The following is a 117,803-nucleotide window of genomic DNA, read 5'->3' on the forward strand; positions in this document are numbered from 1 at the left end:
GCTTCAAGGACGTAGTCAAGCATCGCTCATTTGTGGGAAGTAGAGAGTAATTTCTTTCCTCTGCGCTTCCACATAGCCTTTACTTTTTTGTTGTTGTTGTTGTTTTGTTTGTTTGCTTGTTTGTTTTTTGTTTTGTTTTCTTTCCCCCTCCCTTTTCCCCTTACCTTTTTTTTTTTTCCTTTAGTTAAATTGTTTAATTAATAATAAACTTTCCTTAATAATTATTTTTTAAATTATCCTTATCTCAGCCCGTGAGTTGTTCTTTCCTTTACCTCTTCCCCTCCTCTTCTAAAGAGGGGGAGTGAGAGAGCAGTTGTGGTGTTCAGCTGCCGAGCGTGGTAAAACCACCACACCTAACACAATGCTCGCACCCTCCTTCTGTGACTCAAATGCTCCAGAGACCCCCAGCGTTGGCAGGGCAATGGGACACCTCAGTAGCCCAAAAAGCATGGTACTGGCAGGGCAGCACTGCTGAGTAAAGGGCAAACTTCAAGTCTTCAGTGTTCTTAATAAGGATGGGGATAGTGTTCACGAGCAGTTATTTTAATGCACTGTGGTGTAAATCATGGTATAACTACCAGAAGCTATTGGTTTCTGCTTGTCTGATTCCTTGCTTTGGTCTCACCTAGAGCTAGGAGAAATTCAGTGGTAAATTTGTTCGTCATAAAGAATAGCTCAGAGGACTAACGTTGGTGGATCTCATTCAGTGCATATAATAACTCTGGCTTGGAGGAAGGGATATGGGGAATTTTTTTTTTTTTTTTTTTTTTTTTTTTTGAAGGAGGTCAAAACCTTCAAGATTTTCATTATCAAAATCACATTGTTTTGCAGTCTCGAGTTGTGTCAGGGGAAGTTTACATTGGACATGAGGAAGAAATTTATTACGGAGAGGTGGTCAAGCATCGGACTGGCCTGCCCAGGGAAGTGGGGGAGTCCCCAACCCTCAAAGTATTTCAGAGACGGGTACATGGCACTAAGGGACGAAGTTTAATGATGGGGCTCAGAAAGTCAGGTTGATGGTTGGACTTGGCGGTCTTGAAGGTCTGTTCCAACCCAGATAATTCTTTGATTCTACAGAAAACTGTCCCTCTTACTTTTCAGAAAGACCAAAGAAAGCAATATCAACTTATCTCTTTAACCCTGTGGAAATAGAATCACAGAATTGTCTAGGTTGGAAGAGACCTCAAGATCATCGAGTCCAACCTCTGACCTAAATCACAGAATCACAGAATTTCTAGGTGATTCTGTGAAATACCTCAGGTCATTCTGTTCTTCATCCTCCAAAGCCCTCTGCAGGTCTGAGCTCCACAGCGATGTTTCCCTGCCTCACCCCCATTTTCACCCTGGGGGCCCCCCTCAGGGCCGGGACAACCTCAAAACATCAAAGCAGCTCCGCAAGCTGGCTCCTTGTCCCCGCAAGGCGTCTGTGCTGCCATGCTCTGCTGGGAGATGGCTGGCAGGCACAATTAAACCGGGCTTCCCAGGAAATCTTTGCCAGTGCTGCCCAGGCTGCTCCCAGGCCTCATGCATTAATTATTCCTCTTTCCATGCTCTTCAGCGGGCCTGTTACAAAAAGATGCAAAATTAAAAGCACATTTCCCTGATGAAATCCCTGGTTTAGTCTGATTTGTGGCAGTTGTTCTGTGGAGTTTTCCACTGAGGCCCAGGCTGGGTGGGGAAGGCCAGGCTGTGCCGCAGCGGGGCCTGCACGTGTGGGTCCCTGCAGGGATATATGGGATGTTCCAGCACCTTCCAGAGAAATACTTGGGCACATGGGGTGTTTGCTGGCTGCACAGGGGAAATCTGCTGTGAGGAAACAGTTTTGGAAATGTTTGTGCAAAGTTACACGCTTTTTATTGGGCAAGCTTTTACGCGTTGCCACCTACAAGTCTCAGGGAGCAGCGAATTCCTGGTTATGAGCCCATGAAAATTTCATCTGGTTTTGGTTGATGATGAAATATGAGATTTGATAATGATGACATTGCATGACAGCTGTTTGTGGAACTTCTCTGGTCTTTAATATTAATCTGCATCTTTTGTCCGTGCCTTAATCAGCAGAGTTTGTTGCAATGCCCTCGCCTTCTAGGAGAAATGATGAGAGAAATAGCCCTAAACTCCTAAACTCAGCAAAACATTTCTAAGAGATTTAGGATAGCTGGCTGCAAATTATCATTTTTTTTTATTATTTTTTATTTTTTGAAAAGCTTGGTTTTTTTTTTTGAAGATAAACTTCCAAAGATTTCAAATTTTCCATTTGAAAACCTGCACAGAAGAATGTCTCCATTTTCTAGTTTGTTATAACTAACACAGTGCTATGGAGCTGAGATATTCATCCAATGCCTTAGTATCTGCGTATCAAATATCTAGTTTCAAATGTAGAAATTACTCTTTTAAAACTTTGGTTTTCAATAGGAACATGTCATTCCTGGTAAATGAGAATAAAGTCCATTATTTTCCTTTAGCTGTACATGTGGTGTAAAACATTAAAAGCATTTTTAAAATGTTATCGATTTCTCCATAAACGTGACAATTCCAATAAATGGCACTTTCCGAATATACAATGTATCATTACAGCCTTTTCCGGGTACTGACCCTATTAAAGGTATCTGCTGCCAGAATGCACATAAAGCACCATCAAGCCAATATTCCCCCCTGCAAATACTCTACAGGCCAGGGATACACATTTGCTGAGCCAGAAAGTCCCTGGCCTCATTAACAAAGTGACAGGAACACCACAGCATTATCTGCTGCTGCAAGTGCTGGTCTGCAGCACCCAGGAGCTCTCACACCTTCTAGTAACCATGCCCCAGGGCTGCCCCTGTTCCCTTAGACAGGCCTGTCCATCTGAAGCCACCAGCTTGTTAAAAATTGCCACATGGCTGCATGAAGCTGTGTGGCAGATGTCTTCTAGTTGTCCGCCCCAGCTCTTCTGTTATCCTCAGGATGTTCTGGTGAGGATTAATGCACAGCAGGAGCAGCTGGAAAGCCTCGGATGAAGCAGATTGTAGTAACTGGATTGCTTTTGCAAGTGATAGCAAAAATGCTATTTTGTCCCTCACTTTGCCCACACTGGCCAAGTGCAAGGGTCGCTTTTGTTCCAGATTTTTTGGGGCTTTCCGAGGACACCCCTGCAGACGTGTCCTGTCCTCTGGCCTTCTGCCTGGAGATCCTTGGACACAAAACAGTGGAGCCATCTATTTTCTCCACCTTCTTCCCCCTGCACTGTTTTCCTGCAATTCCTTGGGCTGCAGCTGGGCACATAGAGCAGGTGGTCTGGGAGAGTACAGATAAAGGATGTGTTTTATATTCAGGTTTTGGGCAAGGGTGATAGCTCTGTGCACTTCAAAGGTTGTCTACCAAGACATTGGCCTGTTATACGAGTTTAATTAATTTGAAAAATGGGCTTTTGCTTTTCTGTGTTATTATTCTCTTAAAACCATTCTGCTTTTTCCCAGTGAAATATATTTCAAGAGCTGCAGCTATTTGCTTGGAGCAAAAAACCTGTTTCCTTCCCTGTTTCTGTTCTTGTTCTCTGTACAACATTAAGACTGTAAGAACACAAAGATACAGCTCTGTGACAGTGTTTTCTCTCTACATGCTAATAGACCTAAGCATATGTACATATGTATACACACACACACATATGTATATATACACATGCATGCAGTGCTCTGACATTGGAGAAGGGTGGTTTTTTACCACAGACACTCCAGAGACCTTCTGCAGCTCTCAGAGGGATGCTTCCCAATTCCTGTACAAGGAAGCCAGCAGTCTCCAAGCAGAGGGAAGAAAGAAGCCAGAAACAGCTGGTGACATAATTTTTCTCCACCAGAGCCTCCTTTTTTTTTTGGTACTGCAAACTGTGCACAAGAGGTTGGATTCCCACCAGAGAAGCTTGCCACTGCCACATCCTGAGCCAGGTCTCAGAACACCGTAAGCCTCATCCCTCTTCTTCCAACAGCCTCGTGAGTGTGCGTCCTCTCTTGAGTGCTCAAAATAATGCACGCATCTGGTCTTCCTGGTATCATTTACATTTTACCTTCATCAATGTCATCCAGAATTTAAAATGAATAAAATCGTAAATCAATCCTTTCTTTTCATCAGTAAACCAACATTTTCCTTTACTTTACACCTCCACAGTCCACTGCCTTGATACTTGGTACTTATCCCACAGAGTACTCTCAGTTGCAGCCTGATGCAGCCTATTTGTATTACCTGCACCATACAAATGAGAGCTAAGGTGCAGCAGAAGATTTCTAACGGCACAAACACTGTTTCTGTGGGTACACCAGGGATGGCAAAGACTGCCAGGATGCAAAACCGTGTGTTTTGCTCTAAATACGGGCTAGAGACACATTGTTCTCTAGTCTCATAATAGGGAAGAGCAACAATTACAGGAAGAATGTGTGTATATATATATGTGTGTGTGTGTATATATATATAGATATATAAATATGCACACAGAACAATGAAGAATGTTTTTATCAAGCAGTACGTTTGACATGAAATTGCAGATGAGGGATCCTCCACTCAGGAGATGTGTGTAATAGTGGCACCCTCTGCGCTGCCCTGCCCAGTGCCTTGGGAATGTGCCAGGCCTGGAGAAATCCAGAGAGTACTGCTCAGAGATAGGATGTCAGTTTGCAATTTTTCCTGTTTCTTTCTGCTACGAGTTTACTACATAGGAAATCGTCCTCCAAATCATAGCAAAAATCACTGATCTGACTGTCAAAATGTCTTCATTGCCATCGTAACATGGGAAACCAGGAAAGGCACTAACATGATAATGACTCATTTATATCCCCACTGACGAGGTGAGGGACTGATGACTTTATCACTGGGAATTTCCTTCTCTTCTCCTCTTCTTCCCACTCCTGCCCCATGCCCAGCTCTGGGACGTTGCTCGCCCACCTCCCCAGGGGCTAAGGCAACATATTTCCTGTTCTTCTATAGCACCTGCTGGTAAATGCAACATGGCAGCAATATATTGTAAAGCTTATAATAAATCATTGAGAGTTTTTGGATCATGAGGCAGTTCTAAAGCTCACTGTTGGTTTACACAGGCATAGGAGAAAGAAATTAAGATTTTTTTAACTGATTGTTGCTATTAAGACACGCTGAAAAAAAAGAGAAACAGAGGGTGTACAGAATTCCAGCAGCTAATGCGAAGTCAAACATGTGATGAACCATCGTACTGTTATATGTCAAATGAACTTACTTTCAAAAAGAGGTGAAAATTCTCTTAAAAGCTAAAAAATATATGGGTGGCATTCATCCTCAGTGCGCTCCTATGAAAAGAATGGGCTCTGTGTCTGCTTGTCTTTTGACTTCACATCCACTGAAACATTTCCTCAAACTGATCTCTGAGAATTGTTAGCAATGCATACTCGTTATGGATTATTTTCCAACGTGTTTTAAAGTCAATGGGCAGAATATTTTCCTTGAGGGTTGAAAGCCTTCAACGTGCCACTGAAAGAAGAGCTGCACCTTGGAAAAAGAGAACTTGACCTGTGGGCATGAGACAGCACTTCTTTGCCAGCAGCATCCGAACTTCAGGCTTGTTTTCTCCTTCTCCACCCCCTGAGCTGCAGAGAAACCTTCTGCCTGGTCTGAGGCTAGGAAAATTCCAGGCTGAGGAATTATTCACCGGTGTGTTCCTGGCTCAGTTTAAGTGGCTCTGCAGCAGGGCCGACACAGGGAGGGTAAATGCTCTTGGCAGGGGTCGGCAGGACCCTGCAGCTTGCCCAGGCTTATCCCAGGACAGGGAGCACTTGGTTTCAGCAGACGTTTGCTGAGGCACCGAGGACTGCAAGAAGCACTGTGAGCAGACACCGAGCTCCTCCCTGGCTGAAGCAGCCTCAGCAGGGCAGAGCTGCAGCTGCTTCCCCACTGCTGCCCTGGACCCTGTAACAGGAGCACTGCAATTAGCAAACGGAATGAATTCATTCTTGATTCAGCCTTTAATTTCAGTGTCCTCCAAGGGGAAACTTTCTGAGATTTAAGACTTGAAAGCAGAGCACAATGCAAGAAAACGAAAACATGTTCAGGATAACTAACGACACAGACGACTTCCTCCCGCAGAAATTATATTATATACAGGAGCTCATTTCATCTTTTGCTCTGAGGGAACGTATTATAAATTCTGTTTACTAGAGCAGCCTGACACAAAGTGCTCGCCTCTCCTGATGTGGAGGAGCCCGACGGGTTCCCGTGTGCTGCTCGCAGCCTTCGCTGTGCCCGCTCACCCCCTGCTTCACCGCTGGAAGCGCCGCGAGAGCGAGACATGCCGAAGGAAAAGCAAAGCTGGAAGCTCAAATGGATTGGTTAATTATCATTAATAACTAATTTATTGGCACAAGAAAAACATGCCTTTCAAGGGCTCCCTGGATAGTATCATCTAAGAGGTGGAAAACACACCGGAGAATTGCGTGTAGTGGTTGAGTGAGAAAAATTGTCTCTAAATGTTAACCTTGATTTGGGCCAGGAGGGGTCTTTGCAGCTACTTTCAGGCTTTGAGAAACAGAGCAGGGTTTTGCGTTTGCTAACTGTTCAGGCATGGTGGATTGACAGCACTGGAGCAATTTCTGTATCACAACAAGTTCAGTGCTCGAGGATTAGGGTGAATCACCTCCCATGGACCTCTGCACTGTGACTCTCAACGGTACTGAAAACGCTCCTTGAGCAGCAGCTGTGTCCTGGACCACTGCAGAGATCTGGAGGCCATCAAGTGCTTTTGGTGCTCTGGGAGAGGAGCTTGGGTCTGCACAAGATGGTTAAAGCTGTCTTCTGCTTCTTCCCCAGAACTAGCTCCAGAAAAAAACAAAAACCCAGTCTAATTACTTTGTCTGCCGTGGGCAAATTGGCTGAAACTGCGTTTGTCTGGGACATGGTGAAAGCCCTGCACATGTTCCCCATGTTGGGCAGGAAAACAACCCAAAATTTCCCAAAGAGTCCTGGAGGGCCTATTCCCACCCAGCCTTCAGGGAGCACCGCCACGCTGTCCTCTGCTTGGGCACAACGCTGAGCCTCTCCCCTGGCACGGAGGAGTCTGGGAAGTGTTTAAAGCCCTGGCTGCCTCTAATTGTATTTTCAGCTTAAATTGGTTTTGTACCACATGAGGTATGAGAGTCTGTGCTGGTAGGGAAGGCTGGTGCTACTCCGCAGGAAGAGTCTCATCGCCATACATCCCTCATGCTCATCTTTCAGTCTGGTGACTGCAGAGTCAGACCCCACAGAGAATACATCTTCAGAGAAAACGGCTGCAGCAGCAGCTTTATGAAGGCTTTCTGCACAGATTGAGGCAAACAGAGGGAAATAAGTCACGGGGAGAAGGGAGATGGGGAGGTGGGCTCTCCCCGAGGCTCACCAGCAGCAGGATTTCAACTGCTCCCTGCACAGCTGTGTTTTGTTTTCTTTTTTTTTTTTTTTTTTTTTTTGATATAACATTATTTTCACTTGGGTTGGTGGAACTGGTTGTGCTGTACACACGAGATGTGTTTGCTGGGGCTGTGTGTCCAGCTGGCGTGCGTCGCTGTGGGTCCTATGGCAGAACCACGTGCTCACCGGTGCAGAGACACTTCTCCATCACACCTGGGACTGCAGAAAAGAGAGCCCAGCTACTGTGTGCACACAGGCATAGTGTGTTCTAAATACATGCTATAAGCAACACACATCTGATCCGTAAAACACGCCAGGGCAGGCACAACGTGGTGCCTCGCAAAGGTCCAGCTTGCTAAGGGCTCATCCCGCCTCTGCCATCCCAAAGCTCTTCAGCTGCAGGCGGGCACTGTGAAACAGGAATAATGACTTCTAGCCCCAATATATGAGGCCGTAAGAGTTTGGTTTTCATGGCACAGATGCCTGAGGTGTCTGAAGGTGCTGTGCTGTTTGTTTTCTCCAAGCTTGGTGCCCCAGGGTGTGCTCAGCTGGGTTTGCTCCTCGGGGAGCTCTCCGGCAGACACACAGGGTTGCGCCATCTCCCGGGTTATCGGAGCGGCTGTGTCAATACTGGTCAAACTATACTAAACTGTCTCCTTGTTTCCATAGTGACATTTCTGCCTATATGAGTAATTTTGGGCTCTTCCTTGTCACACTCGAAAACACGGAGCAAAAAGGAGAAAAAAACAGGCAACGTTGCTAGCGTGCATCATGCGGATGGCCCAGCTGGGACCGACAGCTCCATCCGTAGGGGACCACACCGTGCAGACCCCTTCCTGGGGCAGTGCAACCACACAGATTTCTGCTCCCTGCTTCCTGGTGTATAAATACCCCAAGGAAACAACGCTCTTCTGCTTTTCATGCCAGCAGATAATGGGATCCGCCCAAAGGACTGGCAGTGTCCTATGTTGAGAGCACCGATACTGAAAATGTGACTCCCAGGTCCCACATTGATAGAAGACCTTCTAGTACCATACAGCTTTTTGGAGAAAACCAAGCCTCTCACCAACTACAGCTCTTCTGAGCTCTGATTTCTCTGCTTTTGGGGTTAAGTCCTTACTACTACGCTTATCCACGAGCTTACTGCTACTGGTGGTTCAGCCCCAGCTCTGCTCCATGCAGTGCCTTGTATCTATGGTGTGGTCAACGCTTCGCTCCTCTCCTCTTCCCAGCTCAGTGAGATCTGTAGCTATACCCTGCAGCCTTGCTTTATCCTTGAGTAAGTGAAAAACCAGCACCTTGTGGTTAGCTGTGTGCTGCCAAATCCACGTCCTCTAATTGCAAAAGAGACCGCAGCGTACAGAGCGAAAGATCAGGGGCTGGTGAGCAACATGATAAATTTGGCCATGTGTGCTCTGTTTGCTCAGTAGAGTACAGTTGTCAAATAATATGCTTCTAGCCTGTGTGAAGCAAATTAATTTTGTATCCTTTAATAAAAAAAAACTTATATTTTTCAAAACAATACCCTCTTTTCCTTCCCTGAGGGCCCTGCAGAGCATAAAGCAATGCACAGAAAGGAAAGAAATAGATGGAGAAAATAAACATAGTGACAACATGACAAATCTTTATAATCTGGTAGGATTTTTATTTTATTTTTTTATTTTTTTATTGCTGCATGAATCTGAGTCTGGAGTTCTGTTATCTGCTGTGGTAAATAAGGATGAATTAATGTGGAAAAAAAAAAAAGTGTATTTATAGCATAAATATACTGCTGAGTAATATACTGGGTTTTGCTGCTTGGGAACACAGAGACCAAGTCTTATGCCACTGAAACACTTCTGTAACCCTGCCAGCTGCATCCTGCTGGCACGTCCTAAGTCCACGAACAACCAGGGCCATAGGATTTCCTATGGGGGAGTCAAGCAATGAACTAGGAAGGGATAGCAGGTAGATCTCTCTCATCTCTCTCATCTGGAGACCTTGGAGAAAGCCTGGACCCAGCACCTCAGTGTTTAACACAGGATGAGCCCAGCTTTTACCAAGCCCATCTTTCCCCAGAGTTTTTCATGCGAGCTGTACTGTAGGTGGTTTTTTTTTTTATTTATTCTCTGTGATGAAGCTTTCCTAAGGCTCAGCCAGGTACAATTTTATTGTTAATAGTCTTGCTGCCTCAGCAGTCTCATCTGGATGAAAAAGAAGACGGAACACATCTCTCCTTTTCTCTTATCTCATCCTGGAGTGTCAGGAGGGAATGGAAATGAGCTGAATTGCCTTTCTACCTATTCCAAACAAATTGCTGTTTTCTCAGGTAAGCGTGGTTGAAAGGAGCTCTTGTTCAGGCTCCCAAGGAACTGCTTAACAGGTAGAGCAAGGGGAAGTGAGCAAAAACGATTACAAACTGTCATTTTCACATTGCTGGCTTTGTATGTTGCCAGTGCATAAAAGGGGCTGGCAAATCTCCCTCTAACCCCAAGGGGAGCAGAATCATCGCTGGGTTACACTGCTGCCTGTGTCATTACTCATCCCAACCACTCATCTCATGGCTAAGTAAAGAGAGGGCACGTCTGCACAGGGGAATCACAGCAACGTTTTGGCTTCACTGTTTCCACAGACCTTAAATCTGATCCAGGTTAGGGGATGCACTTCGGTAAATACCCAGTTGTCTGCAACTGAGGTGGCTCCAGCGGTACTTTCCGTGTGCTGAGGATCAGGCACGCACCTCAAGGTCTGCACTTTTTTCTTTCTGAAGCAAACACATGCACAGCGATGAAACGCATGCTGCTGACAAAGCTTTGAATTAGTGATCAGCATCTTCAGCTATCTCTGCACACGACCTGAAAGGAATATATTTGGCAGCAGAATTTGTAAACCTAGATCTCAAGTGCTGCACAAACATGCGAGGTACTCCAAGGCTTTTTAACACCTCATCTGTTGCCACCAAGGAGCATTTAATAAAAAGCAGCGCGAATGATTCTTGCAGAAGCATGGGCGCTGATGAGAAATGCTTGGAGGTGCCTCCCTGGGCCCTTGCCAAAGGTTGGACGGGTGCTGGCTGAGACACCTCAGGTCTGCCACCCCCCAGCATCACGGGGGGAAGGACCAGGTATTACTCGCTGCAAACACATTCATGCTCAAAATTACGGATTAAAACCTATCCACGAAGTCCACAAAAAATCATGGATAAATTCTGTCTATGCACCGCTTCATTTTTTTTTCAGATGGTTGTTTCTTTTTATACTAAGCATATGGCGCACTAGATTTCAAGTCCCATTGATAAAGACTCTAATCTCCGTAGTGTCTTTATTATATTTTTCCCATTTCTGCTGAGTTGGAAAAAGGCATTGCATGCCATCTGTCAGCCTGATCACAGTGCAATTTGCAGAAGTTTCAGCCCAGCACAGCGTCGGCAGCAGCTCGCAGTTCTCCTCCAGACTTGGGTTCTCGTGAAGCAACATAGCCCCATTAAACACTTACTTCACAAACAAAAACTCATTTGTGCAGCATGCTAATGACAATAATGCAAATGAATCTGTCATGTTCGTAGCTACTATCCCTAACCGCCGTATTCATGAATATATGGTAATTAAGCTATTACTGCTAATGTAACTGTGTCAGCACTACTAAATTAAGGGCTGTACTGTAAATAAAAATGGGGTCATAAAAAGAAAAGAAGGCAGTAAAAGATAATGGGTAGAAATGCTAAGGGGAGGTAGGACAGGCTTTGCACAAGCAAAGGAATTTATTTTAAAGGCTCCTGCTAAAGGATCTATTTTGATGTCATGGCTTGAAATTGCAACTACAAGCTGATACATGAAACAAGCGGTTCCTTTTGTCCTCAATGCCATACTAAATCCTATGACACTGGCAGGTTTGGGATAAAACTGTCATAAGAGATCATCAATTTATTACCCCTCCATCGTGGCTCCATCTCTGAGCTCATTAATAAGTGTGCAAGGTATGGAAAGATGGCATAACAGATCCCCTCCATAAAAGCTCACAAAAGAAGTATGAGAGGTTCCTATTCCCAAGGAATATTTTGTAGTCTTAAGTGTGCAAAATTGGGATTTTTTTCTTATTTGGCTAATTCCCTCTCACTGTATACTTTCTGCTCTCTTGTGCTGTCCCCAGTGCAGCTAGTTTTAGCAGCAGAACAAAATTACTCCCATTTGAAGAGCCCTATTTCCATTAAACAAGAGATGAAAGATTGGATATTTGTAGCACAAGCAATTTTGTTACACAAATGAAAATCTCGAGAAACACCAATGAAATCAATATTTTGCTTAGGCTCAGCCTGAATGTAAATGAAATTAGAGTCTGGCTGCAGGTGAGCAAGCCCTGGCATACTGGTGGGCCCTGGGCCACCACTGTCTTGCTTCAGCTCAAAAGGCTGAAGGTTTGAAGATTTGGAAAGAAAACGTCCTGAATTAAAACACATGTCCTTGCTGGGACAGGGAGAGGGGAAGGGTAGGGAGGGTTCAGTTTGGGTGGGAAACACGCAGACCAAGAGATGGGAAGAGGGATTCACGAGCCGTGTACTTCATGTTCTGTATTTGCAGCTTTTCCTGATTTTGTGATTTAGCAGAACACAAAGCACAATGATCAAAACTGCAAGACACTGCCCTTAAGACAGACAAAGGCAGGCAAAGAAAGCCACTGTCCGTAACTGGTCTGAGATCACAGCAGATAGGTGGCCCTGAAGATGGCACGCAGTGAGATTTATCTGTTAAGTGAGAGTTTCCTCCTCTGTATCAGGTAGACGCAGTCTGTATTTTTCTGGGGGGTATAATCCCTTGTGCTTCAGCGCAGAAGCCGATTGCAAGCAGGGACTGGAAGATGCCTCCTCTCCAGGCTGTTTATTCCATTTGCATCCACAATGTGGCTTCCTGCCTTTTTCTCTAACTCAGCTCGAGCAGAGCGCTGACAAGGAGAGGGCACTGGATTCGGTGTCCCCAGTATGCAGTTCCTAATTAAACACGGACAGGGATATGCTGCGTCAATTTGCTGGTAGGCTCCCCGGAGATTGATTTATATAGGGCCAGGCACAGTACACAGCTATGCGGTTCAGCAGCATTTTGAGGTATTGTCTGGGAAGATGCGAGCTGGCTGAACCCTTAAATCCACATCAGCTGGCAGCCACCCCCCGTAGCTGATCCCCTTCACAAACTCTCTGCTGTGACATGCCGAGTGTCTGAACTGGAGCCAAGCGTGGATTTTGCAAATGGGCCCTCTATTTCTAAAGCGATGCACATAAAGTGTCCGGTGCCGAACAGGTCACCTTCCAGCTTCATAGCTCACCCCAAATCCTGGCTCCTTTCTCACCTCTGGGGTCCCCCCAGGGCTCTCCCTGAGGCTGTGGACGGGGAGCTGCAGGTCGAGCTGCCGGCAAACCTTCCTGCTGCCCTCTCAATCAGGCATTTGACAGTGCTCTCTTTTGCCCAGCTGGCATGGGATGAAAAAAATGACTTTGCCAATTAGTTTCCAATTCTATCTAGAGATTCAGTGTCTTTCTTGAAATGCAGGGTCGCTCAGGGCAGCTGGAGAAAGGAAGCTTGTGAGCCAAGGACAAAACGTAATGATAATAATGTGAGGCAGTGTGGGAATGTAAAATAGTTCCAGCCACTTAATCCAAAGTAAACTGTGACTGGCTTAGGAGTAATCATTTATTTTTAAAACTTTCTTTCTAAAAAATTAAGAATGACATACTAAAGAAAGGAGCAGGTTCAAAGGCAAATATCTAGACCAGAGCAAGACCAGGCAGATTTTCATCCTAAAGGCTAATATCAGTGGGGTGCAAAACCTGCCAGGGGGTGCAGGGAAGCTGTGCCAGAGCTGACATGCCCTGCAGAGCTGTGTGTGCATGGCGAGGGGCAGGAGAGCTCAGCAAACACCTTGCACCCTGTGCCTGTGGCAAGAACACACACATAAGCAAGGAGCAAATTAAGCTAATGAGCAGCGATCTGTGAAACGGTGGTGTGTCTGCAGCTCATGGTCATCTGGCTCCTGCTGGCTCCTGCAGCAAGCAGCACTTGTGCAGTGATGCAAGGAGATGGGTGTAAAGGAATTAAAGATGGCATGGCTTTTGCTGAAGGGTTGGAGAAAAAGTTAAAGCAGCAATGACTTCTTTTAAAAGCTGGCTTTCTAAGGGGTAATTTTGGTCATTTCACCCTCTGTACAGCTCAGTGTCAGCACTGCCAGCAAATAAGTGCTCTGATGGGAGCAGCCAAACAGTGTGGTGTGTCTGTGTGCAAGCAGCAACCCAAAATGCATATTCTTATGTTTAAAAAACGTGAAGTATAGAAAAATGTATTAGAAAAAGGGAACAAAGGGCCATGCGTTTTACAAGTGCTCTCAGATGAAGTGCCCTTGGCAAACACATCCACTGCAGGATGGAAGCAATATTACAACAACAAGATGTAAACTTGTGTTTCTGTGCAGATTGGTGGGGGCAGCAGGTGTACGTCCTGGGGTGTGATCTTCCCCTCTGTTCTGCTGATAAAATGAACCAAGCTGTCCCAGCCGCACACCAGCCTGGAGTTCTTGCTCTGCGTGCATTCCCTGGAGTGAAAAAGGTGGAGTCCAAAATAATAAAAATAATAAAGGTAATCCAGAGGAAAAACTAAAAGTGCTGGAGAGAAGGCAAAGAAATCTCCTGCTCACATCTGTATCACCAGCTGTAGCCCTCAGCATCATGCCAATCTGTATTTCATCACTTCTTGTGAACACAAGTAAAAATGGCAGCCCCGTAGGGATTACCCAGAACCCAGTTAACAGCAAAAAGATTTTGAAGTGCAGAAAGTTAAAAAGGTTTCCAGTTTCCTAGTTTAATTTCCATGTTCTGATGACCTGAAGTCATCTAAGGCAGTGATATTAAAAAAAAAAAAAAATCTATGGCATTTTCTTAAGGGACAAATTATTTTTAGCCGTGGAGATTTAAAGCTCTCTCCAGGTTCCTGAACTTTGAGAACTTGTCTTCACTAAGAAGCTTGACAGCTAAGCAGGTTCTCTTTTCTCCCAACTTTTCAACTGATCTAATTAAAATATGTAAAATCTCTCTTTCTGCACGATGAAGGAATATGCATTTTTTTTTTTTTCCCAGAGAGATAAAAGGCAATTTCTAGAGACTCTATTTCTAAGAATAACTGCTTCCCTCTTTGTTTTGAGTGCTCAGCCACTTGTCCCATTTCAATTAATGGGAGAAAAATGGGAAATAAACAAGCTCACCCACTTTCCTTGTTTTTGGCCTTGAGATTACTGGCACCATACAGCTTTTGTAAGCTAGAAAATTGGTTGTAAATAAGTGACCAGGCCTGACTGACCACTGCACACTGCCAGAGGAGAATGCTGGAGTCGGGCATACGTTGACACCTGGCTCTGTGTGTTTTAACTTGGTTCAGGTGCCTCCAGAGGAATGACTTCCCAAGCAGAATATAGTTACAGTTTTTTAATTAATTTTGTGTTAGCATCACTTTTCAAAAATTACACTGCTTTTTAGTCACCCACATTTATTTATGATACACAGTCCAAATGTTGCTGGAGAAGGCTTGATGAACAGACTACCCAAAAGGCATGAAAAAGCCAACAAACCTCCCCAACATCTGGGACACCGGGATTTTGGGGGCTGTATTGCACTACTATTTCAAGTGAAGCTGCCCTCCGCCCAGCAGGGCACCAGCTGCAGCCTTGTCCTGCTTGCCAGTGACCTCAGTTGCCAGTGTCTGGAGCATGCAGAGCTCCATCAGCTTCTCCTATTGTCCCCCAGGCAGCATCGCACCCTTTCTGCCATGCACAGACCAACCCTTCCTCCCTCCAGGCGCTGCTTGCCTTGTACTGGGCCCTGACTGGGCGGGACCCAGGGGCTGCTGTGAGATGCAGGCCAAAAAAATCCTAAGGATCATATACAAAGGGGAATTAGTTAAACAAATCAGAAGGTATGGCTAGAAGAGCCCTTACTGCCACTCTACAGCGGCCTGAGGCTTTTGCTTCATAATTACAACTATATTTTTTCCTTTCACACCAAGCTATCCTCTGTCCATAATCTTGGAACCTAATCTTGGCGGCTAGAGGGCCTCTCTCCTTGGGCTCAGGGCCATTCCCTGGCAGTGAATTCAGTTCATCCTGCTAGAAGAGACACTCCAATGTTATTTACAAAGCCCGTGCACCCACTCAATTAGCACATACACACATATACGGTACAGCGAAACCTGCTCAGCAACGCATTGCACGTCCGAGGCCTGGGATTTAAAACCAAACTCTTAAGCACGGGTTGACTGAATCCGAGCAGGAAGAAAATCGTTTTGTGTTCTTGGACTGACAGAAGATGTAGGCTGAAGTTTTGAATAAATGATTTGCTCTGAATCATTTACTCAGCACTACTCGGTACCTCAGAGGACAAGAATGGTTCCTAAACATTTTCTGTGATAAAATATTGAACTGACACTAATACTGCTTTGCGGGGGAAGCGGTGTGAGGCCGATGCCCACGGTAACATCGCCTGCATGCCCTTGGCATGGCTGCTGGCAGGCTCAGGAGCCCGGTGCTGCCTGGTGGCGTGGCTGCGTCCTCAGCACCGGTGCTGCACCTCAGCTCATGGGTGGGTGCCTCTGACAGCCAAAGTGGTCCCTCTGCACAGGCTGCTGCTGGCAGAGTGCTTTCCTGTGAAAAAGCATTGAGTTGGAGTGTTAGTGTGCATTATTTATCTTTTAATAATGCCGTGGCAAAGTTTAGAGGAGTATGGCAATAACTGTAATCACTGAAAGGCACAGGATGTGGGCTTGACAGGCCTACAAGGCCAGTTAAAAACTCTTCTTGAGCATCAAGCCCTGGTTTCAAGCACGAGGTAAAAAAGACTCCTCGTAACTGTGACTAAGCACAAAAGCCAGGAACTTGTGCCTGTGACAGACCTGTGGTGGATTCATGTCAGAGATCAGTGGAATGACATCAACATGCTCCCGTTAGCATGCCACCAGGATGACGTGAGGAAAGCATTTCTGGACATGGAAATGGTGAAAACTGGATTTCACTGGACTCAGTCTGTCAGTCAGTGAGCAGTGAGATTTTCCCCATTGTCTGGTAGAATTAGACACTTGTATGTCACAATATCTGGGAAACAAGGAGGAGGTATGTGCCCCCAGCCCTGGGTGGCTGGGAAGGTCAAGTTGACAGCTGGTGATACCTGGGTGTCATGCTGGTGAGGGGCCTGGAACACAAGTCCTGTGAGGAGCAGCTGCGGGAACTGGGGCTGGAGAAGAGGAGGCTCAGTGCAGACCTTACTGCTCTTTACAACTACCTGAAAGGAAGCTGTTGGGAAGCTAGGGGTTGGCCTCTTTTCACAGTGATAGGACTAGAGGGAACGGCCTCAAGTTGCACCAGGGGAGGTTTAGGTTGGAAATGATGAGACATTTCTCCTCAGAAAGGGCAGTCAAGTATTGGAATGGGTTGCCCAGGGAAGTGGTAGCATCACTGTTCCTGGGGGTGTTCAAGGAAAGGTTGGATGTGGTGTGTAGGGACATGGTTTAGTGGGTGACATTGGTGGTAGAGGCATGGTTGGACCAGATGATCTTGGAGGGCTTTTCCAGCCTTAACAATTCTATAACATGATGGTGCACCGCAATGTGACAGCACATTTGGCAACCCCTCTCCCCTCATGGCAGGGGCGTGGAACCGGTGATCCTTGAGGTCCCTTCCCACCCAAGCCACTCTGTACATTTTGGCTGGATGAGGCCGGGCCGGACGACCACCTTCATCTGTGCCAGCGGCGATCGGGCCTGATTCTGGAGGGACGAGGCCGGTCGCGGGGCCGGGTCGGGGCCCCAGCCTCCGCCATCTCCCTGCGAGGGGCGCCTGAGGAGCCGGCCGCGAGGGGATGGCGGCGGGCGGGTGTGCCCGCGTGTGCGTGTGTGAGGGGCGGGTGTCTCGGCGTGCGAGGGGCGGCGTGTGCCCGCCGGCGAGTGCGAGGGGCGCTGCGTGTGCCCGGGCTCGCTCCTGCTGCCGGCTCCGGCCCGCCGAGAGGGAGCACCGCGGGCAGCCGGGGCTCTCATCCCGGGGAGGAGGGTCGCAGCCCTGCCCGGCGCCTCCCTCCTCCCCGCCGCCGGGGCGATGCCGCGCCCTCCGTGCCCTGCCTGCCGGCGGCCCCGCGGCTCCGCGCCGCGCCCGGCGGCGTAGCGAGCCCGGCTGGGCAGGGGGGCGGCCATGGGGGCTGCCGCCCCCGCGGCTCTCGGCGCCGAGCGGATTACGAAGGAGCGGCTCGGGGCGGCCCAAGGGCGGCCCGGCATGTAGAGCCTGGCGGAGCGGCGCGGAGGTGAGCGGCACCCCGGGGTGCGGGCGGAGGAGGAGGTGAGGGTGGGGGGGGGGGGGGTGGCTGGGTGCCCCCTGCGGGGGCTGCTCCGCCCGGACTTGCGGAGCCACCTGCCCGGGTCCCCCCCCTTGGGGTTTTGGCCGCCCTGCAGCAGCCGGCACGGCGGGGACCCTGCGAGTTGGTTGATTAATTAAATTAATTCTGTCGTTGGGGCGTGCTCCGTCTTCATGGCGAGACATCGGGCTGACCTGCCGGCCTGAAACCCCGGGGGTCGTGAGGCGGCTGTGCCCTGCTGCCATGAAATATTTACCTCGTTTGCTGCCCTCAGTCCGCAGCCCGTCGGGTGTCTGGTATAGTTGATGTTAAATTCCCTATCCTTAAAGAAAAAAAAAAAAAAAAACAACACAGATTTTCAGACTCCTCCTAAGTTCATTTGTTTACTATGGAGCTGTGACTTCAGCGGTCGCTTTGGTATCAAAACATTCTGCTGGTGTGATATTTTTGGTGGCTCTGACACCGGGTTGGTTAGTCATGGTTATGAATATGGTAATACGCCGCGCTGCCATCAAACTCCGCGTCCTTTCGGTAACATGGTTGAACGGGCACGTAGGAAGCCTCGCGGTTCCTCGCCGCCAACTTCCAGCACATCTCCTCCTCGCAACTTTCCTGTGCTACGGTAAAAATGCTGCTCCCGACGGCTGGCCGGGCGGAGGCGAGCCCTAAGTTTGGCGTGAGGTGCGCCTCCTCGCACGCAGGCTTATGCAACGCGGTGCCCGGTGCGGGGAGAAGGAGGGAGATGGCAGGGAAGGTTTGGGGAAAGAGGGTGGCCAGGCAGTGACGGTGCCTGCCTGTGCCTGAAAACCCGAGGAGCGTTGTTCTCCGGTTCTGTGGGCATCCTGGCTGGTCCCGGGCAAGTCTCCGGAGCCTCTTGGTGTTGCTTGCTTTCTCTGTAAAATAATGGCTTGTCCGGTGTTGCTGCTTCTCAGGGCTGTGAAGCTGCTCGGAAGCCCTTGGAAACACTTTTCAGCCAGGAGGTACTGTGTAAATGCAAATTACTACAGCAGTACTATTTCAAAAACGCTTTTCAGAAGTTAGATCAGGATCCTTAGGCAGTTTATTGAACCTATGTGGCCAAATACATTTTTGGACAGCTCCAAAGCAGACTAAAGTATTAATCCCCTGTAAAGAGATCTAGGATCCTTTCTCAAGAAAAAAAAATAAATATCACCCTTAGGTGTCACCAGAGGTGTCACTCCGTGAATATTTGCCCCCCGGTTTCTCTGCATGTAACTTGGTGGTCATTATCAGCTGAAGCAACGCTTTGGTTTTAGGCTGCTGTAGCTGCAGGTGGTGGCTGAAGACATGAAAGAGCTCACCCTGACCACGACATCAGCTGGCCCAGCGTGAGCCTCTGGTCCCCGTGGTTGGGCTTTGCTCATGCACGGGGCTGTGCTTTTATCCTGAGAGATAGCAATGATCTCTATGCTGTCAGCTAAGAGCAAGTCTTCCTAGGCAAGAACTGTGTCTCAGGTTCTACAACGGGGCACATTTCTAGCATTTAAACAAAACAAAACAAAAAAAGGTCAGGTACTGGCTTTTTTTTTTTTTTTAACTGCGAAAAGAAACTAGATGGAGAAGGACTTGAGTCTAAAACTGACCTCTGATCAGTTTTAATTTGTCTTGCAAGCATATAGAGCATTAACAGAATTTCTTGTTACTGGGATTTTGAGAGAATTCCTTATCGTTTGAGGTGCATTGTTTTCACTTCAGCATGCTGAAATCTCATTGTTTTTGTAACATGTTTTTTAAAAGGCATTCTTATTTTTCTTAACCACCTTCTGCTTTTATAGGATCCCTGAGTAGCTTCTAATTGGAATTGCGTTTGAGGTAATGCAGAATTCTTTGACTAGTTTGCTTTTTGCAAAGATTTATTTTCAGGCAACCTTAAAAAATTCTTAGAATGTCGATTCTGAGGTCTTTTCATGTTGTGGTTTTAATAGACAAGGCACTGTCGGCTGAGTTATGAGTCTTCCTAATAATACGATTAGTCTGTTTTTTTGAGGGATGTTGTTCTTGAAAACATATCTCAGAGGAAAAAAAATTGCAAAAGCTATGCGCAAATAATTTTTTCCTACAACAGATGGAAGAGCTTGATAATCACCGCTTAAGGGTGACTAAAATTAGTTTGAAACAGAAAAGATTATTCCTACAAGTACAGTAGTATAATTTGTATGAAATGAGCCAAATTCTACTAATTGTTCCACTGGTGTAAATATAGAGTAATATCTTCGCCTGGAGTTTCTCCTTTTTTATAAAGTAACGTAGAACACAGGGGACTGTAGTCTGTTGACTTTTTACGTGTTTGTCACAAAGGTGAGTTGTTCCTGAAGCCTGGTGGCAGAACACGACCCAGGGTTTAGCCCCCTGTTCTCGTATTTGGAGCAGCGTAATGTTCTCTGACAGAGCCTCCAATTCAAAATTTGCTGTAATACGATTGTGGGGAGAGGGTTGCTGAATGACTCAGATGAATGTAGCTCGGAGTAAACAAACATGTAAATCATTTCTGGCTACAGAGAGAGAGAAAAGGAAACATGGAAGAGCAGAGAAAAGCCAGCCTCAAGGATGAGACATTTATCGAGACGTGCTCGGCAAGGACCACCAAGTTCAGCAGGATTCAGCTGTCAAAAATTCAGGACTGGATGTGCAGCAGTCTTATTTATTTTATTTATTTTTGACCTTCGGTAATGAGAGGAACCTGTAGGAAGTGAGCGCAACTGTTAGAGGCACTCAGAGGTTTCCAGCTGTTTGGTTGGGCTGGTAAGTCTGGCACAAAGCTGAGCAGTGGGCATGCTTATGTGGCCCTCACGAGAGCAGGGAACCGTGAACACTGCCTCTTGGAGGGGGAGGATGCCACCACTCACAGACCGGCAGGCTCCACAGCATCCAGTTTGGGAAAAACACAAGCTAGCGAGTGGTTCCTGGAAGTTTCTGAACCCCAACCTAATAACCTTGTTGTGGGTAACCACAGAAGGATGTGGACGCAGCTTGTGGTTCAGATTAAGAAGTACCAGCTTTAAATCAACTTTAGGTTTCTTTGTAACTAGGTGAGTCCCCAGAACAAAGTCGGAGCGTGGCAAGGACTATTCTCATTTGTCTTCCCTGCCGAGGGAGATGACCCGCAGGCACAAATCAATTTGACAGAGCATCTGGCCAGCCAGGTCCTCCTCTGAATGCCCAGGGGAGAGCGGTACCACAGGTAGGAGTTGCGGGCAGAGGGAGCTGTCGCTGGGGGAGAAAACTGTAGGCACTGGAAAGCTGGGGTGGGATTTTTATCCCTCTCAGCTGCCTGAGCTGTTACGCTTCAGTGTGTTTTCAGGGTAAGTCAGGTTAATGCTCGTGGGGAAGCGAGAAATGTGCTGGCATCCGGGGGTGAAATGAGGAGAGCCGGGGCTGGTCCCCTTCTGAGCGAGGATCAGTGCCCCAGAGCTCTGCCTCCTGCTTCGGGCACTTCTGGCATCGTCTCATGGGGAGGATGCTGCGTTGCTGTGTTGCTCCAGGTGAAACCTGTGCTGTTCCCGAGGTACAGGCCTGCCTCCAAGAGCAGTGAGGAGTCCTCGGGGTGAAGCGTGGCTGGAGGAACGGCATCTCCTGCAGTGTTTGCTGAAAGATGATGGCTGTGAAGGGGAGGAGCTGGAAGCACAAGGTGTATTTCTGTGTCTGCATAGCAGACCTCCGTCCTCCTTTCTCCATCCTCTCGTTTTCTTTAGAGTCCATCTGGCTGTACACGGCGCTGGTCACAGTGGCCACACTGGGAAACTTGACTTTAGGCAGCAGGACCGAGTGACAAGGCTCCCAGATCAAATGGTTGCTGGTAGGAATGATGGGTGTTCCTGTTAGATCGCTGGACGTGTATTATTATTTATTCTCGGCGCAGTCTCTGGATCCAAGCCAAGAAGCTATTTTGTCCTGATTCCCTTCTCCCTCCACTCAGTCTCTCCCTCTCTTTGTGCGCAGTGAACATGTTCCAGTCAGAACCGAAGCCATTTCCTGGCCCCTTTCGTGTGTCCTGCAGCCCGTTTGCATCCGTAAGCGATGAAATCCGACCCAGTGTTTGGGAAGCGCTGACTTCAGCACCCGGACAGGGTGGGTGATGTTTCCCGTCATGCCCGCTAATTAAATTGTAGCGCGCATTAGTGCAGGGTGCTGCGGGGAGAGAAAGCGTCAGCAGGTTGGAAAAGATGAGACGAGTTCACAAGGAGCAGGGGGTGGACGGGGGAGGCACGGCGGGCTGGGGGCAACCTCTGGCTGCCGGCACTGCCACTCGTCGGAGGCACGGAGGGAAGAGCTACGGGGGACACAGCGGGCACAGGCTGCTTCCCACCACCAGAGAGAGCATCCAGGGATGAAAGGCCCATGGGGCCGATGCGTGCCCCTGCTCTCCTGGCGCTGACAGGCGTAGCTCGCTAAAACCCAGCAATGCACTTCCTTCCTTCTCAGTAAAACAGGGAGGAAACGGAGCAGATGACATAGCGTTTATTGGGCATTTTGGTAGCAGAAGGATGGCCGGAGTGGAGATTTCAGCTTGCTCTCACAGGTATTAATGGATTAACGTAGGAAGCTGCTAGAATTTCATTGCGAAGCCTTCCTGGCAGAGTACAAAGCCACTTGGGGCTCGGGGCTCTGTTTGGGACGAGAGGATGAAATAATTCTATTTTCTCATTCAGTCTCTGTGTCCTGCTCAGTCTGGCTTGTTGTGTGCTGTGAAATGGAGGTGCTGATCTCTTCCTTAGCCTGGAGCTGCAGCTAATGGAAGTAGCCGTAATGTGTACTGGAGTACTTCAAAGTTTCCAGGTGGGGAGACCTCCAGGTTTGTAAAATTTCCCTAATGCCCTAAAATCATTATTCGTAGTGGGAACGAGAGGAATAAAGGTTGCCAGGACATCAGCTCCTCCTCGCGGACCCTTCACGCCGTTCCCCTAGGAGATCAGGTCAGCTGCAGGGATGTGGGCACGGCACGAACGGGGCTGTGAGGCAGGTCCCCATGGCACAGGCTGCTTCAATGAGAAGCCTCTGCTGCAGCAGAGGGGTTTTTTAAAAGGAGAGGAACAATGACATCGGTGAGGGAAGTAGGGCCTGATCTGGGGAGGAGGAAGAAGGCAGGAGAGCCCAGAGAATCTGTGAACACAAGGTGCGAAGTCCCTGCAGTGTATTTAAAGCTACGGTGAAAATCCTTTACCCAGGTCTTTCTTTCCTGTGTGAGACCATCAGGGAATCCTCGTTTGGGAAGAGTAGATGGAGACTCTGAAGAATCCTAAAAATCTTCCCAAGTCTGCTTCTCCTGCAAGACCTTTTCTCTTCATCAAGAAGGCAAAGACTCACCTCCCTCTTGAGAATGTCCCGAGGGCCAAACTGGGAGCTCGCCGTGCCCAGCTGCCCTGCAAGAGAGAACAGGGCTGCCCCATTCCCCAGCGGGTTCCTCGGCGGGGAGAGCAGCTCCCGTGAGGCCCCAGCCCACTGCCAGCTCCTGCTCTCAGCAGGATGCACAGCGGGAGATGGACACAACGGGGCCATGTCGCTGTCCTGAGGGGCACCGAGTCCCTGCTCTGTGCTGGAGATAGCGGGGCACAGCACGGGCCCGGAGCAGAGGATGGCTGCATGGCTGGGAAAAGGGCTTCAGGCTGCTCCGCCTCGAGGTCTGAAACAAGTGTTTGCCTTCAAGTGCACATCGTTGTTGAAAGGCAGAGTGGCATTCCAGCCTGGAGCTGTGTGTTTATAGTGTTAGGGCAAATGTTCTGACACGTCTGTGGGTTTCTGTCGATCCTGAAGGCAAATTTGAGCTGATGGCTCTGCAGCTCTCCTTGTTCCTCCACCGTGGGCAGGGACCGATGCCGGTGCGCGTGCTGCTAAGGTCACCCGAAGGCTCGATGGCAGGAGCGAGGTGTTGTGGTTTTGCATGCCCAAAATGGCTTCGTTTCCACAGCATCTCCTGCAGCTTTCCCTGCACCCTGTCGGTAACCTAATCAACCAGGCTGAGCAGCTGGTGAGTGGGCGCCTTGCCTGTCAGAGACATGGGTATGAATATCAGCAGTCAACAAGCCATCACGGCAGCTATTGGCACAAAATGGAAGGAGGGAGGGTGGGCACCCCTCCTAAAAATAAACCCATTGCTGTCCACAGAAGCCGCATCAACCCCTGGGCATCTGAAATAGTTTTGGAGGAGAGAGAGAAGTCAGAGAGTGGCTTGGCTGAAGGTCACGCAGGTAGGGTGCTCCAAGGGAGGAGAGGAAGCCGTGTTTTGGAAAGTCTTCCAGCTCCCCTTGCAAGGCTTTGTGCCTGGTCTCCAGGCAAAAATAGTTCACCTGCACTGACCAGAGCTGCGTGGAGTGGGTCAGGTAGTAGGTGTACTGGCAGATCTTTCTGGGTTGTCTTCTGATGCTGCCAGGGGTTTGCACGTGCTCGCGAATGGAACAAATTGGGGGGTTGCTTCCTTCAAAAACAGAGTCCAAAAATCTCACTCCTGTTCAGCCTGCAAACGTAACAGACATCAAGCCCGGAAAGTATGTAATTATCTGTATAGAACTGAATGTGTAGAGAAGCCAAGACCCTGGTATTTAAATCCCTCATCAGAGAGCTGGGGAAAGAAAAGGAGAGGCTGGGATTCAGGCCACCGAGACAAGGGTGGGCCTGGCCTGAAGTCTGCTAGGTTGTATATGAAAGAAAGATCAGATTTGTCAGAGCTATTAACTCGGTTTGGTCCCTGCTCAGACAATGTTTTATTTCAGATGTCCTCTGGACGGCTTGTTTTCGTTCTTTTTTAAGATAGCTGATGGCACCACAGTTCAGCGTGAAGTATTTGGGATGTAAAGCAGCAGTAGGGCTGCTGTGACCTTCCCATCCGCGCTCGGATTCATCTTTTTCTCTTACAAAAATCACCTGGAAACAAAGCTCCCTCCCCTGTGACACTGACCTGCTCAGAGCGGGCCAGTTTGGGGCTGTTCTGTTTGCTTTTTCGGGATCAGAGCCTTTCTTCTTGTCCTTGCTTTTGCATTCAGAGCTTCCCCTCTGTGACCAGAGGCGCGTATGCGGAGCAGGGACATCTGCCTTCAGCAGCGTGGCAGGCAGCCGGGGAAGGTGACCTCTTCAGAGCATCTTCTGTCCCTCCCAGACGGGGGGTGACACAGCACGAGGGTCCAGGCTGGTCCCTGGCTCTGCCCTCAGGGGCTGTGGAGTTGCAGGTGGCTGGGTAAAAGCTTGGCTTTGCCCTGAGACAGGCTGGCGTGGAGGGATCCGAGCTGTTCCTCCAGACATTGTCACAGCCGTGCGGTTCATGCAGTCCTGCGACATTGCCCCTCTCGTGGCAGTGCTCCTGTGGAGCCCTTCCTCTGGTTATTCTGCTCGGCTGCAGTCCTTTAGCCCTCAGAGCCGCAGGGCTGTGGTGCTGTCAGAGGATCCTGAGCCTGATGGTTCCTACATCTGAACCAGGGTACGGCCACAGACACCTCCCAGATCTCCGCTGCCATCAGGCGGTTCACGGCAAGTAGGTTATTAGCTGGGTTTGGTGGTTGTCTTTTATGGATAGTTCAGGATCTGATCCCGTCTCCACAAAAGGGTCCTGTGCTGCTGGGCTGTAGCATGCTCCTGTGCTTAAACGTCGATGAGTTACGAAGGGAATGCAGAATTCAATGGAAATGAAATTAGGCTTTTAGTTTTTGTTTGTTCCTTTAAAACCTCAAGCGTGTTAAATTACCTTAACGCTGTGCCCGCATCGCAGTTGCTGTTTAAATCTAAATCTGCTTTCTGGGTTGAGCCTCTTGGCACGGGGCTGGGGGCGATCAGCAGCAGTGTCAGCACAGCCACAGAAACTGAAGCTCAGCAGCACCCATGGTCATGCAAGATCCAGAAGCAGAAGCTGCATCTTGTTGGTTTCTTGATGCCACGCTGCACAAAGCTGTCACTGAGCTTGGTTTAGTAATTCAGAAGCAAAAGCACAGTTTGCTACCACTGGTGTGGTTACACGAGGGAAAAACCAACACGCTGCTTAGATTTTGTAATGGGTAGATTCCCATTTTAATCATCTTTTATAGCCCCAACATATCCAGCACGCCTTTGAGTGCTGAGTGGGGACTCAAGCCATATAGAAGCACAAAGCTCAGCCCGCTTCCCTCGGCAGCCGTGCAGTTGTATGTGCCCGCATCGTGGTGACACCAACAGCTTAAACTCAATATTCAACGTGTGTCTGGAGCTAAAACGGGACTGGCAGCTGGGAAGGTAGGAACACGCAGTAGGATGTTAATGAGATGGTTACAGAGCCCTCTGAGATGGAGAATTCGAGCAAGAGAGTTTGGAGAAGAAGCTCTCCACCTCTGTCTCTCTGGCTGGTGTGGAACGGATGGAGCTGGGGTCCAGGCTTTTCTCCCCATTACATAGATCTCGGTCTTATCGCTGCTAAGGTCAGCCCAAAGCAGGGGTAAATGGCTCTGAATTCTAATCTGTAAGTATGAAAAGCGAAAATAATACCAGCAGGGCTTCTCTTCAGTGGAAGTAAAGCCTTTTATAGGAAAGATCATTTATAAATATCATGGGAAACTGCTGATATTCAAAAGTACTGGTTTGTTTCCAAATTAACCAACACATAAGTAGAGCTACTCTTTTCTCATTTAAATTCATTCATTTTTTATCTTGGTTTGGATCCAGAGGCCTCATCTACTGTTCCTCATCCAACACTTCTGCTGAATCCATATGGATCAATTATCATTAGCAAGACATCAGGTGGGTCCTAAGCAGAACCTCTTGTGCCTGAAAAATGAACCTGGAAGCAGCCTCCGCGGGCTGCAAAGTGCTTCCCGCCTGCACGGGCTGCCTCTGGGCACCAGGGATGCTGGAGGCACCGGGAGGGGTTTGAAACCCAAAGGATTTTTAATTTGACCATCTCCGTTCTCACAAAGGTCTGGAGAAGGACTGCACTTTGCATGAGTCCATGGGAAGTGGTGAGCTCCACAAAGACAGGGACTGTTCTGGTGGGAACCCCGTCCCCTATTCGTGTTATCCCAGCCCAGTGGGTTTTTGTAGCACTGCTCGCAGGGCCTTTCATGCCTGGGCAGCTGCTCAAACCTTATGAGACAGAGCAGCGTCGACGTAGCCCACAGGAGATGCTAGAACGCGATGCCAGCAGGTTGCTTACAGAACCCTGCTTGTATTTATTACAGCCAGGGATATGCAGCATGGCCTGAACAGCCTTCTTCACCCTCCTGGGCAGGGTCAGTGTTGGCAGAGCCCCCTCCAGTGCTGCCTGGCACCAGCTCACCCTATTTCTGCATACAGGTATGTGACGTGCCAGGAGACTGCTGCAGCCTTGTGCCTTTTGTGGTCCTAAAGCTGCACGCATCCAAGCCCAGTGACATATGCATAGGGACGTACTCCTCAGCTGGCGCTTGTTCTCCTCTCTTGCTTTTTTTTCGGGGGTTTCTGAGCCCAGAAGTGAGAGTGACAATAGGGTGACTCAAAGCGTAGCAGGTTTGGGGCTGGGAGCTGCAGAAGTTATATAACAGCATGTGACAGACGACGCCGGTGGTACATGAAACAAGAAGCAAAGTGTGGAGATCCTTTGATGTGCTACCAAAGCTTTGCAGCACCTTCCCTGCTGAGTTAGAGGAGAGCTTTAATTTGGTGAGTCTAGTCAGTGGCATCGGCCCAGTGTTACGGAGCAGGAAGGAGGCCAGAACAGTGGCTTTTCTTCTCGGTTTGACTTGTGCGATTAGGAATTATGGCACCGAAATCAGCAAGGCAAGTGAATCTGCATAAGCAGAATGAGATCCTGAGTGCGTAAGAGGCATTTGAAACAATTTAGCCCTGCGTTGGCTGAAGTAATGTGAAGAAAAAGCATAGTAAATGAATAACTAACACCAGAAAGGGGAAAAGAAAAGGAAGTTAAAAGACGGGAGAGCTCTAAGTGTGTCGCTGCTCTAGGATGATATATATATGTGTACGCAGACTGTTAGTTAGGAGATGGTTACTTGAAATCTCAAAGTCAGCTTCTCACTTTCTGGCCGTACTTTGTTAGAGCCCAATATCAAAAAGGCACTCTTAAAACACATTTATTCAGCCAGTCACGCAGGAGCTACACCGCAACGCTGTTTCCAGAACCTGGGTCTTTTTGTTCAACTTAATGAAAAGTAATAACGTAGGAGATGCCGTTTCTGTGGTACTAACGATCTATATTCATCTCCTGTACCTTAACGCTGGTTTGTTGTCTTTGCAGTGCTCCCAGCAGGCTGCCAGCAGGCCGTGAGGTTTTGTCCCGCATTTTATGTGTGATTTTTCCCAAGGGCAGTATTTTCACCGGGACGTTTTCGGTTGCAGTGCTGCAGTTGCTTACATTGCTTGCTTAGACTTCCCCGTGCACCCTAAGGATTTGCAGTCCTGTGCTAATGTAATACATAAAGCAGAGTCACCTTGACTTCACATTTATCAGCTTATGCAAGTGCTAACCTTTTACTGCACTGCAACAGAAATGTCATTGCCGTTCAGCCTCGAGATGACAAACAAACAGCTTCCTTGGCAGTAATGGATTTAGGAGGCTGCCTGGCTCGCTGCTGGTGCGGTGGGTTTGGGAGCATAGCTCGTGTCAAATACTACACAAACCAGAGTGTGTGATCTTGGCGTTTCCCTAGGGGGAGATGGTGTTTGTTTGTTTGAGTGCTTTCACCTTTTCCAGGCTTTAAGGAGGGTGTATTTGAAGTATGCTGAACGTTTCGTGCCAGCTTTCAACTCACTGCCTGCGCGTGGCGTTGTCTGGTGCAGCGCTGGAGCTTGGTTTGGGGCAGCTTGAACTGTAGCATCCCCGGCAGGGAGGCAGCATCCTGAGGGCTGTCGTCGCCCTGCCTTTGCTCTTAGGGAAAGTTGAAGTCCGGAGCGTGAGTGGAGAAACACATGGATAGCGATTGACTTTTTCAACCTGAAATGTCAGCCAAGCAGCATTTTTGGAAGCAGTACAGCCAGCGATAGGCACTGGGTAGCCTGGGCCATCCTGCACAGGATCTGTGAGGAGTCTCAGCAGCTTAGCCTGCCTGAGATGCAGGGGAATTACCAGAGGAATCCAGCTTCTTCCACCCAGACCACTCGCTGCTGTACCTCCTCCTGATGGCAGTGCAAGGTATCTGGATAAAATCAGCAGGGATTGGAGCTGGGGTGAGTGTTAGCATGACATTTGGGGCAGGTTTGGGGGCTTCAGACGGTGTTGCACTAGCTGATTGGGACACTGGGGGTGTTATCTGAGCGCAGTCAGAGCGAGCTGGGTGCTGCTGCCACTGAAAGCACCATGGCAAACTCAAAGCACAGGTAAAGGGAAACTGGGCAATAATCCTCACAGAAAACAACAACAACAAAAAAAAAACCAACACACAACCTCAAGGCCCAGATATGCCCTTAGTAAAACATTTGATTTTGCCCAGGAAAATAAGTCATCTGTGACTGAGTGAGGGTGGACTGTTCTGTGACACCTCGGGGATGAAAGAAAATCCAGCGGGCTAGAAGGAAAAAGAAGGGGTAGAAAATCATCTGCAACTTGGAATCCCTCCAAATTACAGGCTCCATTAAAAAAACAAACAAGCAAACAAACAAAAAAAAAGGAGTCTCAAGGCCTGGCCTTGGGGAAAGGTGCAGGAGTGTACGGGCAGGAGGCAAGTAGGGATCGTGGGGGCAAAGGGAGCGATGTGTGACTTTGTGCTGGGGACAGCAACGAGCAGTGCTTTGAATTATTTTACTTTTGGAGCACGAGCAGGGCAGAGGGAGGAGCTGCAGTCACCGTGGTGGTTGAGTAGAGCCCAGGGCTCACAACCCCTTCGTCCTTTGTCCTTTCTGTGGAAATGTGGGGGCAACCAGAAGGGAAGAAACAGTCGGTGTATGCGGGTAGCTCATTTCTGAGAAGCCCAGGAGGGCTTGTTTTCATAGGAGGGGACGCTTACTGAGCCGACGTGGGGTGTGTTAACCCCAGAAGAATCCGAGCATGTCTTTCAAAGGACAGGAGAATCCCTGAGTGGACGGGATCAAGCTGACGTTTAAGAGATGCACCAGTTCTCCCTCCAGCTGAAACATCCCCCTCGCAAGGAGAAAAGCTCACCAAGAAGCGTTCTTGCCCTCGGAGCTGTACGAGGACCGTTTTCTGTGCTTGGAAGGCCGTTTGGCTCGGTTTCTGCAGGCATCTGTTCTGTCTGGAGACACTGGCTGCGGTTCTCGGAGGTGCTTGCTTGCTGGTGGTAAGGTCTGCGCTATGGTGTTCTCAGCAGAATTCTTCTGAGCTCGGAAAATAAGCCTGGAAAGAAGGAACCAGACCTGCTGGGCCAAAGGTACACAAACAGGAAAGCAAATAGCAAGTAATCAGCCTCGAGCACTTCAGACAAAATTGGAAAGAACTCCTCACTGACAGCCAAATCCAGCTAAAAAAAGAGAACGCGAGGGCTCCTCGGAGTGCTGGAGGGCACAGGAAAATCAGCACCGAGTCTGGCTTCCCACCTGAGAGCTGTGCTTTGCAAACGGATTCAGTGGGCAGGGGATGAAAATCTCAGGAACAGGGACTGAAGAAGCTGAGGAAGGATGCCCAGGCTAGACGTACCGTAATGTTAAACAAAATGATTCTGGTCTGGCGTGGCATCTCAGGACACAGGGCTTAGGAAACGTGTCACCTTGGTATGCTGCAAAGAATTTGGCATTGGTTTATCGGTGTAAAAATTGCATGCTTTTATTTATTTTTGTGTGCCTGCGCTGGCTGAAACTAGCTCCTAAACACAAAATCGTCCCTCTACGGTAGTTATAAAAGTGGACCTGAATAATGAAGAAGTTACTGAGAATATTGTGGACCTGAATACGTTTGGTGAAGCGGTGTTAAGTTATGTGTGTAACGAAGCCAAGAGGGATGCACAGTCGTTCTGAAGAGTAGATTAAGATTGAGATTCTTGTCATTGTCATCAAGCAAATACCAATCAGGCAGTCCATCCAGGAACAATTCAGAATTTGAGGAAGGTCTGAACTTTCCCAGAATGATTCATGTAACATATCATGTCTTGCATAGATACTCCTTTTTTCGGTCATTTTTGCTCTACTGTTACAAGAATTTGGTTGTGGGTGATAAAATTTAATGGATGGTGTTCAAGAATGCTAACAGCCAGTAGATGAACAAAAAAAAAAAGTGCAAAATAGGATTGTTACTAACCATAAAGCTTGAAATTAGAGGACTGTATGTGGTCATTAGGCCCATGCCCTTTGAAAATGCAAGTGAAAAATTCCCCAGGTCTTCATTTAATATCTTTGCCGGGTGTTTGTTAGACAAGCTGGGTTTAGCCTTTTGGATCTGTTTTTTAATCAGACGCTTTATCTGCTTTATGTGTCTGGGAAGAACAGTGCTGACGGTATCTCGAAAATGAGAGCAGTGCAGTGAGAAAGTTACTGAAGGTGGGAGGAAGGGGAAAAAAGATGAATTTTAGAAACCAAATGCATTCCTGTTACAGCAAATGAGACCAGGGCCTCGTAGTGTCCTTGTTTGTAGCCCCCAGTGACGCCGTTTGCTCTAAAACCAAATGAGAGAAGCAGACAGAAGCGCAGATCTGAAAAATTATTTGCCCAAAGGTGCCAGCAAGGCAGTGGAAAAATCCCCAGCTTCTCATGTCACCGGGATGTGGCTGTCTGACAGATCAAATTCTGCAGCTAAAACTCCCTGCTAGAATCCTGATTGTGTTTCAGCCCTGAGAAACTGTCACCTCAAGGATTTTCCCCGTGCCTTTTGTTGCCACACTCGATGGAGTAGGCTTTGTGACAGCCAGACCTGATTGTGGTGGAAACTGCCAGACCCGCCGCACAACTGACAGGAGAAGTAAAAGTCGGAGCAGGGCCGGGGACTGATCTCATTGCCCATGCCGTAATTCTGCTTGTTTTGCCTTAGACCTGGCGAGGAGCTCGGCTGGCGCGGTCGTGCTGATGCTGCAGATCCCAGAGGTCGTCCCCAGCCCTCCTGACAGCTTTGAAGGTTTGCAGAAAGCCACGGCGCAGGTAGCGAGGCAGTGGGGATCTCGGCCTGATGCTCGCTCTCCAGTCAGTGTCAGAAGAGCAGCTCCTCTGGAAATAGCTCTCCGAGGTGAGGACTGCGTTTTGAGTGCTGGGTTCCCAGCTGAGTGCTGGGTTCAGCGTCCTGGGCTGGGGTCAGGCTGAGCAAGCAGGAGGTGGAAGTGCCTCACAGGTCTCTGTTCGTAAAACTAACACGTTACACCAAATGGCATCTGAGTGACACCCGACTGCTGCAGCGTGTGCATCTCCAGCAGTTTTAAGTGTTTCCTAAATTCCCTGGCCATGGGTTTTCTCTGTTTCGGGGAGCACCCTGGGCCTGGTGCCCTTTCTGTATGCTTTGTGTATGCCTGAGGCTCGGTGATGCAGCCTCATCTCGGTGGGGCAAAATACTTGAGGGTGTCTTCAAACACCACCCTGGCACAGAAATGGAAAGGGCAAAGAATAAAAAGCTGGGGCTTTCCGTCCTGTCTCTTGTATCAGGAGAGAAACTGCACCTTTCTGCAAAGTTTTCTCTTCTTCCCTTTCCAAAGAAGGGAAGAAGGCAAGAGGAAGCCAAAAGAAAGTGAGGACTCGAGAGAACAGTGCCTGAGCATGGGGGTGATGTGATGATCATTTCTGTTCTGCAGGGAGCCCCAGCCAGAACCGCGGGTCAGCGAGGATTTGCAGGGTGAGGGCCCTTATGCTGAGGGCTGTAAAGAAAAGGGGAAAAATTTTGAAAACAGTGCAGGCTGCTAATATGGGTACTGTTTGCATTTCTGTCTGTAGCTGAAGTTATGGCTGTGCAGAAATGAAGTTGTGTAGGGTGTAACACACTTGTCCAGCTGATTTGAGGCTCTGAGTGGCAGTAAGAGAGGTGTCTGGAGGTAGAGAAGCTTCAGCAGGCCTTGGTTCGAAGTGGGCCTGTATGGAAATCTCTCCTCTGCCAGAAGTGGTGTTAAACTGGGAGTTTTATTTGCTCCAGTCAAAGGGATCCTCTCAGGCTACGTGTGAACAAGGGTGTATGGGATCTAGCATGATTTGATGGACTTACAGAGCCGTTTTCATGGAGAGCACCCAGTAATTGCTTCTGCGCTCTGTTGACTGAGTGATAACACCCCGGTAGGTTTATAAATAGCAGAGCAGGCGATCCCTGAAGCGTGGGGGTGTGAGGGGGGTGTGAGCCAGTGTGCAGAGCGCCACCGCTGCCCTGCCCTGCCCGGTGCCACAGCACAGCACAGCGACGTCCCGTGCTGCACAGGCCGTGCTGGTTGCTTCCAGCTAGGAAAGGGCTCGCAGGAAAGGTGGTGCCGTGGCCTGCAGAGGAGGTCTGTCCTGCCTAAATCAAGCAGCCCATGAGCTCCAAAGCCCCAGGTCTCCCCTCTCTGCCCCACACCTCAGATCTAATGGTAATGAGATTTTTAAACCTGGAATTTGGGACAATTTCTGTCTGGTTTCTGCATCAATGAAGTTCACTCTGTGACTCACACTCTTTATTTCACACCCTAGAGGCTAGAAACTTTTTTTCTTCTTTTTTATTTTTTTTAAAGACGACATTCTCTTGTAATTATTGAACTCCCAAAGCTCAGGGCTGAAAATAAACCCCAGAAAATGTGGCTAGACTCCCAAGGAAGTGCCAAGCACGGCATGACTGTGATCTAGCGTAGTCTACTCGCGTAGACTGCGAACAGTTCGGAAGATCCCGCAACCCTGGGGAAACCTGCTCTCTTGGGGTGGAATAACTCCTTGATATGCTGGTAGGAGTGATGCTGTTTACATGGCCTTCTCGAGGCCTGCTTGGCCCTGACTGCATGCTCTGGTTTATCCTCAATCTGAGTCTTAATGCCAAAACACTTCCTTTCAGAGTCAGTTTACAGAAAGTGCGTTGCTGCTCCATTGGCAGAGATCAGTATCTTGAAAGCCATCTGTACTGCAAGAAACAATACTATCTTGTCAGGGAGATGGTGAGAACGATAGCCTACGTGTTGTATGTCTGTGATTTAGCAGCTCTGTGTAGACATCCAGGAAAGGCAGGCACATGAAAAGCACAGTAAAAGGTGCATCGGGAACGCACATACAGGAAGATAAACCAGGAAGCCACAAACAAAGGTATTCTGCAACCAGATGTCGCTTGGGTAAATTAAGCAATTAGTCACCTTTCTTCTTTGCAGGTTCAGTGCTCGCTGTTCCTTTCGTGTACAATAAATCACAATTTTGATGTATGTCTACCATGACTCTGACCTACATTTTATGTGGAAGCCAGGAAAACAAACCAGTTCTGCAAAGCAGTGTTCAGAGAAAGTAGAGGAGCAGTGCATCGAAATCATAGATGCATGGGGAGGAGAGACCGCAGCTACTGCCTCGTAGGGCCCATGCAGTGTTTATTCTCCAGAGGCAGACCTCTCTTTGCCAGTATGACCTGGGAGGGTGACCTGAGAAGTAGGTGCCCAAAGGATGGGAAGGGGACAGAGGACTGCGGTACCCCAGTAACTCGCCGGTTACAAGCAGTAGCTGCAAGAGAGTGGGAGCAAGGAGCCTGTACAGAGCCTTGGAGGGGAGAGGAGATCAATATCGAGAGAGGAAAAGAAAACTGGTAGAGGCAGTTGTGGTAATTACCACTACAGGGATGATTTTCATTAACCTCCAAGATCTTCCTCTCCGTGGAGATCAGACAGAAAAGGGGGAAGTGAAGCCGTGTCAGATGGGATGCAGGAGGGAGGGGGAAGAAGAGAGAGGACAGGACATCCTCTCAAGAGCCTGGGAGAAAAAAAGTAACACCCTGGACCAGTCTGTAAATCCAACAGTGAAGACAGACCCAGGGGCAAGGTATTTGTTCACTGTTTTCTTTTTTAAGTTTGCAAAACATTAATATTTTAAATACTTTATTCTTCATTAGCATAATTAAGAATACACAAGCCTAAACTCACTGAAAACAGAATTAACAAATTAGCAGGTGCAGGGATTTGGAAGCAAGAGGTTTGGGAAAACAGAGCTTGCAAATGTCGGCATTAAGTAGAGCAGTGAAATCGTGCCAAGCCTTATTTATGGATTTGTGCATTTCCTTTGCATAGCCCCACTCCTGCAGCCAGAGGAATACAGCTCAATTTAAACATGAACCCCCTGCAGTTATACTGTAGCTGAGCCTAAAACTGAGAGCATACAAAATAAATCTCTTCTGAAGAAAAACTGACGAGCCTCACCTCAGATGTCTTTTGAAAGCCGAGATATCTTGGATGAACACTTAACTGAAAAGGGAAGCAAACTGCAAAATGAAATCCAAAAGAAAATGGGAGAAAATTTCAGAAGAGTATCTCGAAGAAAGAAAATACAAAAGGAGCAGCAACAGCCTTAAGTTACACTGCAGACGAGAACCTGGGGAGGAAGCAAAAGACATCCTGTGCCCGTATGAGAAGTTCCCCTTAGGAAGACCAGGGGCTGATTTCCAAGCTAATGCCCGACAGATTTTGCAGCATGTGACACAGCCACCCTGTGGAATATTTAAAATCCGGTATTTCTCCAGCAAGGTGAGACGTTCCCAGTTTTTATCATTGCCTCCTCTGCAGCCTTTCAGGGGGACAGAACTGTCCCCAGGAGGGCATGAGCCACGGGAGTGAGAAGTCCCTGCCGTTGGGCTTCTGAGTGACTGGACAGAGACTGGAAAAGGCTGCGAGAAGCCTTCCAGCTGCGAGACCATGGGTCAGGAGTCATCTGCACCTCAGGCTTGTGCCCAAGGAAGGGAGACTGCAGTATTCCTGTTAAGCAGAGCCTCTGCCTGTCAGGTGAGGAGCAGGTGTGGGCAGAGGGCAACAACAGGGCACGGGGAGAGCATTTCACATCGCCCTAAAGGGGCTCGGTGACTCAGCTCTCCTGGAGGCATTCAGACTCCAGGTTGCTCTGACATTGTGCTGTGTCTCGGTAGATGCTGAAGGATCTGTTGCACATCTAAAGCTACACATGTGCGTGTGTGTCCGTGTATTTCTGGGCAGTTCTGGCCAATTGTATCTTGTTTTCATGGATGGTGCAAGTCCCTTGATTTCATTTTTCTGCAGATTTCTCATCCGTACAATGAGAGGATGAGGTCTTTCTGTCCTTCAGAAAGTACTTTCAGATCTGTGCCTGAAAAGCCCTGTAAGAACTGGGTGTTGTTATTGTTGGTAGCCAAAGGGCACAGTGTCAGTAGGCAAAGATTAAGAAATAACGTGGTTACTGCTGCAAATCCCTGACCCAAATCTCTGACTTTACAAGAATGGTCTGGCGGTTGAATAGGCAAGTTTTATGCTGGTGATGTTATTCAGGGACTTTATTAGGGCATTAATAGAAGCAAATCTGTGTCCTATGCATTTCTTTACTTAGAAGCAGTGTAGCAGTGTTACTCCTCTTCCGTGCTGGTTTACGTCTGTGCAGCATTTATTTGTGTCTTTTAAATTCTCCTGCTTGATTCTCTTGAGAACAACATTTCTCCATTTCCCTTTCCTTGGAACTGGGCAACACTGATGTGAGAAAGGAGCGTGTGATGCTTCTGTGGAAGCCTCTTCCTTCCGAGAAGCTCCGGTCTGCTTTGAACAGCAAAATTGGGAACAAAACTGAGCCAGAACCAGAGCCAGTTACCACTGCCCGGTGAGGCAGGAGACTGTCAGCAGAGGGGGCTGCAGGGGGCGGCTGAATTTATACACGGGTGCCAATGCAAACGCTTCCAGCAGGGCTTCTTGAGAAATGGTAGCTGATAACTGCTAATAAATCCACCCATTACTGAGACGAGAAACAGAGCCTACCCAGCTGTCACTGTTAGTTGTTTATAGCTCGCTGCAACTGCCCTTTCCTCGTCCCGACAACTGTGCCGTAATCTTGTATTTCCCTTCAGCGGGTGGGCGGTTTACTTGCACTTTCAGCTAGGCTGAGGCAGGTCTAACAGTCCCTGCTGCCACCAGCTCTCCTAGAGACGATGCTCAGAGATTATCGTGTTGATTGAAGAAATGATTACAATGCTCATTGAGCACGAGTGTGAACGGGGTGGGGGGAATCTCTTCCCCAATAGCTGCAGCAGCTAGAGATTACAAGCAGCAGGCGCAGAAACGGTGGACACAGAGCACGGAGCTGATAATGATGCCATGCCACATTAGTGCTGCATTAGCAGATAAGACAAGGGGGCGGCTTGCTTGACAGTGTTTCTCAGTTCACTTGACATCTCTTTTCTGTTTTTAGATGGTGGAAAATGGCCGATCTCAAAAGAGTAGGGGAGAGAGCAGTGACGTCAGGCAAAATAAGCTTTGCATTTTGTCTGCCTTTGCAAAGATACACACTGAATATATTCCAGGGCATTTGTTTTGTAGTGCCTCACAGTACACGTGTATGTATTCGCACCCGTGTCGTGGCTGTGTGGAAAGAAGTGGGAGAACTACAGATTGTAAGTACTTCATTGCTATAGTAGCTGAAAGCACATACAGGAGCCATCCCATCCCCAGGGTGTTGTTTTAGTAGCCCAGACTGATTTTTGTTTAGGAAACACTGAAATACTGCAGGGATGGGTCAGCACTCTCCCACTTCCCCTGCCTCACAGATAGGAGCTTTGCAGCTGGGCTTCACACAAGGGTTTTTCTGACATCCTTTCCATTACACTGCGCTGGAAGCTGTGTCTTGCTTTCAGGATGGATGTAACCAAGTCTGGGCTACCAAGACCCTGCAAAGATCTTGCTGGTGGAGCAGGAGGTGGGTGGGATTGTGGCATCCCCTGAGCCTGGGGATGACTGCTGCTCCTTGTTCTACATAGCTACTTAGGCTATGTGCTGACCAGCCGGGCAAGGAGGAGATGTCCTGTTTATTATCATCCTGAGACCACTGGAAGTGGCTTGCTCCCATGCTGTGATGGATCCCGGTCAAGCGAACATACCTAGGGCTTGTCCAGGTTGATGTGAAATGCTGCAACAATTGGGTGCAACTAGACTGAGACAGGCATGAATGTGGGCACTAATATAGCTACTGGAAGCTGTAATGCCAGCTGGGGGCTTCCCAATAGCATTTCTCTGGAGACTTTCACCCTTGAATGACACCAGTATCTCCTGCTTGTGTGAGAGGCCTTCAGAGTCATGTGCAAACAGAGGAGTAGGAACAGAAATACGCCGAGCTGAGCCAGGCAAGTGCAAAGCATTTTCCTCCATGGCAAAGCAGAGAGAAGTGTTTTTCTCAGGCACTGTTAAAACTCAGAGCGTTACTCATTTGGATGAATTAAGCAGCCTGCCCACAAAACGTAGGGAGTGTGTATGTTCTGAATCGTTGTTACTCCATGTAGTTTAAAATGCAGTTAAAGTACACGGAAATACACATTTAAGAAGCTTCCTGTTGAGGAAATACAAGCTTTTTTTAAGTCACCGAGGTACAAAACTTAAGTCTCTGAGCGGTGCTGCTTTGAAATAGGGTTCTGCTGAAGAGAACATCCAGCTCAGCAGGCAGCGTGGAGAACAGGGAACCTTTGGGGCCAGGGGGAGAAGAGCAGCTCTTCTGGGTTGCTGCAGGTGATCATCGCTAGCGGTGAATCAGTGGTGGCCTGCTGCAGCACCCCAGAAAAAAGCTTTGTGTTCTTGTCTCCAGCATTATGAAGTACTGAAGCAGTAGGTTCAGCAGAGGAGCCTAGCAAGAACAGCAAAATGTGTAATTGTTTTGAAGAGAAAGGCAAGGAGAATCAGAACCTTTGGCTTTCCAAATGTGCGGGTTTATCATGAACTTCTCTGCAGTCAGGTGAATTCGGATGTGAAAAAGGGCTATCACGCTGGCAAACCTGTCAGTTTTGTTTCCAGCCAGAGCAGTTAGAACAAATGCAAAAGTCTTTTCCTACACATTTTCCATATGTACTTCTGCAGACATGTAAAGCAATGGCACTCTTCCTTGTCTCAAAAATTAAATCTTCCTTCTCCGCCCTGTTACATGCTGGGATTAGGATTTAGGGCTTAAGCACGTGTGGTAGGGTGCCTTGGGTTGTTGTTTTCCTTTGAAATACATACATAGAGCTGTGCTCCTCTGCTTGAGAAGGCAAAGTCAAACCAAGTGCTTTGCACATGGAAGAGTTAGCAATGCTCCTTACTTTCTGGGCTAGTTTGCCTTGAAGGGTTGTGCTGGCTCTCAGAAAGGCTGCGTACAGCAGGGAGAGCTTTTCATCCAGGAGAGGATTCAGCCATGCCAAGATTCCCATCCTCCAGCAGGAGGTAGCTGTGTAGATGTCATGGACTGACCGGATTTAGCACCCTATTGCCAGAAGATTGAGAATTGAGTTTGATTTCTAAGTTTTAGTTAAGACCACTGACTGCTTAAAGAAGAGCAGGTGCTTTCATGAGCCCAGCGGTATCTCCAGGCGTACTACGTGCACGGTATCTTTTGTGCTGGTATTTTTGTGCATACACATATATATATACACGTATCTACACATACCCATATGCGGTTGGTTGTGACTCATTGATTGATTATGCAGCGGAAGAGAATTATACCAAGGAGTTGGCCTTTCCAAATCAAACATATATATCTGATAATTGTCACCCTCCCCAGGAAGATCAGAATCGCAGCTGGGACTTGAGTCAAATTACGACATTTTGAGTTACTGGCAAAGAATTTTCTTTTGGCTTCTGTAAATCTATAATCTGAAATTTGAGGTTCTCTTCTACAAACGCTTCTCAGATTAGAAGGTTACATGCAGTACCCCAGTGACTGAATTTATTCTTAACTACGCCTTAAGTGATGATGAGCGAAAGATGTTCTACGAAGGATTTTTCTACTCATCTTCTAAGGACACAGCCACCTATGTGAATCATGAACAACTGCAGCCTTGCATTTTTATCACTCACTCTATTAGTGCTCTCCCTTTCACTCAGCTTGGGCAGTGAAACTAGATTACTCATCTTGAATTTTATTAGCTGTCAGTTTCTCATTTTCATGTTGTACTGCAATGCTGCAAGATTTGGAAAGCACTTATTCCAGGAGAATGATATATCTTATGTAACTTATGAGCTGAATATAAACTTTCTGAGCTCATAGAGCTTTTGCTGAAGGAAACTTACACCACTGTATTCACCAGAAGGTCATTGCATTTTTATAATTTTCGAAATCTTCTGAGGTTGTACATTGATGTGTTCAGCAGTGGCTCTTTTTGCATTTAGCAGCATCAGGAAAAATTCCTTGCTTCTGACCGGAGAGGTGGTGGTGTGATACAGAGATGTCATGAGAGGCAGTGAGATTTAGACCTGCAGTGTGGTCCCCACTGAGCTCCATGGAAAAAGCTATTTTCTGGGAGAAGAGGGTATCTTTTGCAGGAGAAAAGGAATTGCAGAATGTTACAAAGTAAGTTTTATTTCCTCAGACTGTAGGAGGTATAAGCTCAGTCAGGCATTGTTAGTAAATAAGATCTAGAGCACTTAAAAGAAGGATTCAATCACAAATTCAATTGGTCCATTAACTAAATGTAATATTATTTACCTAAGTGGCCCTTCTGGACTATTTCATAACTCAGGTTTATAACCTTTTTTAAAAAAGATCAATATTACTGAGTGCATAGTCCCCTGAGCATGATGGAAGAGTCAGGCCATTTTAGCAGCTATGGTCCGTGATTTCCAGAGCTGAAGGTCCAGATGAGAAATGCAAAATGAGGAAAACACTCTCCTGGAAATAGTAAAAAGAAGAAATAGCCTCGGAGAGAAGGATGGAGAGGAGCAGCGAGGTGAGATGTGTTGCAAGAGATCAGCCCTTTTATTGGGCTCATGCAGCTAGAGCATAGAGGCAGGCTCTCCAGCGCACAGAAACCCTCCTGCAAATCTGAGAGAGAAGCTGTAGTGACATTTAAAGCCACACACACGGGTTTGCCAACATGTGTCAGAGCGAATCTCCAGTGGGAGGGAACAACCGACCGCGCTATTTGCGACTTGGCAGATGGGCTGTTTTGTTGTCTGCTCTAATGTGTGATGCGAGCTGGCTGCTCACGCTGAGCCCCGTCAAGTGGGAAAGGTGGCTCTCTTCTATCGACCCCGCGCCCATGATCCAGTGGTTGATTTGCTCCTGTCAGCTGGGAGCGACGAGCTCCTGCACCTCAATTCAGCGCCCCGACAAATCGCTGCTGGGAGGCTCGGCAGTCGGGAGCGGCGGCACTTTTCCACGTCTTTAACCAGCATCGTGAAAAGTCAAATGATCAAAGCAAATAAAAGCCAGGAAGGACCCATTTCATGGCTGCGCTGCTGTTAGTTGGTGGGGCGCTGGCTCCCACCATTTCAGCTCTTCTCCTCCCCTTCCATACAGGTCATCCCCATCGCTGTGAGACCAGGAGGCACGTGGCTGTGCTTTGTGTCAAGTGGGGAAGAAAGGAGGGCTCCTGACAGGTCCTAAAAAAAAAAATAAATCGTACTGAAACCTCATGAAATTTTCAGTGGCAAAAGGCAATGCTGCTGAGAGACCTTTGCCTGTCTGTCCTCATTAAGCACGTCTCTAACTAATGGCTACTGTTGGGTGCTGCTCCCTGGCTTTCCTTTCCCCCTGCCTCTCACACAGGGCTCAGGCTGCTCTTCCCTGTGCTGCCACACATCACTCTGAACCGTGTGCAGTTTTCATGATGTGCTCTCTTACAAGACATATCAGAGAGGAAAAGCAATTTTTGTTCTTTCCCCTGCCTTCCGTGGTGCCGATGCGATCTCTGGTTCACCTGGGCACGGCACATCCATTTGATGAATTAAATTGATCGGTCAGTGTCAAGTTGTGATCTGGGGCAGGAGGCCCGTGGGGACGTGGAGGACAGCGCAGGGTTGACCGAAGGTTTTGTATAGATGGTGATATGCGAAGCTGCTTTTAGTTTTCAGTAAAAGCCACTGTTTTCAGCCCTTGACTGCAGTAAAACCGTTCCCTTGTGCTCATAACGTGACCACTCTGAGGGTGCAGTCCAAAAGCAGGTGGCAGGCGATCCCTCAAGCCCCGGTGCAGTTTCTCTGGTGCCATTTCTCTCTTCCAAGACAGAAACGTGTCCCCGCTGACATAGGGTATAGCTGCGTCTGACCCGAGTCTTTGACAATGCAGAGCAATTTTTGCAGGGACAGGAAACCCATTTTGTGTTATTAGACAAATACGGCTGGAAACCTTCCTTCTCCAAAGCAGACGAGGTGTTTTGCCAGGTGTGGCAGCTTTTCAAGTGGCTGCAACTCTCAGTTCTCTGCCAGGCAACATACAAGCGGTGTCAGACTGAAACGGCTTCAAGGTTTGGGCTAATAGTTCAGGGGGAAGAGAGACCCAACTGCAGAGAGGTGATAGTCTAAACTGAGTGATAAGACATCTGCTTATCTTGTGTAGCTTGCTTTGTGGTGTTCTTGGTTTCTGCACCTGTTCATGCTGCAGATAGCACCATCGCAATAGCCAGGCTTTGGATATTCTCTGCTGCATCTGTAGTCAGGTGTAAACTAGAAAAAAAAAACTTTCCTTGCCCCAAATATTAACTCAGGTAGCAGAAAATGCCTCTCTGTAAAGAGAAGTCATGGAAAATGTGTGCTTTCAGGCTTTCTTGCATGGATTCCAAAATTTTAATGTGACTATGTTTCTATTTTTGCTACCTTACCAGCATGTCCTCGTTTCTTTTCTCTAGGCACCTCAGAATTGCAACCCCCTTTTCTTATCTGGACTTCATCAATATTTCTCTCATTTCTCAACCAGTAAGCAGGTGACAGTACCGCTCTGGAACAAACAAGCAGTGCAGGATGTACTGGTGCTGGCTGTTTCTTTCCCCAAGTGATGCTGCTTCCAGGAGACCCAGGGCATGGGGAAGTGGCTGCTAGAGAGCAGCAATCCTTGGAGTCGTTTGTTCCATGTCAGAGCACATGCACGTGTTTGGCTGATGCTCTTTTCTCTGGTTTTGGAAGAGAAAGCCATCAAGCTTGGAAGGTGAGCCTGTAATTTTGCTGGATCTCACCCGGGTGGCTGCTCAGCAGCTAAACATTTTGCTGAAGTTGTCCATAGAATCCAGGCAGAAATATGAGTTTTGACACTCGTGTGATATCATTTCCAAACGTGGTCGACAGCCTGTGTTAGTTGGGCTATACAGATGATTGCATGAGAAGAATTCAGGACAAATCATTCATCAGAGCCTTTCCTGTTTGGCTTTATTGCCGCTTCTTGTGTGCCTGAAGTATTAAAGAAATGCTCTGTTGGACTGAGGTTGTACTGGGAGATGGGATCTCACTGAGGAGTTGAGATATCTGAAGGGTTTTTTCTTCCTCTTTCTACAAAGCGGTGGGAAAGGAAAGGGATCCAGTTCTGGCACGATGTCTCAGAAGGTGACATTTGTTATAACTCACTGCAAATGTTACTCACCATCTACAAAACATTCAATTAAACTCAAGAGCAGTGCAAAATACCCAGCTCCACTTCAGCAGCTGCACTTGGTATCAGAACCCCTCGGGTTCCTTGGGAACCAACAGCTGGAGACCTCCACGCCGTGGCTGCTGTCCCACTTGTCCCTGTTCCCTGGAAGCCAGGTTGTCAAAGATTGCTGTGACCAAGCAGGGAAGTGGCTTTCTGTGCTGGCAGTCCTCCTAGAACACTGATTTCCCTGATGAAATCACATTCTCGCAGAGCACAACCCCCCAGTCAATGCATTAAACAAAGACCCCCATAAGCTGCTGGTTTGGAAGTCGAAAAATAGGAAAAATTGTCCAATACATGCATGATTGTTTGTATGCAGATCATGGGTCCTTTTGCCTCCGATGCCTTTGTGTGTGCCTTCAGGTTACAGCACGGAGCTGTAATTCGTGAACCGCAACCAACACAAACTTTGCTCCTGCTTGCAGGAAACCAGGACACCGAGCGCGCACATTTTTGGTATGCCAAAGCCGTTGTTACAGATCTCTGGCTCCCCAGGAACTTCGCAGATGTAACTTTGCTGTGTGCTCCAGCCACCCACTGTTTTGCAGTGTCAGCTGGGCTGGAGCTCAGATCCTCCCACTCTCCGCACCGGGCCCACTACGCTGGAGCTGAAGGCAAAATGCAAATGGGCCGCGCTGAGCACGGCTGCCTTATGGCACGGTGCAGGGGGTGCTGGAAGCAGAACCCGGAGCATCTCGTTCCTGGTTCAGCACCTGAACCACGAGATCCTGCCTCTCCATGCCTCTTTATCAAAACTCCTCGTTCCCCTGGATAGGGGACTGAAATGGAACAAAGCTCCGGCTAATTTTCTGCATAAGCCATTGAGTTTTGGGCAAGGAGATGGAAAAAGCCATCCAATTAGCTATTGTTGCTGGCATCCCCTGGGCCTGATTTGGTGTGGTTTGTTGATGCCAAGCAGAGGTAGATAACCATGGCTCCCTTTTTGCTCTAGCATGAAAACCTTTCCAGCCCATATTTCCTATGAGTTCAGTCACCTGCTAGGCTCTTTGAGCCGTGTGAACGAGCTGTAATTCCTCCAGTTTGCTACACTTGTTCCAGGGCAGGCTTTACTTCTCATTTTCCTAGGTTCTAAACAACATCACTGCCTCTGGAGAGCAAGGGTGGTGGCTCTCTTCATCAGCCTGTCTGGGTCCTATTTATAAACGAGGAGAGTGAGAAATTATGTTAAAAACTTGGAAGCTTTAAAAATAAAACTGTGACCTAGTCAAAGAGTAAACATTAGAGAAAAATAAAAACCTATTTTAAGAGATGGAAATGGAGAGGAAGCAGCAAAAGTAATTCAAAGAGATTTTTAACTGTAAATAGGAAGGTGTAAAACCTCTGATCACTGGAAGTTCAGATGCTGAGGACCTGGCTCAATGGTGAAAAAGGAGGGAAGAAAAAAGACATTGAGCAGGGGAAAAAAAAAGCAAGGTGAGAAATCCACCTCACTGTACGTGACAGATTATCCAGAAACAACAGGATCATGCTTCTTTCCAGACAAAGGAAAGCAGTGTTTAAATTGGATTTAGAAGTGTTCTGAGTGCCTGTCATGTATACATCTTCTGAGCAGTGGTGTATCCTTAATTGTATCCTTAATTTTTTCAGGTAGTCATTTAATGTGGGGTTGGTCAAGGAGTGTTGAGGTTGTACTGAGAAGGAAAGATTTAAAAAAGGAATCAGAAGCTTTTACTGCAAGGGATATTTGGAAATCTGTCCCCAGGAGGAACAGATAGGGGTTGCTTGTCCATTTTTTCACATCTGCTTATTTTTCCCCGACAGGTTGCCTGGTCACTATGAACAATGGCCCAGCTATACTACAAAAAGGTAAACTATTCACCGTACAGAGATCGGATCCCGCTGCAGATTGTGCGAGCAGAGGCAGAGCTCTCGGTGGAGGAGAAGGCCTACCTCAGCGCCGTGGAGAAGGGGGACTATGCCAGCGTGAAACATGCCTTACAAGAGGCGGAGATCTACTACAACATCAACATTAACTGTATGGATCCTCTCGGTCGCAGTGCCCTTTTAATAGCCATAGAGAACGAAAATCTGGAGATCATGGAGTTACTCCTGAGCCACAGCGTGTACGTGGGAGATGCTCTGCTCTACGCGATACGGAAAGAGGTGGTGGGAGCTGTGGAGCTGCTGCTGAATTACAGGAAGCCAAGTGGTGAGAAGCAGGTTAGTAAGTGTTCCTGTTCAGCTGTTACCTTAATAAAATCCTGTGTGAGGAAAGTGGTGCTCCACAGAGAAGGGGCTGTTCGAGAGTCAGAAGCCGGAGTCCTTAATGCAGAGCCCTTGCTCTAAATGCCCAGAGTGGACGTGGGCAGCTCGGCTTGGATGATAACTTCCCAGGCTAAGCAGACACGCTCAGCCTGACTTAACTCAGCGTTCTCAGTTTCACTCGGTGTTCTTTTCAGTCATACAGGGTTTGTGGACGTACTGATTTATAGGTTGATTTATAGACACGCACTTTGTAAAGAAATTTGGGGCAGTCTGAAGTTATATTCCAATATATAATATGAGCTATTGCCATGCTGTTGTGCTGATATTAATAAGTGGAATTGCTTTTCGTAAGTAAATCCTGAAAACACCCGAGCTTATAAATTACCGTAAGCAAGGAAGCAGTCTGCTAGCTTTCAGTACTTAGCCATAGTAGAGACGTCTTGGTCTCCATCTCTGGAGAGCCCTAGTTCAGAACCGCTGAGGCAGTACACAACATTGCAGCATGAACTGAGGTGCTATATATCTGAGCGATGAACAGCTATGACCTGTGGGAAGGATCCTTAGCTGCAAAGCCATCACTTACATAAGGCTCTTCGTGAAAAAGCACCAAATCTGGATCCTGTCATTTCAAGTGTCACATATCACACTGTCCCTGGCTTTTTTTTTCATCTGCAAGTGATAGTGCTGGTAACTGGGACAGTTGGTATGCATTACTGACCACTGCCAATTTTCACAAGATCTGTGCTTAGAAAGGAACTTGCAAACCTGATGATCCTTATTTCTCAGGTTTTCTTTTGAAATCTGCTTGTACAGCCCTTTGTGTGTGAAAGAAGAAAAAGTTTAATATCAGTCAACCAGAAAAGAAAACTTTTCCAATAGGTAGGGCCTTAGGACATAGTTTTTAAATAGTAATTTTACGTAGTCAAAGCAAACAATAAGGAAACACTCCAGGTCAACAATCAAGAATGCTCAGCTTTCTGCTCAGAAACAGCAATACCGCATACCACAGCAATGCTGTTCTAATGTGCGGTTTAAGTGCTAGGGAGATGGAAAATCTCTGCTATCGGACCTGAAAGTTGGGATGTTATTCATAGTTTTAATGTGTCAAAACATAAGTAGCAAAACAAGAGCCATAAATGGAGAATGAGCCATTTTTTTCCAAGCAAGTTGGACCATCCTATGCCCAACATAACAGAAAATAGAATAGAAGAAAGGGATAGATCACATTACTGAAAGTTTTAAGTAGCATGAGGAACTGCTAATAATTATTGCAGATTAATGATGTATTTCTTCGAAAATATCTTGAAAAGCAAGTGATGGGGTTCATGTATATTTCTGTAAGATCTCTTGATTACCGAAGCTTGGCCACTCAAATTCAAAGCCCCGATGGCTTAACTGGACAGAGGTCCATGAAATAAGGATTTATTACAGCTGAAACTCAGCTCCAACATCTCTAGGCAGTGATACATTTCATGCTAGGCCTGTTTCATTTTTCTTTGCTGGTGTGCAGCCATCATTCTGTAGCTAGGCTTATATCTGCTGCAAAGTTTACAACTTGCAGGGGAATGTGTGTGGGAGAAAAGATGCGGTGCCAGTTTCAGCTTTATTTACAAGGTTGTTACAAGACCAGATTTCATCAGTATGTTTTAATCTAGTGCTGGCTTGATGCAAGATCCTCTGCAGAAATTGGGGATAACTTCCCTGATAACTTCCCTGGTTTGTGGTTCAGGCTCTTCTGTGAACTGCAGGAGGTGTTTGCCAGCAGAGGGCTGCAGGACTGGCCTTCCCCTTCTGTGGTTTCACTGATTGCTCTTGCGGCGACGGTAATTAACATTTGTTTCATGTGCAGTGGTATCACGGTAAATGGGAAGACCTGCTTAGCTATGCAAAGTCGGGACACACAGGTCAGCTTGTCAAAGCACAAAGCTAACATAGGAGGGCTTCTTGAACACGACTTCCTGAGTCTGATTCAAGAGCGGTATCGGTGCAAGTTCAGTAATTATCTTTGCTGGACCCTTTCTCAGAAAGTCCTTTGGGAATCCAACACTTAATTAATTCACAAAAAGCCCTTGCTTTGTCCTAATTAATTACTTATATGTTCAAGAAACCTACCGAAAATCTGCTGTTTTGGTTGTGTAGTTACCCAAGTTCACACCTCACAGAATGGTTTCTGTCTCGATGAGAAATCTGTAAGCTTACATTGCTTTGGTGTGTCAGGTTTAGCTTTATCTGTTCCCGAATTGTACACAAGGTCCAGTTTCCCTGAACAAACGTGTGGGAAGGCAGCTCCTTGACTCAGGCATAGCAGCCTGTTTCCACTTTGGGGCTGTCTGTTCATCTTCACTGCACTCGAGGCAGAAGTGGAGGCAAAGCATCTTGTGATTGCTCTCTTAAATGCTTCGCGCACCACCTTCACCCAACGGAGTCTGGGGTCTGTGAAAACCCTTTAGTTCCCATCTCCTGCCCTCTGCCTCTGAGAGGAGGTTGCTTGATGCTGTACCCAAGCCTTGCCGAGCATGAGGAGCTGTTCCTGTTTGTGTCAGTTCAGGTAATTGTTCTCTGCATCTCAAAAGCATCGCTCAGCAGCATCGCACTCAGCACAAGCCATTTTACAGGCATGGAGTCTGCTCATTTGTATCCCCTTATCCCCGTACTGCTGCCCCAACCAAAACCATCACAGGTTGCACGATTCCAGCCTTTTGTGGGGTTGCAGCAACTGTATCTAGACAGCAAAAGAGGCACCCAAATGAGGAAGGGCACGGGGTGGAAGGCACCACCTTCCCGTTCAGACGTGCCCTGCAGAGCGGTTTTGCTCCCAAGCCACAGAGCCTGTGAAGGGTGCTGTGTGCTGCCTACCCGTTCCTTGAGAGCAGAGCTCTTCCCCGTGTGCTGACCTTTCCAGGGAGCAGAAAACAAACAAAAAAAAAATCAAATATAAGAAGTGACGTGTGTTGTGTGCCTCATGTAAGAGATCCAGGGTCTCACCCAGGATGGAAGGGCCAGGTGGAAATGGCTGAAAAGAGCAGGCGGCAGAGCTGCTCCTGGCCTGTTATTAAGTGACTGTGGGCAGTCATTGTTCGGCAAACCTTCGCTAGGCTCCTGTTTAAGTGCCATTTACTGAGAACACAGTGCCAGTGGCAGGGGTAAGTCATAGCCAGTAACTATAACAACACAAAGCTCCCGCACTGCGGCCGTGCAGATGGGGTGTCTCGGGGGGGAGAGATGACTCCGTGTGCATGCGGAGCCTACGGGAGCCAGGAGCACAAACCAGCCCTCTCTAAAGGCCACTGCAGAGCGCACGATAAATGAGTGTGCTGAAGGGTGATGCGTTCAAAGAGATCTATTTCCTTTTAGGTTTCCCTCCAAGCATGGTTCGTGGGCTATTTTAAGAAGTTCGCATTTCTGGTCCTGACAACTTAGGACTGTGCTGAGAGTCTCTCGATGAAACTGGGGAGACTTCATCAGCTACAGCCAGAACTATTGCTGCTACGGTAGCTCTGCAGCTAACGTAAGGAAGTTACTGCTGTTGTGGAAGATGCTGACACCTCTGGAGATTTGGGCTCCAGTGAGAGAGCTGTCAGAGTGCAAGCATCTTTCTTCTGCTACCTCGGGAAGACCACGCAGACATGCTGACGTGCGTCATTGGGGTTAACAGGAACTCAAAGTGACTTTCGAGTTTGAGTTCAGCACTACCACAGGAGCAAGAGAATGCTTTTGAATCCTATTGAACAATTTCTCCTGCCCAGTAAAGTCTTCTGCCTCCACACCTGTTTGATCTGGAGATTTAGGTGGTTTCTGGTGTGTGTTTTGTTTGGTGTTTTTTTTTTTGTTGTTGCTGTTTTTGCTTTCCCCCAGAAGTCATTTTAGCAATGTGTTTTTGCCATCCAGACATCACTACAGTGCATTATGTTTTCAGCCAGGCTGGAGTCTGCCGCTAACCTGCACTGACAAACAAGAGGAAGTATAAATCAGAAAATCCACATTTTCCCACTTATCCGAAGCATTTTCACTTTATCTTTAGTAATGGTTGTACTTCCATCAATTTTGAATCCTGCCGAAATCAGTACAAATCTTCCCTGTGACTTCAGACGAGGTCTGAGGAACATGGAGGCATTTTTTAATAGCCTCTCGTGTGGATTCTGCCAGGCGGCTGCAGCTCTCTGTTAAGCGTGCATCACAGCTCGCGGCTTGCACGCATCTCGCATTGTTTTTTGCCTTGTTACGGTGGATGTTTGCAGTGCAACAGGCGCAGGTTGTGCTGGCTGCCGAGCCACTTGCATTCTTGAAGAAGCTGCAGGCAGCCAGCTGAATTACTACACGTTGATGGTATAACCGTGAGCACCTTTACGGGTAGCTGTTTTCTTCACAACAATCAGAGCTGACATCAAATGTTTACATAAGGATGATACTAGCATCTCTCTGGTATCTGCCAAAATTAGCAATTTGTTCATGGCAGATGGCTCCGAATTAATCTGGTTCACAGATGGGACTACAAATGCAATTCCTCAATAATGAGAATAAAAAGAAAAGGGATCTCAGTATTTATGACCGTGATTCAATTTGTTTCGACGGTCTAAAGGCCTTATGAGTCAATGAGATCTCAACAGATACCTACCCATATGTCTTCCAAAAGAAGAATCTGAACAAGAAATAAAGCCCTGGAAGAATATGGTTGCGGAGAGGAAGCGATGGAGAATAAAAGGCAAGCTTTTAAGTCTTAGCTCCTAATCCTCAGATACCTGCTGGCGGAAGGTTGCTACACTTGATAGTATTTGCAAACTTAACATTTGACCTCAAAAATCCTCTTTTAAATGAACTGATGAGTGAAAAATCCGTTGTCATTGGTGTAAATATCATAGATCAGCAGCCAAGAAACAATCTTTTGTGAACCAGAAATTATGTGGTGCATTAAACCATGTTATTCTTGCCCAAATCCAGTAACTTCCTTGATGCAGCGTGATTTAACTGATTTTTCTTACTCACTTAGGGTTCTTCTTCCTCTATGCACAGTCCAGTTTTGTAGCTGGGAGAAACGTTACCCCATCTCCTTCAGTAAAAGGTTTGTTTCCTTGATATTTAGTAAGGTTAAAGGCAAAGGAGAGACCTGTGGACTTCCCAGCTGAAACTGCTGAGCCCTGTAGCACCAACTCCAAACCCATGAGCTGAGGATGGATGAAGGGAGAGCCTTCAGATACAGGCTGGACAAAGGTGCTTCCTTCTGCAGTGGTAACATATTTTGGGTGCTCACACTGCTTCTGGGACATCATGGACGAGGTGGATGCCAACGGCTATGAGGTATTACACAGGCATGAAGGATCAAAGGGATCAAAGCCCAGAGTGCCCTTCTGCAGTGCTAGCCATAGTTTGCAAGCAGTGTTTGTGTTCTTACAGCAGTTTAAAAAGCAGTTCAGCTAATTACGGAGGGCTGAGACGTTGGGTTACTGAAACCTGGGCACCCGTGTAATGGAAGTCTGTCGGTCTGACCCGGTCGTACAGTGCTGCACAGCAAGAACTCGGGAGCAGAGAGGCTAGCAGGCTGCTTGGTGTGACTCAGTACGGATACCGTGCCCTTCGGTGTGACTCAGACCAGCTGTTCCCGTGTTGATACAAGAGGTCTGAAGTGAAAAGGGGAGGCTGGACCTGGTTGGGTGCACTCGGAGCCAGAGCTGAAGCAGTAGAGAAAAACCAGCCACGGGTTCTCAGTATGAAAATATTTGAAAGGCACAATAAGGAAGAAAGATTGTGTCTGAAAACAGCAAACTAGCTGTTACCGCTCCAAAGTCTAATGGCTCTGCCAGCACCCAGGCTTTTCATTATTTTTATTGATGCAGTAATAATTCACAGCTATAGTTAACGTGCCTTTGACATTGGCGGCTGCCTTCAGAATGAATTCCATCTAATTAAACAGCGAAATCAAAGATCACTTCAGTTAATGATTACATCTAACTGGGAGACTTCCCTCCCGCCCCACCGCCTTCCTCCCCAGATGATCTTAAATCCACGAGAAGGTGCGAGGCAAAACCAGGAGCTCGGCAACTTATCACGGAGCTAATGAGCAGCGGCGGGGCTGAGGCTCACAGGCTGCAGCGCCGGCTTCCAGCCCCTGGTGGTGGCAAATGAGTCCCTGGCTCCTTCTCCAGGGCCAGCAGCAAGGCTGTTACTTCCTAGGAGGGCTGGTGGATCAGGGTGAGAACCACACCACAGCTCAGGAAAGCTGCAGTGCAGCGTGATGGAGTGGCTGCTGGCGGTCTGAGCAGCTGGGAGCATCCTGCACACCCAGCAGGGCGCGTTTGGGGCCAGCAGTGGTACGGGTCTCAGCTGCGTGGACTGCCTGTAGCAAACCAGTTGTAGGAAAAAAGTCCTCTTCGTGTTCCTACGCAAGTAAGCTTTTGGTCTCTCTATAGATCTGCCCATTAAAGTGTTAAATTCGATAAAACGTATTTGCTCACCTACCCGGCATCCACGAATGGGCCTCGTTCACTCATGAGCCCCGATTACAGCATTAGCTGCTCCCTTAGATCAGCCCCACAACATCAGATAACAAGATTTTTGCCTCTGGTTTGTGATTTCTGACACCCAGAAAGGGCACTTGGCATGGCTGTCCAAATGGGAAGATGCTGGCAAGTCTGCCTGCTGAAATAGCTGCGGCACATGGTCAAAGGGAACCTTGTTTATAGGGGGAAATTGAACTTACATTACAGGCTGCCCTGAAACGAGGCTCTGGGATTTCGGAGGAGCCCCGTAGCTCTGATCAGGCTGTTGAATATAGCTGTGTGCACTTGCAAATTAGAATAGCACCTTCATGGCTCATTGATCCCCGTGATGGGGCAGCGATCAGAGTGCGATGGGCAGAGCCTTCTGGTGGCTCCAGGAGTGGGGAAAACCAAAGAGGCATCAGCTGAGCACACGAGCCTGCTCCCTGATCAGCCCTGCTTTGCTGGTGCTTAGTTTGGGGAAGAGGGAGGACTCACGTGCTCCTCTTAAATACTTTTCAAGCAGACCGAGCATGAGCTAGAGCCAGTCTTGGCAGTGTGAGGGGCATATTCGCTGCGTGTTTTCAACTGCTTAGGGTTAGAAATAAAGGAACTCAGTGCCCCAGTGGTAATAGAGAAAGATACAAGCACAGAGGTTATTCTTGTGCGACACCGTGCCACCTCTCTGGGTTGCCATTTCTTCAGTAGCACAAACTCTGGGGGCTTTTCAGACTCCATACAGTCTTAGTTAGCAGAAAAACAACGCCAAAAAGCAGAACCTGATAGGCAGAATGGGAGGAAACACAGCCACCGGCCCTGGGAGCATGGAGATGTGTTTTGTGCAACGTCAGGCAGCGCTGGGCTGGCACCAGGTGCACTTGCTCCCTGCGCTTTGTGATGTTGTCTTGTGATGAAAGCTGATTTTTTTATTATTTAAAAAAAAAAAAAAAATTGAATTATTTTTTATGATCAAAAAGGAACATAGCCCCTTGCCCCAAGCAAAAAGCTGTCCCTTTCCCCAAGCTGTGTTAGCAATGTATTACCTCGCCTAAACCCAATGAAACATCTCTCTCTGCACACAGTAATAAATTATGGGAAATAGGGACATTTGTGTACAAAGATGATGACATGGAAGGTTATAGACAATGTGATTATTGGACTGTTTTAGTACATCTTGTCCTTGTTACCACTAAGTCAGAATAGAAAACACAGAGATCAGATAAAATTTAAAAGCTGGACAACTCTTCCCTCCCAGAGTAAACCCTGGAAAATATTTGAAAAATAGCCATAATAAAGCAAAGATGACTTTGAAGGCACAGGCTGCAAATTTCCAGCTTGCCGTGGACCGTCTTTATTTCAGCATGTTTGAAGTCAGGCAAGAACTTATCCATAAAATAAAATAAAATAATGGAAGGGGCAGGGACATTCCAAGGGCTTTAATGTAGTCAAGAAATTAGCAGGACTGGATTAAGTAACTCTTTATCAAAACAAACTTCCAAATGTAAAATCAAAATTAAAAATCATCAGGTTCTTTTTTTTTTTTCTTTTTTTAACCCCAAACAGTAGCTCTTGTCACAGAGTAACCCTTTCAATGGTGATGAAGAAAAGTGAAAAATGAATAAACAGTTTTATGTTTTCAAATGGGGAAAAACCAGCTTCGGGCATACTGTCTAGTCTGCCTGTCTGAACTTCGGGCAAGAACTCAATTTACCCACGTCAGCCATATTAGGCTTCTGTCTGAGTTCGTATCAGAGGATCTCAGGAAACAGATCTGGCAAGGAACTGGGAACTTCTGCATTTTGAGAAGGTTTTAATGGAGCCATAGCAGTCCGTGAGCCAGGTTCTGATTTCTGCTATGCCATGTTTTCTCCAGCAGCTTCATTAAGGTCTGGATTTGTGATACTCCAGAACTTCTGTCCCTGTTGGTTGTAATTGGATAGGTGTCTCCGTTCAGCTAGCCCCAGGCTACCTGAGCATCATAGTAGAAAGCCAAGATTCGTTTGATAGTTGGTCGTCTCAGAGATAATGTGACATAATATGTAAATTGGGATTACAATTAACTTCTCAGCCATTCCTACACTGATGAGGAGGTGACAGCCAGAAGAGGGTGCAATTGCCCGTGGCACAACACTGGTCGGCCTCCTCTAAGCAAGATCAAGTCCTTCAGACACGAGCCAAGACTGGATTTGGTTCTTAGCTGAAGCAAGACACAGGAATTCGGGGCCAAGCAGACCTCAAGACTGCACTTAAATACAAGAGGTTCAAGCACAAACTGTCCAGCTCTTCAGCAGCATCCCTGTGGTCTGGAGAATCAAGCCCACACCGTGCGCTCTTCATTTAGTCATCAGCCGCCTTATCTCATTTCCTCCACCCCATCAGGAGGGGAGAGCGGCTCAGAGGAGAGAGTGCTCTGCCTGGGATGAATTGCCATAGGCCATTTAAATGCATATTTGCAAAATCCTTTCCTTCTGAAGGCTTCTCTCTGCCTTCCTCTTTTTTTAATCTGCAAATGAAAGGAGAAATTACGCAGCATGAGCCCCAAGCAGGGCCATCTTTTGACAATCTCTGTGTTGCATTTCCTGAACACGTGGCTGAACACAGCGAGCTCGGGTGCAGCTCTGCCACAGCCAAACACGGGGGTTTAGCTTTGATAGCCAACCCCTTGCTTCTACCTCCATTTTGTAGCACGTGGATGAGAAACCAAATTAAAACTTGAAGTATCTAGAGCAAATATGTCTGGATTAATGTACTTTGTTTACTGGTTGCAGAAAGTTCAGTTACATAAGAATCAAATTAATTTATTTTTTGCATTATTTCAATAATAATGCATTATTTCTAGTGATTTTTTATACAATGATACATATTTCAATGTTAATATGCATCATCGAGTAACCTTGGATCAGTGTGTGGCTTGCTACAAGGTGCCCAAAAGGCACCTAGGTAAATTCTCGATTTTGCTCTGTCACTCTGAGGGGCAGAGCCTTGACTTGGCTTCCCAGACATGCCAGTCACTGAGCAGGCTTTGTAACCTGCTCCAGGAGGAGCCTTTTCTTCACTTGGATGTACTTTTTTGGGAATTACCAGAAGACTCCAGTAACAACAGAGCTTGTCCAAAATTGTGTCTACAACCCAGCACGCTTTGTGCCAGCGTTAAGAACTTGTTCACAACCAATACAAAAGCCCTTAAAGCACATTACTTTGTTATCAGTTGGTGACGTTTGTTATTTTTCACTAACTAAATGACATTTCATTCAATGAATTGCTCTTTAGTTAAAAAATAACCTCCTTTTTAATATAGACGCTGCCATCACTCTCCGAAATATGAGATGTCTCCCAAGGCATGCCCGATTAAGACATTCAGTTATTGAAATCAGCACCGCTGCATCACCTAAAATGAAAGCTTACATCTGTAGGAGCATGTAAGATTTTCCCTGGAGTCCCATACAATGAAAGAAGTGCCCGTGGGGTCCTACCAGTGAAATCAGTTGTTGATGGATTTAGGCAAGGAGCGGGATTCAGATGGGCACGCCAGCCACACCATGCATTTTTTTCAAGATCCTTTTGCTGGTAACACGGCTGACCCACAGTCTGGCTACCCTGCCTCTGTCTCTCCTCCTCTCTTTGTGGAGCTGCATCTCCAAGCACCACACGACTGTGATCCTGAACAAAATCAGTCCCTGCTAAAGACCACGGAGCCTGACACAGAATTGACAGGGTGCAAGATCTTTTTTGTATGACAAAAATTGGCTGTGCCTGTTACAACACTTTTGGATGGCACACGCACTTCCCCCATAGAGCTGAACATAGAAAAACAACCTAGAAATAGGAAATCCTTGCTCAGTAAATTAACCAAGCTTCCATTTCTGCTAGCATTGCATTTAAAGTCTTCCATGAAATTGCCTGAGTCGGTTTTTAATAGAACATTGCTTTGGCAATTAGAAAATCTTCAATATATAGCTCAATCAAGAGGTTATACTAGCTGAAAATAATGGCAGTATATTTACAGTTTGTCATGGTTATACGTGCAGTTTATTATGCTGGTCCAGGTGAAGTGCTAGTTTAGGGAATGGAGATGGCCTGAAAATGTGGCAATTCCATCTGGAACAAGTGAAAGTGTTATTAGCTATTTTCAAGCAAAGCTGGGGGTGTTCCTAATGAACATTTCCAGTGCATCTCAGAACATGATGTATATTTAAACAGCCTCTGGCCTGAGCAGCTTACTGCTAGAGGAACAAAACAAGCTGGGAGGAAGGGGTTTCATGCTTGGGCTTTGCTTTCTGAATACACTCTGTTCTCTTCAGGCCTGGAGCACCAAGGTTTTCTCTGGGGAGGTGGCAGCTGTGAGCACGAGGAACACCGAGGAGCCCTGACCGTGACGAGTGACTGTCTGGTAGCGTTACCAGACCATTATCAGGAGGACTGTCAATACAGAGGGGCACAAAGTATTAAGCCGAACAGAAAACCATCCCCAAATAGCAGACAGAGCCGGGCTCCTTCAAAGATAAGATTTTGAACCTGAACAGCAATTTCTCTCCTGCAGAAGAGCCTTTTCACCTAGTTGTCTTTATTTGCAGAGATGGATGGCAGATGTCGTATAAACGTTGTAGCTTGCTTGGAAGCCTTTCAGTGTTTAAACCTGGGTATTTACTTCTCTTCTCCTCCTCATTCTCCCCATTTACCATGCTTTGGTTCACATCACCCAGCAGTCTTGGAGACTTGAGCTGAATTGCTGTCTACCACCAACCCAGACTGCATGCTCAGGGAACGCTCAGACTGGGTCACCTCCAAACCCAAGTCCCCAGAAGACCCATAACTCAGCCATCAGGTCTTCAGTGCTATTTTTCCCCCCCCTTCCCTTTATACTTCTGCTCCTTTTATACCACACTAGTTACTAACATGAGCAGAGATTCCTGTTCTTCCTGTCCACAGGCTGTTTCTGGCAGCATGCTGTTTACTAGAAAACTTCTGTTTTCCTGCTCAGAGGAGAGCTCAGCTATACGAAAGGGTGCTTTTATGCCAGCTAATCCTCTACTTTCTTCTCCAAGGAGCTAAGCTGGTTTTACACACCCCTCCACCTTAAATAAAGGTGATTTTTTCACTCACTGCAGCGTCATTCAGAGAAGCGGTGCTACAGCGGTGAACGGCCTCCATTTACGAGGCTTAATTCAAGAAAGATGGTACCAAGCATTCGATCACTGGCTGTGAGTGGTGGCATCAATATCTTAAGCGACCATTACCAAGATAAAATGCAGACAAGGCACACGCTCCTGTGCAAGTGCTGGCAACAAGGTTGTGAAGGACTCAGCTTAACAGCTTGTGTCAGGTGATGAGGTTAATGGAAAAGAATTTGTTATTCAGGTCACTTAATGAGAATAACCTTGGGAGAGCTTAGCAGGGACCTTGGAGTAAAATAATTTATTCCTCTTCTGCTTCCATCACTGCAAGTTAACCCAAGACAGAGAAAAAGCTGATCTAAACATGAACTCAACCTGTCAGAGCTGTGTGGTAGGAACAGCAGCGGCACAAGGCACGGTTGTAGTATCTGCTGCTCCTCCGCTGCTAACAGGCAGCACGCAGCCCTAAGAGCAAAGGCTTTGCACAGCCCCATCTTTAAGAGAAGACAGCTGGATCGGTAAGAGGCAACTTGTCAAAGCACCGTGCAAGACAGGAACAAAACAATAACCACCGCAAGTCGTGTCATTTTGAGCCCGTGCCTACTCTCTGGATCTGCTGGGCACAGGGAAGAGGCACAGCAGCCATCCTCTGCGCTGCTCCTATTTGTGCTCTGCTGATTTGTTTTGCTGCTCAGCTCGAATCAGCAATAAGCTCCAGTTCCTGTGACTCGAGGCATTAGAGCGATCTGCTTCCAGACCCCAGAGAGCCCCTGCTTCTCTGCACTGCCATTGCCCTGCGTGTCCTTTTAATTAAAGTGCTGTAAGCTGCCCAGGAAAACACATCTTCCGCAGAGCGGCTGCCTCATCTCCGAACAAAGCAGAGCTCCTGGGGGGAGGGCTTGGGATAGGAACCAGAATAAGGGGTGAGAAATCACTTGACATACCCCCTGTCTAATCCCAGGCCTTGAGGCAATTATTTTGTGAGCCCGAGGTCCAGAGGTAGAAAGCGTCAGGAGCAGGCCAGCAGCAGGCAATACCAGCTCCAGCCCCAGCTGTAACATAACCTTGTCTGCACAGGCCTGTTCCCTGTTGTGAGCAGCAAGGAAACCTCTGGGCAAAGCTGAAAATCCTTTCTACAGCTCTGGGCACAGTGACTTCCATGTAGGAAAATGATGTTAAACTTGACAGTGAGGGACAGGGGGAGTCATTCATCCTTGGAGGCAGGGGCTCTGAATCCAGCAGCCAGCAACTGCCTAAAAAAGGTGGGGAGGAAAGATAAATAGAGTTTTATAAGCACCAGGGCTTAAAAAAATGCTTCTAAGGGAGAAAGAAGAGAGGAACCTGCACCTTTCTCTTGACATTTAACAAAACTACCTAACCCAGCTAAGCAAAGGAAAAGAAAGAAAGTCAAAGACCTTACAAAGGGAGCTGCTCTCAGCTGTTTGTTACCACGGATCTTAAAATACCTTCATCCAGCCTTGCACAGAGACACCAAGCCCTGCGTGACCCTCAGCAAATCCTCTCTGGCAGCCTCTGCTTTTCCCCAGCAGGTGTATTTATGGGCTCCCTCCTGGCCCTGCAGGGACCAGCCCTGCACAGAGGCTCTGTGCACCTGCGTGGCAGCGGGCTGCTGGCGATTTCACTCCTCATTTCCCAGATTTCACAGCCGGGTTGCAGAGGGGTTTATCAGCCCAGGAGTCTTCATCCCCTTGGTGCTATGGGGGCACGTGGCTCCTAGGGAAATGGGCTCGGTGCTTCGAGCTTCGCCGTCTCACCGCCAGTCCTGCACCCAGCTGCTTGCCTCGTACTCATTCATCGTCGCGTTACTTTTGCTTCTCTGCAGCCTGAGTAATGTTTCCTGCCAGCAGAACTCTTTGACAGGCGTTGCTCTGAAACGCCTTTGACATTTGCGAGGGGAAGCAGGCCTACTGTTCACCAAAAGCAGCAGTCGCCCCCCGAGCAGCAGGACGCCAGCTGCCGGGGCAGGAGCGGTGGGCACACGCCGTACAGCGTGCCTGAGTAATGATTAACGCACAACAAAGGGAGCTGCCTGCGCCGCGAATGGCAGCACACTGCGTGCTTGGGATGTAAGAGCATTCCGGGCTAATTTTGCACTCTGCATATAGTAATAAGACACAACAGGGTGTGCATTAAGCTCATCTTTTGAGAAGTGCAACAGTAGCTGAATAATGCACACCCTGGAGTGTCTTATTTGTAGTGGACTATGGCTCATTAATTTTACATTTAAATTTTTTCAAATCCATTAAAATAAAAACAAATCTATTCCGAGGGCAGTTATGTAATGTATCCTTCCACTGAAAAGTAATTTCAAATGAAAACAGTAGGGAAAAGGTGAGGAAGAGTTTAGCTCAACCGTGTTGGGTTCGGTTTCTACAGGGCCTTCTACGAGTAGGTCCGTGCTAACGCACATATGTAATGGAAATAACGAGAATTATGGAAATCTATTCAGTGTACACTTTTTTGCTTTCTTTCTGTGTAATTGCCAATGCCTTTTGTCTTCCTTTTTCTTACAAAAGTCCACTTTTCGGTATGTGACCCAGTAGCCATTTCAGAACAAGTTCATGTGTAGAGCGTTCAAATGGGATCGTAACTGATTTTCCACCAAACCGATCCTGCTCTGGAGGCAGGGGCATGAAAATGGTTTTGCCAGAACAGAAGGATGTCCATAGACATGGACACAACAGGATTGAAGGGACACAGGGTGTTATTACTTTGTTTTATTATGAGGTCACTTTGAAAGCCTGAAGGAGAAACCTCTGCTTTCTGCTGTCCCCCATGAAATATGACTGTGCTTTATCCCTTCCTACAGGTTCCAACCTTGATGATGGACACCCAGTTTTCAGAATTCACTCCAGATATCACCCCAATAATGCTGGCGGCTCACACCAACAACTACGAAATCATCAAACTGCTTGTCCAAAGACGGGTAACGATTCCACGCCCACACCAGATCAGATGCAACTGCGTGGAGTGTGTCTCCAGTTCGGAGGTGGACAGCCTGAGGCACTCCAGGTCAAGGCTGAACATCTACAAAGCCTTAGCCAGCCCTTCGCTGATTGCCTTATCGAGCGAGGACCCGATCCTGACGGCTTTCCGACTGGGCTGGGAGCTGAAGGAGCTCAGCAAAGTGGAAAATGAGTTCAAGGCTGAATATGAAGAGCTTTCCCAGCAGTGCAAGCGTTTTGCTAAGGACCTTTTGGACCAAGCGCGGAGTTCCCGAGAACTGGAGATCATTCTCAATCACAGAGATGATCAGAGCGAAGAGCTGGACCCCCAAAAATGTCATGATTTGGCAAAGCTAAAGGTAGCAATAAAGTATCACCAGAAAGAGGTAAGAGTCATCCGAATGGAAAAGTGTGAGAAGGGTGTGGGTGGTGGATAAAATGACACCTTTCTCTGGTTTCCATGGGTTTGTTCAGGAGAGCTGAGTTGGATTGAGTGGAGAACCACGTGCACATGGGTTTGTGACAGCCCAGGAGGTTCAGCATGCTGCAGGGACGGCGTGAGGCTGCTGACAATCGAGGGCTACAGAGCCAGGACTGCTGCGGCGGGTTGTGGGTTCTGTGAAACCGACATTTTCTGTTTCAAAGATATTTGAATCCCATTTCATTGTAACCCAGCCCCTTACAAAGAACAGCCTTCGGAGATTTCCAGGTTTGTTAGCTCTGAAAGCTTTTCCCACTAACTGCCTTTCTACGTGAAACAAAGGCTAGAGGGTATTATCTGGCTCATGGAGTTCTTGACTGCAGGAAATATAAAATCCTCCTAGTTTCCTCCAGCCACAAGACCCTCCCTGGCACCCATTCAGCACTAACTCATAAAAGCCACAGAAACTACAGCAGCACAAGAGAGCAGAAGAGAACAAGGGCATGCTCAGCATCCTGGGTTTTCCCATTACCAGCAATTTTCTTAAGCAAAAATGCTTGTGTGATGCTGGGAGGTGGATCCTGGTCGTTCAGGTACTTCACACCTCAGGCACCTCAGCTTGGTTCTTCCTTCTTCATTCATCCATGTTGTAGGAACTCAGAAGCAATTCCCAGAACTTCAGACTTCTGCCCACATTACCAGAAAGGAAAGACATAATTCAGGTGAAGGGCACAGAGCCTTTCAAAAGCCCTGCAGATCCAGAGATTTATAAGTTGATTCAATAAAGGCCACGAACCCAAGGAGAATGCTGACAACAATTTCATTAGTTGGCTCTGGATTTGCTTTCTCTTTCCAAACCTGGACAGAGTTTCGTAGATGATGTATTGCTGTTGGCCAGTGATGTTCTCAGGTTATCTGAAAGAGGAATTTACTTTGCTTGGTTGAGGGACTTAATTTCAATGTATATTACATTTTTCTATATCCAGAGGGTGACAGGCATGGTGGAAAAGCTCACCACATTATTCTTTTCACTGTCTTCCTTACTTTGTTTTATGCATTGACCCAGATGAGGACAGCCTGATAAGATACCATTCCACCTCCCATAAAGGCTGCTCTTGTCACCTGAGCTAAAAGAGTGAAGAAGGGAAAGATGCAGATTCACCTTTCTTCCCTTTGCCTCCTGAGCACCAGCCTCTTGCTGCAACAAGCTGGAGCTGAAGCCTCAAGCTTTCTGGGATTTAGCACGTGGTCAACGTAGTGTTCTTGCTGTGCTGCTCCAGTGAAGAATCAGCAAGGCTCACTGGCCTCCGTGTCAATTTTGTTTCTTAACTCTAGCTGACAGTGCTGTGTAACACCATAGATTCATTAGGGGCACGAACAAGTAGTGAAGAATTAATCTAGAGAAGCCTAATACAGTTTATCAGTTCAGATGTTCCTTGAATCTGAAAAGGTCCAGAAACTCTGCTTCCTCTTTCTGCAGTCCTGAGAGCTGCAGACACTGCCCCTGCACGCACCCTTCTGCAGCCAGGGTGTCTTGTCGCTGCTCAGGCTCACTCATGACACCCGAGCACCAAGCTGTGACGTCCCCTTGTCTTGTGTTTGTATTAGGAGACCGTAAGTCTGAAGAGGGCTCCTACATTTGAAATGCAGTGCTGAACAGTCCCGAAGCTCTTTTATTTTCAAATAACAAACTTTTAATCTTTGCTTGCTTGACAGCTTTCATATCTTTTTTGGGGGGGAGGGAGGACATATTTTCCTGAAGTCCAAACATATGGGCAAGTTCCATGTTTTGTGGCATATTAATGACAGTTCCAGCACAGAAATGATGGTGAATTAGCACAAGCTCTGTGTTGCCAGCTAATGTCAGCGCTGTTTCGAGGTGGAATACTGGTGGGCAGCAACAGAACAAATGGGCTGGGGAAGCCAGCACTACTGAAGCACTTCGCCCTACCTGCTTATTCACAAACACGCGATGCAGCTGGTGGCATGGTGTTTGCATGTAGCAGCAGTTCTTTAATCATGTTAATGAGTCCAATACAAAACACCAGGCAAGATACAAATGTCATTGCCAGCTTCTGAAAAAAAATGAGTAGGAGCATTTGGTGGGAGACACTGAAAAATGTCTTTTAATCATGATTGAAAAGTATCAGACTGAAAAAAAAAATATTGTGGGGGACAAGAAGGAAAACAGAACCAAGTTCAGTTTCATGAAAGACAGTTCTGCAGAGAGGAGCAGCAAACTTTTTGAAGTGCATCATCTTGTTCCACTGAAGCATTTTGTCGTAGCATTGACAAACTCACAAGTCAGATCTCCAATAGCATAAGATGAAAATACAGAGTGGATGTTAGCTTTTTTCTGGGGCTGTAAATTATTACTGCAGTTAGTAATTCTTTATATTCAGAGTAAAGAATGTGTGATCTCACATTGATTTTAGACTAATTGCTAGAGAAAATTTCCTTCAGCTTCTTTTTTGAGTGAAGTAGACCTCAAAAATCCCCCCCAAATATGAATTGTTTAGATTTCAGCTTAATCAGGCAGTTATGTTCCACTTCCAGATTCTTTCTAGAGAAGTTGTTTAGAGGGAGTTGGTAAAAAGGTCATTGCTTTTGGATGGACGTTCTTTGCTGTCTGTTTTTGGTAGGGAACAGATCTTAGAGTTGCTCTTGCTTTGCACCAACTCAAGGAGGCTGAAAATTCAGAGTACTCTTTTACCAGACATGTTTTTCAGTGTTTTTTCACCGAGGCATTTCATATGAACCCACTGTGCCTTTTTTTTCTAATTTCCATTGCACTCTGCTACTGAAGAGTAGGTGCTGGTTTTGCTCTACATGCAGAAAAATAACAGCATTCAAGTTCCTAGTGCAGGTTGATGATCTCTGGCAGTGAACATACAGGACTGGAAAAAATCCTGATGGGAAAACCTGGACAGCAATGGACAGTTTGTGCTCCAAAGAGCCTTGGAGGAAAGGGCTCTGAACCCATGGAGGAAAGGTTTTCAAAGCTAGTTAGGCTGCTAAATATGCAGGTAAGCAGACAATAAGATTTTAAACAGAGTATAATTTGGTTAAGTGCCTAAATCCTGTTGGAGATCAGACACTTAACTTGCTGACGCATTTTGAAACTCCACTGCTAAATTATCGGCATGTTTTGGCAGTTTCTCCTAACTACTGGAGAAAAATCTGGTCTTGTCTGCTAATTTTAGCAAGCAATTAGCAATCTGCCCCACCATGAACACAACTCCCTGTTCCCTGGACTGAATCCAGTAAACAAGGTTGGGGTACATGCAACTTCATCTCTAGGTCTGGCCTGAGCCCCTCGGTCTTCGCAGTGAGCAGCCTGAAGAAGGGCTGATGAGTGAGTGCAACCACAGCAGCTCCTTTGGCCTCCCTTCTGAGAGATCCTGGCCTCATCACAACGGGTCCATCTCAGCCTGTATCCCCAGGCAAATCCCTCTGCCCTGTCAGCACGGCGCAGGGCAGGCTGTGAAGACCTGAATCACTCCTCATCCGGGCTGCAGGTGCATGTGTGCCTCGTGGCGCAGGTACGGGCTTCATCTTCACAAGGGTAGACAATTCTCCCAGATTTTTTCAACAAAAAAAGGTATAAACTTGGGTTCACCCGAATGTTACATGTGCTAAGTGTTTTATAAACTGGCAAAGATGTTGCTTACGAGGAAGGAAACCCTTTTCCTTTGGGAGAGGACCAAAAATAGGGGGGAAAAAAAATCTTGTTTTTCATGTTTGTTTTCAATAAACCCCTAGATTCTAGAAGGTAAATTACTGTTTACACAGAAGGAAAAAAAAATCAGTTATACAGGAAAGATTGAAGTGTGCCTTAGCTTTGTATACGTTGCATATACACAATATATATTAACGTACAACACTGCATATATCTGACGTCAGCACATTGCACATGCTGTGCAATCACAGAATCACAGAATCACAGAATTTCTAGGTTGGAAGAGACCTCAAGATCATCGAGTCCAACCTCTGACCTAACGCTAGCAGTCCCCACTAAACCATATCCCTAAGCTCTACATCTAAACGTCTTTTGAAGACTTCCAGGGATGGTGACTCCACCACTTCCCTGGGCAGCCTGTTCCCAGGCTCCCTCTCCATCTCATCTCAAGTGTGGAATGGTTGTGTTGTCAGGGTCAGATTACAGAGGAGGCCTGATAGTTTCTTTGGAAGATAGGAAAGATGTAATATTTGTGATTGCTGTGTGCATGGCAGTCACAAAATAGTAGGAAAAAAAAAAAAGGAGGGCATCTGTAGTACTCCGTGAAACATGATGAACTAGATCCAGCACTGACACATCAGTTTTCTCTGGGTCCACTTTCAGAAGTAATCTTCGTAGGATCGTGGGAGTTCACGTGCTTAGAGACAAGAAGGCTTTCCCGTAAATGCTCTGTAGTATATAGCATTTATCTTCATATTACCGCTTTCCATATTCTTTTATTCATGATTAATTTGGGAAGAAGAAAGGTGCTGAAGACTTAACACAAAAAGGCACAGCTCAGCTGTTGGGGATCAATCTTCACTATGCTGTTTCTGGCACCAAGTTAGCTCTGCATTTGTTAATTTGTTTGTATTTCTAAGAAAAGATGGGGAAAAGTCATCTCTTAGCATCTCGACAGGCACTTAAGCATGGTGTATGTACAGTGTACCATCACTGTGTTGAAGCATAAGAACGTAGGCTGACTTCAGATATAATTTCTGCGTCCTTTAATGTTTTTACATTGCCAGAATAACGTAAAGCAACCCTACTGTAGCAGCTCATAGGGTCTGAAGGAGCAGGTGACTTCTTGCAGAGTAATCTGAAGTCCAGCAAAGCGGATACAACATTCTGCTGAGCTGCAGCACCCATAGTCCCAGCATACACTCAGCCCGTTGCAGCTGTCCTGCTCTCCATCGCAGGTCATTCACGTCTTCAACATGAAGTAGAAGATAACAGCAGTGGGTTTTTAATGCTTTGTATTTTTCCTGTGCTGGTAGTGGCAGATGGCTGTGCAGGTTCAACTGAGATGTCTGGAAGAAACACACACAATGCAAAGCACTCAGAAAAGATGTATTTTATCTGAGACTCTTTTGCTTAGTGCTTTCACTGAGTTAGATCAAAGGGCTGCATGAAATTCCCTTTCAGAACCTGTAACCTTAGACTCTCTTACTCACGGCACTCTAAATCAATGACAGGGAAGGAGAGAAATGGAATTGTTTGCTTTTCTAATTCAGAAATGGTGCTCTTTGCTGTTTGCTGTTCAGGATGCAGCTTCAAGTTCCAGTTCATTTTTCCAAGTCATTTACATAGACAAGTACCTCCTGAGATACAGTACCGGCGTGAATGAATAATCATTCCTGCCACGCCACGTATTTTTCAGCTGTGTCTTGACTCCGTCAACCACATGGCTGTGGTTAGAAGCACAGCATCCTTCCCCGGGGAGCATGCATAAACTTGGTGAATTTCTAAGGGCCCTTCAGTTAGTGTATAACAAGAGCTTTTAAAAATATCAGAATTGCATGAAAAATGAAGTGCGAGGTCCGTGAAAATCAGAGCTCATCTACTGCACCTTGTTTACCTGTTTTGAAAGCCACTCAGGTATTTCGATGGATAGTCGCAGATCCTTCTTCGCTTGCAGCCGGGGCTAGGTTGTTCTCCCCTGGTTTTGTCTGTTTGCTTGCCATGCTGCCTGGAGGTATAACGATACAAGGCTGAGTATTTGTATTGTGCTCCTTAAAAGCACAATAAAAAGCTAGCTCTGCAGTGCGCTTGCACAGCTCAGATTAATAAACAGGGTTGTGCTTTCAGGTTTCCAGAAGGAAATCATGCCGTGTCATGAAAAGATCTTTTAGGACTAGGTGGGGGGAGGCAGAGCTGCTGCTTGTGGGAGCTTTGCCCTTTTCTCGTGACCTGGCGCATCCTTATCCCTCGGGGTGTTGGGTAGTAGAGACGGGGTGGTTACACCACTGCCCGGTCCATTCTGCACCGCCAACCTGGAGGTGAGGTGAGGGATTTTTAACGCAGTGCCCGGCTGTCACCTTTCGTTTCCCATCAGCATTTGTTTGGTATTGTATGCAGCAAAGTTTCCATCTGATGTGTGAACAGCGGCCGGTGCTAAAGGAAGCTGTTCTGTCTCAGACGCCGTCCCAGCAGGCAGATGGCTGCATTGCAAAATCTTCCGTGCACGTGGCACCAACGGAGCTGTTACCAGCACTGTCAGGACTTTGGGGTGACAGGTGGGGACACTTACCTGCATTTGCACTCCTAACACAGGGTTTTTTTTTCCTGCTGATTGCTGCCGGGGCAGTGGGGTGAGTGGTGTGTGTCCCTCCTGTAAGGGTTGTGCCACTGCCAGATTTATTCATTCAGTTCTGGAAATGAGCGTGGAAATCTAACCCCTACAGCTGCGTTGTGTTACGGAAATTAAGAGTAGTGGCATCTTAGTGTAACCTCTCCCCAGACGGGAAAGAAGAAGAAGAAGAAATATTCAGAGGAGTGATGGTTCGTCAATTTGACAAAGTGGACTTGAATGTTTATTTGAGGAACCGGTATTATTTGGTATATTATTCATGTAACACCAAAATGTTCTAACTTGATGAAGGTTAGGCACATATTGCAGCTGTCGCAGAACAGAACTGCAGAAGACTCTCTTTTGACAGCAAAATCATCTCTGACTAATCTTGCCATGCACAGATTTGAAAAAACAACATCAGACTTATGTCAGTCAAGGACAAGGGCTCTGCTTGAATTAGGGTAACGTGTATCAGGCAGCAAATGCCTGGATCATTCTTTAAGTCATTTTTGGTGCTGGTGCCTCTGACTTAAATGGTCTCTTGGACAAAGACATTGAATATGTTGAAAGCTAAAGGGATTGTAACGGTTTTAAGAGTGATTTAGTGAGTTTGTCAGTTCCCTTAACTTCATCTATCCCATCAGTCTTGTTGCTAGCAGGAGAGGAGGGAAGCCAAAAGTGGGACACGATTGATTGGCTTTCCACAGACAACAGAAACTGGAAAGGAGAAGTGACACCTTGGATATTGTGTGAGCAGTGTTCAGTCTTATCTTGTCTGAAGGTCCAGAGTGCCTTGCAGAATCAACTTTACATCAGTCTAGAAGAGGATAGCTTACATGTATTATTGCATACTTCCCATTGAATGATACCCCGAAATAATGAACTCTGTGAAGAATATTGGTGTGTAGTCTCCCTTTTGGATATAGAAATTATCGTTATTAATGATCTGATTTCTGTGAATTTCAGCTTCATTGTTGTCTCTTAGTGAAGTGTTACAAAGCTCCATAGACAAAGGAACTGAGATTCCACTCCCCTTCCGCCTCTCGTGCATACTTCAGATCCATCATCATCCAGCCCTGTAGATGCCTCATGATTGAAAACATGGTTACGTCGCGCTTCTGCACTCTGAGACAAGTGAGACGGGTAGATGGGTTACTCATCATCCCCCCCTAGCTGAGAGCTTGTGCAGAATGACATTTAAAAGCTGGGACTACTGTTTTTGTGTCCCTATTCTTTCTTTCCAACCCCTGGCCGGTTGAGCAAACATCCTGCAGCAAGGAATATGTCCTCCTCACCCTACAACAGGGATATTACTCAGAGGTAGCCGTCAGAGGTTCCCAGGGATGTGAGAAGTGTTTGCAGCATGCTGGTCTGTTCTTTTCTGGATATTGGAGACAATTTACTCAAGAGAAGGTAAGGTAGAAGAAAAAAGGAAGCCAAAATTAAATAGTTTCAAAATAGACATTTCTCAGGCTTGGAAAGGCAACAAATGAGAAATGTTTTAGAAGTTTTTATTAACGCTAATAGGGTAAAGTAGGTATGTATTTAAAGATAGTTGTAAATGACTTTTAAAATTCTCATGTTTGCTTTACTTATCACTTATTTAATGTAAATGTTAAAAATTCACTCGGGAGAATAAACCCAGCCTTTTAAAAGTCAATATCTTCTCCACTTCCTCTGAAGCCTGAGAGATCTCCCAGTACTCATTTGCAAGACCTGTAACTCTTGAAGTGCTGTCTGCAAGAGGACTTAGGAAAGTTTGCAAGGTTTGTCTCTAAGCGTTTTTTAGCCTGAGTGGTTTTTCGGTGCTTCTGTGCGATGTGTCTGATAGCCCCTGCTCAGCTCTTGGAAATCGTTTCATGCGGTGTGGATTAACTGACCCTCATCCTTTGGGCTCAGCACCTCCTTGTGCTGCACCTTTGGGAACTGAATCTGTGCCTAGGTAGTCTTTGTAACAGAACTGGAATATTTGCTGGAATCGGTTCTGCAGGAATTTGTTTATCAACTCTATTCTGCTCTCTGCTAGAATGCACTCTCTAAATTTTTGCTTTTCCTGCTGCAAGGCTCCTTTCTTTTACTTGGCCTCTTGCTCAGGCTCTGACCCCGCAGCAGGGCTGTTGGCTAGCAGGGTGGCCTCCACGAGCACCATTCAGCAGCCTGCCTTTATTCAGGGCAGGATTTACGCCCGTGCTTACATCCCGCTGACAAGGGCCATAAATACAAATCTATAGCTAAACACACATTTAAACACTCTGAGTAGAGGTGGAGGTAATTTCAAGCTTAAATACTTTGTTAATTGCTACTTCCATGAGCAGGCACACAGGATTTACAAGCTTCTGCCTTTGTCCTAGAACATGCGGGACCTCTTTTATTTAAACATTTAAACCAATCCAGCATAAATTCATGAAAACTGTGAGTGTTGATGGAATGGTAGCAGGATTTTAGCAGTTATTCGATCTTGCTTTTTGCCAGCATTCACATCGCTAGTGACTTTCCAGTTGCTACAGCTTAAACTGAGTTCATGCCTGCTACCGTCAAGAAATGTGTTAGGGATAGGAGACCTTTAGTTGAGATTAATGTGTCATCACCACTTAAAATATTTTAAGAACAGATTAGACAAAATTCTGTGTAATTTAAGGCCATATGTTCATCTGTGGAGGATCTGGAGTTTGTTTTATCCACCAGCAGAGGATCTGAGCAATTTGGGTAGCACCAGGTTTTCCTGAAGGACTCTTCCAGCTGAGCTAGTGATCTTAATGGCAGGAACGACTGCCACTTGGATGTGCATCAGTGCTTCGCTGTGAGGAGTAACATACATGTGAGTAGCAGCTGTGTTTTCGGTAGGATATTCATCCTGTACTTTCCTGAAGGGAAAAAAAATAATAAAAAAAAAGAAAATAGATTATCTCGTGGAAATGCCTGATGAAGAATGTTGAGCTGTAGTCTCTTTACTCAGAGTTACCCAGCCTCTCCTCCAACTTGTTTCATTTCTCCCCTTTTCTCCCTGTTGCAGAAAGTACTTAATTAACAGGATGAACAGCCATTAGGTGTTTACCCTCTGCAGTTCATGCTTCAGCAGCAGAATGTAAATAACTTTGCAGTCATTAACAAGGTTGAACTTAAAAAAGAAATGTGCTACAAAAGAGGATTTTCTTATTCATCTCACTGTTTGCAACACTGCAAACTTGAGGAGGCTGCTATTTCTTATGTAGAATATCTGATCTCACAGGGCTTACTGGCTCTCTGCAGCAGACATCAAATTAGGCCACAGATAGTTACTTTCTTCTGTTTCTGGGCTAATTTAGAAATGTAGCTCTTTGAGTATTGCCCACTGGAATTTCCTTTAAGAGCATTCAAACTGATAAAACAATCGCATTTCCTTTCTTGTCCTTGGTTACAAAACGGAGGCAGAATGGTTTTTCCATCACGCTGGAAGTGCCTCGTGCTCCTTGGTTCTGAGCAGGCACATCTGGAGGATTTGGGAGCGCAGGAAAAAGGCTGTTTTAAAAGTGTGTGGGTTTTGTACACCAGTTCACGTTTCTGAAGTCCAAGTTAGAGTAAGGAGCTTCTGAATCTTCACGGGAGGAAAGAAATTCTAATCAAGTGCTGCTGGAAGCTGGAGTTTGGAAGGCTGAGCTCCCACAGCCCACCTGCGGAGCTGTACCAGTGTGCGTGGGGTAAGAGGGGCACAGAGCTGCTGCTCCCAGCCCTGCCTGGCCACACCACACGCACCTGCACTGGGGGACTTGGGTGTCCTCAGAGACATCTCCCTTCAACCCGGGGGCTGCCAGGGAGCGAGTGCAGGGAGTAACCTGGCAGGATGCACAGTGAGTGGAGAATGGCAATGGCATCTGTCCTCATGGCAGGATTGGGTTCATGGGAAACCTTTGTTCCTTGCAGCAGTAGCTGAAATACGTACTTAGACTGGTGCATCAGACACTGCAGCTACCTGACTGTCACACAGACTGACAAACGGAGCTCAGTTTGCCTGGAAATCTGAAATAAAGCCAGAATAGCTTTAATTGTAAAGGGCAGCAACAAATAATCACACCCCCAAACGCAGTAACCTTGCAGCTATTCAACTGCTATGTTTTAGATAATTGCTATGGAATACAGTCGTCATATAATATTATAATATAGTGTAATTTAATGTAATATAATGCATATAATAAGTAATATATAGCATATAAAATAACAATAACCCCAAATGGAGTAACGCTGCAGAAAGCGCTGTATTCAGCTACCAGGTTACAGATAGTTGCTGTGGGAGATGGAGCTGTTGGTGAGGTCTAACCTGTCAAAATGAGTGCCAGACACGGAAACCAAACTTAATTTCATGGCTCCCATGCCGCATTTGGCTCTCAGTGGTAACCTCCCTGGGAGCTGCTGTAGCTGCCTAACAGAAGAAGGCAGTCCTGCTTATTAACACGGGGCTCTGTAGTTATAAATTAGTGCTTATTCATCTATGAAGAGCATTCACTATCACTGTCTGCAGCAAGGGTACAGAAAAGAACTCCAACAAACTCCAAACAGAAGAGCCTGTTGGCAGCCGTCACGATAATCAGAATAAACGCGGAGAGATACTGTGCTCAGCCCCTGTGATGTCTATCAGGGAGCTATTTCAGTTGCTCCCTGAGGCATTCACATCTCAGCCCATCTGTGTCTGATCCTAAATTACTTACGACTGTGAGAGATAAGGGATTTCCCCATAGATAAGGGGAGGGGGGGTGGAATATAATTTTTGTGTTTGATATTTATATTAATGGCACAGCATGCAGAAAGCATTTAATTCCCAAGAAATAGAATCTAGGTGGCATAAAAACATCAGTAAAGATTAGATATTAAGAAAAAGACACTCCATCCAGCAGCTGCTGTCTTCCCTTAAAAACATTCCCCTTGGTAGGGGATCAGGTGACAACGAGTATGATGAGCATCGAGAATGAAATTCTCTAATAGCACAAACCAGCTGCAAGCCAAATGTTACACAAACACCCTGGCAAGACTGGAAGAAGAAAGAGAGAACATAAAAGATTGGTGTAGCAGCAGTTTCTGCCCTCAAAGTGTTTCCCAGCCGTGTCTGAAGTTGCTGATCTCACTTCTTGGAAGGGTGAAGACACTGAGCCCCGTTCTCAGAGGCCAAACGAAGCGCCTTGCCTGCTGCTGGCACAGTGGTGCTGACCTCAGAAGAAAGTACCCTGAGTTGCATCTTCCTAGTCATGAAGTGAATCTCATCTTCAGCTAGGGACAGGTTCTGCTTACAGGTAATGCAGAAGGAGCTTGCTCTTCAGCTTTCCTCCCAGAGAAATGCAGCAGTGGCTTCGTCTACAGGAAGGCACAAGCCCAGGCAACGTTATGCCACAGGCATTGTAGCACAGCATGTTTATTTCCTGCATTAGCTGAATTGCATATAAATGCCACCTTTTAGAAGCCTTTCTTCTCGTTAACACAGCTGTCAGAACGTTGTCCATCACATCTCTGGGATGGTGACAGCTGTAACAGAGATGGGAGGCTCCTACAATGCAGCAGGATCGCTACGGTGCCCGTTGCGGACTGGAGAAGCTGCGAGTCCTGTGCTCATCTTCCCAAACACAGCGCCCGCTGCACTACATCTGCCACTGATTCTGGGCCACCTACAGAACTGGGACAAGCTGCAGTTTTGGAAATGATCGAGCTCTCGGCTTCTCACGGTGCAGAAACTTTAGCTGGTACCAACTCCTGTCGCATACAGTATGTTCATGGGAAATGATAAAAGGCTGTGATATACACACACGCTGTTTCTAACTGCAGCAAATGGGAAGGCTTTGAAAAAAAGATGAAAAAACGTCTTTGGGACCCGACCTACATGGAAATGGAACTTGTACTCAGGAAAGGCCTTTGCATAACTGATGTTAGAAAAGTCAGTTTGCTTTTCCAGCTCTCAGTTTTGCCTGTTCACAAAGTAGAAATAAGATTGTTTCCTTAACTTTGTAAAGAAATTGCAAATTATGGATGAAAAGTTCCACAACACTATTGCAGTTTTGGGTTACTTTACACCTCAAAAGGGCTAAAGCTGAGCTTTGTCCTGGCTTGGTATTTCATGGGTATTGATTTAGCCCTAGATGATCTTTAATGAGTTGAGCATCCGATGGTTTAGTCAGCGAGTTCTGGTGACAACGCCCAGAAACAAAGATGAGACTGCTGTTCCCAGCACTACCTAGGGACGTAGCTGTTAGCCATATCCGCCAAATTAACGTGAAATTACTGACACTGGGTTCTGTAGGCAGCACACCAAAAGCTTCTTCAACTTTCCCATTATAATTCAGATTATAATTCAGATTTCCAGTGTTTATGCACACCAGAAAAACTGCATTTCAGCCAGCTGTAGTCTTTGCACCACATAAGATCTAAGCTGTAGTAGCTACTAATTTTACATCTGTGATTAATGAGTTGGGCTAAGATGAGTTAGCAGAAACCTGCATTGGTTATGCACATTGGTATTTTTTGTTTAAGAAAAGCAGCATTTGAGACATTAGGGAGGTTTTCCTGTGTGTGTGGTGTGCTTAAAATTTCCCTCAGGCCATTTTTAGTGCGGTTGGGATGGACTTGATTGGAAAATTTAATGGCTTTTTCCGTTTCTGTTCCCTTTTGCTAAGCTGATCTTTAAAGCTGCCCTTTCATGATGTGTGAATTTCTCTCCATTTGAAGAACGAGCATCAGATACAACATGGAAAGCAGATTTTATAAATGAGCTATTAGGCAGAGAGGAGGCACTTCTGAGATGCTCGCAAGTTGCACAGCAACCAGAGGAACATATAGTCATTTGATTTCTCAAATGACTCTGACTTTGACTCAAGGGAAAAACAGATTTGTTCTCCCCTTAAAGCTTTCTATCGTATGTGATAAAAAGAAAATGTGTTTATACATTTTCCCCCTCAAAAAAAAAGTTGTACCTCATCTCTGAGAAATAGCAGTGTCTATTACCATGTAAATTACTGCAGAACAGGTCCGGTCACAGCTCCCCTTTGTGATCTTAAATGAAAAAACCCAGCAGCGTAACCCTCCCTGTCTTCTAGCTTTTAAACATAACACGCTGACCCTTCTGAAACAACAGATTAAAAACCAACGAACCAAGCAAGAATCAATGCTTGGTGTTTTTTTCACTTTCTGGAGAATCTTTTCTTTCATCTCTGCCCCCAGATTTGGCATTTTACAACACCATTTTCTGGTAGTTATGGGCAACAGGTCCTTGCTTTTTCTGGAGATCATTGCCGTATCAACTGTTGTCCAGTCCCTGCTGTGTGCTTGTGAAGTTAGTTCCAAATCAAAGGTGCTTCTGAGTTTCTTTTCTGATACCCTCTGGACTGCCGTGTCACTCGGATGTCAGATGCAGCAGTGGTGTTTATTGCAGTACTAACCCGTACACATCCAGCTTCGTAACTGCCTGCTGCGCCTCTTGGAGACTTGAGTTTCGGTACTAATTGTGGTCAGTCCATGTCCTTGAACTGGCCTGTCCAAAACCGGTCTGATTCTGAGATAACCAACCTGTTACAAAGTAGAAAATATATTCACAAAACTCAAAAATAACTGCAGAAAGGACCTTGTTTAATTGCTGTGACGGGTTACCTTGCTTTCTACAACACCGTTCACACCAAAAATCCAGATTCAGAAGAAACTGGGTAGGATGTAAGAACTGGAGAGAAAGAAGAGGAGATTGTTACTTGATTTTTTTCCCTCTTGCTGTGTGTTGTTCCTGGTCTTCTGGCACTGGGGGAGCTCTGCAGGGTGTTGTCAAATACCACTTGCCATCAGAGTGGGGGCTTGGGATGCCACCGCTGCCCCGTGCTGTGGGGTCAGGGACTGAGGAGACCCCAGCATCACCTCCTCCCGCTGTCTTTGCTCGTCTGCTCCTGCTGGCTCATTGCTCCCTTTTATTTCCTGTTGGTTTGGCTGTTTTTTTAACATGGCAGGATCGTGCTCTGCTTGTGTAGAGCACTCTGAGAATTGCACGTGAAAAGTCCTTGTGTGAACTAAACAACTTCGGGCAGTTCTGGCAGGGCTTGGGTGTTCAACAGACACGGGCATGTGCTGAAGCTTGCATTAAGAAATCGTCTCTTTCACACCAAATGTGATCCCCTGGTGGCAAATTCTAGGTACAAACGTTTTAGATGGGTTGAGGAGAGCCTTGTAAGTGTCTCATAAATGCACACGAGGTGGCTGATTTGTTCTTAGCCCTGGCTGCATCTGCACTGTGTGGACTAGTGTCTGCCACGGCATTTCTGCTGGGGCTGAACATGCAGAAGGCAACCCTTGCGTTCAGAAGCCAGCCCCTTTGCCACCACGGCATCTTTCTTCCAAGAGCTGTTTTAAGTTATAGTGAGAAAAGAGTGCTTTGCCTGATAAAATCGAGCTTCCCTGACGGGGCAAGAAGACAGCACTACACGAAGATAGGATGTTAGCACACCATCCCTGCCAGAGCTCCCCACCACACAGAGACGAGCCAAGTGCAATGAACAGCAGTGGTGTCTGAGTTGAGGTTCACTTTGGAGCTCACAGAGCCCAGTGACAAACCTGAGTCCAGCAGCTCAGGAGGGGTAACTTCACGGGCTGCTGGAGGCTGGCAGGGCCCTCTGGGCCCATCTGGTCCAGCCCCTGCTCCAGCAGGGCCACCCCAAGCAGGGTGCCCAGGACCACGGCCAGACCCTTCTGAAGATCTCCAAGGAGGAGACTCCACAGCCTCTCTGGGCAGGCTCTGCCAGCGCTCAGCTTCCTCACGGTGGGTTAGAAATCAAGTACACAAACACAGTTGTCTTGATCTTGCAGACATCTCTAATTAGCTCTGGGTCTGAAAAGTTCTGAAAATCATGGGGCTGCCCAGGTATAATCAAGGACATGAAGTCTTCTGGCACAGGCCAGAAATATCTTGGCTCGAGTTTCCGATTCCAAGGGCTGTTAGGTATTAAAATTGTCAGAAGTAGTTGCAACCTGAGCATTTGTGGTATGGAGTCCCTGAGATGCAGTAAATCACCACCACAAAGCTGGTTGTCACAGACTGAAAGCCAACTTGCAAGCATCTTTTTTTTTTTTTTTTCCAGTGTGATCAAAGGTTTCTTTTTGCCTCTGCTTAATCTCTTACCTTCTACAACCGCTCTCTTAATAACGAGGCACATTTACAAACGTGCTGTCCTGCTCCCCAGCAGATGTCACCTGGCTGAACTTCACATTACTGCATGCTGTCTCATGCCCAGCCCGGCCCACACGCACATATGCTGGCGTCCTCACACAAATCATGTGCAGCACCCCACACGCTTCTGGAGACGTCCTCTCTCTGACACACTCACACACACAGAGCTTTACATCTTCTCCCTCCTGCCTTGTCGTATAGTCACTTCTTAAGATGCTGACAGTGATTTGTTTGACACAGTTGCAACCTGAAATGTGTTGAAAAAGCAGGGGAAGAGAAAAAGCTAATAGGAATTTTAGTTGTAGCACCTTTGCACGAGGCTTTACGTGTGGTGGGTGACTGAGGATGTTTCAAATGGAAAAGACCTCATAGAAGAAATCTTAAATCCCGTGAAGAAAAACAGAGGGGAGTCTCCCTCCTTTCTTTTTTCTGTCCCTAAAATACATTCTTCTGCCCCATACAAGCCCCAGGTTGTATCTGAGGGTCTGTGTGGGCCCTGACACATAACACAAGGGGCAGCATGCATGAAGTACCAGCCTGTAATAATCTTTCTCTTTTCTTCCTCAGTTTGTTGCTCAGCCAAACTGCCAGCAGCTACTAGCAACGCTTTGGTACGACGGTTTTCCAGGATGGAGGCGGAAACACTGGGCAGTAAAACTCTTGACCTGTGTCACCATCGGACTGCTGTTCCCTGTGCTATCCGTGGCGTACCTGATCGCTCCGAAGAGCAGGCTGGGACTGTTCATTAAAAAGCCATTTATCAAGTTTATCTGCCACACCGGCTCGTACCTAACCTTCCTCTTCATGCTCCTGCTGGCATCGCAGCACATCGTCAGGACCGACCTCCACATGCAGGGCCCTCCTCCCACCATTGTGGAGTGGCTGATCCTGCCCTGGGTTCTAGGTAAATGAGAAACCCCCCCAAAATCCTCAGCCACAGTCGCCTGACTCGCGCCCATGGCAACTGTGTGGAGACTCATTTCTGAGCTCAGCATCAGCAGCGTGTAAAGAGATCTGGCAGCCGACTTCAGGCACTGCAGGAAACAGCTGGGCTCCTTCTGGAACAACAGATCCTGTTGGCCTAGGGCTCTTCTGTTGTGCGTGGTGCCATCTGACGTGCCTTTAGAGATGACCCTGAGTAAACCTCAGCAGGCAGAGCTCCCTCCCTGTTTCCCACACGCACTGTGCAAGGAGCGGGTGTAGGAATTAGCTTCTGGGTCATGGTAGTGACAAATAGTGTCACTTGAATGCCGGCTTCCTTCTGCTGGTAGGTGGCAGGAGGCAGAGCTGAGGACCTGCCTCTGCTTTTGCCCTCTCGCTGATCTGCAGTGGGACTCAGCACGCAGGTACCTGGGCTCCCAAATAGCCTGCAGGAAAGCAGAAAAGGGAAGATGAATCTCATGCTGCCTTATGCCCATGTGCTGATAAACACTGACCAAATCAATATTGATTTGCCCTAATGTAAGCAGAAGAAGGAGGGGCTGACTATTATGAGCAGGTTAAAGCTGAGGCTGTTATTCTGGTCTGGCTTGGGCAAGCATAACTGAAGAACAGGGGTGTCCGGGTCCCCCAAGGGCAGGAGGTACAGGTGAGGTGGTGAGGTGGGATGGGAGGAAGTGGGCAGAGCCACTGCAGAAAAAAGGAGACCTCTCTCAGCAAACCTCCATCTCCAGAGCTCTCCCTGGGGCTCCTCACTGCTCCTCATGGGTCCATCTCTGCGTCCCCATGCCTGCTGGCTCCTCTCCTGGGGTAACACCAGGACCCGGCTCCTCCTTTCTGTGGTGGCTCAGGATCAGGCTGGTTCTGTGCTGAGCACACCTGGCTGCTCTCTGTGCCAAAACTGAACTTGCTGATGGCAAATGCAGAAAGAAAATTAGAGTTGCAAACATGCTCACAAATCACTTTCCATCCCAACCCAGGGCATTTTGCTTTTTGTGTGGCTCCATCACAACCTCCAGATGGTAACTCAAGCCTCATTATCTTCCTAGCCTGGATTATGGCACTGAGGTGTACGTGTTGGTAGAAACTTAAGCTGAGAAGGTCAAATGTCTTTTCTGAGCTTAGGTGATCTCCGCACTTTATCCTTCACTTCACAGTTTAAATTGAAGGAAATGGTGGGCACTTCAGCAAAATTGATGTGCAGATGAAAGAATAATCCATAAACAAAAAGAACTTTCAAAATAGCCTGTCACCGTTCTCTCTTCTTATTTTTTAGTTCCTTTGTTTCAGATACATAGGGATGTTTGGGGATTGTTTATTAAATGGGAGAAATTAGAGCAGTTTCACAAGATTAAAGGTTATTATTTATGAAATATCTTCCACTATAAAAGGAGAGAGAACAGGCACACACAGCATTGCTGTAACTATAGTAACCAGCAATGATAACTCACTATAAATACAGCGTATGAGTTCTTCAACAGGCTCCACTCCATTGATTTATTTTGTGTTTTTGTGTGCATGCAAAGATTTGGCAGCTGTTAGAAAATTACCTTATTGGCCTTGACATTATGCTTGCCTGACCACTGACCTGCTGGCTGGCAGCTGAAGAGCTAAGATTGATATCTGGATGTTTGCAGCAGTTCATTTCAACATTATCTGCTCTTCAGGTTGAACTTTCAGGTCCTAAAATTGAGCTGCAGGTGGCATTTCAGTGACCACTGTGGTATCCTGTGGTTGGGTATGGGCAGCAATTTGGGTAACTGTAGCAGTAATATACCTTGAGATTTATATTTTTTTTTCTTTTCACACACATTTCAGGTCTTCGGTGCAAGGATATTGTAAACTGGCTTGTTCAAAGTACCAGGGGACTCTGAGGACATGCTCAGAAGCATGGTGATGTAGGAGCCTAGCTGCCATTTGCTTTTTAATTGGGCTTAGGCTCTCAAAAGTACTTAAACAGGTCTTAAATAAAGGACACACGAGTTGCTTAAAATGAAAATTTTATGCCAGATAATGAACTACTGAAGCTCACCCTTACCCCTCTAGCAGCAGGGAGGCATGGTGAAGGTTAGCAAGTGCCACAAATTATTACCAGAAGGCATTTCAGAGTTGAGATGATGGGCTCTGGCCATATCCTTGGGAACAAATTTTCACCTCGCAAAACCCACAGCCGTATTTGACGTTAGGTGAGTCACTGCTGAGAGATGTGGTGCCAGGCTGCAGTGCCCTTTTCCATGCTGAGTCGTACCTTTTTTTTTTTTTTTTTCACAAATACTCCCGATGGGCTTTCAGTGCAGCAAGATGCATAAATGCAGTAACTGAGCATAGAGAATGAATTCAATTCTTCCTTCTCCGGTGTGATATTTCCAGGTCAGGGAGGAAATATACTGGTATGCAGAAGCTGGTGCCAGTATCGTGTGTTCTGCAGAAAAAGTTAGAAGAAAAATCAGTACTGTCCAACTGAGCAATAAATTACCGTGGGAGCAGACAACCTACGGGAAAACATAACAAATACAGTTACTTAAATAGTTTATTCATATAAAACAAATTTCGTCTGAGCCAATCCACTCATACTGGTTGCGATTAACATATGTTTCAGGCAGCCTCCTTGTCTTTGTATCTGAAGCCCTGCATAGGAAGCCTAGCTCTTTCTCAGATCTCTCTAGACTGCATTCCTAATGGAGTTGTAAAATGCCTCGTAATCAGCATGATTTTACTTGTACAAGACAGGAGGGATGAGGCATTTTTTCCAAGGTGTTAATTTATAATTGTCTTTTCACATCACATACACACAGTAGTTTAACGGCGAATAATACCTTCTCGTGACAGTGAACTCTCTTTCTTTCTGCAGGTTTTATTTGGGGAGAAATCAAGGAAATGTGGGATGGTGGATTCAATGAGTACGTACATGACTGGTGGAATCTGATGGACTTTGCAATGAACTCCCTCTACCTTGCAACTATCTCCCTTAAAATTGTTGCCTATGTCAAGGTACAGTAACCTGGGCAAGAGCATTTGTAACTCGTTTCTGAGAACTGCAGTATATGGGATAGAAGCTATCAGACACAAAATTACAGATCAAAGAGAATAGCTGCTTTTCAAGCAATCCAGTTTTGAAAATTCACCTGGAAAGCTTATTAACTTGTGTGGAGAATGGTCTTCCTTCCCATCTCTACTCTTTGGTTAATACTGAAGTAGATTTTGTGGGCACTGGGTAGAAGTTTCCCAACTTCTGTGCATTTTGTAGCTACTCAGTTGCCAAAGATATGTTTTGTTTTCCGTGTTGACATCTTTCAACAATGCTAAACTTCATGAAAGCATGATTTTTAAATAAAAGAGTAAGGAACAACAAGAATTGGGTTATCTGAAAACATCTCCCGCCAAGATTTATAATCTGTAGTCTGTGAGCCCCAACAGATCTGTAGATTACTTACCAGGAGTCTGTGAAAAGCCTACCACGAAAAGCACACCTGCTGGTAGGGGGCTTCCATCTGCTGTAAAGGAGTCAGCTTCTCTTCTTGAATATATAGGTTTAAACTGTAGGCAAGGAGATGACAAAGGAGCACACTGGAGCTTTAGAACTACAGATTCCTCACTGTCATGTTACATTTGTGGTGAGAGTGCACATCAGAGCTCATCCTCAAAAGCACCTTCCACATTTATAAATTTCTGATGCACCAAGTTAGCATATGCACACGTTTTGAAGCCAGAGGATGGCCTCAAGCGCTTTCTCTCTGTCTCTGTTTTTCAAAGACACAGACAACACACAAAGGGCCTCCTGCAAAGCTCCTTATGCAGTGGCTGTCTTTGACTTCAGTTGGAGCTGCGTGCTTGGCTGGCATCCATCTCCTGAGCCTGATTCTTTTCTTGATGTGAATCAGCTATAAATTCATTGCAGTTAGTGGAATTACACAGGTGTAAATCAAGGAACTGTAGCCTGCTCCTTAACCTTATGCACTTCATAGTTCTGCTGTGCTACTGTGTAGGTTTTGCCCAGGCAGAAGGGAACTACTTCTTGTAGCCCACTCCTAGAAACCAGGATAAGCACATCCCCAAAAGCAACCCTGTGTAGTGTGTCCTCTCCCCCCCCCCCAAGTTTGTATGCAGGCAGAGGGGAAAAGAGTGGAAAATTTCACAGAGCTCATTGACTCCAAAATGGGAATGCTCTTACATAAACCCTTCTGCAAGCAGTCCTGCTACGGAGCCTTTTTAAAATCCAGAAGGCTGCATAGTGGTGAGTTGGTTTTTCAAAGGAAAAAGCTTCAAGACAGTTGCTATTCCCTGAACAGGCAGCTCTGTGACAGCATCAAAGCAGAAACAGATTATGTCTTTTTTCTCCTAACATTCAGAACCAGTGAGGAAATTAGAGACTTGAAAGGTTGGTCTTTAAACTGTGAGCAATACAGAAAATACTGGAAATTGTAACATTCGTGAACAAATCCTAAAATGTTAACAATCTCTTTCTTTTTCTCTCTCACACACAAATTACTAAAAGAGCCATGCATCCACAGATTTATATGGTCACACACTGAGATTTAAGCTCACAGCCAAACTACACATACAAAGGAAGTACAGCTTTGTTTATATACTTTGCAAGAACTACAGAAACACACGGGCTAACTACAGAGACCTATACGCCAGCACAAAAAAGAATGCTTACAGGAATATATCCATTTGAGTACAGATCAAACCCATTTGGATTAAACCTGGCTAATCTAAGGTCTGGTCCTGCTAAGGACCAATGTCAGACCATTCCAAGAAGTGCAGAAAATCTTACATAGCAGTAGCTCTGAAACAGCATGCCCCCTCAAGTTCCCTTCTGACCTATGTTGCTTAAAGGTTGCAGTACACTCTGAAACATGAGGATTTAAAACATAATGGTTTCAATTTTTTTTTGCAACGTGACTTAGAAAGGTTTTTGTTATTTATAGAACAGCCCAGGGCTGGAAAAGGCTGGTATATATGCCAGTATACCATAGTCTAATGTTTCTTGGAACTTCAAAAGGTTACATGGACATTTAGCTTTCTGCCAAATATCAGAAAAATAAATTGCATACTGACACTAATATTTTCAATCCTTGTTTTTACCTGGAGACCTTTTTTCCCCCTGATTTGACTGGTTCCAAGACCTGGCCTCAATATTATCTAGTAACAATGAAATCTTCAGCTTAATTATAGGGCAAAAATACTTTCTTAATCAGTTTTCATTTGCTGCATTGAATTACGTAACGAGGAAGGGTGAACGTGACTGTCTGTTGTAACTTATTTGTACTACTCTGTATACATTTCTGCTCTTTTTCATCTTCTGATGCCTAACCTGAATAACTCCAGCCTTCTCAGCTTCATTAGATACCGCTGAAATCGCCGATTTCTCTGTTACCTGTGGTGCTGAGCTGTTCAAAAGTGACTATGGTTTTCCAAGCAAGGATATACCATCACTTTATAAAGGGCCAAAATATGACCCTAACGAGTTGCTTTAAAAATAGATGTGAGATGAAGAAGAGCTTTTTACATTCTCATGTGCTCTCTACCCTGGCAGAGAGCCCCAGGGCTGCTGTGTCCGGCCAGCACGCAGAAGAGAATCACAAACAAATGTGCAAATCTGCTCCCTAGGCAGGGGAGGCTGGCTGTTCACAACCACCCACCCCGCTGTTGGTTATTGGCAAAAGGTTTTAAACGTCTGCTTGTTGGTAAACATTTTAAGACCCGTCTTCAAATCAAGTTAAGAAAGTCAGGCCTGATGTTCACGGAATAGGCAACGGTTCGGAAATGTCAGAAGCAAGCAGAGGTCGCACTGAAATGCCTTTGTGTCGTGTCTCAGCTCCTTCATACAGAGGAATAGTTGGAAACATCTACTTGCTTTGTCTGTGTCCTTGAAAAAAAATGTGAATTAATTTATTGGACCATCAGATTTATATGTGAAGTCCCTACAAACTCATCTGCCAATGTGATATTGATGCCATTTCCTTTTGAAACATACAAAAAATATGAAGACACCTAAACACTCTGGCTACACTATCAGCAATATAATTCTAAGTGCATTTTTTGCCTTTTTATACACGTTAAATGAGCAGAAACAAATGCTGAAAGGATAAATTATTCTTGATGTTAAAATGTCTTTGACTCCTGTCTGCTGTGTCAGTGTAGCTAAGCCTGAGAAGTTACATTTATATAACCAGCTCTTTCATGTTACCTGCTTGCATCTGGCTCAGATAATGCTTCTGCTTTTACAGTTACATTACAAACCATGTTAATTTTATAATTGAGGCGCTCAAATGTATCCATTATTTTGGCTGTAATTAGGACTTCTGCTTTAGGTACTTTCCGAAAATTGCCATGACAAATTAACTAATAAGGAAATTAATACCAAGACAGCATTTTGGTTCTGGGCTGTTGGCACCTTTTTGAGATTACATGGGAGGGAAAGCATCCACTTGTGGTGTTCCATCCTTCATTGCTTTCCTTATTCCCTTCCCTCATTCTCATGGAGCTACACTGAACAGATGTATTCTCAGTCTTCGTGGAATTAGCAGTGTTTTGAAGGTGCAGTAATATTTAGGGGGGGAAAAGAAAAAAAAAAAAGATAATTGGAAATGACCTGAACCTTCTATGGGGCAGTCCAAACCCTTTTAAATGTTTAAAGAGAAGGAGATCACATGTGAACCCAAGGACCTGAATTACCCACGGTGAATTCGAAATTCAGAAGGCCTGTTATCTAAATTCAAGCTAAGTACAACTCACATACCAGAAACTCAGTCCCACTAAGCTATTTGTACTGGAGGGTCTAAATCTGTCGGAAGTTCATAAGAAGGCTTCATTAAACCTAAGTCTCTGCCCTGATCAACTCAGCTTCGGTCCTGGTTCCTGAATTCAGTGACTCCTGAACTGACACTTGGCAGTTGAAAAGCACTTCTTGTGTCACCAGTACCTGGTTAGCATTTATTTACATATCAAGCATTAGTATTAGCAGGTGTGAGTGTTCAAGGTATCTCAAAATCATGACAAGATAATTCACTTTTATACCCTTGTTTTTTCTTTCAGTATAATGGCTCTCGTCCAAGGGAGGAATGGGAAATGTGGCACCCCACTCTCATTGCAGAAGCCCTCTTTGCAATATCCAACATTTTAAGTTCTTTGCGTCTCATATCCCTGTTTACAGCAAATTCACACCTGGGACCCTTGCAGATTTCTCTGGGACGCATGCTGCTAGACATCCTTAAATTCCTTTTTATCTACTGTCTGGTGCTTCTGGCTTTCGCCAATGGACTGAACCAGCTTTATTTTTATTATGAGACCAGTGCCTCGGAGGAACCCAACAACTGCAAGGGGATCCGATGTGAGAAACAGAACAATGCCTTCTCCACGTAAGATGTTCTTTCCTTTATGATTTTCAGGGTGACTTGCGCTGTCTCCTCTCTTACCTGCCTTTGCGTGTTGTCTATCATTGTGCCGAAAGTGTCTTTATTTATTCATTTGCAAATATCAGGTGAGCTGCTCAACTGTGCAGGAAAAGTGTGAGTTAACTGGGGCAGAGAATTCTGCTGAGCTTTGCTGTCACAGAAGGGCTTTTAGGGCTGGAAGTGAGAGACGATCATTTTCGTTCTGGACCAAAAAGTCTTTCTACGTGATCCTGCAACTGAAATTTTATGATGGCTACGTACAATTTCAGGATATTTGAGAACGCAGGTATCCTGTTGTAGTATTTGTTTTGTCTTATTCTGGAGGAAAGGGGGGGAAAGCTAAACAAAATGTAGAAAACAAGGGATAAACATATGAAAAAAACTGTATTAATAAATAACATGACAGAGCAACAACAGTCTCACGTAGGCCATTTTTACACACACGAGGTTACAGGCTTCTCTTGATTCTCTCGCAGTGGGGTGAGACTAAAATCACATCAAAATCCATTTTGCTGGAAATGCTGGTACTTTACTGAGAGGTTGGCATGGAAATCGCTGTGCTGACAGCTGGCAGGGCTGAAAGACAAAGCACATGCTGAAAAATAACATGAATTGTCTTTCTGATCTATTTGTTTTAATTACTAATAGTGGAAATAATTATAATAATCAGCCCCCATCTGATTGTTCTTGCTGGTTGCACAGTACTTAAAACACAAAGGGAAGAGAAATAAATAAAGCACCATCTAGAAAAGGGCCTACACCCTGCAAGCAAGCAAAACAAAACTGTTGTCCACCACGTCAGGCAAAATTAAGTACAACTTAGCATAATGCCCAGTAATTCTCCACCCTTCGTCAGCTGAAGGCTGGAGGTTAAAAAAGGATTCGTGTCAGTTTTGCACTGTTATCAAAAGCAAATGATGGCTGACGCCACGTTGGAAGAGGGAAGGCTCCAACATTGTCTCTGTCATTGACCCTCCTTACAAGAAGGGGGAGATTTTCCTGGGATAAAGTCTAGCCTTAGAAGAGCCTCATAACCAGAGTCCAACGTGCTGCCATTTTCACTGCAGAGCAGGAACACCATCGGCTTGATTAATTTTCTCATTAAACTCATCTATATCTGGAGGAAGTGAATGGAACTGCACTGTGCTAATGAAAAACAGAATTAAAGACTCCAGTCTTTTTTCTGTTTTAATTGTTTGCAATGCCCCAGAAATGTGTTGTGCTGCCCTTGCGAAGGAATTAAATAGCAAATGCTATTCCTTGATCTACGTCCATATTGATGGAGCAGCCAGAGGGAGAAATGTTTGGCAAGCACAATGTTTGTTAAGTGGCAACTTCTAGCTCGGGAAGGGTCAAAACCACAAAGTTCAGGACTGGAGTGTGCCTTTCCCTGGAGCTGTACTGAACAGATGTATTCCAGTTCTGCGTTCTGGTTCGGACCTGTCTCCACTGCAAACCAGTTGTTTTACAGATTTCACTGTTGGCAGATTAGTGGAGCAAGTAAAAACAAGATTTGACTAAAGAAAAAGATCAGCAGGAGGAAAAAAAGAAGAAAAAAAAAAACACAAAACACAACAACAACGAGAAAGATTCTCAAGTAAGTAAGGAGGTACAACATCTTGAGAACTAGAAATGATACAGAACCACTTAACAGAAAGTGTGTGGATCAGTTTAAATACAAACCACAATTTCTCCCACCCTAACATGCAGTTTGAGCCCCCCTGCCAAGGAGAATGTGGCACAGGAAGGAAATTGAGGGGGCTCAGCCTTTATGACAGAGGTTTGTTTAAAACAAAATCGCAGTGGGAGGGGATCCATTAGGACTGAGGTCTCCTGGCAGGGGACAGAATGCTCTGCAGTTACTTTTTTGTTTGAGCCTTGCTTAAGAAATTTATTTAACATGTTCTTAAAAGTTTAAATAGTCGTTATTAACACCCCCAGTACAAGCTGACATTTGGCCCTCGAGCAGACGCACAGCATGGGTGAATGGCTAAGAACGAGCAACCTGCAAAACAGAAAATTACATCGTTGGGCTGGGGAGAGCAAGCATGACTGGAGTGAATTCAAATCAGAGCTGGTGTTAGCTCAACTTTGCTCGTAGTTCATCCCTAATGGAAGAATAAATGTGAAAAGCTTTCAATCAGTCCCCTTTGATTCCTACCAGCATTTCTAGGCAGACACACAATAAGATCTAATTTTGTAAGGGAAGGGAAAGCAGGACACTGTTCGTGTTTGTGCAGCTTGTTTAAAATGTGACGTCTATTTACTGGGGCATTATTTCCTATTACTCCCAAAGGAAGGGTTTCATATTTTTTTGGTGAGGAAATTTTCTGCGTCGCAAACACAGATCACGGAAAAGTAATATTCCTTTGTGACAGCAATGAGGTGAAGACATGAATAATTTAAGTTTTTATGGTGTGGCTTAAGCATCTCTGAGAAAGCAGCTTGTCTCCTGCTTAGGCAGGCAGTTTGAAAGTACGTTTAGCACTGTGGTTCTGGCAACTGCAGAAGGGAGAAGAGAGAGAGGAAGAGGAGGAAAGGGAGAAAGAAACCACTTGCACCTTGCTGTCCGCAGAGAGCTCATGGGAGAGTTGGGCTGGCAGCTGGGCTGAGCCCCACCTGAACACTGAAAAAAGATCGTAGCTCTTGCCTGTCATTAAACAAGGAGGAAAGACTTAAGTCTTTCTGCAAAGCTGCAGAAACCGTTTGCTGTCTTTCTCAGCTGTGACTACATGCCCAGATGTTAATATATGGCCTTAATCTGGGCACAGTTACACTCCTGGTTGTAAAATTGGGAGTTCAAGGCAATGCACTGAGCACTTCTGAGACTGATTTCAGTTTCATGTAAGCATGACACGGACATCCATTTCTCCTGAGCCTACACCCTAATCAGTACTTCTACCATTAATAGTTAAAATAAGTTAAAAGATAGCAAGCACTCCGCTATTTTTAATAGCAAAATGCTTAGCATTCTTTGCTTAATCCTTATTTTACCATTACCTCACTTATTTAATAACCCTAACAACCTGACTTCTGGGAGAAAGGATTTTTGCTTTAGAGCCTTCATAATTTTGGCCAGTGAAAAACGATGTCCAGAAAACACAAAGAAACTAAATCCCCATATAAAGCATGGGGCTATGTGTGGAACAGATGCCTGGAGAAGCCAGGAGAACAGATTCCTGGTATGTTAAGTAAAGTATCCGAATTTATTTTTATTGATTTTTCTAGTAAGAGCATTTGAAAATATCTACTGACCCCAGGCCAAAATGGAAACTCTTAAACAGGCATATAAATGTCATTTTTTGATGATATAAATGCCATATTTTGGAAAGCCAAAACAAAGATGCCCAAATAGAGCAATTATTTAGATTGCTGATTATGTATTTGACGTGATTGCAAAAGGTCACTTGTCTCTGGCTGAAGCAAACAGAGACCTGGGATGATCTCATCAGCTGTAAAGCACAGGGGGGTCAGGTCTAGTTCATCTCTGGATGGAAGACTTCAAAAGAAGAAAACCTCTCAAGCTGAATTAATGCGATGACTCCCTTTCATCTGAGTCATTACTGATCAATTGTTGCAGCATGATACTGAGGGCACTGCTCTGCGGTGGGTGGGAGCTGGGCACAAACCAGAGCAGCATTTTCAGCCACGTGCAGTGCTACCAGGCAGGGTGTTAGCAAGCTGGCCTGGCTCACTTGCAGTCCAAGTAATTGCAAGCTGTGAGCCTACATCAGTGCAGAAGGTTCAAGAGGCTGTGATTCCTTGCATCTCCTCCCTCGTGGTGCCTTCTCGTGGCACGCAATTTGGTCGTGCTGTACTCGAGCATGGGCTCTGTGAGCATTTAGCGTGCAGACATGTTAATGATGCAGGCACTGGCTAAACAGGAGAGGTCGTATCTCTACGTAACAGCAGTGTCACTCCGTGCCTGTTTTAGTTAGAGGGAATATACCGGGGTTCTTTGCATGGGTGAACATTGGGAAAGGGAATGTCTTTTTTTTTTTTTTCGCATCACTTAGGCTCGGTGCATCTCACAAGCATGTGATTCTCAGCCAGGTAGTGGATGTTGGTGATGTGATGCAACTCTTCCAATGGGTCACTGTAGCTGGAGTGCAAACTGCCTCCCGGGGAGAGTAAATGGCTGTGCTGAGCAGCTGCTCCGTGGCATCCCAGGCTCCCAATGTTGATCCATTCCCACCTGATTGCTCCCAGTGCTTCCAGTGCCACCAACAGAGCTCTCATGTGGGGTGACACCCAACCTCAGCGCATCCAGAGCTCGTAAAGGCATTGATTTCCATCTCCCAGAGCCAAGTAAAAATCTGTGTTTATTTTTCCTTCAGACTTTTCGAGACCCTCCAGTCACTCTTCTGGTCTGTGTTCGGTCTGCTGAATCTCTACGTCACCAACGTGAAAGCCAGACATGAGTTCACAGAATTCGTTGGAGCCACTATGTTTGGAACCTACAATGTCATCTCTCTCGTCGTGCTCCTGAACATGCTCATAGCCATGATGAACAACTCCTACCAGCTCATTGCTGTAAGTTATCTTATTCTCTATCTTTTCACGTTCGTTTTTCCCCGCCATGCCTCATCTGTTTGCCTTGTAGCAAGTGCGTGTCTTCTGGGACGCTGGAGACTGCTGCCCCCACTTTTTGACAGCAGATAGTTGGGATTTCTACTCACTAGCTTGAATCATGCTTGTGGAGGAGGTTTTGCTCTGTTGTAATGTTTCATATCTGGAAAAAGCTTATTACCTCTGAATTGCTCTTGTCTTCTCCTGTAGACTACCTTTACTGATCACTTTGTCATTAGCAGCTGATTTGCTATGTAGCAGAGAGGGCATATAAAGGGAAGCCTTTCCGCTGCATTTTAGCCCGTTAGTTTTTAACTTGCATATTTTTTTTGTATATTTTTCCCTCTCTCCTATTACTGCTTTCTCATTTGAAACTGTGTGTATCGGGCACCCAATCTGCGATTTCTTATTCCATACTCTTCCCACTGAAATTAGATCATTTCCATCTGGAACTGCAACCAGTCTCCTGGCAGCTGACTCCCTAAACCTGTAATCTGAGATTCCTGGGTAGCCTCAGCGCAGGATGAATCTGAGCTGAGGCAGCTCCAGGCTGCCAGTTGGCTGTAGAGCCAGTTTCAAACTTAACTTTATCTTCATACAAATGTTCAAAACTGGTCTCTCTACTGTAATCTCATTCCATGTGCCTAAAAGCCAATCTGTACATTTATAATTACATTTGTCAACAGATTGAAAACTAAAGCAGCATGGCTCTGCATTTTAAGGGTCTTTAGGTAAACTACTCAGAAACAGTACGGAACAAAGCTCAATTCTGTGTGCAGAGCACTTAAGGTGAACCACTGGGCACTTTCTAGAGAAGAGCTGATAAAAAGTGACATCAACTATGAACAGAAACAGGAGTTATGAAGTCATTCGTGTCCTCAGCTGGTCACTCAGAAGTACAGGCAGAGCAGAGACTTCCTACTCTGCATTGTATGACTGCTGGATTTACTCTAGAGGAGTAAAGAGGTAGAGGAGACATCCATCTTTTTCTCAAAACAGAGAAAAAGAACCTGCACCAGCTCTGCTACTGCTTCTATTCCCAACTTCCCAGGGAAATGTATGGGTGAACTCTTTCGCTGGCTGAAGCACACAGAGAAGACTATTGAGTTGTCTGCTTGAATGGCTTCCACAACTGCTGTTGATTACCTGCTGATTCACGCGGCTCCTAAATTCAGTTACCTAGTCAAACTGAGCAGAAACCCAGCCAAATCGGTGATACTTTAGAACATCTGATCTTTATCATGTTAAATGTATGAGAAAAAGTGGACCGCTGACCTTCCAAAGGAGCAGGAAAGCAGCTTATCGCAAAGGCATCGCTCCTTTATCAGTTTGTTTCAATGCTTTAAGTGCTTTCTCTTTGTTCACTGCTACTCCTCACATTCCAGGGAGACTGAGATGAGGGGCAGAAAACAAAGCTGTTCTCTTTAGACATTTTCTCCCATTCCCCTTGCTTTATTGTCATCAAACAGGCTTGTCACTGACACAAAGCCCAAACTTAAGACTAGCTGAAGAATGGAAGTATTTGTTATTCACTGGGATATAAACCACTCATCCTTCTTTTCTCAGAATAATTTGAGTGCTGCAATGACACATCAGAAACAATCCCACGTCTTAGAGAGACCCATCATAACAATTAACTGAAGTGAATGGTCCAGAGCATGGAAGTCTGTTTTTTTGGAAGTTTTTGTATATCCAACATTTGGGAGTAGTGAATTCCTTCCTTGGAAAGTACTGCTTAGGAGAGACCTGGAGGTAAAGGGCTGGAATCACCAGGCATAGCCTAGGCATAACAAGCAAGTCAGCGTGCAGCATGAGGTGAGGCCCCTGCTCAGAGTAACAACAATGAAAATGCTCTGGGATACTTCTTTGTCACTTAAGCTGTCATATGGCAATTACTACTGAGAGCAGTGACATTTCTTAGGAGGACAAGACACAGTCACTTCCAGCCTCGGCTGGGGCACTGCGTGCTGCTTTGTGTCTTGAAGCCACTATTTCTGCATGCTCATAACATTCTCCCAGGGACAGGTTTTTTTCATGTGTCTTCTAAGGGCAAACATCAATTAATTTCTTCCCTGAAGAAAATAACTCTTTAATAAATGTTGAGGTTTACAACTGTGGGTCATTTTTTTAACCTCCTGTAATCAGCTCTTCCCCTTCTGAATCACAGTAGACAGGTTGCTAAACAGGGCATTTCCTCCTCCTGATGTTTATATTACATCGAATACACAATGAATGACAGCATCCCACCAGGGAGGGAGGAGGAGAAAGGGCAAGACACCCTTGGAGTGGGGTCGTCTTCTCAAATACAGCAGTAGAAAATCTTTTGCCTTGTGCAGGACTACAGAGAAATAAAATGAGCTAAACGTCAGGAATGACAGCACACCATTGCTTGTTGATTTCCCAGCAGCTGAGTGGTAAGAACATCTTCATTAATTCAACTTGCTAATGAGCCATTGGCACTGCTGCAATGCAAGCATTCTTTCTCCCCTCTTTTCTTCCATCTCTCACTTTATAGCCGTTTTGTCACTGACACAAAGCCTTCAGGCTTGCTGTTCTCTATTGTCTCATATGCACACGAATTTTCTGCTGTGAAGTCAGAGGACGGAGAAGGCAAGCTGTTCCTGCCCTTTGTCATGTTTCCCCTGTATGGGATTTGGGCTCGGTAGTTCATTAAGTACCACAGGCACATGGTATGAAACCACTGCGTATCTGTGGAAGGCAGAGCAAGGCAAGCAAAGAGTAAAACATGCACAGAGCTTTGAGGGATTCTTGACTCACAGAAGAATTTTTCTGAAATAATTTTGTTGTGTGTTTTTTGTTTAGTTGGTATTTTTTATCACTATGCTATTTCAGACTTCAATACACATATTTTATATGGGTACCCTGAAGCCATTTTGATACTGATTTTTTTCATGCTAGACCATTGTCAGTAGCGGATTATGGGAGACACTATTTTACTGAAAATGCAAACAAAATCCAAAGGCACAATGAAATGTCCACGCATTGTGGGCTGTTTCAATTTGGGAAGATCAGAATGTTCTATACAAGCAGCACAGAATGCAATTGGATGTTATGCACTGCTGGGTCTCTCATCTAAATACCTTCCCAGACGTGACAGAAATACCATCCCCTGATGAATGCAAGAGGAATGTGTCACGATGACAAGAGGAAGGACAATGGGACTTATCTGAGAGTGGCCAGGTGGCTCCATCACTCACAAGTAGGATAAAGTAACAGAGTGGGTAATGAGCACATTTTATGTGATAGGCTGTTTCTTATAGGACTGCCACTTGGCTGTGTCTGAAGTTGTACAATCCTCCTGCCAGTCTTTTTTTTTTTTTTTTTTTTAAATGTGCTGTTTTGTCAAATCACTGTGACAGTGGGTATTGTGACACCCAAGCACGCATGTCTTCTAGGTCCCAAAGGTGCAGGTGCAATTTGGTGTTCTGTGGTGCAAGTGCATTTTGCAGGAAACTAGCACTCGATCTGTATTTTCTGAAAGCATGTTCCTCATGGACACATCCACCGGAGTCTGGAAAGCCACACGGGAATTACTCACTGGGACTGTACAAACAGTTCTGACGTGCAGCTGCAGGAGCAAGGGAAACAAGATCAATAGAAGAGGAGCTAAGGCTCCTTCAGGAGGGAAACCGTAGGGCTGTGATTTGGATTCCAGGTGGGTTAGAGCAACAAGTGGCACACAACAGCACTGCAGCACCAGGCATCCCACCGACATTAGGGAGAGCTGTAAGCCCTTGCAGCTTCCAGAAGTTTTAGGGAAGAACAAAGATGCTTAATGCCTCGGGAATAGCACCACACCAAAGCAGGTCTGGGAAAAATTACCCTTAACTACTGCTACCGTGCAAGAAAGTGAAGGTGTTACTTCTGCATGCTTAATTTTTTCCAGTGCATCTCTGAAGGCTGTGTGTGACCAACCTGAGAGCTACCAATGCTGATATTGGAGAAATGAGGACTTTGGACACCAAGCAAGGAGTGCAGGTTTAAATGATAGAATGAAACAGAGTTCATTTTAGCACATGTTGTGGAGAAGAAGAATGAAAAAAAAAATAAATATGGTGTATAGCAAAACAAAAGCTGTATAGTAAACAGAAACAGTTGGTATGTACAGCTAAAAATAAGCGATCACTTTCAGGAAATTGACTTTCAGTGTAGGGGTGCTGTACATGGAATTTTCTTCATTTTTTTTCAGAGTAGAGAGCTTAAAAATGAAAACACAGAAGAGTCTAAAAAAACATCCAATTCCCTGTTCCATTGTTTCCAGCATGACTTTGGATTTCCCCCAGGAGGGAATATCGAACTTTTCTTGATCTACAATGAAAAATAAATTCCTCTGGTTCTCTACACCAGCTGAAGGCCTTCACCACCATGGCAGTAACTGGTAGCCAGTTTACTTCATGACAGCTGCAGAAATTCCCTTCCTCACTGTGATCTGTGATCCTTTGGGCTGTCCAAAACTATTGCACCTCCTCTGCTGACGTGAACTGCACAATGACTACTTGGTGTTTTTGCTAAGGAAGAATTTGACAAATCACAAAATGGTAATTCAAGATGCAGAGCTGGACAGTCCCTGCACATGGCAAGGTTTGGGACAGTGGATTGTCCCCCTGTAAAGGTGAGGCCAGCTCCAAAGCCCAGACTAATATCCAAGCTCTGCTAAAGCATCAGGAAGTGTTTGTCTCACAAGAGCCATTCAAGAACCATTAATTCGAATTTCTTAGGAGAAATTGAGATGTGCTTGGTTTTGAACTCTGTCATAGAGCAGGAAATGAAATTATGTGCTTGTTGTCAATATGAGCTGGGATTAATAATTCATCTTGAAGCTTTTTACAGAGTAACAAAGCAACTAGGCTCTAGAAAGGGAGTTAAATGACTCTCCTTTGGTTTGCCAGCTGAATGAAGTATCGGCATTTGTTCCCCAGTTTTATGGTCATCAGGTGCTCCAGCTGGCTGCTGCACACATGCTGCTGTCACTGCTCACGTACAGACCCCATGTCCTGGGTGCAGGTAGTATGCTCAAGCCCTTCCTTCAATCTGGTGTAACCACAGCCATCCAAATCTCAGTTACCACGCTCTCAAAATTCACCCATCTCATCAGGAACAATTAATTAAATCACAAATCCTCTTGAACTGCCGCAGTGCCTTCTGTGACCTCTGGACAGGCAGATTTCCATTGCTCTCCAGTTCCCTCACTGGGAGCTCAACGTGGTTTATGGGGAGTGGGGTTGATGCCCAGGGCTGGGTGCTCTGTCTGGAATTGATGACGGGGTGCAGAGGACTCCCAGCAGATTTCTGTTTGAAAAGCAGGGAAATAGATCTCGGCGATGATGTGCTGCGATACCGCCATACGGCGAGAGGCCAGTGTGTGGAATTAGCCCCGGAGCCTCGCTGTAGACTGGCAGGCAGCTTAATTGCTTTTTGTTAGCAAGCTGAAGTATTCATTTGAAGGTGTAGAACTGTTTGTCTTTTTGCTGGCTTTGGCCTAATTACATATAACCCATGGACTTGAATCAAGTTGTTAATATTCATCTGGTGTTTGCAGAGCCTCTAAATGGGAGCACTCTCTATGCTCTGACTTCATCTTCTGCATCTTTCTTCTGTTGTTAGAGCAGACAAAGCTAATTTGCCATCCTAGGGCCCGATCCTTGCAAGCCCTTGCTCATGTAAGTGTTGTCAGCAGGATCAGAAAGATAAAGCTTTCTGGTGTTTTTAATCTTTTTTTTTATTATTATTGTTTTAATGTATTTATCTGACCCCGTGTGCCGCCAGGGACAAACCACCTGGGCGTTATTCAGAGGAGTGGAAACATGACATTTAAGTAAAGACCAAGATCTTCAGATTTTGGGGTGACCCCAGGCTGATTTACGATATTATAGGGAATTTGCTGGCCCTGGCATGGCTGGGTTTTGTTTCCCTGATGTACCACGCTGGTGCCCCACATGACAGGTCAATAACTCTCTGCCCATTACGTCGAAGCAGCGCAGCGAGGTTCGCTCCTGCTACATGATAGAAGCTGAAGTATCCAGATGGACCCACACAGGTTGCAGCCCCCTGCACTAGCCCATCTTTTATTTAGACCTGACAAGCTCAATTAGCATTATCTTGTGCTTCTGCATCAAGGGGACTTCTGTTAAGACAGCAGAGGAAAAGGGAAGAAGCAGAAGATAAAGGAAAAATGTTTTTGAGGAAAAAGCAGTAAGAGAAAAGGGATTTGTCTGTGAACTGTCACCTGATGGTAAGCAATGGGAACAGCTATATTAAGACTCCCCTGAAATATGACTTCTTAGATTGTAGTCACAGAAATCACAGACTCATCTAGGTTGGAAGAGACCTCAAAATCACTGAGTCCAACCTCTGACCTAACACTGACCAGTCCTCCACTAAACCATATAGCTGAGCTCTACACTTAAACATCTTTTAAAGAGCTCCAGGGATGGTGACTCCACCAATTCCCTGGGCAGCCTGTTCCAATGTCTCACAACCCTTTCAGTGAAGAAGTTCTTCCTAACAGCCAGCCTAAACCTCCCCTGGCGCAACTTAAGCCCATTCCCCCTCGTCCTGTCACCAGGCACGTGGGAGAACAGACCAACCCCCACCTCGCTACAGCCTCCTTTGAGGTACCTATAGAGAACAATAAGGTCGCCCCCGAGCCTCCTCTTCTCCAGGCTGAACAAGCCCAGCTCCCTCAGCCGCTCCTCGTAAGCTCCTGTAGCTCTGCTTGGGGTTATTGCGCCCCAGGTGCAGGACCCGGCACTTGGCCTTGTTGAACTTCATGCAGTTGACCTCAGCCCATCGGTGCAGCCTATCCAGATCCTCCTGCAGAGCTTTCCTACCCTCAAGCAGATCGACACACGCACCTAACTTGGTGTCATCTGCAAACTTACTGAGGGTGCACTCGATGCCCTCGTCCAGATCATCGATGAAGATATTAAAGAGGACCGGCCCCAGCACCAAGCCCTGGAGGATGCCACTAGTGACCGGCCTCCAGCTGGATTTAACTCCTTTCACCACAACTCTTTGGGCCCAGCTACCCAGCCAGTTTCTAACCCATTGAAGTGTGATGTTAGCGCTGCATGGATTTCATCTTCAGCACACTGCAATATAGCAAGTAAGTGTACGCTAATTATATAGGTGAAACAGGATACATACAACTCCATCCAATTAAACAGAAAGATTTTGAAGAACCTGGGTGCTGTGCTGCAGTCACAGTGTTGTCTGGTGCAGCTCCCCACAGCTCCTCAGCTGCACACCCAGCGCCAGAATCGGGGGGAGAAATAAGGACTTCATCTCTTAAATCAGTGCTCTGTGCACGGCTCGAGATTCAGTTACGGGACTTGAGCAATCTCATACCTTCATAATGGTTTCCTTTCTTTTGCCTCAAGGATATATTTAAACAACCAGAATATTTAGCTACAATTTTTCATTTTTGAGCAATTTTTCAAGTTTTGGCAGCTCAGCTCGTGCGCTGCATTTAAGTGACTGTGCAAGCAGGCTGCTGTCTGGAGGCGTCAGACACCGGCTTCTCCCACTGGCGCTGCGACCTTTCCAGCCTCAAGAACAGACACAGTCCATCTCCACTCCTCTGCTGAGGGTGGGCAGTTCACAACCAATGATAAAAGCAAAAAATACCTGAACAGCTGTGCGTGGTTTCACTGATTAACTATAAAAGTTTGGGAATTATTATTTTATTCTTCATGTTACTTAAGGAAGGATTATAAAGGCTACACATATATTTATATAAAGAGGTTGTAAAGTCTAACAAGATACCAAGCCTTGATCCCGGGCAACTCCTGCAGCACATGAAAACAGCTCCCAAGGTCAGACCAGTGATGAATTTACTGTTGTCGCTGCCTTTCTGGCCAGCTGGATGTGGCCAGATATCCTGGGACACATTTGTATAGCAGAGGAGCCAGTAGCAAAGAACATAAAACGTACTTTGTGAATATTCATAATCAGAGCTCGGATCTGAAAGTTAGACACAAGTGCCCTTATCTAAATAACACGTTAAATAAACTGCTAGAGCTGTAAATACCTTTGGGAATGACTGACATCGCATTTCCTGGTTGAAATCACACCCTCTTAATGGCACAGGCTGGATCCTGAGATCTGAAACTCACAGGTAGACCCTAACTGGGCTTTTGCTTCTTGGGACTACTTTCTCTTAAAAAGAAAAAAAAAAAAAAAAAAAAAGGAAAAAAAAATAAAATAATGAAGACAGCTACAGAGAAGTATGCGATTCTCCTTGATATCTGGCTCTCACCAGTCTAGCAGTAAAATTTAAGACATTTCTTCATCCTTGGAAGACTCTAATCCCAGGTTGCTCTGCTATGCAGAAAAAAATAAGCTGTGATATTGTGGAAATAGCCTGAGTAGAAATCAGGCTTTCTAATTTGCCACAGTACTAAGAGTCACCAGTGCTCAAACACTTGGGGTTAGACATCCTTTTTTAGCCCCCGATTTCTCCATGGGCATGTGTGAATTACTTGATTGTGACCTGGCTGGAGGTCGTTAACATTATCAGCACAGATATCCGCCTTATCTCTCTGACTGCCAGCTTGAAAAGAAGCTCTTATCAGGTGGAGATAAGGGAGAGAGGATGGATGGCAAGAACAAAGCCTTGGTGATATCTCTCTCATTGTTTCTTCTTGCTGAGTTTTTTTCTTAGAGCACTATTTGTCTACACGACCTTCATACAGCTCTGATTTATTTGACTGTTAAAATAAAACCGGAACTTTGCTGGAATATGACTGAAGAACAAAAAGGCGTCAATTCAAATCATTTACCTACGCTAAAAGCAGCACAAGGCACAGTTTCCTCAGATCCGATATTCCCTGGCCTTCTCATTAGCCATCGCTGTTCCCATCCAATGCGCTGGTGGGAGATGAAAGGTAATTGATATCTATAACCTGCATACGAGGTGGAATGGCGTGCACTGCCAGCTGCAATAACAATGGTAATTACGAGATCTTCTGCACCCAGCCGATATGAATAGCAGAGCTGCCAAGGCAGGCCTTTTCCAGGTAGAAGCAAAGCGATTCCCTGGAGCTGGGCGAACCAGGCACGCTGCAGCATGGAGGGACGGCGGAGGAAGTCGTGGTCAGCGCATCAGCAACATCGCTGGGCCTTGTCCAACAGCTCCAGAGTGTTCCTGGGGCAATTCCCAAGCACAAAGGGGAAGCTCCCAAGAGGACTTCCCATAAACATCTGTAACTGGGACCCATGAAACTTTGCAGCGTGACAGTTACCTCGCTGGGAAGTAACACGTGCCTGCCAAAAACAAGTGGCTAATAGTATGAGGCAGTAAGATTTACATGCTAAATCCTTGGCAGAAGATTTAATAGCCCCTAAAGCAGGAGATGTGAGGATAGCTTACATTTGATGTTCCTTGACAGCAATTTAAAGCACTAGGACTGCCATTTCTGTGAACCCAGGGCTTCCAGGTTTCCTCCTGAGCTGGGGCTGCCACGATGCTCTGCAGCCACGGCACGCGCTGTCCTGCTTCTGCCTGACCTTGACAGCAGGACCCAGGAGGCTGGGGGATGTTGTTTTGGGTTTGATGCCACTTTTTTGTAAGATCTGGCCAGAGCAACTGGTGTGCTTGGACACAGATGGCATTTTGCTGCCCTTCAGCGCACGGCTGCCCTACCTGCTTCTGGCGAGTGCTGCCTGTTGGCTTTGTGCTGTGCTCACTAAGGTGTCTTGAGCTTGGGCACTGCAGAACTAAATCCTTCACCAGTTTCTCATTAGCATCTTGTTCTACGGACTGTACCATGACTGGGCTCCTCATCTGGCATGCAAGTTCTAAAGGCTCGCAGTCCCATTGATGGCTTGTCTGCTATGGAAAAATTTATTTATTTTTTCCTCCCATGTACTGTGTTTGATTTCCTCACCCTGGAGGCCTTGCTGCCTCCTGCATTTTACCAGATAAGGCTTGCTCTTGTCTGAAACCAAGCCTTTACCTGTATCCTGGCCCAAGACTTCATTTTTCTCGTACCCCAGAGTCAGCATTTATGTGCATTTCTTTGAGACCTGCACGTTTCATGAACGCGCTTTTCCTTTCCTTTCCTCTGTTGGCGCCAGGACATGCGCAGCAGCCCCAGCTCCCTCCCGCACCGAGCACCCTGTCCTTTCCTGCTTGCTGTGGTTTGCTCAACAGCTCCCTGGCCACGCAGCTGCCCACCCCAGGGGTCTTTCACACCTTAGGTACTGGGCTGTGTCAGCCACAGACCCGTTCCCCAGTGCAAATATCCTGTGGCTGCTCGGGACCTGGCTGTTCTGCCTGGTGCACTGTGATTTCGCACTAGAGAGTAGTTTCATCTCGTCTTTGGCTGTCTCATTCCCTGTTCTAATTGCTTTTTCTAATGCTAGATAGTCCTCCTTTAGCAATTTTTCTTATATTATTTTTGAGATTGATCCCATTAAGTTCTTATCCTTCAGTATGTCATCCCCAGCTTTGAAAGCAAAGTCATTTGTTGTCAGCTGCAGCTGAATTACCTGTGCATTAATTGCCTTTGTAGGTCCCAGATTTTGCTCGCAGATGATTTTTTTCTTTGTATGAAATATCTTTATTTGAAAAATATTCAGCGCCATTTACCTCAAATAGCCTGCTTGGGTTTTTGCTGCTTGCTTCTCTGAGCTTGTCATTAAGCCCCCAAGCTCCGTCGATGTTATTACCAGCTTGCACAACACGTATTACAAAATTAACAGTCTTGAAACTGCAGAAAAGTTGTCTGTGTTGGGTTCTGCAAAGATTAACGTTCTCCTGGCTCTCTTTCTGCACTTCTTTCTGTTCAAGACACACAAAGGCATATTTTTTTGTGCTAGCCTGCTTGAAAGCCATTACTGATATATTTCCTGTGCTGTTACCTGCTCTGGGTTTAGCCTGCAAAGAGCAGTAACGAGGCACACGAGATAGAAATATACTAAACATAGTTTAATGACTTTCTCCTGCACTTAGCAGCTCAGCTAATTATACAGCAAAAAAGCACCTCTGACGTTTGTTCTGTGCCTCTCAGGGAATGGGCCCCTCCCTTACCCGGTGTGCTGCAAACCAGGCATGTCCACGAGCACCTCTTAAAGGTGGATGATGTGCCCCCTCCTTCCTCCCTGGAGGAAAGTCCTACAGCTTGGGCACTTCTTAACCTGTGGAGCTGCTGCTGGCACCTCCCGGGACAGCAGCAAAGAGCAGTCCTTGCAGAAATCACACCAGCTTCTCCCTGCACACCAGGAGCTGCCTGCGCCTCCTTCCGAGGCACTCAGCCACGGCCAGACAGCCTGCTCCCCAGGGCATTGTCACAGCCCTCTATATCTGCATCTGACAGGCAGCAGCCTGATTTCCAGCTTAGCCCACTGACTGTTGTATAATAAAATACAAGAAAGGCACACGCAGCCCTTTTTGTGCCAGCTCGAAAGATGCTAGACATCTTTATACATTATTCTGCACAAAGGGGTGCGGGGAGGGTTTGTGTCATAGGGACACACTTCTTTCCTCTCGTTCAGGGAAGGGGAGAAGCCCTCGTGCACCTCCTTGTAGCATAAAGGAGCTGAAGTAGCTGATTATCCTGTGCTTGTCTTATCGTGGGTAAGTTTGGAGGTATCAGCGTGCCTGGCTGCTGAGCTTCATCATCAGCTCTGTGCTGTTTTCACGGAGTGTTCCCAACATGGCTCTGCAGCAGCAGGGAGCTGCCGTAACCCCTCGGAGCCCACCAGCCCCGAGCCAATGTAGGCTCAGGACCCTCAGCCTCATCCCTGCACTTTCAGGGATGCCAATTCAAGAGGCACAAGATCGGTCTCCTGTGCCCTGATGTGCCCCAGGCTTGTGCTCCAGCTCCTGGGGGCTAAGGTAACAGTAACAGCTTTTTCCTCTGCCAGCTTTTCAGCCGCCAGGGAGCTGAGATCCTAAATCCACGAACAAACAGGTTGAGAGGAACCTAGATGCAGAGGTAGTCACCTAATACAGAGAGCTGAAAGTCTTCCAGTGATGGGGCTGTGCTGGCTGGGCCAGGACCCGCTGAGAAGCTGGATGTTTTTTGGCAAAGTGTGATCTAAACCATATGGCCCAGCAAGGAGATGGTGACGGAAGTCTTTATAAAAAGCATTTTACAAAATGTAAACAACAGATTTTTCTGCACAGAGCTAAAGATGGAGATCAATGCTTGAATTATCCTGGATAATTAGTGTAGCAGGTAATTATTTAAAATCGGGCACATCTGTGAATACATCACTTTGACTGAATTAGAAAATCCTCACAACTGCTACAGTAAGATGGCTCCAGCAGTCCCACAGGGAAATCTTTATGGGAGATTAATTCTCGCTTCAAATGGCAGAGATTTGCAAGAGGATTAGGTGGCCAGTATGACACATCCGCATTGTGACAGAAAGTGATCCAGGCTTTTTGTTCTCACACAAGAGCCGAGTGGTGCTTTCTTTGAATTCACGTGTTCTTTGAGCTTGAGGGCTCGGCCCTCAGAAGTAGTGTTTTATAGCCGAAAAGATGAGCAGTGAAGGAAAGTGGTGACAAGAGCAAGGGCAGGAGAACAGCAGCTTGAAAAGAGGACAGCGAAATCCAAACTTGGATTTAAAGTCCTAAAAAGCAGCAAGGTCACGCTTGCAGAGCTGGTGGGTATGGTTTTCAGAGTACTATAAAGTGTACAAAAAAGTTGTCACCTAACATTATATGAGACAGCGCAGGTCTGGGAGGACTGGGTGAGGGGCTGTGAGGACAGCATCTCCCGTCACCCATCTCAGCAGCTGCTGCAGGAGCTCCAGGTTTGACCATCACTGCGTGGCTTCGCTCGTGGTGGCCAGGCCCAGGCTGAGCAAGGGAACAGGCCGCTTGGGTTGGGTTTTTGCTGTGTTCAGGAGCTCACGGTGAGTGTTCACTCATGTGCAGTCTTCAACAGCTTAGACACAAAGCAGGCTGAGGCTCGGGCAGCTCTCAGAAATGTGAGTCCTGCTCTGTGGCCTGCTGGGGAGATGCACCAAAAAGCTGGAGCACATCTGGTAGGCTACCAGGCCACACTCCCAGCCAGCGCAGCATCTGGCTGTACCAGCAAATGCTTCAGGTTTGAATGATTGGGTACCAAATGATGGCTGAAGCATGGTACTCCCTGTTCTCAGCCCAAGTGAGTTCAGAAAGCTGTTTTGTGTGCAGATCTCACTGCTTACAGCACTAAAGAGAGCTTTAACCAAGAAAATGGTGGTTTCCTGGCACACAAAAACACCCTCAGTAAAACTGAAATCGCTCCTTGCTGCATGATTCCAACACAGAACTGGTGCCAGGAGTTCTCATCTGATTTGCTCAGGTTCTCAAAACATCAAGGTGAATAATTGAGACAGGCTGAGTTTGTAAACCCCGGGGAATTCACAGCAGCAGAAGAGAGGAAAATAAAAAAGAGATACTTTAGGCAGTGTCCAGGGGGTCTGTCTTTTAAAAAAGGTTATATGGCACTCCTGGGCTAGGGCTGCACAAGAAGAAGTACCAGTGCAGCTGAAGCTGGCCTCCACCAGCCTCACCTGCAGGTGTATTTACATCAATAGGGATTTGTTCAGACCAACCACAAAACTTCCCCAGTGAGAAACTACCACCAGGTTTCATGGCGCTGCCCTCCATCTGCAATCAGCCCCTATTCAAGCCCATACAGTACCATTAAATATCTTACTTTAAAGTAAAATAGCAAAAAGTACTCTCTACAGGAAGTTTATTATCCTTTTTCTTTCATTTCCCCCAAGCTAATTTGCAATCCCTGAGCTAGAGATTTGCCTTATCCTTCCCTACAAACAGCATCCAACATCTACTGCTAAATCACCTCCTCCCCCAAGACAAAGAACGCCAGAAATACACATTTCTATCCAAAATATCAGTCTTGCACTCTCCCTCAGCTACTGTTTTACACTAAACTCGGTGTTTCCAGGTGTCTGCAGCTCCTGCATGCCCTAAGAAAGCCTTGCAGCAGGGCTGAGTAACTCAGCACCACCCTCATGCTGCCGCATTTAACGTGGATATTCCCCTGCAGCTGCTTGATCCAGCCTTCAGAGATGCAGCCACTGCTGGATTTTCCCCTTGGGCTAGTAGTGAGCCTGTCTGTGGGGAGCTGCAGCTCAGGCCCTGGTATTTTGGGGTGATTCAGCCCACCAAGATGTGCACCTGGGCCACCGAGGCAGTTGTGTTAAATTGAGAGCTGCACATCATTTCAATACGCCATTAAAATGGAGCTGAGCTGCACTTCTCTGTCAAAATGTGAGCATATTTTAACCATGTCAGAGCACTGGAGCGTAGCCAGAATGCCAGTGTAATAATTTTTTGGGCATGATGTTCAGCCATATTTTATTAAACTCCCTGTCCTACACTTCACTGCGTGGGTCTGAGGGCTGCTGCCTGCAGCCCAGCATCCAGGAGGGCTGCTCCTTCCAGCCTCACTTAAATCTACTCAGAAACTTAAAATCATCATCGTGTTCTTGGTTAAATCTCACGTCAGATACCGCAAACATAAACACTAAACAGCTAAACCACCGTAACTATCAGCACTACATTCCACGGAGGTAAGAGCACACATCCTTACCGCTTAGATGCGGGGTGCTACTGCAGACTGTGCTCAGCACTGCCTGAAGGATTTGGTTTTCTTCCTTTTCTGCCCGATGTCAGAATTCCTGCAAAACATGAAATAGGGGCATTTTTTAAACTTCAAAACCAGCACGAAGCAGCATGACATCCATTCTGAATGTGGATTTTGTATTCATATGGACTTCATCTGCAGAGAGAGCTGCATCACCTCTCTGAATCCAGGCTGTAGGTTGTTCTCTTTGCCCTGATGCTGAAGGGAGCACGCAGTTTGTTACCAGACAGCATGGCACCTCGGCTCCACAGACCAGACTGCAAATACCTTGATTTGGGGAGCTCCATTTTGCAGCCTGTAAGATCAGCATCTTGCACAAGCTCAATATTTCTTGGTGATGCTATGGACATGCTGCGCATCTGTGTAGCTGTGAAGTGATGCTAATAACTTTCCACCTTTGCTTTGTTAGGATGAAGAACACTAGAGCTAGCATGGTGTTGCAGTGATAATATAAATAAATAAATAAATAAATAAAAAACAGTAAAATGTTTCCTGTTTGTGTAATGATAATGCAGAGGCAAGATTTAAAATATAGCCCCCAGTAAAATTTATCACTTCTTTATAAACAAGAGCTGAATGAATAGATGCTATAAAACAAATCAACAAAGACCACGACAGATTTTTTTCCAGGGAAGAGGGTGAGAATTCATTGGATTTTGACATGAAAAACAAGGGTCTGTGATAATATAAAAGCAGTAGCAAAAAGAAAAAAAAAAAGTTTTCCTGCTTCTTTTACGGGTGAACTAATGTGCACAACCTCTAAATGATGAAGCATGTGAAATTTCTTTTTGCTATCATTACATTTCTCAGAGGTTGGTATTTTTATACTCAGCTACATTTCACACTGATTTTTTAAGTACACCCCCAGCGAGGGAGATGGAAGAAGTGACACTGCTTTGCCTGCAGCCAGAGAAATGCTTTCTTGCTCGCGTCACCTCCTTAGTTGCTGACATTTGCTTCAGTAAAGCCTGCCTAAAGCTGTTGATATTCTCTTTCCTCCTCTCACAGGACCATGCAGACATAGAGTGGAAGTTTGCACGGACAAAGCTCTGGATGAGTTACTTTGATGAAGGTGCCACTCTGCCCCCTCCTTTTAACATCATCCCGAGTCCCAAGTCTTTCTGGTACCTTTGCAAGTGGATTCACAAGCAGCTGTGCCCAGGCAGTGACTCTGACAATGAACAGAAGAGGCATGAAAACCTCAAAACATTCACAGTAAGGAGCTGCATAGTTTGAAACTTATTTTTTGGGGGTGCTTGGCATGTTCAAGGTCACAAGGGGTGCTACTGTGCTGGTGCAGCAGAAGGTTGCTGCTGGACTGGGACTCGCCAAGAGCCATCAGGACTCTACAGACAGGATTACATGTTGGGTAACATGCCTCTGCCTTTCTCGTTGCAGGAAAGGCATGCTGACAACCTCATTCAGAATCAACATTACCAGGTAAACTCTCCTGCAGATCAAGTTTTTACTTACAGTTTCTTCTTCCTGCTTATTTTCTATGATCTCACTTCTTGCTTTCTTGTAGAATACATATACAAGTGTAGGAGCGCCAAGAGGATCTTGCTTGTCATGGATTAAACATTTCCTCGATAGAGGTGGGGTGGTTTAGTAAATCACTCCTAGCCTTTCACCTGCTCTGAAAACAGCAAACTTGCCAGGTAGCTCCCTGGTTGCTGAAGTCAAGGCAACATCACCATTGACTTCAGAGGGATCAGACTGTTGTGTCGTCCTGATTAAAACTGTTTTTGCAGCATTTTTACATACTCTCAAATTGTTCCTCTACTACTTTTTTTTTTTTTTCTGCAAACCATCCCTAATCCTAACTCAAACAGCAGTTGAGATTTCCTTCAGTTTTGGACAGCTCAGGAAGGAGGAATTGTTCCTTTGTTGAATTTTGCTGTTTCTGTTCATTCTCGGCTTGCTTGTCATCAAGTGTTCATTAAATTCAACCTACGAAAGGATGAAGCGGTATTAAAAACACCAGCTTCAGTGCTTGAATTCAATGTGATCATGCCAGCATGCTGGAAGGACAAAAAAATATCTCCTCAATGTTAGGTGGTACGTCAGACAATACTGTCAAAAGCCATAAATAATTTGTCTTACGTAGGACATCTCCTGTTTTCTGAAGAGTCTTTGTACGTGGAGTTGACACTTAATGTACTTAGTCACTTCTGATAAGAGACATTGGGTACCTTCTGACTTCACAGCACAGCTCACAGGTACCGAGAGTGGGATCTTGTAAGGCACCTCCCAGTAAACCCTTGGTGTGGAGCACAGCTTAAAGCTTGGGGTTACTCAGACTTCTCATCTCCATTTATGGGGGAAAATGCAGGGAAGGTTTGGGGTAGTCTTTTCTGTATCCAGACATCAACCTGTGTGTGTCAGGTAACAGACAGCAGTCCAAGCCTGCTTATGCAAAGCCAGCAAGGAGGTACACAAATGCAGAGCAAAATGGATCTCATCTAAGTTGTACCAAACAGCCCAGGTAATGCTGGGGAACAGTCACCAAAGGTGTGACGCTGTACTTCCAGTGCTGTCCAGAGAGCTGCAGCAGCTCTGTAAGGAGTTTTTAACCTCCCATTAGAGGGCACCCAGGCAGGTGGCAGATGTGGGCTAACATCAACGTGCATCGCTCTGTAGAGTCCTGGCTGTTTGTTCTTCAGGTTATTTGTTGATAACACACCATCATTTAAAGAAAAAAAACTTAAAGAGGCAAGCTTAGCCCATCAAGATAGATACACAGCATATACACGAGACTGGTGATCTCGAAGGACTTCCAGCATCTGAGATTAAATAATGCATGAAGAGGTTTAAATGGCTTGAAGACATTTAAGATAATCTAGATTATTTTTTTCTGAACAAGTTTTATGTATGCAAAGCAAGTACAACAAATCAGCTCACTACACTTAATAGCTGAGCTTTCAAGATGAAATGTAAACAAGCCTCTGCAAAGGTTTGTTCTATTTGAAAGTGCTGTTTCTAATAGTGAATTTTTTTTTTAAGAGAGCAGAGTCAGGAGAGCTATCAGTAAGAATTCAGTGAAGTACAGCAAGAACAGAATTTGGTCTGAGCCAGCAGCTGAATCACTTATGTTGTTTCGTATTTCAGGAAGTGATCAGAAACCTTGTGAAAAGATACGTTGCAGCAATGATCAGAACTTCCAAAACCAATGAAGGTTTAACTGAAGAAAATTTCAAGGTAACTTCCTAGTCTTTAATAATCGTGTTACACTAATGCCAGTAGCCACTTGCAGAGTTCCCGCTAACTTGGGAATATATTTTGCGACCAGCAGTGGAAATATGACTGTTACTGGAGCTGGGAAGGTATGCGATGTGCATGCAGTCTTCTTTTGAGCAGAGAATATTCCTTATAAGGTTGTCTTTTCACAATGTCTCAGTATGTCTTAATGCACAAGATTTTACATAGACAATGGCTTTGAAAACCGGTAAGAATGAAGTATCTGCTTTGAGTCAGCATTATGCTCCTAATCCTAAACCGAGTCTGGGTTAATGGATACAGAGAATATTAAATTTGGGCCTATCAACTAAAAGATTCCTGCAACAATTCTAAATTCCAACAGTTTCACTTCTATAAATGTCTTATTTAGGCTTTCCCCAGCCCCAAGCAGGAAGAAGAGGGGATAAGGGGGTGGTCACAACGGCTGGTCCCACAGCCCTTGAAGACAAAGATCTTGTAAGCTCTCCAACTCTCAGGCTTACCAATAAATTTTTTCATGTCACCAAATCATAAAGATGTACGTAGCGTTCTTGTAAGTCTGATTTGGTGTCAGCCATTTGCATAACTCTCAACAATTCTCCCAAGAGAAACTGATCTTTCTTTCACGTCACAGATGATGCTGTTGAGTGGCACTCATTTTCCCTCTTGCCCTAGGAATTAAAACAGGACATCTCAAGTTTTCGCTACGAAGTCCTTGATCTCCTGGGAAACAGGAAGCCCCAGAGGAGAAGTTACTCTACCAGCAGCACAGAGGTGTCCCAAAAGGATGAAACAAACGAGGATAGTGCTGGGGAAAAATCCAAAGCCAAGAGCGTGTCTTTCAATGTAGCCAACAAAAAGAAGGACTTCAATGTATCTGCTCTAATTAAAACCATGTCTGGGATTGATATGGTGGAAGAGAAGCCAAAAAGCAATGGGATCAGTAAGCGCTCCTTCATCCGAAATGGAAATAGAGTTCAGAGGCTTTCCAGCTCCAAGAAGGAGTCCTTTAAGAGACTGGGCCTGCTGTTCTCCAAAATGAACGGGCACGTCCCTGAAGCAAATTCAGAGCCCATGTACACTATTTCAGATGGAATTATTCAGCCACACTACATGTGGAAAGACATTAAATATTCTCAGATTGATAAAGAGAGAGAAGAGAATTGTTCCAAAAGTGAAATTAACCTCAATGAGGTGGACTACAGTGGGAACACGAGACTTACAGGACAGAGCAAGGAGTGCCCTGTGGTTTGTACCAGCTCCCTTCACTGTGCTTCCAGTATTTGTTCCTCTAACTCCAAACTTTTAGACTCATCAGAGGATGTGTTTGATTCATGGGGAGAGGCTTGTGACTTGTTTATAAACCAGTGGAAAGACGGGCAGGAGGATCATGTAACAACTCGGCTATAAGTAAGGCTACCTTAACACCTGCTAGAAAACTTAGCTAATTATTTGTAATTGTTTGCTCTCACTTGATTCAGCATTATGAATTCCTTTCTGTCCACAGGAGAAAAAAATGTAAAATTACTTATGTTAACCTATTTTATAGCCATCTGCACCTTTTTTAGTTTACTTTTTTACACTCACAAATACTGAACTGAAGGTTTCACTATTTATAAGGTCATTGTAAACTACGGGACTCCTTCGGATGCAGTCTTTGAATCCCACATAATTCAGACACGCTGGTGGCGGAGTAGAGGATTCCTCCAGTGCACTCATCATCTTCCCAGCACCGCTGGGTTATCATCGCTGCTATCCAACACCATCAGTTCCGCATCCTGCTCAAACTCCTCGGCATCACAACCAGCTGGTGAGCAGTGGCTTAGCAGGAGGCTGAGAATCATATTTGCAATCTTCTTAGAAAGTGTTTCAGGTTACAACTGGCTTTTTGTTTTCTTTAAGCAATACAACCTCTGATTCTTTCAGCTGCGTGGTTTTTTTTTTTTTTTTTTTTCAGGTCATTATATCCATATTCTAAAGTGTTACTGAATAAGAGACACCTTTGATCATGTGGCTCTAGAACATGTGATGATTTGCTTATTTATCTAATTGCTATTAAGAAATTCCCCTCATAGGGAGCAGAATGACCTCCCAGTTCAGCTGGCAGTGGAAGCCAGCACCTGGCCTTGCCACCAACTTCTACATAGATGAATGGACACAAAGCCAGCTGTGGCTGCTTGAAAGAGAAACCTCAGAGTGGTTCTTCTGTCACTGACAGGGTGCACCAAAACCCAGCCCTAAGCCTCCCCCTTACACCCACCCCCCTGAGCTGCATTTGGGTTTTGAAATCCCTGGCTTTATTTCCACTGCTGCATTCCTTTTTTTGCTGCCTCCCTGGTCAATGTCACGCTGTTAGGTAGAAAACCGTCCTCCTGGTGTACAGCAGTCACTGCCCTGGGTCTGTGAGCTGCATTTCTGAAAAGCAAGCTCAGCAGTAGCAGCTCAGACCGCAGCTGGCACCCTGGGAAGTTGCTGCAATTCCTTTTCTAAGGTGCACCAAAAAGCAGTGCAGCAGTAGATGTTACCCTGCTGTATCTTTATGTTTTCTTCACCCCTACAGTTGTGCTAGGCCCTGTCCAGGTATTACCAAATCCCTGCGTTTTTGTCCTACGGAGCATGAGACAGGGGAGAAGACAATAAGGGCAAAATGGTTGACACTGCTTTTTAACAACTTGATACCTGAATTTTCTTCCATGTTGTTGCTAAGAAATGCAGATGACTGGCACCTGCTGCTGCTTCAGAGCTGTCAGCAGTCAGCTTTCTTGGAAGAAGCAAGTCCTGAGCTCAGAGATGGCCCTGCCTTACCCCAAAGCTTCCTTACGAGTCCGTGCAGCCAGGCTAAAGGCTCTGTTCCCAAGACAGGTCACAGGAGCTGGAGCATAGCCCAGGGGCAGATGCCAAAAAATCACCTCTTGTGTGCACTACATTGGGAACTGCATTTGAAAAAAGCATTTATGAAGGCTGGAAAATCTACACCAACACCCCTGGCTCATGAGAAGCTCTGAATGCAGAGCTCGAGGTGGAGGATACAGCCAGCCACAGTGGCAAGAAAAAAGAGCAGCTAGGAGCAGAGACTCAAACGTGTTTCTGTTCTCCTTGCTCATGAACGACACCAGCCTTGTTACCAGTATGCAGTACAAAGCCCAAAATATTTAAGCCCCTAGACAGGCTAGTTAAGACAGAGTGAAAAGCATTCTCGTATCAACAGATTTCAGGCTTTGATACTAATTGCAGGGTTAGAGCAGCCTTTGAAAATTGCATCTCCTCTTCCTGTAAGCAAGGCTGAGCAAACTGACTTTGGCACTACACAGGGAGACTTGCAGAATCGTAGGGTCAGAAGCAATTTGCTGATCTTCCAAGAAATCCAGCAGCCCTCTCTTTTACGATGCAAATCCATCCGTATGCGAGAGCTGCAGTGAGAACCAACTGAAGGCGAGTCTCAGAGCAGCCCACAATAAAAGCCTGCAGTTTAATAAACCAGCCTCAGCACATTTCTGGGAACACAAACGTTAGCAAGAGCTGCTACAGGGGGATGAAGGGAAGGGTTTGAATCATTTTATGCCTCACCTAAGCACATTGCAGTTTAGGAATTCTGCTTGACACGGGGCAGCACATCTTTGTTACCTTCTAGCATGTAGGAATGAAAACAACTCCAGCATGGTTATGCAGATTACATCAGCTGGGTTTAAAGCAGGTGTGGAAGCAGGGTTTCATATCCTTGGATGGTGGAAGGGCTTTTCATTTATCCATGAGAGCAAGCACGCTGCTACTGGCTATGACTAAATTGTGCCATTCAACTACAGCCCTATGGTAAAGGGTACAAATCTCAAAATGAAATGCAATTAACTCTGCAGCAGTGCCCCCCAAAAATGGAAAAATTACACTGGGCAATGCAAATCCCTTCTGTATGAACTGCATGAGTCACGTTCCCCTGCCGTGCCCAGAAAGGGCAGGGGTAGGAACTGCCACGTTGTAATGGCACAGTGAATCAGGCAGTCTGCAATAATTCCTTGGTAATGGTATGTTGAACGCCAGAGGTACATCATGGGGCTGCTTGGCTGGGGCTCCTGCGGGATTTGTTTCATGATTCAGATGCTTCCTAGCTCCCAGCTATGAGCCAGCCTCAGCTGACTTTTGGATTTCACAAAAAATATTTGATTTGTGTTAGTGATTTATGCATGTGTGCAGGAGGAGTTTCCAAAACTGTCAGACTGATCCCCAAAAAGCCAAGTCTGTGTGACTGCACCTATGCACCCCCTTTGGTAGCAATAGACTTTACAGCAACTAGTCAATTATTATTGCTGTTATTACTACTCTTAAGCAAGAGATTCAGGTGAAGGAAGTTTAAATATTTTGTGAAAATACATTTGATAATCTTCAAGGATAGTCGTTATACACATGCTAGGAATTTGGGATCATACCAGGCTTGGTCATTTGTCCTGTCTTTCGGTTTCCTGCTCTTGAAGTAGCTTTATTTCTCACCTCCCATCCCTGGTGTCTTTTTCACCTGTTGTTTTAAAGCATCACACCTAAAAACCATCACCAGGAGAAAGGTAACACCAACATCCAGGTACAGAGCACCACACAGAGCTAGGAGGTGTTTGTACTCAGGTCAGAGATCGAAGAAGTTCTTTCAGAAGTAAGAAATCAAGCGGCATCTCTCCGCAGATTATTTGGGTAATTGTATATTAGTCACGTACTAGTGCGTGTGTAAATACTCAGCTGTTTGCATAGTGGTCCCTGCAGAAGCAGCACGCGCAGTGGTTCGGGCACAGGATCAGAAACGAGGACTTCTGAGGCCTGTTCCCAGCTCTGCCACTGCCTCACCTGTGACCTTGGGCAAGTCACTTAGCCTCTAACGCCTCAGTTTCCCCATCTGTAAAATAGGGACAATAATTACTTACCTACCTCGCGGGGGGGTTAGTTCATTATTTATAAGCACTTTCAGATCTTCAATTTAAAGGCGCTATATACAGTCAGTAGTTGATACTCGTAGCAGTGGTACGTACTTTTGTTTTCTTATGACTAATTCAGGTTAGGATTTAGCTATGTACGTTACGATAGTTTTCCATGTAGAAAACTAGCATGATTTCCCACGAGGGGAATTTTGGGGACTTCTGCAGTAGACAGAGAGCAGGAGCAGCATACTTCGTAAGCCTAAACTCTGACATCTTCGCTTGCGTGCTTTGTGTCTCATCTCACCTTACTGCATTTGTGTTTCACCCTTTTTCTAACGGCACGTGTAAATTTTTAACAGAAACAGTCACTGTAAGTATTATTTAAATAAATACATTAATATATAAACATAAAACCTTACCTTTTGAGTAGGTTAAGAGCCTCCTAGGTTGGCTCTTGTGCCTCTGTGAGGGCTTCACCCTCATTTCTCCTTGGGTATGGTTGCTTTTTCTGTAGTGCTTGCTTAGATAAGAGCCTTTCCTTTGACTTAGAGGAGCTCTGAGACTCGCATGGTGAGGGCATTTTGAGCTCTCTTCCAGGAGCAGGAGCAGTTGCAGGGTATCTCCAGCAGACATTTGGAGAAGTCCAAGTACTGTAAGCAGGGACCTGACTTACTCCTGGGCTATCTCGTGGAGTCAGAAAGCTACAGGAGCACCAGCTGCTCTGTGCCAGTAACCGCAGGTCCCGCTTCCATTGGGACTTCTCGGCCTTGCTTTGAAGTTTCCATTTTCCTTTCCCAAAGGCTGAAATCTCACACACTTAAGTTTACCAGGAACACGTTCAATTTTGGTTTAGTTTTTGGCTGAATTCTCCCTCAACCAGTCTGTCTGCTGCGTGCCAACACAGAGATGTCCACGAGAAAGCCGCGTGCAGCCTCAGAGGCCCCTTCCAAAGGAACAGCATCGCCCCCCCCCCCAGTTACAACTCCACAAAAAACAGAATGGAGAAGAAAAAAAAGCAAAGCCACCCAAATCACTAGGGCTGCCTAGAATTAAGGAAAGCTGTCACCTTACTAAAAGCTCTCTGGGGCTGTCTTTGGGGTGGGTGCACCCCAAGGGCCCCTTCCTCTCCCAGCAGCACAGCTGGCTGCAGCCAGCAGCAGCTTCCATTCACGCAGAGACAAAATTAATTGGAATCAGTGAGACTGCCGTGAATAACAAATCCACTTGCTGGAGTAGCATCTGAAATAAACTGTTACCAAAATAGCCTGCAGTTTTCAGCGAATGCATAATTTGAAGCCCAACAAGTATAAAACCAGCCCCTCACTGGATTTTTTGGGGGTGCGGAGGGGCAGTCTGGGCTGGCCACCTAAGTGTATTTTCAAACCCTTTGTAATTCAACTCAATTGAGTTTTCACACTCCACTTTCCCTGTTTCAGACCATTACACTTGTACAAACAAGTCATTTATGCGATTTTCACATAATTCCCTCCACCCAAACTAACTACTGCTCTCGAGTAAGTTGATGATCAAGAATGATGCTTAAAAAGAAATCTAAATCTGAAAAAAAAAGTACATGTAAAAGGCAAAAGAAGCATTTGATCCTTAACTTCCAAATGTTTGATAGTGTGTTATGTTTCAGGTAAACACTTTTACTTGCTCTGCTTTTTTAAGGTGTGCAAAAATAAATAAAAAAATAAAGCCAACACTAACTCCCAGCCTAGCTCACATCACCCACAATGTTGAAAGCCAAGTTGATCGTGCAATTCTGTCTTCATACACGGACCCTACTCAGTCGATGGCTCACCAAACTATGGAAAACAGCACTGCCCATTCCTGCTGGCCAGCATGTCCTCCTTCAGCATGGCTTCTTTTGTTTCTTTCGGGGATTTTCTTCCGTTTCCCCTCCCATTTACAGCATTTCCATCAGCAGTAACTCCTAGGCCAGGAGAAACAACGTGCTTAGACCGAGAGGTCATCAATCCAGGAGCTGTCCTTTCGGCACACGAGCTTAACAGAACACTGTGATACCTTTAGCCAACAGAATGAAATGCCTTTTGACTATAAATAGTTGTTTTTGAGCAAGGGGGGCACTTTTTGGTGTAGCTATTTTTTGGGGTATTGTACAGTTTTATTTAAAAACTACTGAATGTGTTTATAAGGTGGGTGTGGGAACTAGAGGGCTAGGGATCTTTGAGAAGCAAAAGGATGGTAGCAGATGCTTAAGTACTCTATTTTCTATATGGCAAGCCCTAGAAAATTGGGCTTACACTGCAAACAGGCTTTTTTTAGCAATCCAGTTTTAATATCAAAGTAAATCTTCATAAAAAAGCTATCACAGAAACAGCTTCACACCTGATCATATTCTAAAATGCCATTTCATGGGATAAAAAAAAAAAAAAAAAGTGAGGCTTTTTTCCTCTTTCTTTTATTTTTCATCAAAACCTTAATGGCCTTTTCCAGGCAACAGAGCTTTCAGATGTTTGGAGAATTTTGCTTATGTAAAGACAGAGTGGGGACCTCAGCATTTGCCCATTGAGCAGTAGTAGCCACCCCTAGAGGAAGGGGAGGATGAAAAGGGGGAAGAGCAAAAAGCAAAAACAAACGCTTAGTTTTATGTACTTTTCTACTTGCATCTTTTCTGTCTGTAGTGCAGATTCCACGTCATTCCCTCGCATAACATGTAAAAATGAAATGTATATAAATAAATAAAAATATTTATTTTATGTGTATTTTTAGCTTAACTGTAAACTGAAAAAAAAATAAAGCATTTAATTTTTTTTCCCAAAAATGTAAGCCTATTGAAATTCAAGGTGTTTCTACCTTTTCAGATGTAACATTTCCAGCTGCCTATTGATAATAAACATTTATGAACAGTAAAGCACGTGACATCTTATATTTTTTACCACATTCCGCACAGCATCCTCAAGGGCTTTCAGTGGTCACAGGAGCACTTCAGGGCTCCAGTTCTATATAAATTTATATCAGTGTTTATGTGAAAAAGATGTGGTGTAGTCCTACCTATCTGCAATGAAGTCAGCCAGCCAGATGCAAGCAAGTGTTCGTGGGCAAGAGTTGAGCAGCACTGGCCTGTGCAAAAAAAAAATATATTAAAAGAACAGTAATTTGAAAATCCCTTTCATTATATCCTCTCTGTAACAGGGAATAGCAAACCCACTTTAAGTGCTGGTAAATAAAATGCACCACATGAACACAATTACTCCTGTGCAAAGGAGTCCAAGTATGCATAATTCCATTTTAATTCGCTCCCCAAAGATATCCTTCCACCAGCATAACTACATCATCCACATTGGACTATACAGCAATATAGCTAATAGCGTGAGATAGTCATTAAGCAACAACACATAACTACATTAACATAATTTGCTCGTGTTAAACTGTCCTCCAAGCAAATCTCATTAAAGTACTGGAGGCGTACAGTCAAATTTCAGGTTTCCAGCAGCTACCAGAAGCTCTCGGTCAAGTCCCCAGGAAAGCAAGAGCTTTCCCAAGTTATACAACGCTCAAAGGATGTCCGAAGGCTTTTTTTAGAAAATAAAAAAATGGAAAAAGGATATTTCAAAATTAGATTCACATTCCCCTCTCTTATTGGAAAGCCTGGTAGTTCAAAGTTAAGGCACCCTGGTAGTTCAAAGTTAAGGCACGCTGGTAGTTCAAAGTTAAGGCACCCTGAATCCCCGGTTGTGTTTTCTACTCCAGAAATTGGGACCAAACTGCATCTGAAAATGACCTCCATGTGTACAGCCGTGAGTGCAGAGGCAAAAATCCTGCAGTTGCTCAGGGAGATAGGGAGGCAGAGGCAGGAGTTTTGCAGAATATCCTCTCCCTCCTTACTTGCACTTCCTGAGAAAGTAATACAAACCACACACTCACATAATCACTGCAAATATTAAACATTTTTGCTTTCAACTCTGGCCAATATAAAAAAATGATGTAAAGAGGCAGAAACCAGTCTGAGATTTAGATGAAAAATGGAAATCGGCAGGGTAGGGAACAGGAAAGATACATGAAGGAGAGGGTAGAAGGATTTGGAGCATCCACTTTCATTGTTATAGGATGTGTCACTTATCGAAGGACTGTTTTCTGTAACGCAGTGCTGTCAGGCAGCTGTCAGAGAGCCATGAGGGAAGGCAATTATCGTGGGGTAAACCTCGCACCCCGAAGCTGGTGGCAAAACTTGTACCTCCTCCAGTGAGGGCAAGGTTTAGCAACAGAAATAAGCATATTGCCATAAATGATCCCAACATGTGAAAACACCCCGCCAGGACCCAGACGTGTGCTGCTGTTACTGCAGATCACCACACTTGCAGCAACAACTGAACTGCAAAAAGCGCCTGCCCGTAGCCTGTAGCTAACGCTGGAGTATTTCATACTTGCCTCGGCGCAGCTGACTGCGAAGCGGTAAGCAGCAGTGACTTGAAGATCTGTAGGGGCTTCTAGATACTGGCCTGCCCTGCAAAATTTAAACTCCAATCTTATTTCAAAGCCATAAGGTTCTAATTCAGGAGTTTTACCTTCCTCCCCTGTGATAAAAGAGGTTACTTAGAAGTGCTTCACGTTTGAATATTTCCCATCCATAATGCTGTGTGATTTTATAAATGAGGAGGATATCCAGCACCACTCCAGAGAGAATGGGAGGCTAAAGCCAAAACAACTGAGCTAGAAAAGCACCACGCCGTGGGTCTTTGCTCGGTCCTACCAACCACAGAGCAGTAGCCAACAACATCCCTGCAGGCTAGTGCTGCTGGCAGGCAGAATCAGCGTGATTTGCCTCTACAGCACTTATAATAATTACCTTCGGTAACAGATGGATTTCACAATTCAAAAGACTTCAGAAAGACTCACGCCTCTAGCGCGCAGCAGGGACGTGAGGAATGTCAATGTGCACGGGCTGAGCCAGGACCAGCGCTGCCCCTCCGAAGTGCAGGAGGGTGTGCAGCAGCTCAGAAGGGGGTGAAATACTTATAGACAAAAGCCCACACCCCAAAACACAGAACTGTGGCTGATCACAGCTGGTTTTATCCTGTACTCTCAGAAGATGCTTGGCTCGGAGGCTGCCTCGGCAGTCAGAAGTGCCAACATCTGACAGGAGCACTGCTCGGCGGTGCTATCTGCTCACAGACCTCTTCTGCACAGCCTTCAGGTGATGATGTACTTGGAGCCTCTGCCTTTTACATAGGAAAATGTCGCATGGAAAAGGAGGTGGCAAGCATGACTAGCACCGACTGAGCAGCGTGAGTCTTCTGTTCTCCCGTTTGAAGGCTGAAGAACTATTCACAGAAAAAAACTAAAAAGCAACACATTTCAGGATCAAGTCTGTTTGCTTTAAAAAATATTATGCAACATACTTCAAGAAGCTGAACAAAGAGGACAAAAAAAAAATCAATCTGAAGGAAAATTGTTGTTCCCTGCAGTAATCAATGCTCACATTTTTCTGTGCTTCTACTCGAAGGTAAAATACGCTTGTGGCTGGGAGCAATACCCTGCTCTCCCTGTTCAGGGCAATTCTGCCAAGTGTGAAACAGAGCACTGGTCTGGTACCAAGTTGTAACTGAGCCAAAAGATGACAAGTTTTGATAACCACCAGGCTGATATTGGGCTCCCCACAAAAAAAAAATAAAAAATCTAGAGCCCACATCTTGGTGTTCATGGCAGACATCCCTCCCTTCCCCCAAAACCATCACCCCCAACAAAAGAAACCTTCAACCCCTCCTGAAGTTCTGTTTTTAACGTGAGTTACCTTACAGCCTCTGAAAAAGGAACTGGTTTGTAGCAGTTAGCCACTGGAACACTAAACCCCAAGACCAGCAATATTCCTAGTGCAAGGAGGAGGTAGCCAGGCCCAGTTATCTCTGGATCACAAAATGGTTGAAGCATGAAGGAAGCATGAAGGTGGCTAGCTGTGTTTGAGGTAGAGCAGTGGCTTTTTTTTTTTTTTTTTTTGACTGTGAACAGCCCTGACAAAAATGCATGCATCAAGTCACAACTGAGGTGCGTGTGTGTATATATCATCCATAAGCAAGTTAGCTGTACATACATTACAGATATGAAAATTGTGCTTAACTGATATAAGCACATCTGTCAGCGGTTAACATGGCCACAAGAGCCAGGGCTAACACTGAAAAATCCACCCACTAGAAGGATAAGCAAAAAGATAAAAATCTTGACTCCCTACCACAATTACTGATCTGTGTTTCTAACAGCAGAAAAAAAGTTGACTCTCGTAGACAAAAAATTACCAGGAGACAAATATCAATTCTTAGTTATGATAACCATTTGCATAAAAAAAAGCAAGGCTGTCTCCCTGGCAGTGTAAGAAAGGAGGCATCATTATTCACAGCCGAAGCCTGAAACTGGGGAGATTCACTTCAGTGAGTAATAGCAACTGCTTGGGATATGACAGAT

General features: G+C 45.9%; 1 protein-coding gene across 4 annotated transcripts; it reads left to right on the top strand.

The window, feature by feature from the left end:
- The first annotated feature begins 17,357 nt into the window (after window positions 1–17,357).
- Window positions 17,358–114,258, top strand: TRPC5 (transient receptor potential cation channel subfamily C member 5). 4 transcript variants are annotated; one of them, XM_084535061.1, is made up of 12 exons: window positions 17,358–17,674; window positions 31,605–31,796; window positions 44,858–45,256; window positions 59,719–60,240; window positions 76,293–76,629; window positions 79,516–79,655; window positions 83,706–84,028; window positions 88,402–88,597; window positions 104,275–104,481; window positions 104,665–104,706; window positions 106,375–106,464; window positions 107,158–114,258. In XM_084535061.1, the coding sequence occupies exons 3-12, from the start codon at window positions 44,879–44,881 to the stop codon at window positions 107,890–107,892; spliced, it is 2,970 nt and encodes a 989-aa protein (XP_084391187.1). In that variant the 5' UTR covers window positions 17,358–17,674; window positions 31,605–31,796; window positions 44,858–44,878; the 3' UTR covers window positions 107,893–114,258. The 4 variants fall into 4 exon arrangements, with proteins under 4 accessions (XP_084391187.1, XP_084391186.1, XP_084391188.1 ...); XM_084535060.1 differs by lacking the exon at window positions 31,605–31,796; XM_084535062.1 differs by lacking the exons at window positions 17,358–17,674; window positions 31,605–31,796 and adding an exon at window positions 18,687–18,705.
- Window positions 114,259–117,803: the final 3,545 nt, after the last annotated feature.

Source organism: Aythya ferina (assembly GCF_964211825.1).
Source record: "Aythya ferina genome assembly, chromosome: 13".
NCBI lineage: Eukaryota > Metazoa > Chordata > Aves > Anseriformes > Anatidae > Aythya > Aythya ferina.

Coding starts and splice junctions, on each gene's coding strand:
- TRPC5 (XM_084535061.1), top strand. CDS start 44,879: ATGGCCCAGCTATACTACAAAAAGGTAAACTATTCACCGTACAGAGAT. Junction 60,241..76,292: donor TAAAGTATCACCAGAAAGAG/GTAAGAGTCATC, acceptor TTTCTTCCTCAG/TTTGTTGCTCAGCCAAACTG. Junction 79,656..83,705: donor AAATTGTTGCCTATGTCAAG/GTACAGTAACCT, acceptor TTTTTCTTTCAG/TATAATGGCTCTCGTCCAAG.